General features: G+C 36.0%; 20 protein-coding genes, 1 long non-coding RNA gene, 5 other non-coding genes and 1 pseudogene across 35 annotated transcripts; 13 read left to right on the forward strand and 14 right to left on the reverse strand.

Moving 5' to 3' along the window:
- Positions 1-14,004: 14,004 nt before the first annotated feature.
- On the reverse strand, positions 14,005-15,936 carry LOC106448304. The gene is made up of 9 exons (XM_013890207.1): positions 15,816-15,936; positions 15,629-15,725; positions 15,439-15,557; positions 15,269-15,353; positions 15,130-15,187; positions 14,751-14,944; positions 14,538-14,661; positions 14,254-14,469; positions 14,005-14,163 (listed from the first exon to the last, which is right to left on the reverse strand). Exons 1-9 carry the CDS (start codon positions 15,934-15,936, stop codon positions 14,005-14,007), a joined length of 1,173 nt encoding a protein of 390 aa, XP_013745661.1.
- Positions 15,937-19,682: 3,746 nt separating this feature from the next.
- On the forward strand, positions 19,683-19,750 carry LOC125608455. The gene has a single exon (XR_007339349.1). It is a non-coding gene; the product is annotated as a small nucleolar RNA U49 (small nucleolar RNA).
- A 222-nt stretch (positions 19,751-19,972) lies between these two features.
- LOC125608450 lies at positions 19,973-20,122 on the forward strand. The gene has a single exon (XR_007339344.1). It is a non-coding gene; the product is annotated as a small nucleolar RNA snoR2/U65 (small nucleolar RNA).
- A 33-nt stretch (positions 20,123-20,155) lies between these two features.
- Positions 20,156-20,228, forward strand: LOC125608507. The gene has a single exon (XR_007339397.1). It is a non-coding gene; the product is annotated as a small nucleolar RNA snoZ7/snoR77 (small nucleolar RNA).
- Positions 20,229-20,274: 46 nt separating this feature from the next.
- On the forward strand, positions 20,275-20,377 carry LOC125608437. Its single transcript, XR_007339333.1, has one exon. It is a non-coding gene; the product is annotated as a small nucleolar RNA Z43 (small nucleolar RNA).
- A 156-nt stretch (positions 20,378-20,533) lies between these two features.
- Positions 20,534-20,626, forward strand: LOC125608435. The gene has a single exon (XR_007339331.1). It is a non-coding gene; the product is annotated as a small nucleolar RNA snR60/Z15/Z230/Z193/J17 (small nucleolar RNA).
- Positions 20,627-21,188: 562 nt separating this feature from the next.
- On the reverse strand, positions 21,189-22,789 carry LOC106446125 (methylesterase 4). The gene is made up of 3 exons (XM_013887808.3): positions 22,018-22,789; positions 21,821-21,946; positions 21,189-21,746 (listed from the first exon to the last, which is right to left on the reverse strand). Exons 1-3 carry the CDS (start codon positions 22,381-22,383, stop codon positions 21,462-21,464), a joined length of 777 nt encoding a protein of 258 aa, XP_013743262.1. The 5' UTR covers positions 22,384-22,789; the 3' UTR covers positions 21,189-21,461.
- Positions 22,790-23,401: 612 nt separating this feature from the next.
- Positions 23,402-27,044, reverse strand: LOC106446124 (CBL-interacting serine/threonine-protein kinase 24-like). 2 transcript variants are annotated; one of them, XM_013887807.3, is made up of 14 exons: positions 26,900-27,044; positions 26,363-26,556; positions 26,226-26,288; positions 26,077-26,148; positions 25,873-25,980; positions 25,701-25,775; positions 25,450-25,629; positions 25,286-25,375; positions 25,055-25,177; positions 24,606-24,725; positions 24,313-24,429; positions 24,028-24,084; positions 23,872-23,946; positions 23,402-23,794 (listed from the first exon to the last, which is right to left on the reverse strand). In XM_013887807.3, the coding sequence occupies exons 2-14, from the start codon at positions 26,546-26,548 to the stop codon at positions 23,699-23,701; spliced, it is 1,362 nt and encodes a 453-aa protein (XP_013743261.2). In that variant the 5' UTR covers positions 26,549-26,556; positions 26,900-27,044; the 3' UTR covers positions 23,402-23,698.
- Positions 27,045-42,104: 15,060 nt separating this feature from the next.
- LOC125607925 lies at positions 42,105-44,669 on the reverse strand. 3 transcript variants are annotated; one of them, XR_007338992.1, is made up of 7 exons: positions 44,109-44,669; positions 43,687-44,022; positions 43,533-43,601; positions 43,111-43,182; positions 42,963-43,024; positions 42,687-42,844; positions 42,105-42,438 (listed from the first exon to the last, which is right to left on the reverse strand). It is a non-coding gene; the product is annotated as an uncharacterized LOC125607925 (long non-coding RNA). The 3 variants fall into 3 exon arrangements; XR_007338993.1 differs by having other exon boundaries at positions 42,105-43,024; positions 44,177-44,669; XR_007338991.1 differs by having other exon boundaries at positions 42,105-43,024.
- A 1,678-nt stretch (positions 44,670-46,347) lies between these two features.
- Positions 46,348-48,655, forward strand: LOC106446127 (protein CREG1-like). Its single transcript, XM_013887809.3, has 6 exons — positions 46,348-46,939; positions 47,457-47,492; positions 47,728-47,926; positions 48,020-48,098; positions 48,173-48,290; positions 48,414-48,655. Exons 1-6 carry the CDS (start codon positions 46,770-46,772, stop codon positions 48,433-48,435), a joined length of 624 nt encoding a protein of 207 aa, XP_013743263.1. The 5' UTR covers positions 46,348-46,769; the 3' UTR covers positions 48,436-48,655.
- A 1,616-nt stretch (positions 48,656-50,271) lies between these two features.
- On the forward strand, positions 50,272-50,673 carry LOC106448305 (heat stress transcription factor A-4a-like). Its single transcript, XM_013890209.1, has one exon. The coding sequence runs from the start codon at positions 50,272-50,274 to the stop codon at positions 50,671-50,673; it is 402 nt and encodes a 133-aa protein (XP_013745663.1).
- Positions 50,674-52,716: 2,043 nt separating this feature from the next.
- On the forward strand, positions 52,717-54,668 carry LOC106446128 (ferredoxin-thioredoxin reductase catalytic chain, chloroplastic). The gene is made up of 6 exons (XM_013887810.3): positions 52,717-52,985; positions 53,080-53,192; positions 53,639-53,688; positions 53,770-53,841; positions 54,252-54,312; positions 54,455-54,668. The coding sequence occupies exons 1-6, from the start codon at positions 52,895-52,897 to the stop codon at positions 54,497-54,499; spliced, it is 432 nt and encodes a 143-aa protein (XP_013743264.1). The 5' UTR covers positions 52,717-52,894; the 3' UTR covers positions 54,500-54,668.
- A 916-nt stretch (positions 54,669-55,584) lies between these two features.
- Positions 55,585-57,375, reverse strand: LOC106448306 (agamous-like MADS-box protein AGL75). Of its 2 annotated transcripts, XM_022718815.2 has the most exons (2): positions 55,992-57,375; positions 55,585-55,853 (listed from the first exon to the last, which is right to left on the reverse strand). In XM_022718815.2, the coding sequence occupies exons 1-2, from the start codon at positions 56,739-56,741 to the stop codon at positions 55,731-55,733; spliced, it is 873 nt and encodes a 290-aa protein (XP_022574536.1). In that variant the 5' UTR covers positions 56,742-57,375; the 3' UTR covers positions 55,585-55,730. The 2 variants fall into 2 exon arrangements, with proteins under 2 accessions (XP_022574536.1, XP_013745664.1); XM_013890210.3 differs by having other exon boundaries at positions 55,585-57,374.
- Positions 57,376-57,842: 467 nt separating this feature from the next.
- On the reverse strand, positions 57,843-58,265 carry LOC106448307 (heat shock factor protein HSF8-like). The gene has a single exon (XM_013890211.1). The coding sequence runs from the start codon at positions 58,263-58,265 to the stop codon at positions 57,843-57,845; it is 423 nt and encodes a 140-aa protein (XP_013745665.1).
- Positions 58,266-64,573: 6,308 nt separating this feature from the next.
- LOC106448308 (agamous-like MADS-box protein AGL75) lies at positions 64,574-66,608 on the reverse strand. Its single transcript, XM_013890213.3, has one exon. It carries the CDS (start codon positions 66,127-66,129, stop codon positions 65,080-65,082), a length of 1,050 nt encoding a protein of 349 aa, XP_013745667.1. The 5' UTR covers positions 66,130-66,608; the 3' UTR covers positions 64,574-65,079.
- A 1,108-nt stretch (positions 66,609-67,716) lies between these two features.
- Positions 67,717-68,139, reverse strand: LOC106448309 (heat stress transcription factor A-4a-like). Its single transcript, XM_013890214.1, has one exon. It carries the CDS (start codon positions 68,137-68,139, stop codon positions 67,717-67,719), a length of 423 nt encoding a protein of 140 aa, XP_013745668.1.
- A 9,680-nt stretch (positions 68,140-77,819) lies between these two features.
- On the forward strand, positions 77,820-79,916 carry LOC106446129 (U-box domain-containing protein 40-like). Its single transcript, XM_013887811.3, has one exon. The coding sequence runs from the start codon at positions 78,051-78,053 to the stop codon at positions 79,737-79,739; it is 1,689 nt and encodes a 562-aa protein (XP_013743265.2). The 5' UTR covers positions 77,820-78,050; the 3' UTR covers positions 79,740-79,916.
- A 2,199-nt stretch (positions 79,917-82,115) lies between these two features.
- On the forward strand, positions 82,116-82,589 carry LOC125608166 (NAC transcription factor NAM-B2). Its single transcript, XM_048778125.1, has one exon. The coding sequence runs from the start codon at positions 82,116-82,118 to the stop codon at positions 82,587-82,589; it is 474 nt and encodes a 157-aa protein (XP_048634082.1).
- On the forward strand, positions 82,362-85,508 carry LOC106448310 (annotated as a pseudogene).
- An 802-nt stretch (positions 85,509-86,310) lies between these two features.
- Positions 86,311-88,778, forward strand: LOC125607926 (putative F-box protein At3g22650). The gene is made up of 2 exons (XM_048777454.1): positions 86,311-86,696; positions 87,011-88,778. Exons 1-2 carry the CDS (start codon positions 86,397-86,399, stop codon positions 88,502-88,504), a joined length of 1,794 nt encoding a protein of 597 aa, XP_048633411.1. The 5' UTR covers positions 86,311-86,396; the 3' UTR covers positions 88,505-88,778.
- A 6,064-nt stretch (positions 88,779-94,842) lies between these two features.
- On the reverse strand, positions 94,843-98,135 carry LOC106373132. The gene is made up of 5 exons (XM_048778126.1): positions 97,851-98,135; positions 97,479-97,706; positions 96,952-97,425; positions 95,924-96,884; positions 94,843-95,876 (listed from the first exon to the last, which is right to left on the reverse strand). Exons 1-5 carry the CDS (start codon positions 98,133-98,135, stop codon positions 94,843-94,845), a joined length of 2,982 nt encoding a protein of 993 aa, XP_048634083.1.
- Positions 98,136-109,740: 11,605 nt separating this feature from the next.
- On the reverse strand, positions 109,741-111,078 carry LOC106446130 (peroxidase 63). The gene has a single exon (XM_013887813.3). It carries the CDS (start codon positions 110,885-110,887, stop codon positions 109,922-109,924), a length of 966 nt encoding a protein of 321 aa, XP_013743267.2. The 5' UTR covers positions 110,888-111,078; the 3' UTR covers positions 109,741-109,921.
- Positions 111,079-111,337: 259 nt separating this feature from the next.
- Positions 111,338-113,520, reverse strand: LOC106449604. The gene is made up of 3 exons (XM_013891343.3): positions 112,437-113,520; positions 111,676-112,332; positions 111,338-111,599 (listed from the first exon to the last, which is right to left on the reverse strand). Exons 1-3 carry the CDS (start codon positions 113,064-113,066, stop codon positions 111,504-111,506), a joined length of 1,383 nt encoding a protein of 460 aa, XP_013746797.2. The 5' UTR covers positions 113,067-113,520; the 3' UTR covers positions 111,338-111,503.
- A 196-nt stretch (positions 113,521-113,716) lies between these two features.
- On the reverse strand, positions 113,717-115,584 carry LOC106449605 (ankyrin repeat domain-containing protein EMB506, chloroplastic). Its single transcript, XM_013891344.3, has 7 exons — positions 115,037-115,584; positions 114,889-114,968; positions 114,678-114,776; positions 114,496-114,594; positions 114,307-114,405; positions 114,127-114,225; positions 113,717-114,014 (listed from the first exon to the last, which is right to left on the reverse strand). The coding sequence occupies exons 1-7, from the start codon at positions 115,413-115,415 to the stop codon at positions 113,913-113,915; spliced, it is 957 nt and encodes a 318-aa protein (XP_013746798.2). The 5' UTR covers positions 115,416-115,584; the 3' UTR covers positions 113,717-113,912.
- Positions 115,585-116,400: 816 nt separating this feature from the next.
- On the reverse strand, positions 116,401-119,703 carry LOC106446131 (serine carboxypeptidase-like 13). Of its 6 annotated transcripts, XM_013887814.3 has the most exons (14): positions 119,404-119,703; positions 119,181-119,326; positions 119,029-119,105; positions 118,833-118,955; positions 118,342-118,444; positions 118,212-118,249; positions 118,035-118,136; positions 117,831-117,917; positions 117,671-117,739; positions 117,382-117,453; positions 117,167-117,288; positions 116,869-116,982; positions 116,716-116,761; positions 116,401-116,626 (listed from the first exon to the last, which is right to left on the reverse strand). In XM_013887814.3, the coding sequence occupies exons 1-14, from the start codon at positions 119,532-119,534 to the stop codon at positions 116,546-116,548; spliced, it is 1,311 nt and encodes a 436-aa protein (XP_013743268.2). In that variant the 5' UTR covers positions 119,535-119,703; the 3' UTR covers positions 116,401-116,545. The 6 variants fall into 6 exon arrangements, 5 of the variants coding, with proteins under 5 accessions (XP_013743268.2, XP_048633415.1, XP_048633413.1 ...); XR_007338994.1 differs by having other exon boundaries at positions 116,869-116,941; positions 118,035-118,249; positions 119,404-119,701; XM_048777458.1 differs by having other exon boundaries at positions 116,716-116,982.
- A 3,641-nt stretch (positions 119,704-123,344) lies between these two features.
- On the forward strand, positions 123,345-126,327 carry LOC106446132 (protease Do-like 9). The gene is made up of 8 exons (XM_013887816.3): positions 123,345-124,087; positions 124,426-124,806; positions 124,888-125,079; positions 125,180-125,412; positions 125,504-125,605; positions 125,695-125,745; positions 125,822-125,926; positions 126,002-126,327. Exons 1-8 carry the CDS (start codon positions 123,505-123,507, stop codon positions 126,098-126,100), a joined length of 1,746 nt encoding a protein of 581 aa, XP_013743270.2. The 5' UTR covers positions 123,345-123,504; the 3' UTR covers positions 126,101-126,327.
- Positions 126,328-132,424: 6,097 nt separating this feature from the next.
- Positions 132,425-134,978, reverse strand: LOC106446133 (WAT1-related protein At5g40210-like). The gene is made up of 7 exons (XM_013887817.3): positions 134,688-134,978; positions 134,545-134,610; positions 134,122-134,235; positions 133,324-133,516; positions 133,089-133,250; positions 132,821-132,969; positions 132,425-132,716 (listed from the first exon to the last, which is right to left on the reverse strand). The coding sequence occupies exons 1-7, from the start codon at positions 134,879-134,881 to the stop codon at positions 132,584-132,586; spliced, it is 1,011 nt and encodes a 336-aa protein (XP_013743271.1). The 5' UTR covers positions 134,882-134,978; the 3' UTR covers positions 132,425-132,583.
- Positions 134,979-138,688: the final 3,710 nt, after the last annotated feature.

Raw genomic sequence — 138,688 nt, forward strand, 5'->3', positions numbered from 1 at the left:
TAAGGAAGAATCTATTTCGAAAAGTACTCTTCGGAGAAACTCTTATTTTCTTCTTCGAACGTTTTGAATGTTAAATTTGTCGTAACCGTTTTTGACCCCAACAGTTAGCCCCCCAGCCCGTTAGAGTTGTGACTCTAGCGGGCGGATAGATGACTTTGACAAGGTTAAGCGTATTGGACGAAATTTACAGTTAAAACTCCGCGGAAAAAGGTTGTCGAGGCGACATTCCGAACCCATACTTCTATAAGTAGTGAGCTCTTGTCATTCATTTTCTTCACATCTTTCCTCCTTCATTTTCTCCAAAAACTCTCTAGTTTCATAACTTTCCTTTCAACATGTCTTCCTCCCAAGGTGATAAGAAGGATTCCGACGTCGAGATGGGTGAGGCCACCTCTCTGGCTCCGGTTCCAACTTCTCCGGCGGAAGTGCCGGCTTGTGTTACCGGTCATCTTTCTTTCCGAGAGAAACTAGTTCGTCGCCAAGCCGAGAAGGAATTGGCTCAGACTGGCTCCGAGTTTCCGTCTTCCTCCGCGCCGGTCGTTGCCCCGTGTCACGGGACCGGCGTCGCGGCTCTTCCCCCGCAAGTCCTACCTGCGGGATCTTCCACGACTCCGATCCTCGTCGAGGACAAAGAGAAGGCCGCTGACTCTATGCCTCCGCCTCCAGCCAGAAAAGAAATCGTTCTGGCACTGCGTGCTCCTAGCGCTGCCCAGGCTACTCAGCCCAAGAGTCGGAAGAGGAAACTGGCCAAGAGCGGTGACGGGGAGACTTCGCAGCGAGGTGGGTCGATCCTAGCATCGGGACTTCGCGGAAAGGTTTGTTTCTCGTTTGAATTCCCGATCGTCTGTCGTGCATTCTTTTCATGGACTTAGTCTTAAGAATTTTTTTGTTCGCAGTTCATATCGTTGATCGATGGGATGATCAGCGAATGTGGTTCTGAGACCAGTCGTCTTTCCGGGGAGTTGGTGGAGCTTCAGGGCAGATGGTCCGAAACCGAGGCTATGTTGACGGCTGTCGAGGACTCTCACTCTGCGAAAGTGTCAAAGCTCGAGGTTGGGATAGGAGAGCTTGAGAGGGACCTCGGGAAGACGGCGAGTTCCTTGCTTAAGGAAAAGAAGAACAGGAAGGCCAAATCCTTGGAGGTGCGTCGACTCCAGCGTCAGATCGAGAGTGACGCTGGACTAGCGCGCCGCGGGATCCAAGAGGCTACGGATGCCCTTCGTGCGGAGTTTCAGGCTCGCTTGGCGAAGATTTCTGCTTCCCTGGGTTCCCTCGAGCGTATCCGGAGCAGGGATTTCGCTTTGGCGACGATTGAGGGCGGGATGGCCGTGGTTCGGTCGTTCCAAAGTGAGACTCCCCCGACCTTGGAGGCCGAAGAGGCCCGACTGTCCGGCTGCAAGGGAGATATGGCGGCCGAGGATGGCGATTTCGATCTCATCCTGGCCGACCTAAAATCCGCTTGCTTCCTTCCGACGTGTCCAGAAGACCCAGAGGGGAAAGATCCGATGGTCGGAGAGAACGGAAGCGACGCGGCTCCAGGCTCGGACGAGGCGGCGGGTGAAGAGGGAGCGTAAGTTCTGAGGGTGACTTGGGTTAGATCTCTTGCGAGAGATTTGTTTTTTTTTTTATGTCTTTATGCTTCGGCCTTGAACGGCCTTGTTTGTATTTCGGGACTGGCCGTGTGTGGCTTTGAATCCCTGCCGCTCCGCGGCTTTATGGTATGATAATCGGATAACGTTTTTTATGAATTTGTGAATAGTGGGGAGGAAGGTGATGAGTTGTCGTCTCATATCCTTCTTCGATTGTGAAATGTTTTATTCGAGGCCTGTTTCGAGAGTTCTTCCGCGAGATGTGAACTCTGCGGGGGCGCTGAAGGTATCGAACGTAAACATAGAGGCGTGGTTTAAGAATCTCTTATCTTTTGATATCATGCCTTTGAGATGTTAAAGACCAGTGCGCTGGGTTTAGGGCAAGACCTAGGTTTACTTTCGGTTTAAGGATTGTGCGGTGACTAACCGGCTATCGTTTTTCCTGTCGCGATTTCTTCCTGATTCGTATCGATGTAAAGTCCGCGAAAAGTTCTCGGCTTATACGACTTGTTTGATACGAATCGAGCATCTCTCCGGAGACCGGATGTAAGAGAGTCATCTCCATGAGATGGCTATGTCTGTTTAGGACGTTTGTGAGTTCGATGTGATCAGCATCGGACTTAGTGGCGTGTGCCGTTGTTTTGATTAATTTGCGCAAAATAAATGTTAATGTGTGCATATATGTGTCTTTTGGCGGAGATTTCGTTTGCTCGGAAGAAACCAATTTTGAGGCATCTTTTGCGACGTCTCGCGATGCTAAAGGTTCGATTCTCCCAAGCGGCCGACCAATTTCCGAAGACCTCGTTGCGATTTCGCGGGTGAGGATGTTTTGATAAGTCGAAAAGACCAAAAGTGCGGTAAGAAGTTTTTCGATTTTTTCGGGAGTATACGAGTATACGTACCCACTCCCCCCTTTTTAATAAGGGAGGACAGCTGAATTTGCCTTTCGGCAAACTGCCTACGTACTCCTTGCGGAGATCAAGCCGTCTCGTAGTTCAGTGATTGCGAGTTGGTTTGTTTAGTGATAGTATTTTTTGAGATGCATCGCATTCCAGGTTCTAGGGATTTTTATGCCCTGCATGTTGGCTATTTCGTAAGAACCTGGTCGGACGACTTTTTCGATTTTATAGGGACCTTCCCAGTTTGTTCCGAGTTTTCCCGCGTTTCGTTCAGCGGTGTTTTGGAAGACTTTGCGAAGGACCAGGTCTCCCTGATTGAACCTTCGGTTCCGTACGTTGGAGTTATAGTATCTTGCAGCGGCGTGCTGGTAGTTTTGAATTCGGATGAGCGCTCGATCCCGGCGTTCGTTAATGAGGTCGAGATCGTCCAAGAGCATAGCATTGTTGAGTTCCTCTCGTTCGGGTAAGAACCTTCTTCGAACACCGGGAAATTCTACTTCCGCGGGAATCATGCACTCCGCGCCGTATACCAAGGCGAAGGGAGTTTCTCCCGTTGCTCGCCTTGGGGTGGTACGGTGAGACCAGAGGACTCCCTCGAGTTCGTCGGCCCATCTACCTTTTTTGGCCTCCAAGCGTTTCTTCAGTCCGTCGAGAATGGTCTTGTTGATTGTTTCAGCCTGTCCGTTGCACTGCGGATATCTGGGAGTTGACTTGTTGAGTCGTATCTTCCACTTTTCGCAGAATGCCTCGAATCGGGTGGAAATAAATTGAGACCCGTTATCGGTTACGATTTCGTAAGGAACTCCATGCCTACAGATGATGTTTTTCCATACGAAATTCTCGACTTGGACGTCTTTTATACTTGCGTACGAGTCCGCCTCTACCCATTTTGAGAAGAAATCGGTAAGGACTAGAAGGAAACGCTTTTGCTTTGAATTATGCAGAGGTCCGACAATATCCATGGCCCAGCGCATAAAGGGATAAGGCGACGTGATGGAGGAAAGAACTTCGGCGGGTTGTCGGATAGTTGGCGCATGCCTTTGGCATTTTTCGCATTTTCGTGCGAATTTTTCGCAATCTCCGATCATTGTTGGCCAATAGTACCCGTGGCGTTTGATTTTCACGGCTAGTGATCTTCCGCCGGAATGGTTGCCGCATGAGCCGGAATGTATTTCCTCCATTACTTTCCTCGCCTTTTCCCCTTCCAGGCACGTCAGGAGCGGTCCGGAGAATCTCCACTTGTAGATTTCACCGTCCACTGTTACGTAGCGTGCGGCCTGTGTTCGGATCTTGCGAGCTGACCATTTTTCGGCGGGCAGTTGCCCGTCGATAATGTAGTCTCGAATCGTCTGAAGCCATGGGGTATCACAACCGTAATCGGATTGCTCCGATGGTGGTGGTATCGTAGTCTCTTCTTCCTCGTCGTCTTGACCCTCTATGAGATTGACAACGACTGGGGGTCCGATACTCGGATGTTCGATGAATTCGACCGGAATTACCCTTTTGAGTCCTGGATCGGAACTTGATGCTAAGGCCGCGAGGGCGTCCGCCTGGACATTCTCGGAACGGGGGATCCGGGTAAGGGCGAAACAGTCGAAGTCTTGAGCTAGACCTTGGACCAGTTTGAGGTACGCGTCCATCCGTTCGTCTCTAGCTTCATATTCTCCGCTGAATTGACTGGCCACTAACTGGGAGTCGCAGTAAGCGTGGAGATTGCGTATTTTTAAGCCGTGAGCCAAACGTAGACCTGCGATCAATGCTTCGTATTCGGCCTCGTTGTTTGAGGCATGGAATTCCAGTCTGAACGATTGTTCCAGGATCTCGCTTGTTGGAGATGTGAGGCGGATCCCGATACCCGATCCTTGCTTGGATGAAGATCCGTCGACGTGGAGGAGCCAGGTGGAATTTGGTTCCTCGTTGGTTATTGCTCCCGTTGGAAGTTCGACCAAAAAGTCCGCGAGCACCTGTGATTTTGCGCTCGTCCTTGGTCGGTATTCGATGTCATACTCGCTCAACTCGACCGCCCACTTCGCCAATCGGCCTGATTGACTTGGGCTATGCAAAATTGTCCGTAAGGGAAAAGTCGTGAGGATAACAATCGTGTGGGATTGGAAATATGGTCGTAGTTTTCGGGCCGATGTTACGACCGCGCATGCCAATTTTTCCATCAACGGATACCTAGATTCGGCATCCAGCAAGGTTTTGCTTATGTAAAAAATAGGTTTCTGCTCCCCGCGTTCTTCCCTGATCAGGACTCCGCTTACGGCTGTTGCCGATACCGCGATGTACAAGAACAAAGGCTCTCCTTCCACGGGTTTTGCGAGGACTGGAGGAGTAGCTAAATAACGCTTCAGCTGTTGGAAGGCGTTTTCGCACTCTTCCGTCCATTCGAATTTTTTATTTCCTCGCAGGACGTCGTAGAAGGGCAGGCACTTATCTGTTGATCGTGAGATAAATCGGTTAAGTGCTGCGATTCTGCCGGTCAGTCTTTGGACTTCCCGTTTATTCTTTGGCGAAGCCATCTCGATTAGAGCGTTGATCTGTTTTGGATTTGCTTCGATACCGCGGTTGGTGACCAAGTAGCCGAGGAATTCTCCTGATGCCACGGCGAATCTGCATTTCGTCGGGTTGAGCTTCATGTTATGGGAATTTAGTTGTGCGAAACATTCTTCGAGATGTGACACGTGATCCCTTGCTTTGAGGGATTTGACAAGCATGTCGTCGATATAAACTTCCATCGTTTTTCCGAGTTGTTTGGAGAACATTCGGTTCACGAGTCGTTGGTAAGTTGCTCCAGCGTTTTTGAGGCCGAAGGGCATTACCTCATAGCAATAGGTTCCGCGATCGGTAATGAACGCAGTCTTCTCACGATCGTCGGGATTCATCCTAATTTGATTATAGCCTGAGAAAGCGTCCATGAAGGATAGGAGTTCGTTGCCCGCCGTTGCTTCTACCAGTCGATCGATATGTGGTAGAGGGAAGCTATCCTTTGGACATGCCTTGTTTAGGTCGGTAAAATCTACGCAAACTCGCCACTTCCCGTTTTTCTTTTTGACTACTACGGGGTTGGCGAGCCAGTCGGGGTACCTTACTTCCGTTATCGACCCAACTTTAAGCAGTTTTTCGACCTCATCGTTTACTGCGGTAGCACGTTCGGGTCCCAGCTTCCGTCTTTTCTGTTTGACGGGTTTGAATGTTGGGTCGATGTTCAGCTCGTGACATGTTATGTTAATGTCGATTCCTGGCATATCTTCCGCAGCCCACGCGAAAGTATTAAGGTTCTTTTTAAGACAGGTTATGAGTTCTGTCTTTAAAGGCTCGTGGAGATTGGCTCCGATCTCGACGCAGCGCTCTGGGAAGGCTTCGTCGAGACAGATCGTTACCACGGGTTCACCAGTTGGCTCGCGTTTTTCGTCTAGAGCTGCGAAGATACGAGATTGCCAGAAGAATTCCGCTGAATCCTGACTTCGCGTATCTTTGCTGGAGGTCTCTTTCTCCGCTTTCTTAGGAGTGATTTCGAGGATCGGTCTCTTTCGTTTTAGTTCCGCGGCGAAACAAACCTGAGAAACTCTTGGATTTCCCCAGATTACCTCGACTCCGTTAGGGGTCGGGAACTTGAGGCAAAGATGGTAGGTTGATGGGATTGCGCGCATGGTGTTCAGCCATGGCGTCCCCATGATAACGTTGTAAGATGCGGGGCGGTCGACGACTAGAAACTCTGTGATGTTTGTCACGGTTCCGGCTTTGACAGCGAGTCTAATCGATCCGTAGGCCATGGTCGTTTCCCCCGAAAGCCCTAGCAGTGGGCTTGGGCATTTCGCGATCTCGGATTGACTGATCCCCATCTTTTCAAGAGTGTCTTTGAAGATGATATCGGCCGAGCTTCCGGTATCGATTAGTACTCTAGCGACGTCGATATCTCGAATTGTCAACTCGATAACAAGGAGATCGTTCCGAGGTTTGGCTCGATCGACCGTTTCTCCCCCCCTGAATGAGATGACATTCGCGCACGTCGAATCTCGCATGTCTTTCCTGATCGTTGAGTGGTTTTTGCGGGTTAGATTGATCCGTAAGTCCCCCTCCTTCTAGCGCCAAACTGTGGGAACCGAAATTCGCACTGTCGATTTCCGTTTAAATAAGGAAACTAAGAAAACCCTAGTTTCCCAGAGGACCCGGATATCTGTTAATTACCACACGTCAAGCAATCAGAACACGAGAATAACAACGATAAAAATAAGAAATCGAAAAGAGAGCAAAGTAGATCTTATTCCGAATCTGCGTATGAGCGTTACAACAAGGTATAAGCCTGGGCTCGAGAGCTGTCGGCGAGATTCCTAGTTCTAGCAACCCTAAGACGGCTAAACCTAATTGAGTCGCAGCTCGAAATAACAAAAACGGAAAGTTGCCTAAATCGCTCTAAGTGCTAAGTTTTTTCTGCAAAAAGTCCTCCCTCTGCTCCTCGCCTAGGACTCCTTATATACTAGCTCCAAGGTCGGTTTACGCTTTTACTCTTCTGCCCTTAAGCCGTCATAGCATAAAAATGGAGATATTCCATTTTTCCCGATCTTCACAATTATCTTCAAAACTTCCGTATTTATCCGCGGAAACTTGACATTTATCCTTCCTCGCGGGCCAAGCGTGAACCATGCTGTGGTTCACGGGCTTTTGGTTAGGAAAAATCGTAGGATGGGCCTCGAGTCGTGTTTTAGGTCCCTTTGGGCCGTCTTCCGACTCGACACGTTTACTACGAGTTTTCCGCGGTTTCTAATCCGCGAAGTTTGATCGATGAATTAGAATAGCGGGAAACATAGACTGAGCTTGCCACGGTCTTCGGGAGATAGCATTCGAAGGTTTGACGAGAATGCAAGGACTGGTGTCGTATCGATGTTCGGAAAGGTTCAATCGCTACACAGCGACCGATCTTTGGCTCGAGCCCGGTCGCTATGTAGCGACCGAGCGAACGAGTGCTCGGTCGCTACGTAGCGACCGAGCTTCGGCTTGAGCTCGGTCGCTACGTAGCGACCGAGCGGGACGATCGCTCGGTCGCTACGTAGCGACCGAGCGGGACGACCGCTCGGTCGCTACGTAGCGACCGAGCTTTGGCTCGAGCTCGGTCGCTACGTAACGACCGAGCGGGACGATCGCTCGGTCGCTACGTAGCGACCGAGCTTGGCTGAGCTCGGTCGCTACGTAGCGACCGAGCGGGACGATCGCTCGGTCGCTACGTAACGACCGAGCTTGGCTGAGCTCGGTCGCTACGTAGCGACCGAGCGGGACGATCGCTCGGTCGCTACGTAGCGACCGAGCTTGGCTGAGCTCGGTCGCTACGTAGCGACCGAGCGGGACGATCGCTCGGTCGCTACGTAGCGACCGAGCTTTGGCTCGAGCTCGGTCGCTACGTAGCGACCGAGCTTCGGCTCGAGCTCGGTCGCTACGTAGCGACCGAGCGGGACGAGCGCTCGGTCGCTATGTAGCGACCTGTTTCGAGCTTTCGTCGGACGTCTCGATTCTTTCTTCCGCCAAGCTTTTTCGTAAGGAAGAATCTATTTCGAAAAGTACTCTTCGGAGAAACTCTTATTTTCTTCTTCGAACGTTTTGAATGTTAAATTTGTCGTAACCGTTTTTGACCCCAACAAAACTCCTCGTGGCCTTACGACAACCTTACGACGATTTTGGCTTGCGTGGAATTAGCGTGGCCCGCTTTCTTTATTTTTTTAATTTCGTCGTAAACTCCTCGTGGCCTTACGACAACCTTACGATGATTTTGGCTTACGAGGAATTAACGAGTATTACGTTTAAATCCCTAAAATCCGAAACCCCAAACCCCATCTTCCTTATCTTCTACTTCATATATTCCAAACCCCAAACCACAAGTCCTTATTCATAATTAAAATAAACTTTCACATTACCTTATTCATAAATCAAACTCCCACATTATCTTATTCATAAAACAAACTACATAAAATCAAATACATCAATCGGATACATCAACATTCTCGTCATCACTAGAAACATCATCATTTTCATTAAACTCGTCTTCAACAGCTTCGTCTGTGGCATCGTTGGTAAGATCTTCGTACTCGTGATTATGCGGATCAATGAGAAGGATGTCATCAATTTCTTGTTCAGGTTCCTCGACTTCATTTATCTGTTCTTCTTGCAATGGTGGTTCTTCTCCACTGATAATTCGTCCTCGAGGTGTAACTTTGATCACAGCTAACCATTTATACCTGAATCTCTCATTCGAGGGTATGGAAGGAAGCTAACTTGGTCTGCTTGTGAAGCTAAGATGAAAGGCTCGAATTTGTTGTACCTTCGTCCACCGTTGACATCAACTACACAGAATTTGTTAGACCGAACACCTCTGTTGAAGCCGGGATCAAACCATTCACATTTGAAGAGGACGCATTTCAGCTTCAATATCCCTGGAAATTCGACTTCAATAATCTCCGTCAAGATCCCGTAGAAATCTATTTCCCCTTTCACACATATTCCATAGTTACTGGTCGCCCGCTGTCTACCATACTCATATGTGTGAAAAGTATAGCCACGTGTGAAATTACGACGAAAATTAATTGGATGGCCAAAAAAAACGTGAGCTACCTACCAAGTTGGTGGATTCAAAATTTCCTCGTTAAGTACACGTAAAGTATTTCGTCGTAAAGAACTCGCGAAGTTTACGTGGTATTTACGAGGAAATAGTGTTTCCTCGTAAAAGCCACGTCAATTTACATCGTCTTTACGACAAAATTGTTTTGTCGTTACCTTACGACGAAATAACGAGGCTTCTCTTTTTCCACGTACTTTCCTCGCAAAATCAACGTACTTTTACGAGGATTATTTTTCCTCGTTAATTATCCTCGTTAAACTTACGTTTTCTTGTAGTGATAGTAGATAGGAATCTGGGCATAAGTTAGTGTTCTTGCAAACTCATCGATTTTATTCAACTCGAACCATGCCAAGAACATTGTCTTTTCAATGAGCTTACGACTGATCACTTTTTTCAGCTTGTCCTTTCCTTTAAAAGTAACCACTTGTTTTCCTGGTAGATGAAAACTAAGCTTCTCAACAGCAGTTGATCGATAGTGAATAGGAAATTTGAAGATTCGCCAAGCTGATTCACAAGAAGACACATATCTGCATAAGAGAAATAGACAATTAGAAACGTAAATATGTATCACATCTTAAAATCAGGTACAATGTTCTGTATTAGTTCCATACCTGCAATCGAAAAAGTCCTTCAGTTCGTTTCTTTTCTTTTCCATCTTTTCCACAGTAATGTCTTCATTCCCCAACTCGTTAGCAACAATGTGATCTGGCGGTTCCACAGCAATAGTCACACGATCTTGTCCCTTATTAATGTACTTGAATAAGTACTTGATAGATCCAGCTTGGTTTCACCACTCCACATTAATATGAGCTCGAAAACGTAGAGATAGTCTCTTGTTATATGGAATAACAAACCGATTGTCACATTTGTATCCGTTCTTCAAGACAAAGTTCTCTGACTGTTCCCGCCTTCTATAAACCGGAAATCTTTCTTTATTAATAGTGGTCGTCTTAGAAAATGGTTTAGGATACGACTTAGAGCACAAACCATTCTCCATACATGGAGAATTCTTATTAGCTGCTCCACAAGGACCATGAATCATCATATCTTTAATAACTTCATAAAGTTCAGGTTCTTCGAGTTTATCAGGAATCTCCGCATAAATGATATTGTCAATGTGATCGGTTGTAGGAAACTTGTGCGAAGGATCCATAAATAAGAGAATGTGTGCGTGTGGTAAGCTACGTTTCTGGAACTCGACCGTGTACATCGCTGTAAGGAAAAAAATATTATTAGGCTCAACCAAACGAAATAAAGAAGTTGGAAGCTAAAATATAACTTTATTCATAACTTACATGCAATAGGCTTGCCAAGAAGATTTTTTTTTTGTTAAGTCATCCATCAATGAATCAAGTTTCATCTTGAAGATCCTACAAACAATGTCTGATCTATCTTCTGCCTTTAGCTTTTGAGACTTAACATTTCGGATTACAAGTGAATGTGATGAAAAGATCTGGAAATCCAAAATGCTTACATACGGTCATAGCATCCAAGTAAAGATTCTTCATATATCTAGGACTTCCAGTGAAAGTAGCTGGTAAGACGAACTCTGATCCTTGATCACTCATATCAACCTTTCCTGCATTCTCAGACTCTTTGATAGAGTCATAAGTATCTGATCGCAAAGTAGGTTGATTAAATCTAAGATAGCGTAGGCGATTAGACTCTATAGTAGTGTAGGCATCCACCAAGAAATGCTGAAATAGTCTTCTCGAATGCAACAGAGAGTGAGACTCATTCTTACGTTCATGAAGGCGGAAAGCAAAGAATTGTCGCATACTGATATTAGGCTTCTTTTGCTTCTTTGTAGCTTTTGTTACACCCTTCTTAATACCAAGTCTGAATCCATCTTCTCCATAAGTAAATAACAGAGGATATTGAAGGGCAAGATAAGAAGCATGTATCTCGTTTATTCGCAGTAGGTTTCCTGATTTCTGTTGTAGAACAATATCCCTTTTATCCATATCTAGATTGAAATCTCCTGGAATGAGCGCAGCAACTTCTGAGGCTGTCGGAGTATTATATGTTCTCCCATCCTTAGATCGATCACTTACAATCCTCATATGAAAAGAATCCTCTGGTGCAATATGAAACCGATCTCTCGCAGTTCTGAACTTTTTGACATATGGATTCACTTCATCCAACATCTTCATCAATTTCTCAATAATGCCTTTCCTCAGATTATCCTTCTTTTTGGAATTGAAACCGCTTTTACCAGAGCTGCAATAGAATTTAGAAAATATCATCATCGATGCAAACGGACAGACAAAACGCTTGAGCTGTAAGGCTTAAAAATACTTGTATAAAAGTACCTCAGACAATTTGCTCTGTTTTCAACTTCATTTTCTGTGTCAGCTATGTAAAGCTGTCCGAACTTTGCTTGGCTGTCATTATTAGGAGTTAAAATACCCATTAGATGATAATTTTCTCCTTGTAGAACCAACATGGGTGGTCCTTTTCCCTTTTGAACAGATCTCTCTACTTTCCCACCAAGTGAAGTAAATGAAAAAATCATGTTATAAGGTCTCATATTCTTCTGGAAATGCTTGCTTTCTGAATCATCACCTTCCATCAACTTTTTTAGAACACTTGGTGGTTCTTTCAGCATCGGCAATTGCACTTGGCCTTGCATACAGCATAGTGAAAATGTAGGAATCTTAGCATTCCGGCGTTTGTTCAAACGTTCTCCATACCACATCATTGCACCACAATGTGTACATGTGTATTTTGGATCACCTTCATCAGTATATTCTGAATTTACAACATCAGCAAGAACATTAGGCACATACTGATAAATAAAAGAAACACTTTATAATAATTATTTATAAAATACAATACCATCTTTGTTTTGTCCTTTTGTAGACCTTGTAGACTTTTTTGTATTAAGTAAATCATGTTCAGAAGATGGAAGATCAACATCGTCCTATTCATACTCTGAATCAGTAGTATCTAAAGAGCTACAGTCAAATTCTAGTTCACTCGTCTCATCTATATTTGCTGTAAAAAAACAAATGAAACAAAGCTTAGATCAAAATAGTATCATAGAAAATATAGGCTAATGAAAAATAGGAATATATAAATTATGACAACAAACCTCCAAATTCAGTATCTGGAAAAACTGTAGATGTTGGTAATTCTTGATTTTCAGTACCCAAAGAAAAGTCAATATTGGTAATGTCTTTCAAAACTGCTGATGTCCTCTTTCTTTGTCTCTTATCCGGCAACTTCTGAAATGAGTTCTCCTTTCTCTTTTTCTGGATAGATGCTAAAGGCACGAAGAACATGGAAGTCAGGGTTAGTGCCGACCATCCATAATGAAATAACAGAGGTAACTGTTCAAACTTACATGATGGAGATCGGAAACAGTTTTGCTGCTTTGATGTACTTGAAAGTTGTTTTGAACCAAAATCTCGGCCTGGATCAATATATAAACAAAACAGTTTGATGTTAGGAATAGAATTTAAATCAATTAGATTTAAAGTGTATAAGCATTCACCAAAACAGAAACATTACATGTGTTATTTTTGTTTATATGATCGACTGATAGACCAATTGATTTAGGCATCTGTGGCTGCAGGACTTGAGCTAAACCAAAGACAATAACATGTTTTTGTTTCAATGTCTCAAATCAAGGCAATGTTATTAACCATACAATGCAACAGGTAACTGATTATAACTTACATGTTAAATTTTTACCAAAAAAAAAAAAAAAACTTACATGTTAAATACGTCAAACAACTGTTCTGTTTTGGGGAATGTGACGTTTGGTTACGGAAAGTATCAAATCCTAAAAAGAGTTTAAAACCAGGAAGTTGCATGTTAGAATCTGTAGCAAAATTCAATCTATACAAAATGTCAAATCGTCTTAGATGCTACACTCACCAAGTTGCAATCTCCGTATATTTCTTGGTGTCTGGGGTGATAGCATGCTGATTTGCTGGTATATGGAAGGTGTATTAAATGGAACAATCTGATTTTCAAGACCCTCAAACAGTCTGTAATATACAGATCGCAATGGAATGTATGCATATGTGATTGAATTTGTGCAAAACTGTCTTGCATAGCTGAATGTTTGCTTATCTTTGCCGGTCTCTGGAGTGAAATATTATTTAGTTCGATCTCCATTGTCGTTTACAGTTTTCTTCCTCTTCATAGTTAGACCTCCTAATAGTGTTTTCAGAACATTTAGGATTTAATCGAGGAATAGGGAGGAAGAATGAGTCAGCAAAAACGTTTATGTTTTTGGGGATAAAATTCTAAATGTGATTTTTAATAACCTAAGAATTAGGATCTTTGTTATTTTGCCTGCTTATAAATATAGGAAGAAAATATATTAGTTAATATTCTGGAATCACAATTTTATATAATTGATATATTTATTTCTAAAAATAAATAATAAATATCCATAAAACGTGTTCCTTTGATATATAGCTATTAACTAATAGTTTATTAATTATTCATTTTTTGTTTTGTTGTGATAGATCCTACGTACCAAACTAACATGTTTACCTTTTTACAAACAGGTGGAAGAACAAAGGACCAAGGAATATATATTTCTGTTTCATCTAGTACCATAAGATCGTTAAGTATCATAAGGTATGTTTTTTTAATGAAGCTATATATATATATAGTTAGAAAGTGCTAGGACTGACAGGGGAACTGTTTTGTTTTATTGATAGTGAAATTGGTTAGTTATACGAAGGTTTTGTGTTATATTTACTTAACATATGAAATTGAAAAACATTAAAAATCATCTATTATTTGAGAAAATGACAATACTCTTATTAAAATTTGTGGAATAACGAAAAAATAATAAAACAAATTATTAATTTTGAATAGAAAAATGCAAAAAAAAAAGGTTAAAACAAATAAAAAACCAACATAAAAAGTAACACAAGTCGCAGTGTTACTCTTCCTTCTCCTTTTCCACTTTAATTGAGGCTCGGCACAACTTTTTAGAAGTTGATGTTTTGTCTGGAAGATCAGCATCTTCCTCTTTGCGTTTTGTGAAAGGTGTTTTGCATTCTTCTGATTCATTATGGCTTGCATCTTCCAGAAAGAGCACCTAAAATACAAAATTAAAACCTCATAAAAATTATAATATAAGATAAATACAAACATTACGATGTATGTATAATATAGAAAAAAAACTCACATCACACGAAGACATGGTAGAAGATGATGTGCCAATCATTGAGTTAGGCTCGGATTGGGATTCCACTTGAAGAATTTCATTTCCAAACCAGACCTCAAGAACTTTAAATGTTTCTGCCTCATTGGTCACATTGTCAGAGCTTACAGAAATGCCAAAACAAAAAGATTTTCCAACTAAATCTCTGATAGGTTCTGGTAGCTGGTCTGGATCTTCAATCTGTGTAGAGGTTACAAAATTAAAACATATTGTTTTCATTTAATTTACGAGCAATAACCAAACTTTACCTCATCATTGGAGCCATCCCACAGATCAACAGCTTCATGTCCAACAATGGTCATACCAACAGTGTTAAGCAGCATCAACTTACATGTTTCTGTGTCATCCCTCACAATCAAATGAAGCTTGAATCTATTAGAGTAAACGGATATAAGTTAGAATGGTCAGAAATAAAAAGAAATATGAATTAAACTACTAAGATCAGAAAAAAATGTTCTTACACAGGTACCACTTCAGTGATGTTAGCTTGGCATTTCCCACAATGCCAGAGTTGTTTGTTATCATTGTTTGACCTTTCAGGCACAATCTTACCAGTTTTAATAGCACGATGTTTGCAACCTTTATGCCCAAAATAGAACCACGACCAATCAGTGTCAATAGCTTCTATTGAACAAATGATTTTACAGTTCTCCACCTACAATTATATATACACCTTTAGATTAATTCTATTATGACCATGTTATGTTTAGAAAAATCTAAAGAGACTAAATAACTTTCTAAATAAAAACTCATAATAATGAAGATAACCTAATTTGCAAGAAAGAGTTCAGATATTGTCTTGATCTCAAGATCATTCCAGTCCTCTTCTTGTAAAACAACCTCTTTCTTACCATTTCTCTTCTCAATAAGAGAAAGAGGGAGATTGTCTTCCATCAGCCTATACATAAATGTAGAAATATCAAATGTCACAGTAAATATTAATATAACCAAATCGCAAAGTTAGGTGATGAAAACTTACTTTTCCTTGAACTGTAATGTCTCTTTCAATGTTGGATCAAGATAAACAATGGATGCATCAAATGCATTTGTTATTTGCACCTCACCTATTAACATTTATATAGAATTGAGCACATAAAAGATGTACAATATAAGTGAAGATCTAACATGAATACACTGTAATAATAATACCTCTATAGAAACTTATTTTGGCGAATCTGATCAAACAGATCAGTGGTTGTTCACATTCAACATAACTCTCCAATTGCTCAGCATATTTTCCCCACAAGCAACATGAAATGTCCTTACCACTAAACAAAACACAGCAATTAGTGCACGTAAAAGACAACAGAGCAGAAAACAATTCACCACCAAAACGTACCTTGAGTCAACCAAACGAAACTGAACTTTCTTCCGGTCTTCTCCTTTCACTTGCACTGTTTGAACTGGTTCAAGGCTTACAATTTTTCCCATGACATCTTTAAGAAAAGAACATGTTAGTATACAATTTGAAATCAAAAACCAAAACTCGTTTTAAATGGTAAGAAAGATCGACATATAGGCATTACCGATAAGGAAGTGGGTCTTTAAGGTCCCATCAATGATGTCTTCGTATTTGGCAAGAGATAGAAAGATGTCATCTTCAATTATGTCGGAATTTGTAATGACAGTTTCATCACTGATCGTCATCTTGTATGGATGGGTGGTTGGCCGATATTGCCTTGTTGCTTGGGAAACGGTAAACGTTGTGAGAACACGCCATTTCCCCAGTGGTAGTTTTCTTTGAACACTTTGAATGTGATTCCTTTTGCACGTAGCATGAATCTTTTCACCCTACAAAATAAGCACAATGTAATGTAAGTTGGTGATAGTAAGGAACAAAAAATAAATGATTGATTGTGTTTTGAAACTTACATGTGCATCGGTTAGAATCATTTGAAGAGTCTCTCCACCAAACGAAGTGTTTTGTCGCCAGGAATGTAACAATTTCACTTGGGATCGCCATTTAGTCTTATATGGCTTCAAGGTTTTGACAGGGTTGAGGATTGCATTGATCATCATTTTCTTGTAATGGGTTTGCTCGCACCGTGAATAAGGTTCTTTAACGTGCAACTCATGGTATATATAAATATATATGTGATATACGGATGAGAATTTAATTAGAATTATTATTAAGGGTATGACTGGTTTTCCCGCTACCACCCGCAAACGCAGCTTTTGCGGTTGGTAGCAGTTGCTGGCGTTTTGCAACAATCGCTCAAACCGCTCTAAACCGCTCCAAATCGCTCCAAATCGCTCTGAACCTCATAAATTCAAAAGCTGGTTCCAGCTAGCGTTTGCGGTTGCGGGCGTTTGCGGGAGGATAAAAAATTTTTTTTTTTTTCCAAAACAATAGAAATACAAAAATAAAAAAATTCAATAAAAAAATTAAATTGAAATTATAAAAATGCTAAAATATATCAATTATATTTTAATTAATATTATAAAACTTTAAAATAAAAATATTTTCTATATTTTTTAAAAATTTAAAGTATAACTTTCTAAATATAAATTTTATATTTATTATAATATTATTATTTTTGATATTTTTATAATTGTTTAAAATGTAAATATTGTTAATTTATTATTTAATCGCTGCTGCATTTGGTAGTTAACCAGACATAAGTATCCCGCAAACGCACCAATTTCTAACCGTAGAACCAGTCGTACAAATCTCTTAAAATCGCTAGAAACCGCAACCACCCGCATCCGTAAACTCCCGCAACCGCAACCGCTACGGTTGAACCAGTCAGGCCCTAAGAATATAATATAGACATTATGATTCATGTGAACTAATAGTGTATTATATGTTAAAAGGTAATACTAAATAATAATGATATTTTTATCGTAGATTTTTATAGATAAACGATATTAATGATACTCAAGATCAGAATCTTACATATAGGAGCTAATATTATTATTATGAGATATTTAGAAAGATTATTTAGTTGGTCTAGGTAAATTAATGAAAGGGTGCAACAACTTTGTTTAAGTAGATTTTTTAGAATTCCTTCTCTTTTAATAGTATAGATAACGTTAAATTTTATTACATTATATTAATCATTTTAACACATACATCTCATAATTATGAAAATTGAAAATTTAAAAATTAAAAGTAAAAACTTGAGTTGTGATATATATATCTAGTATTTATGTCAAATTCAGGAAATAGTAAATTTGAAAAAAAAATGTTATATTACTTGGATAAGCAGCTAGCATTTAGTCACGAGCTTTTACATAATAACAAGCTATATGTTTCTTCAATTTGTGATATGCTATGTTTTTTTTTGCTTTTTTTTGAGTCACAAATTGATTTATATACCAAATAGTTCTAACACTTGTAACACTTATCAAGAAAATATAATTAATTTAAAACCTAAAAGAAAGGAAATTTAAAGTAGAAATTAATAAAGGAAATAAAAGTAGGAATAAAGGAAATTTAAAGTATAAAATGTTTGTATATATTACTTTACAAATTTCATATTACTAATATACTAAATTAGTAACTTAAACTTTAGTTTTTTTTGTTGTTGTTCTAATTAGATGATTTTTAGACCGAGCTGGTGAATATATACTAGACAAACATTTATATTTCGAATGTACACTTATATTCTATAATAGCTTGATATATTAGATTTGAACACTAACCTATTAATATAGTTTACTGGTGATTTGTTTTCAAAATTTTGATTCTTAGATATGTATATAGAGTAAAACTAATTTTTACATATGTTCATTTTTTTTAATTGACACTTATGTAATTCATTGAATTCATTAAAGAAGTGAAAAATTAGAAACTTAACTCATATCAATGAAATAAAAACGAGAACGAAAGCACAATTATATATAGATATAAAATAAAATTACTTATGGAGAGTCAATAGTAAACAAATCGAGAGCAGAAAACCTAATCCCCTTTCGTCATTATATAATTGATGTTGCCTATTTAGTTTTGATGATTTGTGTCAGCCGCAAAACTTAATTTTTTTAGTGCATATGAAATCTTAAAAATAACTAAAATGAGATGTATTACGTTATTTCTTCAATAACGATGATACATTTAAAAGACCAACATTTGTATTTATCATTTTATAATCGATAAAAATTGTAGTGTTGCAAAATGTTAAAATTATTGCATAAATAAACAAGAACTCTGCGCATGCGCGCGGGTTATGATATAATATCAAATTATAACTCGTAAGAATAAATATTACAAGAAGTAAAGTTAATAACCTATAAACTACTTTGAGAGAAAGTAGAGAGAGAAAGTAGATCTAAGTTTGGGTCCGGCGAGCGGCCGGTGCGTGAGCGTGCGTGCCGTCGTCGGAGCCCCTTGAGTTACCTAAAAGATGTTGGTCTTGCGCTTCTCCTTTGTCACCTCAGTCTTCCGCCTTGTCTGAGCTCTGGTTCAGGTCTCCTTCACGGCGAATCTGATTTTGGAGTAAAGACGTGGTAGGGTGAAAGTTTGGTGCGGTGAAGCTAGTGGGTTTTAGCTAGTGGATGTTTCGTTTCCGAGAGATGGAGGCTCTTTAAGCTCCGTCGCCGCCGGTTCTTGTCTTCGGGAGGGAATGCTTATTCAGCTTCGCCGTCGTCGGTTCGGTCTCCGGGGGGGGGGGGGGGGGTGAAGGTTTCCTCAGTCTTGCGTCGCCGTTTTGTTGTTCCAGTTTTTTGGTTCGGTTTTGGATTTCGTTGGTCGTGGGTGCGTGTCTCTTGGTTTGTGATTCCAAGTGGTTCACGGTTTTGTGCTGTCGGATGAGCTCTCGGTTGGATCGATGATGCTCTCCGAAGCGAAGACAAAGCGTGGAAGAGAAGAGTTGGTCTCGATGGAGGCTCTGCAGTAGTCTGAGCTCCTGGTTTGCGGTGTTGTAGCTCCGGCGACTTCTTGATATGGTGACGGTCAGGTTGAGGTGGAAGTGACGCGTGTCGCACTGAAGGGACGTTATCCTTACACGTGTCCAGCCTCCTTGAGCCGTGGGCCTTCTGAAGTCGTTCGGTTTTGGTTGTTGGACCGTAGGTCTGTTAGCGTTTATATTATAACCTATAGCGTTTGGGTTTTTGTTGTCTTTTGGTTGGGCCTTGGGCCTTGTTATTGGGGTGAAACCCTTTTTATTATTAATAAAAATAACTTGGCGGAAAAAAAAAGAAGTAAAGTTAATAAACGAGTAAACCGTAAACATATTTCCGGTTAATGAATTTAATTTTGAGAAAGGAAAAAACTTATAGGAATTAGGGTTTTGAGTTACGCCGCCTAGCAACCCTCTATATAAATTGAGCTTCCTCTTCTATCTCTATTATCTTCTCAATTGTCTTCTTTAGCTTTTGATTCTCTATTTCCTTTGACTTTCTCCTTTATCCATTGTGTGTTTCTAGTTTCTTTGTTTGATAGAAAAAAAAAAGCCCGGTGAAGAAGAATTCCCAAAAGATAGGAAGTGCCGTATGACACTTTAAACGCAGAAGCGGACTGAATCGAGGATTGCATCCGGTTTTTCGATTTCTCAATCCTCCCTTCAGTCTTCTCCCACGACCGTACGCGGGTCCTAACCCGGGTCCGTTTACGACTCGTGTTCGAAGCTGTTCGGACCGGGCTGGGCTATCATAACCGTACTTCCCACCGTTTCCGTGTCCGCTTCTGTGTGGTTGATTTTAAACGGGTTTCTGAGGGTTTTTGAATTTTATTTATATTAACTGTCCGATGCCACGTCGACGATAGCTTTCTTAGCAATGATCATCGATGCTACATTGGACATAAACGGATGTTTGTGTTTCGCTATTCTGATAGGAACCTGTGGATCTTGATTCTCTTGTGGTCTACGGAGCCATTTCGGCGATTACATTTTTTGTTTAATAATAGTGATTAGTGGGAAGGAGATTGATGATGATTATTGCTAAAATATGGAATTACCGTCTGAACTTTGATGTGAAAAACGCTGGCTTTACTGAAATTTACTTCCCATTAGTTTTTGAAAGATTTTGATTTCTGTTTTGTTGGGACAGTGACGATTGATATTAAGGTCTCGTTCGTCGTAACATGGGCCGTAAAATAGCCTATTTGACGACCATTCTGTTATATCACCACCCATATTCTGAGTCCTTTTTTATCTTGATTTTTCTTTTAATTTGGCCGATGATTAAAACGATTAAGACAAGCATATGTCTGAATTAATCCATGTTGATAAACCTAATCTTTCTATGAGGCTCTTTTCTTATATATTACTTTTGTTGTTTGGTGTTTGTTTTAGTAAAAAGGAAGGGTCAAGTGAGGAATAATAATGCATAGTTCAGATGATCACCATGATTACAAATCTGTAGCATAGTCTTTCGCTCCTATCTGATGACCCACTCCTAATTCTTGTTCTCTTCTTTTATGTTTTGCATGTTGTTTTTCTGAGTTGTTATCTTGCTTACCAATTTTTGAACATTGTTATTGGTATGATTGGTTTTGTTATTCTTATTATAATTGAAAAGACTTATTTATCCATGAAATGTCGAAGATCTATATTTATAATCGGTTGAAAATCTTGATGAAGTCATAACTAATATACCAACGATGGTTTGAGTCTGCAAGCACTGACATTGTTGACAAACCAATTCAAATATTCAAGTGTAATAGCAATGATTTTGAAAGTATGACAAATCCCCATCAAATGTTACCAATGTACAATTGGATCTAATTCTCATATAGCCTCGTTATTGTGTTGGAATCCGAAGTTTTGTAAGAGAACTTACTGTTATCCTGGGTTTGTGGCAATCTCAGGTTGATATGCACATGTAAAATTGTATTTCCAGTAGACAAGCACAAACCTCTTAATGATTGGACATATGATGTGTATCTTTGATCTCCATTACTTCTTTTGGTGTATGAGAGTTATAGATAACCTTGAGTTCTATCTAATGCAAAAAACTTGAATAAAAAAACTACTTGCAAGATACTGAAACAATCGAGTGTTTGCATCCCCTGACACTGTTAACCAATCGATGCAAATTCATTAACAGATTCTCATATAGCATGTGCCCTTGATTTATGTACATTTATCTGCTATTCTAAGAGACAAACACATATTTCTTGATGCTTGGATTACATTGAAACATATGTATATGAGAGTTTGCAACCTGTTCAGCCCTTGATTTATGTGTTATTGAAAGATATATTCTAATATAGCTTCGGTTGTCTTGATTTATGCATATTTATCTGCAATTTCTAAGAGACAAGCACAGAGTTCTTGAGGCTTGGATAACATTGCCATATGATCTGCATCTTCGATCTCCATTACTTGTTTTGGTTTAAAGTTGTTGATTATCAAACGCTGGTACTCCTCACCTATTAAATTATCCTCCCCGCAGATAATATAAATACGTGTAACCGATCCATACCCTTCCTCACTAAAGCTTGTTGTCCCTGCAAGATTGTCAGTAGCTAACGCAGGACTTTCCCTAGCCAGCAACTTGGCCAATTGAAGATCCTAACATACGATTGGACCCACTGTTACTAACAAATCAATAGAGATTTTGATTAAGCTTAGACTAGTACTCTTACTTGGACCGAAGAGTGTTGATATAGTTTCTTGGCCATGAACTCTGGTCCGAAAAGAATAGTATGTAAAGATCCGTAGCTACGGAACACAGTGTCCAACAACTCTTCTTGTGGAATGTTAGGGACGAACTAGTAAAATTTTACTCGGAGTCAGCTGAAAGTGATCACACTGTTTCAATCAGTGAAGCGATTATTATTACCTTTTCGAAAGGGTAAGCAGGAGGGTTCGTGATGTCGGGCATAGTAGCTGTCACGAAGACAATAGCAGCGATCTTACGAGGGGAGATGTCGGCAGCGAGAGCAGCCGTAATGCCTCCCATGCTATGAGCAACAATAATCACTTGTTGTTCTTCATCGTACGAGCTGAGAAGCTCAAGCAAGGGTTTGGAGTAATCTTCTAAGCTCTGGATCTCTTCCACTTTGATCGTGCTAATCCCCGACGCAGCGAGGTCCACTGCAACCACGCTGTGACCGGCAGCCTCGAGATGTGGTATTATCTTGTACCAACACCATGCCCCATGGCATACCCCGTGGACAAGCACAAACCTCTTCTTTTCTTTCTCCATTGACCTTTTTTTTGTTGCTGATCTTGCTTTCTTGAATTTATTTTTAAATGAGAATTGTTTAGAGTTTAGATGAGAATTGTTCAGAGATGAGAGGAAAAGGAAAAAGAGAATAAAAATTGAAAATTCTACAGGCAAGCATGTGTGGACCAGAAGCGTGTGTGGACCGGAAGTGAAGTAGGTGCAAGTCTAGAAGAAGAAACATGAAATACACTAGAATTGAAGTTTAGAGTTTAAAAAGAGAATTGTTCATGAGAGAAATGGAGAAAGAATCGATTGTAAAAAAAAAAAAAAGAATGGCTGAGAAGAAAAACCATAAAATTAACTAAAAAAAAAAGTGTGGAAAAAAACTCTACAGGCAAATCGTGTGTGGACCAGAACTGAAGTAGGTGCGGTAATCCTCTTCCAATCCACCACTCGAGTGGTAACCGATCAGGAAAGTCTAGAAGAGGCAACATGAAGTTACACTATTTGTCAGTATATATATTTAGTACTCTGACTAGTCTACAATTTTCTGCAACGAACTGGACATTGTGTCAGATGGGAAAAGACGTTTTTGTCCAATGTTGAACACAATTGTGTGTCTTGTGCCTCCATTATCACTCAATGAGCAAATCTCTAATTTGAGTTTCATTTGTGGGTAATCCACTAAATCTCCCAAACCACAAATAGCTTCTGCCTCTACTCCATTAACTTTTTTGCTGTTTATTCTCGTGTGTTACCAAATATGTGTAGAGATTATCTTATCGGTGAAGTGAAATTAAGAACAATATTTGTGTAATAAGGTGCAAAAATCCAAGGCACGTGATGGACATTGTTTCCTTTTCCAACCATTCTAATCTTTTGTATCATTTTGGCGTTACAAATAGTGAAACAGAACAAAAACCCTGGGAAGAGCCATCAATGAGACTTCACCCCACCATTCTTCAGCTTTGATTCTGCATCCACATGTTGTGGTAACTGAAAAGCGCGTCACATCTTTGTACCGCCGGTACACTTTTTTTTTTATAACTATCATTCCTTTCGAATCAATAAATCATATACTGCAATAACAAAGTTTACCTCACATTCAGTCTCTCACACTCCCTTTGAATCAAACCCACACAGACATGTGTATTTTTCTTTCTTTTCAGAACCAAGTAGTATGTCCCATACACAAATAATGGATGGATCCAGTGGCCAATCATTTCAATATTTTGCATATTTTCCAATCTTGTTGGAGAATATTTACTGACATTTATTCATACCAGACTACATTTTATTCGACCTCCATTCCATGTTATAAGTTATTCAGAAGTAGGAGAGGACCTGGCTTGAATCAAAACGTGATTGTTCTGAATAGCTCTGGCTTTGGCATTCCTTCCGTTGCTCTCCATATTATGTTCTCCAGTTTCTCACATAACTTCTTGTAGAACTGCATATGCAATACCCACATAATCAACACAACAATGACAATAAAATTGCTTTAGATTATATATTTATTAAACAAACCTTATGGTATTCAAGTGTTTCACCAGCAGCCTTCCTAACGTCTACCATGAAAAGCGATGGTGCCACCTCATAAACCTGCATATTACGTTCATTTTAAAACTTATAGAAACCCCTTTTTATTGTTGACTCAAAAGGAAGTCAGACAAGAATTACAACCTCTATCACAACAGCAAATTGCCCTGCCTTGATTGAAGATAATCCCTCGAGCCTTGTCTGATTGTCACACAAAACGAGCACAGTTAAGAAACAATTTGTAACAAATCATAGCAATTCCACATTGGATAAAACGCCAGAATTTCCATTTATGAACGTCAGAGATTTAAACTAAGTTTCCTTGGCAATCATATCAATGTACACATAAAACCTTCAACAGTAGAGAGATTGAGCAGAAATGCATAATAGTAAGTGATAAGTGTATATATGCTATAAGGAATTAGATACCTTGAAGTTGCGCGTATGAGCCCTAAACCCCATTGAGGTTGCAACAGCCTCAATGTTAGCTATTATCACACTAGGCTCCCTTCGAGAAACAAAACGGGTTTGCCTTTTCACAAAATCCTGCGAGAGACAGATCTTAAAGGATAAGCCACCAGTATGCATGCAAGGAACATCACGGATTCCATTTTGCCAAGCAACCAATTATCTTATGAACCTATATTTTTTTTACAGAACTAGAACACCGCATCATTCAAAGGTTAACACCATCCATTAAGTATGTCAAAACAGGTTACTACCTGTCGTCTGTCAAATAATGCTGATAGATTTAAGCCTTGTGATAATGTAATCATCTCAAAGGCATTCATCATTAGGGGTCCCTCATATCTTCTCTCTATATTCTCCGCTACATAACTTCCCTGTGATACAAAGTGCAACCCGACAGGTCAAATCAAATGCATGTAAAGCAACCACAAGTAGCTTGATCTAAGACACATAAAAGATGTTTTTCTTTGCATTTTAGTCACCACTTTGGGATGAGCACTAAGTTCAAGTTAAACATTGTCGATGTGTATTAGAAATTACTGTATTTACAAATTTGTAGGCCATACCATAGCTTTCATAATCTTAGTAGGAGATACATAAAGATGTTTGATAAGTCACTGAGCATAATTATTGTAATTATGTTCCTAAATGAAATTTCACCAACAAAGAGCATGCATGATACAATGAAGGCGAGAAGACCAACCTCAATTCCATCAAAAACTGCACGAACATCATCCAAATTAACTTCTTCCTCTTCCTTCGCTCGAGTAGGCATGTAATTTATTCTGAACCAACTATGTTTCCTAATTCCTTGAATTTGAATACGCTGCACTAATTGGGAAACATCCACAGATAAGGAGATAAAAATTTACTAAAGACTTTAAATAATAGCAACAAACATGAAGGCTTGGAGAGGACGAATCAATACACTCACTGTATTGGGATTGGGGTCAAGTATCCTCTGTATTAAAGACTTCACGTCTGCAGAGAACCACTGTGGACAAGAAAACTCTGCTGCACTAATCTGTAAGAAAAGTAATGATGACAAATTCAATATTTTCCTGATAAAGGATGCAAGAAAAGTAAATTATCACTTACTTTTCTGTATAATGATGGAAGATCAGTCTCGGAAAAGGGTAAGAATCCAGCCATAATGACGAAAAGAATAACCCCGCAAGACCAAATATCTGCTGCTGAACCATCGTAACCTTGGCCATTAAGTACCTCTGGAGCTGCATAGTTGGGAGTTCCACACGTGGTCCGCAGAAGTTCTACTCCCTGATTCAGTACAATAACAAAATGAATGAAAGAGCCAGCTCAAAAAAGAATTAGAGTCTGTGATGACTTACTTGCTCAGGCAATGCACTGAGTCCGAAATCCGAAACCTTCAGATTACCATTGTTATCGAGTAAAAGATTTTCAGGCTGCAGTTTTATCATCATAATGGCACCACATAGATATCATCAAAGCCTGGAATGCAAGTAAGTAGAAATGTTCTAAAAAAACAGAAAAGAAGAATACTTTGAGGTCACGGTGGTAAACACCCTTGCAGTGACAATGAGCAATAGCATCTATAAGCTGTTGAAAGTATTTGCGAGCCTCACTTTCTTCAAGTCTCCCCTTATGAACCTGCATGAAGTGAAGACGACATCCAAAACAAGAATTGAAGTGGAAAGCTAGAGCTACATAGACTTTCAAGTAATGACAAAGTATGAAATGACATACAATTCTATCAAAGAGCTCTCCTCCAGTCACAAACTCCAAAACGATATATATTTTAGAAGGACTCGCCAAGACCTACATCCGAAGCAACATCATCATCATCATGCAAAAGGAGAGACAAACTTGGCAGATGCAAGGAAACATAGACATACCTCATACAACCTGACTATGTTAGGGTGTCGTACAATCTTCATTATAGATATCTCTCTTTTGATCTGGACATGAAAAAATTAGAAAGAGAGCTTCAAGCACCATACAACATTTAACAGTCAGAGAAGAAGAAGGGTACCTGATCAGCCATTTTGTTCTTAAGTATAGTACTCTTAGCCATGATTTTAATGGCAACGTTTTCTCCAGTGTCTGTGTTCCTCGCAAACTTAACCTTTGCGAAACTGCCTTCCCCTATGGTCCGACCAACCTCATATTTCCCCAGTTTCCTCGTTTTCTTTGTCATAATTCTTTTCTTCTGATCCATTACATCAGCTGCATCAATCATATTATTCAGAAAACTTTTGTAATAATCTAAACAAGCCACAAGGAACAGATTCAATTCCTCTCAAGTAACAGCAAAAAAAAAATCTGGCGATTTGAAAAAAAACAAAACAATTCAATTCTTAATGGTTCAGTGGAAAAGAGCCAATCTTAGGAGCGAAAGAGGGCAAAACAGGAGAAGTTCGTATGAGATTAGTAACAACAAGACATGAAAGTACGGTCTTTGATCAGAGCAAGACGTGAAAGATGGTGTCTTTGATCAGACAGAGCATAAACAGAATCGTAATTGCGAAATCTACAATCTTTGATCAGAGAATTAAAAGTAAATCCTTACCCTTTTTGTGAAGATTAAGCGAATTAATTAACGACCGATCCTCAGTTTTTTCGACTGACCCAAGTTATTTGATTTTGGATGGACCAGGTGAGAGAAAACAAAGATGGAGCCTACTTACTACAAGTAGAGGAGTCCTTGTTGTGATCAAAGTCACTACAAACGTTGGATCGATATGAAACATATCCGAACCGTTCGATGATGTTTTTTTTTGGTAATTGTTTAGAGATGCAAGGATGTCATAAGCAACACTATTTTTAATTCGTTTATTCATTTTGTTGTTTCTTGCAGAGATTTTCATTGAAACGGATCAAGATACCACTCGCCACTGAGTCGCTGACAGCTAGCTAGTAATGCCCGCCTTATAATTATTTTCGGGGTGCAATTTTGTAAACTTTTTTTTTAAGAAAGGGCCTAATTTTGTAAAAACATTTTACTAGAAACTCACAAAAAACAGTTTTCAAATATAATTAACAAAACACTTAAAACAGTATTATATAAGATAAACTAGAAATTTTTTAAAATACTTTCAAGTTTGTTATCATTTAAAAAATATATATTTAATCAAAAATACTGTCACATTTGAATTTAGAATTAATGATTACTATTCAGGGTATATTATTAGAAATTGGAGTTGGATCTATAAACTTCTATAAATGTTTTATGAATTATTATTAAACATTTATTAACGATTTAAAAGGGTCATGTGTTCTTTTTTATCAAAAATTTAAGAACTGATTCAATTACAAAAAAAAGAACTTCAGTTTAAATTCTAATAATTAGTAGCACGAAATAATAAATCTAGTTTATATCTAGTTAGATAATATTTAACATACCTCAAACGTAGGTTACTATCTTCAAACACATCATGATTCTAGGGCTGGACATTTTATCCGTTAAATTTGATTTGATTCGTTATTCGTTTAGATTCGATCCGAAAATTCTGGATATCCGTAAAGTTTCGAAGCAAAACAAATACTAAAAATCAATATCCATTAAAATCAAAGCAAATCACAAATATTAAAATTTTGGAAAGCGGATATCCGATCCGATCCGGTAATATATAAATACATATATATCTTGATTATATTTAAAGTTTTTAATGTATAAAATTATATAATTATTATTCTAACATATGATTTGATAAATTTTATTCACATTATTACTTATATAAAAGTATTAAATAATAGGAAAAAATACATTTATGACCATTATAATTTTTTTCTTAAGTTTTGTGTTATTATAATTGTTAACTAAATTCAAAAAAATTACAAAATATGTAGATTCACTACTTCTTTTAATTTTTATCATATATATCATGCAAAAAAATATTTTTGTATCAAAATTTTAAGATTATTTATATTAATCAAAATATATGAGATATCCGTAAGTATTCGTAAATATCCGCAAATATCTATTTATTTTTCGGATATCTGTTTTCCGAATATCCGTATTTTTCCAAAGCAAAGCAAATAGAAAAATTAGATATCCGTGATATACGAAGCAAATCACAAATACCGTCAAAAACCCGGATATCCGATCCGTGCCCAAGCCTACATGATTCTACAGTACTTGGTTGTATTTGTGAAACCTATAAAAATAACTATGTAGCAGTAAATTTAATTATTAATATTACGAGAGAAACTGTTATTTTATTTTATAACTACAACACAAAAATACTATATGAGAATTGATTAATTATGTCACCATCATCTATCTATAATAATAAAGGAGAGTTTTCTCTCTTTTTAGGCCTCCACATCATCATTTACCATGGGGCTTTTGTTGACACGTGGCGTCTTCTCTTTACTCACGTTTTCGTTTGCAAAAATCGTCCGTAAATGGGCCAAACTACAACACGCCATCAAATGGGAACATATTCGTCAAAAGGCCCTACTTCAGAATGGACCTTGCACATCGTAAAGGTAAAACTTAAGTCTTCACGGTTCTGTCTTCAAAATATTTAAGCCCATCTAAAGCCCTCAGCTCTCACCAGCCTCGACGTCTGAGATGCCCTCTATCACCCACCGACGTTCTAAAATCAGTTTTGTAACGTCCTCCCTCACCACTGAAACGTGGTAATTAAGCTTTCTCATTATTCTATTCCCTTCAGCCCTCCCACAACCTGACACTTAATTGCCACTTTCACATCCTATAGATAAAGATGACGAATTTCTGAAATCTCACCGATTCACCCAAATCATTATTATCTCTTCCTTTCAAACCTTGGAAATTTGAAGAGACGTGAAGATTCCCTCTTACATGCAGTTGATGCAACCAAATTGAGTTACATAACTTACATTACATCCTCATCTTAACGGCAAAAGACTCCACTGAATCCACGGCAAAGAGATTGATTCAGTAAGTAAGTGCATGTTTTGGCATTACTGGTTTTTGTACTGATGTTTCGTCTCGCAGATGATTTTGTACACTGGATGCTACTGCAAGTTTTGGGTCTATTATTTTATTACATGTTCTTTGTGTGTTTGTTGTTGGAAGCATAGAGACTTGGTGTTTGGATTTCTCCATGGTGCAAGCCTTTTTGTCACTGAAAACTTGAAGAGATGATATTTTCTTCGGTACACTGGAGAGTTACAAGAAAGACGCCATCTGCTTCGTCAATATTTTTCGGTTTAAATAGTCAAGAACCATTCCCGGAACGCTCTAAAGTTTCAATGGAGTTTCTCACTGAGAAGGACGAAGATCAATGATAACAAGTACTAGATTTCTTCATCTGTACACTGGCGATTCACAAGAACGAAGGCTGACTAAGCAGAGCAACCTCAACATTTACCCTCCACAGTACTGGTAAATCATTTGTCCTTCACGTATATTATGAAAACAAAAAAAGTAAATTGATATGAAAAAACTTACAGGTGGCAGATCGTCAAAAAACTTCTAAGGATAACTTCGATGGAAACAAGCAAGGACTACAAAAAAGATTGGTTAGTACATAAATAGGGTTTCAATATATACTATAATTCAAATACAAGACTTATATGAAGCACAAGACACTTTTCTAAATGCACTTATTCAATTAATCCTGTTGCAGACTTTTCTTTAAAAAAAAAAACCTTGCAGGCTATTTATTCCGAAAAGGTTGGAAAGTTTTAACATGGTTTAGCAATGCCCACATGGACCCTGAAGTCTACCTGAATGCAAGAAAATTTGATCCTTATGGGATGTAAATTATATTTCTCATATTGCGTTGTTTGTTCCAAATAATGTTTGTTTCATTTTGAATGTTTGTAGCAAGAACTAACGTAGTATGGACTGATACCAGACAGACTGATAATTGCTTGGTAGGACTCAATTATCAGGAAAAATGAATATCCTCTTCTCCGTTAAGCTCTGATGAGATGCTATTTCATTGAGTTTAGCATTTCTTTTGTTTTAAGCTTCATCAAATTACGTACTCTATTCGATGAAAATAGCTCTTTTATTTTTCATTTAGTATTTTATGTTAATAATATAAAACTCGTTTATCTTAAGGTGTTTTTATAATGGCAATTTCAAAAGCAATTACTTGATTATAAAGTTAGCTCACTGCATTTATAAAATCTTAGAAATAAACATGTTTTAGCACATCATACAGATTCTGTTGGATTTAATAAAGCTAATAACAGTCAGAAGAAATGACTGATAAATTTAATTAAAATAAACTAGAATCTAAATATTAACAAAATTGATAGCTGCCACACTCTACTGTCAATTATCCTCCTCCACAATACGACAGAAACAAAACAACTTGGAGTCCTCTGGGAAGTAGACCATTTCACAATATTATTATGTGCTGAGGTGAAAGAATGTGGGCAAAGAAAACCATATATATATATATATATATATATATATAAATAATCTACAGTCATGTTTTTTTTTTAGATTTCAAAACTAAACTTAGCAAATGAATGCAATACAATATGGTACCCACTGTTATTTTAACTAGAGCCGGTGTCCGCGCTTCGCGCGGATTACATATGTAATTAAAGTAATGTTTTATTAAAATTTGGAGTTTTAGTTTTTGAAAGTGTGAGTTAAGTTTTGTTTTTTTGGATGTGAAGACGTAGAAACAAAATAGTTTGACAGTAGAAATAAGTAATTGTCCAAAGGGAATAGAATCCAGTAGATAACGAAAAAGAATTAAAATAAGATAAGACGTAAACGATGTCTGTGAGGTATATTATGAATGATCTTGTAGAGCGGCCACTTTCTATTGCAGGCGGACCTATAGATAAAAACAATTTTGTTAGTACATCTTAATTATTGAGTTTAAAGAGTTTCAGGTGGGCAGACTTACTGGTAGTTTGCATCTTATGGTATAGAAAGTTGTTTAAGATTCCGGGAAGTCTGCTCTGGGTGATCATCGGATCGTGATTCTGGAGGAGAGAGAGAAAATAATTTAGTATTTTTGTATAATGTTGTGTATTGGGTTGCAAATAATATTGGATTACCTGGTAGGTGCGATAGACCGTTGTATATTTATTTGTAGACAATGTTTTTAACCCTTCCTATCTTTTGATCATTTCCTTGTATAATTTTGAGGCCTGACTTGGTAGTAACTCAGGAAAGACCAACATAGAACTGTCCATGGGTGAAAACGGGCTGTGACAAATACAGTACGACACCTTTCAAACTTTGACCCTGACTTTTGTTAATTGTCATTGCGTAACATAGTCTGATTGGAAATTGCCGCAGATGGAGCTGTTCGGGAATAAGTAGAATAAGTAAATGAAATTATTTTGTTGGAGCAAGTAGTCGAGACATGTCTCTATTATATTTGGGCTTTTAATAATTGAAAAATATAGAACATTGCTGGATTAAGTGATTTAATTTTGTGTATACCTTTCACTTTATTCCGTACTCCTAGTGGACGTCCGCGTTTACGTTTCGTTGTGTTCGAACTTGATGACTCTGATATTGGTAAGAAAAATATTACTAATAAATTAAGTTATGATTATAACAAATAAAAACTAATAAGATGTCAAATAATTCGAGACTATGACTTTCCTTGTTTTAATATATGTGAATTTCCATAATAAGATGTCAAATAATTTAATATCCGTTTTTTTTTGTTTTAAAATATTAAGTAAGTTTAAACATTTAATTAACATCTGAGGGTTTGGATTTTAAGATCTGAGGTACGGGTATGGATACGGAGAGGGTATGTGGAAGGTCTGTGGGGATCATGAATGGAGGATTTATGAGAGCACATTGAAGTACCATCACTCTCATCGGAGGCGTTATGGGGGATGAGTTGGGGGAGAGGAAGAGAATCGCGAAACAGAGCGAGACGCCGCTTAGGGTTAGGGATGATGATTTCAGAGGAAGGGGAGATATAACCCGAACCGTAAGAGCGTATCTGGATTTGTCTGGGAGTTGGGCTTAATGGGCTGTGACACAAAATACATATGAAGAGAGGCAGGGAGATGAGGCTATGGACTGGGCCGTGATGATTTCATTTTTTTTTTAATTTCAAGCCCACTTCGTTATGACCTGGCATATTGGTTGGTCCTGATTATTTTGCCCATGTGGATAGCCTTAGGAAGCTAGAATTTAGCTTCTTTTATATAGTGGGATAAATATATTACTGTAAACAAAGTGTTACTACGAAATTAAGTTTTTGGAGCGTATTTAAAACTAAATAAGCTCAAAAGCATATTTACATAATTCTTTTTTACATTTTCACTTAAAAATCATTTAGATTGGGTGATTTTTTCAGACGACTCAAATTATATGTTTGTTTCAAATAATACATATATATTCTCTGTCTGCTTTCAAAGTATTATTCAAACTTACATTTATCAAAAAATAACAATATGTGATATACACCGTACTAATCCAAATGGTCAATAATATAAGCTAAGCTTCAAAACTTTCACACTTATCCAATTACAACTCTCTCTTGTGGACAAATGGCAACGACATCAAAAGAAATGAAATACATGAAATGAAATTGTCAGATCATACACTCAAATGTTAATTGACAATAAAAATTGTGATCTTCTAACAAATATTAAACTTTGTGTTATAATTAACCGACACTCGGCACGAAAAATGTGAAGAGCTGGTTTTCACAATTTAAAGTTAAAACATATAATATTTATTAATACAATTTTAAGTTAATTTTTATTTCCAAAAAAATTAAAATATTTTTTTATCAATAAATAAAATATATTTTAATAAAAATAGTTTTATTAAAAACTCACCTGCCCGTAGGGCGGGCCAACCACTAGTAATACATACTTCAGCATCCGGCAACAACGAACACATTATTTCTCAAACAGAATCAATGTCATCTACTGCTTCACTTTCAATTTTGCACACTATACATAGCAAATAATGTTATGACATCTAAGTTATGTAATAATATATTCTGAAATGATCATACCTCGTATCTTCAATAGAGAAACTCGGAAAAAATCATTTTCCTATGTTTCAAAATTTTAAATAAATTGAATTGGTTTAGAACTAATTATTATACTGTTAACATCTGAAATCAATCAAAAACTAAACAAAATAACGTTTTGGACATGTTTAAAAAAATCTAAAACTATATTATTACTCACCAACAATTTTTTTGAAATCAAGCATCCTATGAAAAATATCAGTGAATCTGTAAGGAGAGAAGTACAAAGAAGATGAGACAATAGGAATGAATTAAACAATGGTGTAACTGAATTTGAGTTTAAATCTGTTATTGGTTGTCTTGATTTTACTAGTGTTTCTCTTTATCTTGAAATCTTTTGTATCATATCACTTGTTTTATCAGAAGCCATTGACAAAATATACAACACATTCACGAGGAATAGTTGCTTGGATTTTCTTTTCCTACTATCAATGTAAACATAAAAGATAGACATAAATTTATAACTGATGCCAAAATTATTATAAATTGTAATATATAAAACTATATAGCAAAAATTATTAGTTTAGTTAAACCTATGAGATGATAATTTGATTTTTCATTTTCTGAGTAGTTTAACTTAAATACGAGGAGAGTTTTCTTAAAGATGTCCAAATTTGAAAAAGATATATACATTTTTATTTTTATGTAGAGACAAGAATTTTTTTCAAAAGTAGAGAATTTTTTGAAATTTTCATAATAGATATATAGGTAATTGAACTGAATAAATATATTATATAATGTATTAAATTATTATTTTGATATTACAAAAGTTTTCACTTACACTGAAAAGAAAAATTTCATGTTAGAATATTTTGAGAATGAAAATATCAAATAATCTCAATAGTATGTACTATAATTACTTTACCCACACAGAGGGAATACATATTTCCATTCAAATATACTAATTATTATATATTTTAATAATTAACATAATCCAAACAAAATAAAAGCATAAATATTTATAATTACATGTTACAATGTTCATACATAAAGTAAAAAAACGAATATCCAATTAAGTTTCAAACAAAATTAGGAGTTTTCAGTCCTGTAAAACTAAACCAATTAAAACCGAACCGAATCGAAATAGAGAAAGTTGTTTAGATTTTGTTGTACTAAATATACCGAATGAATGTCATTTTTAAGAAACCGCGGTATATGGATATGGTTTGGTATATAAACCGATCGAACCGAATAAACCGATCAGTTAAAATATAGTGGTATAACAATATGTAATTTATATAATATAATTAATAATATATACATAATTTATTTTATATATGATCCTCATACTGAAAATGTTGATTTTAGTAATTTAATATTTTTTAAGTGAAAATTAATTTTTTATTTTTATCAAATTAAACAAAACATAAATTTTACTTTTAGACAAATATGTTTGCTAATATTTAGTTATTTTATAGTATTTTGGATTATTAATATTTTTTTATTCTATAAAATTATTACTATTATTAGCAAAAAATGTCAATAAAAATAATCTATTTAATCGAGATATCTTTGTGTTATATTTAAAGCTGATATCTAATCATATAAAGTAAAATTCACAAAAAATTATAAAGGATGAATATATTTACACGAATAAATAGAAAACCGACGGTATATAAACCGCACCAAACTAAAGTAGATATAGTTTTAATATGATAGCTATTCTTTATAAACCGAAAAACTGAAAAATCAGAACATAAATCGAACCAATATCTGGATTGGACATAATCATAAAACTATAAGATTGAATGTGAAAAGTGGTTCTCGTTTGAGTTAGCTTCAACGGTCATATTGACTATTGGGCTTCGTTGTGATATGAAGACAGTATAATGGGCCGTGCTGGTAGCCCATTGAGAATAGACGGATCAGCTAAGTAGAGCTGAGCTGAGAGTCGTCGTCTTTAACTCTTATCCTCTTCTCTGTTCTTTTCTGTTACGAGAGCTGTAGCTAAAGTCGTTGTAACGGTCTATCACATATAGTGCATTCCAGGATACTGATCCTGAAGAGAGAAGTACCCGGTGGTGAAGAGGGGAACTCTATAATCTTTGTGTGTACTTTGTTCTTTGCGCAAAACAAACAAACACACGAGAGCGAGAGAGAGATCGGAGAGAATCGTGAGAGTATCGGCTACAAGTGGTATCAGAGCGCTGGTTGCGTCAAGGAGTGATACAAGATCGATTCGAAGTTCTTGGAGGAACAGGAAGTGGTAAAGATCATCCAGATCTAACCAGAGGCTGTTGTGATCATCCCGATCGGCGAAAGGATCAGTGCGCTGATCAACTCCGAGAAGGAACGACGGTGTGATCAGATCTGAAAGCCAGATCGATCAACGGATAATACTTCAACGATCGTCAGGGGAGTATCTCTTCTTTTCTTAGCTCGTTCTTGCTTTCTCATATACGTTTCTGTTTTTTTTTGGAGTGTGTGTTGATCCGAATCTTGGATTAGATTACTACTGATTTGGTTGTTTTCCTTGTGAATCTGTTTTGTTATCTGCAGGTGACGAACAGATCAAGGCTCAGTCAGTATGGATCCGACTCCAGGAAGATTCCAGATGGAGAAGTTCGATGGCAAGGGTGACTTCGGGCTTTGGAAGTACAAGCTGCTCGGTCAGTTAGAGATTCAAGGTCTAGGTTCAGTTCTAAAGGAGGAACCAGAGACTACCTCAGATGAAAAGGAGGTGAGTGCAGAGGCAAAAGAAGTCAAGGTTGATCCAAAAGCGGCAGATAAGGATGTAAGAGTAAAGAATCTTCTGGGAACGTGCATGAGTGACACAATCTTGAGGAAGATAATGCACGAACCCACTGCGCTGGGAATGTGGAAGGCTCTGGAGCAGGATTATCAAACCAAATCTCTCCCGAACCGGATATATCTGAAGCAAAGCTTCGCAAGCTTCAAGATGGAAGAAAGGAAGTCAATTGAGGAGAACCTTGACATTTTCTTGAAGCTCATAGCAGATCTCGCAAGCCTAAAGATCATGGTGAGCGATGAAGATCAAGCTATACAACTCTTGACGAGCCTTCCAATCACCTATGAACCGCTGGTTCATACCCTGAAGTATGGGACAGGAAAAGAAACGCTCACAGTAAATGAGGTTATCTCATCAGCTTATGCGAAGGAGGCAGAACTCAGACAGAGAGGCTCTCAAGACAAGGCTAGAAAAGGGACAGAAGGGCTGTATGTTGAAAGTAGAGGAAGGTCGGATAGGAAGGGTGGATCAAGAAGCTACAATAACGGCAGAGGTAAAAGCAGGGGTCATGATAGAGACAGATCCAAGTCAAGACCAAAGTATGGAGCTAAGGCCTGCTGGGTTTGTGGAGATGAAAACCACTGGAAACGTGATTGTCCACAACGGAACAATCAAGAGCAAGGCAGAACCTCAACATCTGCCAATGTTGTCATGAAGCTACCTACTTCAATAGCATTAACGGCAAGCCTTCTAGCGAAGAGTGATCAATGGGTACTAGACTCGGGATGTACGTTCCACATCACCCCAAGAAGAGAAGTACTATCAAACTTTGAAGCGTTTGAAGGGAGTAAGGTCCTCATGGGAAACAATACTTTCTGTATGGTTAAAGGACAAGGGACTATCACAATTGATAATCCAGATGGAACGGTTGTGACTCTCGGTCAGGTGAGATACATACCAGATATGGGAAGGAACCTAATTTCCTATGGTCAACTAGAGCAGTCAGGGTGTCAGTATGCTGGAGCAGGCTACAGAGTTGAGTTCTACAAAGATAATCAGAGGGTATTATCAGGACAGTATGATCAGGGTCTTTACTATCTTCAGGGGTCAGTCAGAGAATATGTCACCAATGAAGTCTGCAGCGTTGTGGATACTACAAGCAGGTGGCACTCGAGACTAGCGCACATGAGTCAGTATTCGATGGATATTCTTGTGAGGAAGGGTTATTTGAGGAAGGAAGAGATAAAATCTTTGGGATTCTGTGAAGCTTGTGTGATGGGGAAGTCTCACAAACAGAGCTTTCCGAAGTCAAAACACACGACAAAAGGAATACTCGACTATGTCCACTCGGACCTATGGGGCTCACCAAACGTGACTCCAAGCTTGTCAGGAAGCAAGTATTTCTTGACATTTATAGATGACTACTCAAGGCGTGTGTGGATATATTTCCTCAAGACCAAAGATGAGGCGTTTCAAAAGTTCGAAGAGTGGAAAGCATTGGTTGAAAATCAGACACAGAAGAAACTAAAATGTTTGAGAACTGACAACGGTTTAGAGTTCTGCAACAGTCTATTTGACAAAGCATGTAGAGACTCAGGGGTTAAACGCCATAAGACTTGCCCCTACACACCACAGCAAAACGGAGTCTCTGAACGCATGAACCGAACTATAATGGATAAGGTGAGAAGCATGCTACAAGAGACAGGTTTGGGTGCAGAGTTCTGGGCAGAGGCAGCACTGACAGCGGTTTATATCATCAACAGATCACCAGGGTCAGCAATAGACTTCGAAGTTCCAGAGTCACTGTGGACAGGATCAGAACCAAGGTATGATCATCTGAGAAAGTTTGGGTGCATAGCATATGTTCATACGTTGGCAGATAAGGTCAGTCCTCGAGCAGCAAAAGGAATATTACTGGGGTATGGCATTGGAACAAAGGGGTATAGAGTTTGGCTTCTAGAGGAAGAGAAAGTGGTTATTAGCAAAGACGTTGTGTTTAATGAGGAGAAACTTTACAAGCAACGTGAGGAGTCAATGGAGGTAACAGTTGAGGAAGTAAAGGAATCCAACGCTAAGAAACGAGTCTCTTTCAAGAAAGAACTAGAGGAGTTTGAACCAGAAGATACAGAAGAAAAATCTTCAGCTCAAGGTGGAGCTCAGTCAGTAAAAGATCCTATAAATCTTTCTGACTCAAGTGACTCAGAGGACGATCATGAAAATGCGTCAAATGAAAGGGAACATGAAGACTTGAGCGATTATATCTTGGCCAGAGATAGGGTGAGAAGGCACACTAAACCTCCGTCAAAGTATGGTGACACAGACCTTGTGGCATATGCACTGGCAAGTGCTGAGGAGATAGAGGTACAGGAGCCAAAGTCCTATGCTGATGCCAGAAGAAGCAAGGATTGGGATCTTTGGAACGGCGCAATGAGCGAAGAAATGGCTTCACATGATGTAAATCAGACTTGGGAGCTAACAGAGAAACCAAAGGATCAAAAGGTCATAGGATGCAAGTGGGTTTATAAGTATAAACCAGGCATCCCAGGAGCAGAGGAACCAAGGCACAAGGGTCGTTTGGTAGCAAAAGGATATGCTCAGGTTGAGGGAATTGACTACAACGAGGTCTTTGCCCCTGTGGTCAAACATGTCTCGATCAGATTGCTTCTGTCAGCAGTGGTAACTTTTGATATGGAGCTAGAACAGATGGATGTAAAAACGGCGTTTCTTCATGGAGTTCTACAGGAAAGGATTTACATGTCACAGCCAGAAGGTTTTGTTAAGAAGGGTCAAGAGGATAAAGTTTGTCTACTGAAGAAAGCACTTTACGGGTTGAAACAGTCCCCTCGCGAGTGGAATCATCGGTTTGATGAGTTCATGATCAGGAAGAAATACAACAGAAGTCAGTACGATCCCTGTGTATATCTAAAAGGGAAGACTTTGGAGTCAAGAGTCTACCTGTTACTTTACGTAGACGATATCTTGATAGCGTCACAAAGTAAGGTGGAGGTTGATCAACTCAAGAAGCTTCTAAAGGCAGAGTTTGAGATGAAGGATCTTGGTCCGGCAAGACGTATTCTTGGTATGGACATTTTGAGAGAGCGAAGTAGTGGAACGCTAAGGCTGTCACAGAGGAAATATCTAGAACAGGTATTGAAGACCTTTGGTATGCAAGATGCGAGTTCAGTTCAAACACCTATCGGCTCACAGTTTCAACTAAAGGCCATTCCGAAGCATGAAGAAGTAGATCAGTCAAAGAAGATGGAAGACATCCCTTACGCAAGCGCAGTAGGAAGTCTCATGTACGCAATGGTTGGCTCGAGACCGGATTTAGCTTATGGTTTGGGGCTTGTCAGTAGATACATGGGAAAGCCTGGAACAGAACACTGGGCAGCGGTTAAGTGGATGTTACGATATGTCAGAGGAGCTGCAGGGCTAAGTCTGCTGTTCTCAAAAGGTTCAGACTTTCAGGTCAGAGGGTACTGCGATTCAGACTACGCATCAGATCGTGATCGAAGCAGGTCAATCACAGGTTTTGTGTTCACAGTGGGAGGCAACACTGTAAGTTGGCGATCCTGTCTTCAGAAGGTGGTTGCGCTGTCTACAACTGAAGCGGAGTATATCTCATTGTCAGAGTCAAGCAGAGAGGCAGTTTGGTTAAAAGGAATTTGCGAGGAGTTGGGCTTTAAGCAACAAGCTGCAGAGATCTACTGTGATTCACAGAGTGCGATATATCTTGCCAAGAACAACATGTTTCATGAGCGGACGAAGCATGTTAGAGTTAAGTACAATTTCATCCGGGAGTTAGTGGCTCATGGGTTCGTGAAGGTGTTGAAGATTCATACTTTAAAGAACCCAGCAGATGCACTGACAAAAGTGTTATCAGGAGAGAAGTTCAGTGGTCATATAAAGACGCTGAACGTTTCAGAAGCTTGATAAAGTTTCAGTGACCAGGATCATCTCGAAGTTTGTTCAGTTAAGGAGATGATGCAGTGGTAAATAAAGGAAGCTAACAAGGAGCTGGTGTTAGCTGAGTTATAAACTGAAGGTGGAGCGTATGCTCGGGAAGTCTCAAGGTTGGTACTGAGATTTGCAGTTACCGGGATCAGGAATGCACAGAGTGAGCATCAGGTGATGGTGTTAAAGGAAACAAGAACCAAGGTGGAGATTGTGAAAAGTGGTTCTCGTTTGAGTTAGCTTCAACGGTCATATTGACTATTGGGCTTCGTTGTGATATGAAGACAGTATAATGGGCCGTGCTGGTAGCCCATTGAGAATAGACGGATCAGCTAAGTAGAGCTGAGCTGAGAGTCGTCGTCTTTAACTCTTATCCTCTTCTCTGTTCTTTTCTGTTACGAGAGCTGTAGCTAAAGTCGTTGTAACGGTCTATCACATATAGTGCATTCCAGGATACTGATCCTGAAGAGAGAAGTACCCGGTGGTGAAGAAGGGAACTCTATAATCTTTGTGTGTACTTTGTTCTTTGCGCAAAACAAACAAACACACGAGAGCGAGAGAGAGATCGGAGAGAATCGTGAGAGTATCGGCTACATTGAACATATCTAGTTTTAATGATATCTTGAGATGTGGAATTTAAAAAAAAAATTTAAAAAATGACTAAGTTTCAAAACGAAATTTCGTTGTCGTGAACTTCTTTTTAATGCATTTGAGTCATATTCCGAATTTACTGTCGATTTATCTTAGATTTTTTTCTACTTTTATTCTTTACTAGATCTTTGCCCGCGCAACAGCGCGGATTGGCTAATTTTTTTAGGCATATTGCAAAACAAATCAAATATTCTTTTATTAGAAAATCAAATCAATAACTACATATAATTTAGTATCTTTTGAGTAAAATGTACTAAACAGTTTTAGTTAAGCAAATAAGAGACAACAAATAATTGGTTTCAAATAAATTTATAATCAACTCATCAGTTCAAATAATAGGAATGGAATGAATAGCATTCGATCATTCAATCAGCACTAATATGCCACTTTCAGGTTGCTCGGTGGTAAGATAACCTAGCCTATCATTTGACCGTTATAAACCAAAACATCTCTTGCTGGAAAAAACTCAACAAAAAAAAACTTTGGAAGATTCCATGGTTAACTGAAGGAAAAGTGTCAAAATATTTACGTTCATATATTTCCAACCAGACTTAAGGTCTGGTGTCTTAAATATACGCAGCTAAATCTTTTGTTCATTTGTTTCCTAAGAATAAGCTATTTAGAAGAAGTAAAACAGATTTGTATAATGGAAAACACTAAGAGAGTAATTATATAATGGAGTCCTATATACTTATTATTACCTCAGTACTCCATTTAGCAGTGGCTGCATTAAAAACAAAGAGTTTGAGAATTAAGGTACATACGTACATGCAGAAATGTAGTTAAAATATTACGTTTGATCTATTCAGTATTTTTCTGTATTTTTTTTTGTAAAGAAGTCTTCTTTAAAATAGACCTCCTTACATTTGATATAATGAGTAGAATCATTATAAAAAACAGAAGTAACTAAACATAATTGATTCAATATATTTAGAATATTAAATTTGTATATAATAGATTCGATATGCTCTTTTGACCAAAAAAAAAAAGTTTCGATATGCTCTATTATAATTAAAAAATAAATTAATGTGAAGCACTCCAAATACCAATTTATCTTGGAGAAGAAACGTTGTGTGGATTTGAGTAAGAGAGAACATAGAATGACATCGCTGAAATATAAATGATGGATTGAAGGTAGTTATAAGAATTTGATATGAATGGTGATCGTGGAGAGTGGGCAAGAAGAGATTACTGGATTGGATTCGATTGTTAAAGATCGTGTTACTCTTCACTTTATTTTATTTTGCTTTTATTATTTTATACATAATTTTGTAATTTTAAAAATATATAATAGGATCCATGTGTCAAAATCTGATTCGTCAGACGACTTGCGTTTTAGTATATAAAGGATTACATATATTCCATGGGTGTATTTGAAACTACTAATTTGACTTTTTACTTATGTGTAAGTTTTAATATGATGGCTATATTTGAAACCATCCAGGAGAACCACTTTAGGATCTTTAACAATTGTTTCTTATTCCTACTCTTTACTTTTGCCAACATGATAATTGAACTCCTTTTTCACATATCATTGTAACATATGCTTGCAACACTTAATACATATCATTCATGTGTAGTATGAATCTGGAAATTAAAGCTGCGCATTGCTTCAAGTGCCGTTAAAGATACATGTTGTAGTCCACTAAAAAGCCATGAGCATTAGATAGCTCAGATGCAGATTCAGAAGCTTATCCTCCTCCACAAGTAATGTTTGTTACGATGGTTTCATTGAACAAATCGGTTCCAGTTTTGCTGACGTGATCAAAATCGTGAAAACTCTGCACATTGCAATTACATTATAGATTTCCTGCTTCCAGTCTCTCCAATCAAAGCTATTGCCTGAAACAGAGAGAAATAAAAGAGCAAATTATTTGATGCAAATATAAAAAGATTGAATAATAATTTATTTGAAATAAATTTTTAGAGGTTAGCGATAGCATATGAAAAGATTGATGATCTATCCAGTTCTCATATATAAGACCATTGCCATAGGATCATTGTTCCATAGAAACATGTCTGCTCACAAAGCACACCCAAGATTTCAGTTCACATTCAAACACTAAATTCCAAACTTAATTTTTTTTTACCAAACTTGGGTGTGATCCAAGCGCATCTTTAAAAACAATCTGAGAAGCAAACACCAGAACCACCAATCTCTTAGCCTCATTCAACATCTTCAACGTGTTAAGGTTACATTGCTTCATGAGAGCTTTCTGGTAAGTCTCAGTCACAGATCAGACAAAACCTGCTCAAAGAGATGTGTTAGATTTTGGTGAGACATCATCAACATCAACATGCTCCAGAAAATCTGAACCAAACATTGATTTCTGAAATGATTAGAGAAGCCAAGTTTGTTTCTCTACATGTCTCATTACAGAATCTGTGAGAATTTTCTGGATTGCCTGTCTTGCATTCCCTAGTCTGGCTGCAAGAAGGAAAAAAAAAGAAGCTAAACTCATTGGTTCTCTCTAAACAGAAAAAGGTAGATGTAATTGTTCCTTAGAATCTAACTTGTCATTCTTTCAACTCATGGGGAGTAAGGTGACCACGGTTTGCCTTGTTGATCTGTTGTATTGTACCCATCTGCAGAAAAGGTTTACAACACGTTTCATAGGCTACTAAGATAACAAAGTGAGTAATTTCTCTATGCATTTACACATAGTATAGACTGTATGATTTGAGATCATCTCTCTAAGGCTTTCAAGATATATACAATGCGAGTAAGCTATCAGATGTTCAACAGATCAACAGCACATGGAGTAGCTTTATTAATTAGAGCTAAGTTCCTAAATCTCACGCAACTTGCAAATAAGACATAACAGAGTTTCATCGATTCATTACAGAACAAACAGTCGCAACCAGTAATATAACATAGTTACACAATACTCGGAGCCAGCTAATATCTATAACGCAAGTTTGAAGAGAAATGGTACCGTTAAGAAGATGTGTGAAGATGCGGTCAGATTCAGTTCGACTCCAGCTTTCAGAGACATAAGCAGAACCTGTTACATCATAAAATCATAAAGATATTTAGCTTTATGCTCGATTCAGACAGAGTTTTTATCAGAAACTTATCCATTTTCTTACTGTTCTGTGATGGTTTCATTGAATCCTTCAACACCTTCTCTTTGGACTTCTGAATCGTCATAAATCAAAGCAATTATTTTGAACTGATATGGTCAACATGCGTAATGTTATACTCGCTTTGGTTATTGATTATACTGTGAGCAGCGAGTTTTTTTCATCGCCTCATCGGAGCTTTAAGCCAAACACGTCGTCCTGCCTGAACCACTTTCGATTCACCATGCTCCAATCTCCGCCGTTGAGCCAAGCAAGAATAGGCGAAACCGTGAGATGCTCGGAAGATCTGCCCGACAAAGTAAGATCTGAAGGAGTCTTTGGTTATGGTTCTGGCCCTGTATCCTGTGAATCACCATCATTGAAACGATTCAACCAGTAAAAAAAAAGAGAGAGAGAGAGAGAGAGAGAGAGAGAGATTTCTTGCTTACCAGAATCATTTAAGAACGAAATAGCTTTAGAATCGAGAAGGAGTATGTGTTGATGGAAGAAGGCTGACCTTTTGAAACTTCAAATTCGCCCGCGATAAACCGATTTTAGTAGAGAATCTGGGGAATTGTCTTAATCTCTAAATAACCCCGTGGCTGCTAGAGTTTGTCTGTTGAACTTCTGGTGGAGAAGTTAAGAATTGATTTGATGATCCGGAGAATTTGAGGGAGATAAAAAGTAGTTTCAATGATGAAACGATTTATATATGATGAGAATGAACGGGAGGGTAGAACTAAACCAGATGAAAGAGTATTATTGATTGATCATGAGGGGGTTACAGAGATAGAAGATGAAGTAGAAGAGTCGCTTACACAGAACCTGGACGTTGAAGACAAAGAGTCGATCAAAGAGATACGGGTTTAGGAAGCTGGGCCGTGATAACTTTTTTTCTCAATTCTGCAGATAAAGCTCATGTGAGGTGGCAAAATCAAACTTTCTTAGTGGTTGATTTTATATGCTTACGTGGATGCCCTGAGCTTTGAGCTTATTTAACTTTTAGTATAGTATAGATACTTTAAATTGTTATTGTAATGATTGTAGTGAATTGCCCACCAAAAAAAAAAATGAATGTAGTGAATTATGACTAACTCTTGTTAGCGTAGCAGCATGAATGCTTAAGTTCTAATGAAAGTTATGTTTCAAAAAAATTAAAAAAATAAAGTTCAACCAAATATTTGTTATGAATGTTTTTAAATGTTTTTCCAAAAATTATTTTCCATTTTTTTATTTCTCAATTTTTATTTTTATTGATAAGACACTCATAGAATATCTCTTAGTGGATATGCTTTAAAAGCATAGTCACCGATGTACATGCATGGAGATTACTAGAGTTGCATATTTTAGTACATTTGCAGTTTTATTATCTTCAACAATGTTTCTCTTCTCATATAAAAATGCATTAAAAATAATTTCACTAAAATTAAATTGCTTAACAGAGATAGAAAGTTGACCGAGATATTTGACCATTGACGAAAATCTTGGAAAAAATATTATTTATCTCAAATTATTATTGTTCTTTTATCTCAAAAATATCAAATTATTGGTTTATGTAAATCAAAATCCATTAAAAATTACAAAAACTCAATAAGACAAGAAGAAGCATAACACATCCTTTCAATACAGGCAAACCATGAAATCATCACATATAGGTCTAATCTGCATAGTCATGATCTCACTCTTCGCTCTGCGTGAATGTAAAGATAGTAGAGATCTTTTCTCATATCTAATAATGTCTATTTTGTTTTAAAATTTTCTATCGACAAAGTTTTGGTTTGTGTTTCAAATAAATGTGTAGGTAGAGACGCAGGGACAGTGAGCAAGATCGAACACCCCTCTTGTATCCACACCGAATGCACACTCTACTCATTGCATCAAGACTGTTGGTGCTGCAACAAGTTAATAGATCGATATAAGAGCGTTTGTTGGCGAGAGAAAGATACTCCAAGCGCCAAAGAACTTTGCTTTGCATTTTGTCCAAAAGATGTAAAACCTTCGATGTATCACCAAAAGTAATAACGTATCCCGTTGATTGATTATTCAGTTTCAGGCAATTCTAAAGCATTCTTATTTAATAAAAAAAACACAAATCAAATGTCGTATGGGAATTGAAGTTCAAACATTTGCTTTCTAGATAAGGAAACTGCTTTTTTTCCCTTTCTGTTTTACATAAGAGCATGTGCATTGGGGTCTCTTAACTGGGTCTGTTAAGGGAATTGGGAATTAAAAAAAAAGATAAATTGCCATTTAGTTAAGGGACGGACCCTAATTAGGGGGTGGAAGGAACGTCTCTTCTGGGCCACGTGTTGGGATAGTTTGTGATTTTGAGAGGAAAACAAAAGTCGAAGGCGACGAAGAAGTCGGTGGATTCCGCCAGAAAGAGTCTCGGTGGTCTGATCGTGGGAGAATCTCAGCGGTGGCTTTCGTAGCCGAAGAATCGTCGGCGGATTTCGTCGACGACCAATCTCCGATGAAGAACCTCGGTGGCGTTGCTCGAAGAAGAATCTCGGTGGCTCTGAGAATCGGAGAATCTCTGTGGCTCTCCTTGACTGAGGAAATCGGCGGCTCTCCTCTACAAACAAACTCCTCGGTTGGCGCCTAGTTTAATCGAAAGGTAAAGCTCCAAAATTTAGATTTTAATTTTGAAATCCTCAATTTTGCATGTCTCAGATTGTGTTCATTCTTGGTCGCGTTGCATGTTTAGTTTGTTAATTCTCGGTTCTGATAATGAGATCTTCATGTGTATTAGTTCATGGTCTTTTGCACTTGAGCATATTCTCGTTACGTTTTGGGTCTCATGATGTAGATTCTTGAGAATGACGAACAGCTTTGATCAATTTAATATAGAAATCTCTGTTTGATGTTTGTTGTATAAGTTCCTCTGTTTCGCTTATAAGGACAAAAGTAAGAAAGAAAACTTGTCCAAATGAGATACTCCAAAGAACTAAAGAAGATAAGAAATCCAAAGATAAGACTCAATTATAAAAAGTGAAACCCATCTTGGGGATGAGTCTGGTCTGGTCGTGAAGTTGACATTTCTCTCTTCCTATTTCTTTTCTCAATTCGTTTCTGTCATCATCCATCCCCAAACTCAAAAAAAAAAAAGCATGGAACTTCAAGTTCGACTTCGTCAACTCATCATCTTCTTCTTTCTCTTATTGACCGTTCTTGAACATGCTTCTTGTTCTCGGATTTTGAGAATCGCCAAGCCTGATAGGCACGATATAGCCGCAAGCGCTCGTTGGCTCGTCTCTCAGAACATTTGGGGTGTTCTCAGGTATCTAACTCTGAGCAAACTCTTCTCTCCAGAACATGATTCTTGAGCTTCTTTAAGTATTGGGCTTTTAGTTGATTGATCTGGGTCTCTCTCAATTATCGAGTAGAAGCTTTTTGGGGCATATTATTACAGAAAGTTGGTTGCCTTTTTAGCAGAATGTTGTTAAAGTGCTGAGTTTTGCTTTTGCGTGATCCTTGCAAAAATTGAGATTGAGAAATGATTTGGGTTTTGGTACAAAAGATCTTATCACTTCAATTATCACTTGAAATTGAAACCGAAATTCAAAGTCAAGTTATGATCCAATCATTGATAAGATTGGGTTGACTTCAGACCACAGTCAGAGATCTTACTAGTTGAGTTTCGTTAGATTTGTATGTATGAGTAAAAGTGTTTGTTGTTATTATAATCGTTGCAAGAGTGGGTGTTATAAAATTTGTTGCAAATGTATGTGTTGGTGTTTGTGAGTCTAGCAATGGTGGTTTACTAATTGGTTTTGGTGATTTTGTTCTTGTTGCAGCACATTGTCCATTGAGCATGATGGAGCACCTTTCGGGTAATCTTTGTCTTCATGAATCAAATCCCAATGTGTTTATTTTTCTTGTTCTGTAAATAGGTATCATATTCTTTGTGGTTTTGGACTTCGAAACATGCGACATTCGACTTGATTTTCAAATCTTAATCCATTGATCGGTGATATATGTCTTCTCATCGATGTGTCATATATGTTATAGCCAGTGGTATAACATATAATTAAGATATTGATCTCTTTCAAACTTTGTTTTTGGCAGGAATGTTGTGTCATATAGTGATGGTCTGCCGGGGAAAGGCAAGGGTATACCATACTTTTACTTGACAATGCTTGATCCAACCACAAGAAACGCATTAAAAGACTCGAGGGCTTCATTCGCAATCAGTGAATCTCCCATTGGAACTTGCAAAAGAGATCCTATGGACCCTACTTGTTCTAAACTAACCCTCACCGGAAAGGTATAAAACTTCGATTTTTTTTCTTATCAAACTACAAACTTGTTTTTTTTTATTTACTTATGCTTCGGTTCTGTATCTCATATAATGTCTCAGTTGTTGCAACTGGATGAAGGATCTGAGGAAGAGAAAGTAGCCAAAAAAGCTCTCTTCACTAAGCATCCAGAGATGATGGGTAGACGTTTCTCTAAAGCTGTTTCAGCTTCAGATTCATGAAAATTGTATTCATCGGTTTTCTTTGTGTTGTAGATTGGCCCAAGGGACATGAGTTCAGTGTCTTCAAACTGGAGATAATGAATATATTTCTGATAAACTGGTACGGTGGAGCTAAATCCATCACTGTAGATGAATACCTTCGTTACAAGGAGTAAGTACTAATACGTGAACCCTTTTTGAAAACATCGGTAATCTCTGAGAAACCGAACTATGAGATTTTAGAATGCGGTTTTGTTTTAGCACTTGGAGCTCATAGTTTTTAATGTTTTTTCAGGACCAAAGTCGTCTGGAGCTGAGCAAAAGGTGAAGAAGAAGCATATCATGAAACTTGTATATTGGTAACACATTAAAAGTGTGTTCAACTCTTCTGTAAATGACTGTTGTTCATAGCCTTTCAATTACTTTTATGTGGACATGATGAATATAAAAGTATTCATAACTTACCACAAACCAAATTCAAGAAAGTACAGTATATACAAATATATTGCTGTGAATAAAATTTACAAGTTTCTTCTCTTTGATTCTTATAGTTTTTCTTTGGCATGTGATTATTTTTGTGTCATGTGATTTGTTATAAGTTTCTGTTTAAGTTTCGAGTTCGTGAAGGAACGATCTCTAGTTATTAATGGTTTTGTGCTCTTCATATGTCATCATACTGTGTTTTGGCGAAGTGCACTTGATCGGCGGTTATGAAACGTTGTCATTTTTTTTTGGGAAAATTGCCAAAAGAGAATAAAAAAACCAGGTTGTTATCCCTTTGGTATAAAACTAGTTTTGTCCATTTTTTCTCTTTTTTACCCTTTGTATTTCTGAAAACTAATGAAATAAATAATTTTGAGAATCAAAAAAATTATTAAAAATATAAACAATTAATAAAACATCCATATACACAAGCTGGTAATTTTGTTTTGTTCAAAAACTTGGTAAATAAGATTTTTAAGATACGTTCTACTAAAAGTAGAATGCGTCTTCAACATAAAATAGTATAGTAGAAAACAATTTCTAAAATAAACACGTTCATCTACTTCTTTTAGAACGTCCATTTTACTATTTACTAAATTTCTAAAAAAGAGGAATGTGCATTCTACTAATCGTAAAGGTATCCACTTTCCTTCCGAATGCATCTTCTACGTTTATAAAGTATTCTAAATTTTAGGGAATGTGTTTTCTACAATGTACTCTTACGTCTACTCAAAGTAGAAAATGTATTCAAATTTTTTATCATTCTTCTAAACTTTTAGAAGTCGCCTTCTACGGATAAGAATACCTGATTTTTTGCGAAAATTAATGAAATTTCAGTTAAGGAAATATTATAAAAATCTCCTAAAAATATTCTAACTTCCTAAAACGTGTTATGGTCGATTTTACTTGAAAAAATTAAAGAAAAAATGATTCTCCCTTCTCTTCTTCATCAATCTATGGTTTTCCCATAGTTTTTCTTTTGATTCTTCTCACAAACTCTTGTTCTCTATGATGCATATCTATACCGTTTTTTTTTTTTTCGATTGCCTTTCAATTTTTTTTCATTTTTTCCATTAACTTCTTTTTTAAATTCAAATTAACTTTTAAATTGTGTTTAATTAGATTAAATATAGGGATAGTTTTGGGATTATGAGAAAAATTATACTATTGAGACAACTTCATGTTGGTTTTATACCAAGGGGACAACAACCTTGTTTTTTTGTTCTCTTTTAGCAATTTTCCCTTTTTTTTTTGAGATAGAAACGCAACAAAATGTAGATGCTATGGCCCATTGCAAAATCTATGTTAAAGTGAAACCATTGAAATTCGTCGAATCACACATTTAGACCGTCCAAACAGAAAAAAAAAAGGAAATTTAATCAGATGACCGTTGAAATTCATCTGATCACATCCTGACCGTCAAATTGCTTAAAACAGAAAAATGGAAATTAAAATGACATGATCATTGAAATCAATCACACTATATAATAATAACAGCTTCCCCTCCCAAAGAGCTAATCACAAAGTTTCCTTTCTTTACTCTCTCCTTCACTCGTTTGAGTTTGATATCTCTGTCTCTATCTCAGAAGAGGTTTAGGGTTTGCTTCTGTTACCGTCTTCGTCATCAAATTTAGGGTTTTACTACCACCACCGATAACTATATAAGAAGGATGATATCTTCGTTCTACATCCAGTTATATAAGATTGTGGACGATCGTTCGTCGGATCCCATCATCTCGTGGAGCAAAAGCAGCCCTAATATTTTCGTGGTTTGGGACTTGAAAAAGCTTCGCAGAGACATTCTTACGAAATCATCTGTTGGAGTACTGTTGGGCAGAAACTTAACGGAGTTTATCGCAAAACTTCGCTCACATGGCTTTCGAAGTGTCCTCAAGGGTTTTGGGGAATTGGAGTTTGAACATGATGATTTTACGAGAGGCCTTGTGACGAAGAAGACGAAGATGGTCAAGGCTTTGTCCGAGAGGTTTGATGCTCAAATCAAAGCCATCAAGTGTAGGTTCAAAGCCAAGAAAGCTTCTTCTTCTCTCAAAGTTGAGCATCTCTTTCCATAATCTACGTGTAGAGAGAATCTCTTACAAAGTTTACGTACGGATCTGATCAAAAGTTTTCTTCTTTTCTTAATTGTAACTGAATTTCTGTTTTTCTTTTAATATCCAGAAACAGCAGTATAAGTTTCGTAACCTCTTGTTCTAAGTTTGTGGTTTGATCAAGTAGAGAGCTGTCTCTTACTTGTGCTGTAAGTTTGTCCATGTTCGAATGAAATTTGAAATTTTTGATATTTTTAATCCATGCAAAGTTTAAGGATTTGATCAAATATTCATCTTTTCTTGCAACGAAAATTTGTGATTTTTGTTTTTTAAATTGTGAATTTTATTTTAGAAACAGTATATGTTTTGTAACGTCTTGTTCTATATTTTGATGTAATAATTGCAAGTTAGGTGGGTATATTAATCAACCTGTGGTTTTGTTGCAATGCTATGTTTTCTCACTTCTACCCTATTATGATGCGATGCATATTTCTTCTTGTCTCTCGCTGCCTTTGTCTTGCCAGAACCAGGTTTGCTTCTGTGTTTCTCTAAATGACTGTAACGTCGGTTTACCAACAAGAAACTTGTATACTGGTAACACAATAAAAGTGTGATTACTTCTTCTGTAAATTGACTGTTGTTTATATATAGCCCTGCCTTTTTATTACTTTTCTTTTGGACATGATGAATATACAACTATTTATAGATTACCACAATCCAAATTCAATTCTTTGGCTATGTTTATAGAAAGTGTACCGGTGTTTCTCAAAGGAACTCATATACATATAGTTCGACATAACCCAGACACACACACACACACACAAAATGCTTTTGCAGCGACACAGATCAAATGATTTCTCATATCTTTCTAATACTGACTCATGGGAAATTTCAAAAGCCTGGTCCAACCTCAGCAGCTTTATTATCATAATCTCTGCATCAAACTCATGGATCATAAATTCTATTGAGCTGATACAAGAATTTAAGTTGTTCTTAGAATAGAGATTTGACAAGGAAGCAAAGTCCCCTGCAAGGGAAAAAGCGCTGCACCATGCTGTTCACATGGTAAAGACGCAGGAGTAAAAGGAAAAGATCAAGCATAAGCATGGCATTTAAGAATGAAAATAAATATGAACAGATTTGGAACTTGGGCAGGCGACTCTTCGTTGCTTGGTGATCACGCTAGTGACTCAGAAACTCGGTTTCTTGGAAGCAGCCACTCTGCGGCTGTGCTGGTGGTACCTATAAAAGAAAAAGATGATATATAAAGGGACCAGATAAGCCATATTAGAGATGGGGGTATAAAAAGCAAAATGTTCACCATTTTGTTTATTCTCTCATAATAATTATCTAAAGCATCAGCTTCGAGGGAACCACAGCCATTTGCATGGAGGAACTGGAGGCTCTTTGGAAGAACTTCCACTGATTTGAGTTTTTTGCAGTTATTGAGACAGAGAGTTACCAATGAGGTAAGATCAGAGATGCTTGATGGCAATGTCTCAAAATCATGGCTGCTGAGATCTAAATATATCAACTTGGTGAAATGAATAAGCTGATCCGACAATGACTCAACATTGTTGCAGTTGTCAAGGCAAAGCTCAAGCAAACAGTAACTTCCAGAATCAACCAATGATCTGAGGTTCCTGCAGTTAGAAAGAGTGAGTGACTGCACCTGAAGCTAGCTCTGGCAATTCCATGAGTTTCATGCAGTTTTGAAGCCTTAGAGTTTTCAACCGTGGAATTTCATACGTATTTTTCTTTATTATTCTTTAGTTTCAATTTTTTTAGTACAACATTCATTATTCTTTTAGGTATTTCATACGTATTCTTTTGTTACAAATATCCTGTGGTTGCTTGTGTTAGAAAAAAAAAAAAAAAAAGAGGAAAAATGTGTCGTTGGTAATCCAGAGCCCTCCAGAAGCTAGCTCCATAGAAAAGGCTAAAAAAGCCAACCGAAACGAACCTAAGAAATCAAATATCCAGGTGTTAACCGAAGCTCTGGTTATTTCCGGTTTGATTATAATCAATGATTAAGAGTCTCTCTAACCCAGTCAGAGTTTTTGTGGGCAAAGGAGGTAAGTCAAGTGTGTGGCGACCATTGGTCTCTGGTAACGAGTGGCAAAAAATATCTGAAAGCACCCACATAAAAAAAAATCTTAACTCGATCTAAAGAGATAAAAGAATCAGATTTCAAGAAGAAGAAAAAAACTTAAGCTTTTGATCTTGAAAGACTCAAACTTTCTCAATGAATCCCCAAGCTGTTTCGTGTAGCTTCGGCTTCGTTTCTGCGCCACTTGTCTCTCCCAGAACTTCGCGATTTGTAATCCAAGCCAAATGTAAAATACTCTCTTCAATCCCCAGTTTGATTCAGTCTTCTTGGATTCATCATCATCTTGTTGCTGTTGTTGTTTGTGGGGTTTAATTTTGCAGCGGAACCATCGGAGAAATCAGTGGAGATTATGAGGAAGTTCTCGGAGCAGTACGCTCGTCGCTCAGGGACTTACTTCTGTGTTGACAAAGGTGTTACCTCTGTCGTCATCAAGGTTTGTTAATTTAACCTTAAAAAGTTTCCAACTTTCGGGTGGAATTGTTCTGAGTAATGAATAATATGTAACTCTTCTTTGTTCAAAGATTATGTGATTGCGTCTTTCTACTTGTATATAATGACTTGCCAGAAGAAGATTTAGCGTTGTTTTCTTGGATTTGAAATCTTGAATACGTGGTTGTTTTCGTCTAAAGTTTCTATCTTTTATGCGTTGATTATGAACTACTTGGAGAAGCAACTGAGTTAGTTCATGTGCTGATCTTGAAATCTAGTGCTTAAGTTGCTGAGTTTTCTTCTTTTAATTGTGAACAACTTCTTGAGTTCTAGTGTTTAACTGACCAAGTGGGCTAAGTCTTCCTTCTAGTTGTAGAATAGATTGGTCGATGCATGTGAACATTTAGACATCTAGCTCTTAACTAATGAAGTGGCTATTTCTGGGAACAGGGTTTGGCTGAGCATAAAGATTCGTATGGTGCACCGCTTTGTCCTTGCAGGTCATCTTTACTTTTTAAGAGCATTTGTAATTTTGTGTATCAAGTCAACAAAGTCTGATATTTGTTATTTTTTTGGTGTAGACATTATGATGATAAAGCTGCTGAGGTTGGACAGGGCTTTTGGAACTGTCCTTGTGTTCCTATGAGAGAGAGGTAAGAAGTAGCTCCATTTGCCTCCTGCACAAGCATTCTGTGTGTGTTTATATAATGATCATAGATGGTCCATTTGGTAACACCGGTTATATGTTATAAGCTGGACTGTCTCCTGCTTGTTTATGGTAACACCGGTTATATGTTATAAGCTGGACTGTCTCCTACTTGTTTGTGGTTAGTAATTGGATAGTGTTCAGAAGCATACGCACGTTATAGTTTCCATAGAGGTTACAAATGCCAGATTGCTGGGCAAGTAGAGGTTTGAATTTGATTTACCCCATAATTGGCAATAATTGTCAAACCAAAAAAAAAAACCCTTAGCTCTCTCATAAACTGTTTAAATAAGCATATGTTAATTATATGTTCTGAAAATACTCGTGTACTGAATTTTTTTATAATTTGTGGATCAGGAAGGAGTGCCATTGTATGCTTTTCTTAACTCCTGACAATGATTTCGCTGGGAAAGATCAGGTAACCAACCCTCCCTCAAATCAATAAACTTCCCTAGTTGAAAGCTTGAGATTATGTTTCCATTACAAGCATACTATTAATGGTTTGAAGCAACTTATAAGTATTGAGATGTGATGCTTTTCTCTTCAATTGTTTGGTGCAGACTATTACGTCAGATGAAATCAAAGAAACAACAGCTCACATGTGAGAACTGATTCAGAGAGAAACGTATCACCAAATGCAGCCTGTACATTGATACCCTCATCATCTTCTTCTTCTTCGTTCTTCTGTACAACTATTTTCCTTGTCAGATAAATACTTTAGTATGATCTTGTTTTTGCAAATGATTACAAATGATATAAAAGGATCTGACTATATGCCAAAAGTCTTCAGTAAGCTATCATGAGATATGTGTTACTGAAATGATTTGACTAATTAAAAAATAGAAATAGGAGAGTTCTTGGTCCACGTCCTTTAAAGCCCAAGCAAGTTAATCTGTTCGTCAATGTCAGAATCTGTCTGGACAAAATGAGCTTCTTGTTCTTCTTAGGATCAGTCTCCAGATCTTTCTTGTTTCTCGAATAGATTTCATAGACGAGAACTGTTCTGTTTTTGTGATTTGAATTTTGAGGAATCGTTAGATTTATGTGGGATCCAAACCAAACCAATCACTTGCACACAGAATAGAGGAGATCAAAGCTATATAAGATTAGGTAGTTTACCAATCTGCGGATGTCACAATTGAATGGAAGAAACGGATCTGTTTACAATCTGTCAAATCGTGTTTGTATTAAGACTCTTGAGTTTACAGGATAAGTAGTATGCAGACGCGAGAGTGAGAGTGTATTTAAACTATGATCTGACTTTGTAGAACAAGTAGTGAGAGAGTGGAGTGTGTATTCTCCTTGCAAGCATTTGTCTTTTATGACGCGCTTTAATTTCCATTGTTCTTTTGAAAACAAAACTTCCTTAGCTCCTTTGGGAACACCCTGATCAAGCGACGACTACAGAACATGAGTAGTCTTTGTTATAAATATCAAAGTTTGGTGTTTTGTTTTGGTTGTTATACAAAGTGAGAGTGAATTAACGTAAAACAGAAGCAGATGTTTTGAAATTAATTCTATTGAGACAAAAGAAGGGTTTGCTGTGGCAGTCAACTAGAAATATACATATCACCAAAAAAAAAAATTATTATACATATCACGAATGTTTCTAAATAAAATAGTCCATTGAAATTCAGTGAGATTTTGTTAAAAATATATGAATAATAGTGTACCTAAACAGAACAAAAACTTCTGTCTTATACATTTTATTAATATATGCGTATTCAAAATAAAAACATGCAGATGCATAAACAGCTTCACTTTCTTTCCATGATCAGCCAATTTTATCAGGTAAATTGCTAGGGAATCTCATAGTTTTCGTTAGGAAGGTCGGAGCTAGAGAGATGGTAGAGTAGATGCCTGAAGTAGTCTGTTCTCATCAACAGAGCTTGAAGACATATCAGGATAAAAATCTTGAGAGAAGCTAGGGTTACCGACCATATTAGCACCATAAGGGTCCTGAAAATCAAAGCAGAAGTCATCTGAGAGACAAGGATCTACAACGTTGAAGCTGTTGGTAGTATCACCCATACACATATTCTGATCAAAGCCAAAAAGCTCATGCTGCATCAACTGATTAAACGCGTAGTTACTCACAGATTCTTGTAACTCTGGTGGGAACACTGAGTAATCTTGTATGTTTGAGACGCAAGGATCTTGAAAGTTGTTAACCGTACACATGCTCTGATCATAGCCACCACTATAAGGCATCATCAACTGATAATCTGACCCCCCAGATTCTTGAACCGCTGAAACGCAAAGATGTTGAAAGTTGTTGTTCTGATCATTAACACAAACCTCATGATTTTTCAAGACAGACTCTTGTGGTAACTGTTTGAACTGGTTAGGGTTCAAAGATTCGTTCTGTTTCTTTGCCGCAAGAAAACGATGTCTTTCTTGCAACTTAGAGTAACTTAGTTCCAAGGACTGAATCAGTTGGTTGATTTGGTCGGGAGAGTAGTGAACAGAGATTGGATACTTTAATACTTCAACATTCTTCTTCGCCCTCTTCTTGAACTTATGAAGCATCGTCTTCTTATCCTCCATCTTGTTGAGGAACTCGTGAAGATTGACGCTTTTCTTGCGTATCTTGGCTTGGTCTAATTGGATGTAGCGGAGAGCGAGGGATCTCACTTTGTCTCTGTCCTCAGGCCATGTCTTCAGTTCGCCGTCAGGTCCGTAATGAATGACGCAGGCTTCGATATCACAGAGAGTAGTAAGCTCTTGAGCTTTCTTGAATATCGTCAAGAGTCTGCTGTTCAAACTCGTTGCAGCGCGTGAATAACTAGAAGAAGAAGAAGAAGCAGAAGAGCACTTGGAACAAGAGGAAGGACGAGGTGATCGCATGGTGAGCTTTTCTTGTTGATTTCTCGAAAGAAGTTGTTGTTTTCTTTTCTATCGCACACGAAGGAGAAAGAAGAAAACAAATGAAATTGAGTGAGAAACTTTGTGAATTGGAGTTTGATATATTTATAGACTTTTCTTTGATGTGCGGTGAAAAAAAGGAAAGATTTACCTCAGAAATTATGTAGCCGTTGAGGTTTGTGAGAAAAAGGAAAGATTTACTTTAGATTTTGTTTGATTTGTTTTAGATAGATTTTTTTGTATGACATCGATTGAGCTGGAGAATCACGTACAGAGAACTGAAGACATGGCCCAAAATATAAATCTTCCAATCAATGCCGCACGTGCCCATACTCTAAACGCACCGGTTTATCTCAAATTATAAACGCACCGGTTCGGTGCTTAAACGCAGCGTTTAATCGATTGTGTTAACAAATGTCAAATACTCCAAAGAACTTTCAAGTTTCAACTGCACTTCCACCTCATCAACTTAGAGCCAGCTCAGCATCATTCTTTCACTTCTTTTACTCGCTTTCTCTGTTTTGCCTTTTCTTCTTCTTCTTCTGTCAAAAAAGTAACTTCTCCAAGAAAAGAGAAAAACCATTTAGACTTGAACTAAGAGACTTGAGAATCTAAGGCAAACATGTTTGCAAAACTTCCACATGCATGGCTCCAAAACTAAAGCTCAGATTAACATGTGGAGATGATTTAATCAAGACACGATATACCACATGAGGCGTTCAAATTCTCTTAGGAGACAAAGATGGTGTAGTAGTTTTATGCAATTGAAGATTTTTTTAAAAAAAATATTATAGAAACGTGATTGATCAACTTACAGCAGAAGTAAAGAAACATATCTTTCAAAACAAAACAAAACCACATGTTGATTTGATTAATATATGAATAACTCGAATTTGCAAATTGATGGAATCATAGACACAAGAGATACTATTCTTAATTTCTTATTACATAGAACAAGATACTACAAAACATATAACGTTTCTGAAAAAAGAATCATTACAAGAAGAGATGGATCTTTGAACAGATCCTTAAACTATGCAAGAGATTCTCTACTTTCGACGAACTCTGTGTTTTCTTGGTTGGTCAGATACGTAGGTTTTGAAAGAGATTCTCAACGTTGAGGGTAGCTTTCTTGGCTTTGAGTCTGCACTTCATGGCTTTGATCTGAGCATCAAACTTTTCAATCCTCTCCGACAAGGCTTTGACCATCATCTTCTTCACCAGAGGGCTTCTCGCGAAATCATCATGCGAGAACTCCAACTCCCCAGGGCCCTTGACGACACTTCTAAAGCCATGAGAGCGAAGCTTTGCGATAAACTCTGTCAAGTTTCTGCCCAATACAGAGGAGTATTTGGAAAGAATGTCGCTGCGCAGCTTTTTCAAGTCCCAAACGATGAAACTGTTGTTGTTGCTTTTGTTCCAAGAGATGATCTGATCCGACGAACAATCGTCCACAATCTGATATAACTGGATGTAGAACGAAGACGTTGAGAGTTTGCGAATCATCCTTCTTAGTTATCGGTGGTGGTAGTAAAACCCTAGATTTGATTTCTGTTGGATAAGCTTGAATAATACTTGTGATGAAAGTTTCCTTTTCTATGTTGTGTTTATCTTAAGGATTAGAAAATATAATGGGAATAGGAAATTGTTAGTCCCTATATATATGAATGCATATTGTGATGCATAAGGTGTGACTTTATGATTTGTGATTGATTGAATAAGAGAAGGACTTCTTATTATTGAGTTTGTGATTCTATATTTGGTATCAGAGCCTAATAAGCACCTCGACAATCTTACACAGCCATGGCCGACGTCAAAGAAGAGATCGCGACGACCAAAGAAACCGGACCAGCCACCATCAAATTTCCGATGTTAACTTCCTCGAACTACACGGTCTGGTCCATGAGAATGAAGATAGCGCTTAAAGTTAGTGAAGTTTGGGAAGCTATAGAACCTGGAGCTAAGGATGAAAAAAAGAATAACATGGCCATCGCATACCTGTTCCAGTCCATACCGGAGGCCTTGATCTTACAAGTAGGCGACTTAGATACAGCAAAGGCAGTATGGGATGCGATAAAGGCACGATATGTTGGAGCTGAGAGGGTAAAAGAAGCTAGGTTACAAACTTTGATGGCGGATTTCGATAGACTCAAGATGAAAGATGAAGATACAATCGATACCTTCGTTGGCAAGATATCCGAAATTTCCTCTAAATCTGCTTCTTTGGGAGAGATGATAGAAGAACCAAAGCTTGTTAAGAAATTCTTAAAGAGCTTGCCAAGAAAAAAATTTATTCATATTGTAGCTTCGCTTGAGCAAGTTCTTGACCTTAACTCAACGAGCTTTGAGGACATTGTAGGACGACTTAAGGCGTACGAAGAAAGAGTCACTGAAGAGGAAGAAGAAACCGATGATAGCTCCGGGAAGCTAATGTATGCTAACTCAGATTCAAGCGGCGAAACTTACGGCTACAATAACCGTGGTCGAGGACGCAGCGGTCGATCAAACTGGAGAGGAAGAGGCCGCGGTCGCACAACTTTCTTACAACAACGAGAAGCGTATAGACAAGGACGTGGTGGAGATCTCTCTCATATCACTTGCTTTAAGTGTGATAAAACTGGACATTACGCCACAGACTGTCCCGATAAAGCTCTAAAGCTTCAAGAAACTGTAGAGAAGAAAGATGATGATACACACGAAGCGGATACCCTCATGATGAATGAAGTAGTTTACTTAAACGAGAAGAAGGTAGATCCAAAGAAGTTTGAAGCTGATACAGATACGATAGATGTGTGGTATCTTGATAATGGAGCCAGTAATCACATGAGTGGTAATCGTATGTTCTTCTACGAACTAGATGATACTATCACTGGGAAAGTACGTTTTGGCGATGATTCAAGGATTGACATAATGGGTAAAGGTTCCATTCGATTTATCAGCAAAGGAGGCGTGAAAAAGATGTTAAATAACGTCTACTACATACCGGCTCTTCGAAGTAATATTGTTAGCTTGGGTCAAGCTACTGAAGTGGGTTGTGAAGTTCGAATGAAAGAAGACGTTCTAACTTTATTCGATCGTGAAGGACAGTTGATGATCAAGACTACAAGGACAAAGAATCGATTATATAAGGTTACACTACAGGTTGATAAAATGCAGCAGTGTCTTCAGGTTAAGAGCCTTGGAGACGGAAACTTATGGCATGCGCGCTTGGGACATATCAACAAAGATACAATGAGAATGATGGCTAGCAAGGAGTATGTCGAGGGATTACCGAACATCAAACGCGACACAGAAGCTTGTGTATCTTGTCTGCGCGGGAAACAAACACGAAAACCGTTCCCACAAGCAACGAGCTATCGAGCTTCATCACTTCTTGAACTCGTACATGCGGATCTTTGTGGACCTATCTCCCCGACGACACCAGCACTCAACAGATACGTCTTTGTTCTTATTGACGATCACTCTCGCTATATGTGGACAGTACTATTAAAGGTCAAAAGTGAAGCCTTTGAGAAATTTAAGCACTTCAAGAACCTTGTGGAGCAAGAAACACATACTAAGTTAAAGTGTTTTCGAACAGATAGGGGGGGTGAGTTCACATCCAACGAATTCCAAACCTACTGCGAGAAACATGGTGTTAAGCGACACATGACTGCGCCATATTCACCTCAGCAAAACGGTGTAGTTGAGCGACGAAATCGAACACTCTTGGAGATGACTAGAAGTATCCTAAAACATATGGACATGCCGAATCATCTCTGGGGAGAAGCCATACGACATGCAACCTATCTGATTAATAGGGTTACAACGAGGTCCTTGGAAGGACAAACTCCGTACGAAGTGATGAAAGGAAGAAAACCAAACCTGTCTCACCTAAGAGTGTTCGGGTGCGTGTGCTACGCAAGGACAGAAACGGTTGGAAGAAAGAAGCTCGACGATAGATCCAGAGTTCTGGTCCATCTCGGAACAGAGCCAGGGTCTAAAGCATACCGACTACTTGATCCCCTGAGCTTGAGAATTGTCATAAGTCGTGATGTTGTGTTCGAAGAAGCAATGCGATGGAGATGGAGTGATAAAAGTGTGACAACGAGACTCGATAGTGAGGGCTTTGAGCTCACCGTGAAAGGCTTGGGCCAAGATGATCACGAACTCGAAGCTTCATCTGATACAGATGATGATAATCACGACAATAATGATTATCATGAAGCTCTTGATAATCATGATGATGAAAATCAAGTTGGGGGTGACGATGAAAACGACTTTCAGCCAAGACGATCAACGAGGGTTTCTAACAAACCAACCTACCTCGATGACTATGTTCTGCTCGCAGAACTTGAGGGTGAGCAATTGTTGATGATCATAAATGAGGAACCATGGAGTTTCAGCGATGCTAAGGAACTGAAAGTTTGGGTTGATGCTTGCAAAGATGAGATCGTATCTATTGAAAAAAATAAAACTTGGGATCTCGTGGAACTACCTACAGGAATCAAACCTATCGGCCTTAAGTGGGTGTTCAAGATCAAACGTAATGCTGATGGAACAATAAGTAAGTATAAGGCACGACTAGTAGCCAAAGGTTACGTTCAACGGCATGGTGTGGATTATGAAGAAGTATTTGCTCCGGTGGCTCGCATTGAAACTATTAGGATGATCATTGCTTTGGCTGGATCACATGGTTGGGAAATACACCATCTTGATGTAAAAACTGCTTTCTTGCACGGAGAACTAAAGGAAGAGGTTTATGTTACTCAACCAGAGGGTTTCATCGTTGATGGACAAGAACACAAGGTTTACAAGCTTAAGAAAGCTCTCTACGGTCTACGACAAGCACCAAGAGCTTGGAATATAAAGCTTAATGAGATATTGCGCAGCTTGCGGTTCACAAGATGCTCGAAAGAGCCCTCGCTCTATCGGAAGGAAGAAAGTCGAGAAGTTCTTGTCGTGGTGGTCTATGTTGATGACCTGCTGGTTACTGGTACCTCCCTTGATGCGATACTTGAATTCAAACGTGAGATGGCTACAAAGTTTGAGATGAGTGACCTCGGAAGGTTGACATACTATTTGGGTATTGAGGTTATACATTATGAAGGAGGAATCTTACTCAAACAAGATAGGTATGCTCGCAAAATACTCGAAGAAACTGGCATGAGCTCATGCAATCCGACTCACGTACCATTGGAGTTAAATGCGATGTTCTCCAAAGCTCCTAAGGAGGAGAAGGCTGATGCAAAAGAGTATCGTCGGAGCATTGGGTGCCTACGCTACCTGCTACATACGCGACCAGATTTATCATATAGCGTTGGGGTTTTGAGCAGATATATGCACGAACCTAAAGCCTCTCATGCAGCAGCTATGAAACAGATCCTTAGGTATCTGCGAGGAACTTGTTCTCTTGGGCTTCACTACTCACGACAAAGTGGAGCTAAGCTGGTAGGTTATAGTGACAGCTCCCACAATGTGGATACAGACGACGGCAAAAGCACTTCAGGACACATATTCTATCTTGGGGAGAGTCCCATTACATGGAGCTCAACGAAGCAGGAGATAGTAGCACTGTCGTCATGCGAGGCTGAATTTATGGCTGCAACTGAGGCAGCAAAGCAGGCTATCTGGCTTCAGGAGTTGCTAAGTGAAGCAGTTGGAAGCGAAAGTAAACCGGTGGTCATCATGGTTGATAACAAGTCTGCTATTGCACTTACAAAGAACCCAGTGTTCCATGGAAGAAGTAAACACATACACAGGAGGTTTCACTTCATAAGAGAGTGTGTCGAAAAGGAACAAGTTGAAGTTGAACATGTCCCGGGTAGTGAACAGAAAGCTGATATCCTTACGAAGTCGCTTGGAAGAATAAAGTTTAAGGAAATGAGAAAGCTTATTGGAGTACAAGATGTGAGTGAAGATGGCATCAAGCTTAAGAGGGAGAATGTTGGATAAGCTTGAATAATACTTGTGATGAAAGTTTCCTTTTCTATGTTGTGTTTATCTTAAGGATTAGGAAATATAATGGGAATAGGAAATTGTTAGTCCCTATATATATGAATGCATATTGTGATGCATAAGGTGTGACTTTATGATTTGTGATTGATTGAATAAGAGAAGGACTTCTTATTATTGAGTTTGTGATTCTATAATTTCTGGGTTAAGACAGGAGATGAAGAAGCACAGAAGACAGAACTAGAAGTAAACCTAAACTTCTGAGAATAGAAATCGAGAGACGGAGAGCGAGAGAGAGAGAGTAAAAAAGGAAACTTTGAGTTGTTGCCGAGTGAGATTAGCTCTAAGCTTTATGATGATTGATTATATATAGAATATTTCAACCGTCATAATATGATTAATTTCCTTTTTTTTTTCTCTTTCAGATTTCCTTTTTTCCTATTAAAAATGGACGGTCAAGATGTGATCGAATGAATTTCAACGGTCAGGTTACGATTAATTTCATTTTTCTGTTTGGGATTTCCTTTTTTTTTTTCGGTTTGAGATTTTCCTTTTCTTCTTATTGGACGGTCAGGATATGTGCAGGAGAATATGCCACCAATCAGTGCCGCGAGTGACCGGAATCTAAAACTTACAGTTCGGCTCAAGTTATAAAAAGGCTGTTTTGCTTGAGGATTCGGTGCTTAAACACATCGTTTTACTCGGCTGTGTTGTTAACAAATACTACACAGACTTGACTTTCAAGTTTCAATATGGTACTTCAAAGGATGATCGGATCCAATGAACGGTCATTGGTTAACAAAACGTAAATAAGTCAACAGGTAAATCACTTGTTAACATTTTGACCGAACGATCATTCACAATCTTATTTATACAACCAGAAGAAGAACAAATACGACCCAATTTTTAAACTGTCAGTCATCTTCTACCCTTAACATATTTCAAAATTAGAAACGTTAAATTTATATTTGTTGGAACACAAAACTTTGTGATTAGGAGCAGTTGTTGAGTAGCGGCGAAACTTATGGTGGAGCTGATGCGGGGAGAGTCAGCTTCTAGGGTTCAATTTTTGTTTCTGTTTTTTATATCTATGACGATTGCTTCTTGGTGAAAGCTCATGATGCGGAGAGACGCTTCCTTCATCATGGATCTACCTTTCATGCAGCGATGAAATCGTTAGGAGGAGAAGATTAGCGGCCGGCAAAAAAGAGTTTTGTTCTTTTTTTTTTTGGTAAAAATACTAAGATATTATTATCAACTTTTTGTTTTTGATAAAAACACAAGGTTAGCAAGAAGCAGAAAAGAAAAGAAAAATCTAAACATAAATTCGATCTGGTTACAACAGATAAAGCAGACACAACAACCACCACCGCAGTCCCAAGGCTCAACCAAGTCCGCACCATCCACTTGCCATAAAAAGATGAACCAAGTTCAACCGAGTTTTGTTCTTTGGTTCTCGGAGATAACACGCCGAAAGACTTCACAATGACCGAGTGGTTAATCGGAGGCGTGAACCTTGTCAGCGATCCAGAGTCATTATTTAAACATAACCTTTTCTGTAAATCATTATTTAACTTAGTGGGATAAATGGTACGTCGAAGGATGACGATGTGAAATGAAAAACAAAGGATTTTTCTTTTCAAACGTGATTGACAATCACATTATATTTGATTTGATTAATATATATATATAAACCGGATTTGCATATTGGTCAAACATAGATGCAAGAGAAACTACTCTTAAAAGATCATACTAATGTTGGGCTCCTTTTAAATCGACAAACAAAATAATTAAATAACTAGGATGAGACCCGCGTATTAGATACTAAGTTTGTTTACTAAAAAAAAGAGACACTACTCGTATTAGATAAAACAACAAGTTACAAAAACATATACTGTTTTGAAGAAGTTAAGAGTGAGAGTGAAGTTGGACTATGACTCTGAGTTTGCAGGACAAGGCAAGACGAAAGACATGTACTTACTTGAAAGCACTGGTCTTTCTTTACATCGTTGTCTGGCAACAGCCTGATTGTTCTCCGTCATTGTCTTAACAACTACATAACATGAGTAGTCTTTGTTTGGTGTTTTAGTTTTGGTTGTCATAGAGTAGTGAGAAAGAAGTAACATAAATTAGAAGCAAATGTTTTGAAATTTAATTCTGTTCAGAAAAAAAGGATCTGCTGTGACAATCAACGAGAGAAATACATATCACAATGTTTCAAAATAAATTGTTTTGCATTGAATTTCTACGAGTTTTCATTAAAGATATGACCATGCATACATATATGAATAGTGTACTAAACCGAACAAAACTTCTGTTTTCCAGTTACATTTATATATATATATATGCGTATTCAAAATAAAAACATGCAGATGCATAAACAGCTTCACTTTCTGTGATCATCAGGTAAATTGCTTGGAATCTCAGAGTTTTCGTTAGTAATGTTGGAGCTAGAGAGAGATGGTAGAGTAGACTCCTGAAGTAGTCGGCTCCCATAAACATAGCTTGAAGACATGTCCGGAAAAAAATCTTGAGAGAAACTAGGGTTACCGACCATGTTACCACCATAAGGGTCTTGAAAATCAAAGCAGAAATCATCTGGAAGCATGTTTGGGAGACAAGGATCTACAACGCTGAAGCTGTTGGTAGTATCACTCATACACATATTCTGATCAAAGCCATAATTAAGCTCACGCTGCATCAACTGATTAGGTTCTTGTAGCTCTGGTGGGTGTGCGTTTGAGAGCCAAGGATGTTGAACGTTGTTGATGTTACCCATACACATCATGTTCTGATCATAAAGCATAGAGTGATAACGTAACGCAGATTCTTGTACCGCTGAGTAATCAGAAACGCAAAGATGTTGAAAGTTGTTGCTGTTCTTATCATTAACACAAAGCTCCTGATTTTTCAACACAGACTCTTGGGTGAAGTGGCTAGGGTTTAAAGAATGTTGACGATCCTCCAAGTTTGCTTTTGCCGCAAGAAAACGGCGTCTTTCTTGCAAAGTAGAGTAACTTAGTTCCAAGGAGTGAATCAGTTGGTTGATTTGGTGGGGAGAGTAATGATCAGAGATTGGATACTTTAGTTCTTCAACATTCCTCTTCGCCTTCTTGTTGATCATCGTCTTCTTATCCTTATTCTTGTTGAGGAACTCGTAAAGATTGACGCTTTTCTTGCGTCTCTTGGCTTCGTCTAACTGGATGTAGCGGAGAGCCAAGTCTTTCACTTTGTCTCTGTCCTCTGGCCATGTCTTCAGTTCGCCGTCAGGTCCGTAATGAATGACGCAGGCTTCGATATCACAGAGAGTTGTAAGCTCCTGAGCTTTCTTGAATATCGTCAACAGTCTGCTTTTCAAACTCGTTGCAGCGAGTGAATGAGTAGAAGAAGGAGAAGAAGAGCACTTGGAACAAGAGGAGGGACGAGGTGATCGCATGGTGTGGCTTTTCTTGTTGATTCTCCAAACACTCTCTTGTTTTATATCGCACACGAAGAAGGAAGCAACAACAACGAAAGAAATTGCGTGAGAAACTGTGTGAATTGAATTGGATGGGTGATATTTATAGATTTTTCCTTACGGTGAAAAAGGAAAGATTTACTTCAGATTTTTAATTTCCCTTTTCTTTTACTAAATTGAGCCGTTGAAGATTGTGATAAAAGGAAAGATTTACTTCAGATTTTTTACCATTCACTCCCCTCATTAATTAACGGTAATGTCATGTGCTTTAGATTTTGTTTGATTTGTTTTTGATTATTTTTTCATGTGCTTTCTCAAAAAAAAACTTTTTTCATATGTGTTTTACCGCCGCAATTTTTTTTCCGAATGCTATCGTATTCAAAAACTAAAATGCTGGTATTAAACCAATTTCCGTTTATAAATAGATATATCTGATTTGATTTTACTCCCGGTTTAATCTAATGTTAGTCAGTCTTTGTATTATTTGATATTTCCTGGTTTTAAACCAATTTTGTGATGTTTTTGATAATGTAACCAACCTTACAGATTGTTGAACAAAAAAAAAAACCAACCTTACAGATTCAAAAATGCTTGGCATTCACATACTTCAATTGAAAAAACATGATTCAATAATTTCCTTTTTTTTACTATATTGAGCCGTTGATGATTGTGAGAAAGGAAAGATTTACTTCAGATTTTTTACACCTCTCTCTCTCTCTCTCTCTCTCTCTCTCTCTCTCTCTCTCTCTCTCTCTCTCTCTCTCTCTCTCTCTCTCTCTCTCTCTCTCTCTCTCTCTCTCTCTCTCTCTCTCCTCGTTAATGAAGGGTAAATGTCATGTGCTTTAGCTTTTATTTGATTTGTTTTAGATTTTCCTATGATATCGATTATGAATGCAAAAACTATTGATTTTTTTAAAACCGATTTTTTCAGTTTAGAACTAGATATTTGATTTCCGGTTTAAGTAACCCAATTTATCCGACAGAATTGTGTGTGTTTTCACTCCATACTAAATTGGGTACGCCGGTTTGGATTAGATATAAACATGATACTTTTAAAACCCCAAGATTGTTAACTGAAGGAAGACTAACCCTAAAAATTTTACAGCCTTTTCTTGGATGGAAGTGTGCAGCTATTAATTGTGATGCGCAAGTCTAGAGTTATGAAAATGCAAACAAGGATCACTATTAACTATTAAGGCTGGTTACTTGTTGTGTGTCATTACAAACAAACAAACAAGGATCACTTTTTTGTTGACAAATTTATTTACAAGAAAGATGAAATCTTTGATCCGTTCGTACACGTTGCAAGAGATTCTCTATTTTTGACGAACTCTACCTTTTCTTGGATGAGTAATAGTACATAGAACATAGAACATAGACAAAAGAGATTAGCAAACGTTAATAGGATATACTATTCTTATTACATAGAACAAGATATTACAAAACATATACCGTTTCTTAAAAAAATCACAAATTTAACTACAAGAAGAGATGAATCTTCGATCCGATCCTTAAACTTTGCAAGAGATTCTTTACTTTTTGAGGACTAAGCTTTTCTTGATTTGATTAGATACGTAGGTTTTGAAAGAGATTCTCAACTTTGAGGGAAGCTTCCTTAGCTTTGAGTCTACACTTCATGGATTTGATTTGAGCATCGAACCTCTCAATCCTCTCCGACAAGGCTTTGACCATCATCTTCTTCATCAGAGGTCCTCTTTCTAAATCATCATGTGAGAACTCCAACTCCCCAGGACCTTTTACGACTGTTTTGAAGCCATGAGAGCGAAGCTTTGCGATAAATTCCGTCATGTTTTTGCCCAAAACAGAGGAGGATTTGGGAAGAATGTTGCTGCGGAGCTTTTTCAAGTCCCAAACGATGAAACTGTTGTTGTTGCTTTTGTTCCATGAGATGATCTGATCCGACGAACGGTCATCGATGATCTGATATAACTGGATGTAGAACGAAGACGTTGAGAGTTTGCGAACCATATTCCTTAATCGAAACCCTAGTTTTGAATCGTGAGAAAAGGGAAGAAGACAAAGAAGGAGACACCCTAACTCTCTGAGAAAGAGACAGAGAGAGTAGAAAAAGGAAACTTTCACTTGTGGTCGAATGAAGATTAGCTAGCTCTAAGCTGTTTCGTGAGTACTACTCTATATAGAGATTATTTCAACGGTCATTATATCCTTTTTTGCAATTGGGCGATCAAGATATGATTATCAACGGTTAGTTTTCAAAGTACAAAGTCGGTTCGATATCAATTTTGCATTTACCGGCTTATAGTGTTTATGTTACTTCTGTCCTTGAAAAAAGGCAAACCGGCACCGTCTCATAGCCGTCAATCAGTGACCACCTATTGCAAGACTGTTTGATGCCTTCACGGGCTTATAGTGGGCTTCACTGACTTATTTTAATATAACCGGATTGTCATAAACTAATTTCTTATAATATATTTCATTTTGTATATTTTATTATATCATCTCTAATAAAATATAATAAATATAAAATAATTGATTCCAAAATGGAGATAGTTTGTAAACTAACTTATTAAATTATTCATATGAAATATTAATGTTTATCATAAATATATACAAAACCAAATTTATAAAATTATTTATTACAAAATTAATTTAATTATTTCCAAAAAAAATATTAAAATTAATTTATAAATAAATTAGAATAATAATAAAATAATATTAAAATTAATTATTCATGTGCTTTTTAGAATATAAAAAAAAATCAACTACAAAATTTATGTTCGGAAAAATGATTATTATTTGAAGGTGTATTTATTACTATTTTATAAAAACGTATAAAAACTATTCAATTAGATCGAGATTTAAACCTAATAAAGGTTATTTTTTTACAGATACATTATTTAGAATTTTATCAAGATTAAGAGACGCCACAAGTGAATGGAAGTGAATTGAGTTGCTTTCATATACCCATAAACGGACTTAGGGCTGCGCACGAATTATCCTTTCGGAGGTATTTCTGATTTAATTCATATGTTACATATATTTTCGATTTGCTTTGCTCAGAAAATATACAAATATCTGAAAATACGTAGATATTTACGAATATTTATGAATACTTACGGATATATAATTTTGTTTTAACTAATACAAATAATCTAGAGAAATTGAGATAAATTTGTTCTTTAAAATATTTTATATGATATATAAAATAAAAAATAAACGAAACAGTCAAATTATATGTTTTAAAATTTTTAAATTTATTTATAAGAAAAAAAACTTAAGAAAAAGTTATAGATATCATAATTTTTTTAATACTTTTATAACTAATAATGTGAATAGAAGATATTAAATCATATGTTACAATATCAATTACATAAACTCATACATTGAAAATTTTACATTTAATATATATATATATATATATATATATATAGCTATCCGTGCGTGAACGGATATCTGGTTCTTAAAATCTTTGTATTTATGATTTATTTTTTTAATGGGTATTGATTTTATGTATTCGTTTTGCTTCGAAACTTTACGAATATCTCGATTTTCAGATCGAATGGAAACAAATAACAGATTGAATCCGATTTAACTCATAAAATGTGGACCCTTTTGGCTTTATCTTTTGGATTTTTCAGATGTAATTTGCTCTTTTAATGTAATTGATACGCGATACAGATGATTCTAGGCGGACGCCTCATTTTGATCCTACTAATGTTAGGGACCGTAAATGACAATGTAATGTTTGTTTTGTTGTCGGCCTTTGGATGTTTTCGCCAACGAATGATTAAAATAAAAAAGAATATTCTTTAAATGGAGTATTTTATATATGCATCATTACTCATCAGTGTTGCCAAAACAAAACTTTCTTATTTTGCTAATTAGTGACTAACCAAAATAAATGCTTCGTATTTTTCAAATTAATCGTAGTTGAAAAATATTTTTTTATAAAATAACTATTGTTTTATGATTTAATACAGTTTTTAGATTAATTTATCTCTTTCACATGTAAATAAATTAATAAAAATAATAAAAGTTATTGATAAATAATAAATGTAAAAGTGAACATTTAACTATTTAATTAAATTTGTGAAAGTCTTTTGAAAGAATGAATAAATATTAAATTTGCATAAAAGATACAATTATGGTTGTAAGGATTATTTGGTTTTGAGTAAAAGCATAAAAGATAGTTTTTTAGTTAAAAAAAAAACTATGTAAGGAATTTAACAAGGAACTTTATTTTGAGAATGAAAACTTCAAATTATTTTTAAATCGTTTTATATTTTTTTATCTTAATATTTAATTTTCATAATAATTCATTATAAGCACTAATAAATAATAAAAACACAATAAAATTTTACATAATATTTATATTTATATATAAATATTTTGGTGTAAGAAAATTTGTTTTTTAAGTACTACATCAATTAGAAAAGAGTACGGAATGGTTGAATTATATATATTATTTTTATTTTTAAATAATTTAATTAAAATTTTAACATATTTTATGTACTTTATATATACATAATGATATATATGTAAAAATATATTTGAATATTTGGTCGAAATATTTTATGAAGATAAAATAATACTAATATTATTATATATAAGTTACATAATTAGAAAAAACTGAAATGGAAAATAAATAGTGTTTTGAGAACTTGAATATTTATACTATTAAGATTTTCAAAATTTGAGGATTTGAATCTGTTACAAAAGTAAAAAAAAAAATCTCAAAATTTGAGAATTTGAAAGCCTGCCAAAGATGCATTTGAAATTGAAACTTAAGTTATAACTAGATTTTGACCCGCGCGGTTGCGCGGAAATACTTATATTTATATTTATAATTTTAGCATCATTTAAAATTATAATTTATTTTCAAAATTAAAATTTTATGGTTTGATGATATTTTGTAAATTTTGGTTTACGTCGAGGTTGTACTCTTGATTTTTCGGTTTGGTTGTGGATTTTGATTTTTGGTTATAGAAATATAATAATAGTTTGATTATTTATAAATTTAAAGTTTGGTTTGTTTTGGGTTTCATTATTTAGTTTTTGGCTTTGTTCAAATAACAATGTTAGGAACCTAAAATTTTGAGTTCAGTTCGAACGCATGGATCTGAATTTAGATATGAAATTATGTGAAATTAATTATAAGAATATTCTTGAAATCGTTAAACTAAATATATGTTGAACAATACAAAACTTATTTATTGTATTTTCAGTTTAAACAATGTTGTAAGGTTGGCTATTTAAAATATATATCGTTTTAATTTACATGGAAAAAGTTTCAAAATATATGGTTATGGTTATATATGTTTATAATATAACAAAAAAAAAATATTTGGTTTCAGAATTTAAAAAAACAATGCACAAATTCAAAGTTGTGGAATTTATATTATAACAATAATCAATGATTTATTCATCTTTTAATTTAGAATGATATGCCAAATGATTTTTTTTCTGTTCAGAATAAAGATTTATTTTGTTCATTCTGAATTTAAAAATTGAAAGCTGAGATATAATTTATCTAATATAAAATTTAAATGTATATAAAATGTACTGAAAAATCTATGGACGATATATAGCATATGTTAATAGTCATGGTTTTGGTATATAACTTATTATTTATTTGTTATATATAGTATATAGCTTCTTTTACTAAGGTATATCAATTATATTATAAGATTCAAAAGGTATGTCACTAAAAAGATTAAATAATATTACTGAGGTAGGATAGGAGGATTACAAAATACACGGGGAATTAGGATTAGATTCTACTGAATATATATATATATAGTCATCTATAAAATTAATATTATGTAAGGGTGAATATATAAGAATATGGTATGTGATTCCACATTTTTCAAAATTCATTTCTATAGTAATACAAACCTTTGTTTCAAAATTTCTATGTGTAAAGGAAATTTAAATAACAATAATTAGTAGGCAATATTTAAGGAGGTAGTTATGGAGTAATATTTTAGTTTTCAAATATTATCTTGATTAGATTGAGTTATTTTAGGTAGGTCCATAATTTAAATGACTTAATAATATTAAGTCACAACATACTTAATAGGTCCAAATTTAAAATATGCCAAGGTAAATTTCAAATAGGACCCTATTTTAATAGAGTAGATTATTTCAACGCGACACTGACCTCTAAACTAAAATGCACATATATAATAATGTATCAAAACCAACAAAGGTAAACGTGAAGTGTGAACACAAGAGTCTCTCCATCTTATTTCTTTACTGAAAAATAAGCACAAGGAATCTGAACAACTTTGGCAAAAGGCAAAAAAAAAAAGTTGAAATAACCAGCCTAAAAACCACTAATCAAAGTCTAAAGATTGTATCTATCTCATCATTTACTACACGTACACAAATACAAAATACATACACTACCTATACATAGACCTCTCTGGAGTCTTAGCTATTAAGAATACAATTATTAATGTTACCTGCTATACTCCATCTCCCTTTTTGTTATCATTTCATTATTTGGTTCCCATGCAAGAAAAGGATAAATTTCCAATTGCAAGAGTGGTAAGCTTGAGCCTACTGTAAGTTAGTATTATATGTTATAGATCAAATTAAATTACAATCAGATTATTTGAATTATATTTTAGAAATCTATCCGAAATCTGAGATTGATGGGTCAAAGAGACCTCTAGTAAATAGTAACTAAGACCATTTAGTCATAGTTAACTATATTTAAAAGAAACTAGATCTCGATCCGCGCAACCGCGCGGGTGTTTGTTTCCATTTTTTTATATAAACATTTTGTTTACAATTCTAAATTGAAATATATTATAATATATATAAAGTGTGTTTATCACTTTTTAAAACATAATAATTTTACCATATATGTTTTTTATTGAATAAATTGTTTCAAACTCTCACATACGTCAGGTTTTTTTATTATTTTTTTGGATTGTTATTTCATTATTTAACTCGTAATTATATATAAATATTGGTAAATATTTTTTTATTGTTACCTCGAAAATATTGTAATATTTCGAAGTATGATTCTTAGCATCGTTATTTATAGATGGTTAAATAATTAGGGTATTGTAGAGAGTATATTCTTTGAAATCTATAATTAATAGACATTAAATAGTACGATATTATGTAATTAGTTGTTATGGAAAATATAGTAGATTTGTTGAGTGGTTAACGGTAATTAGTGAAATCTAACACATATGTTTGATATATATCGTTAGAATATTAGAAGTTGCAAGTCTCAAGCAAGAAATCTAGAAAAATCGTATCTATTGAGATATTTTGCTCCTATATACTTGCTTTTCAAGTTAAAATTTGATTTTATGATTATACTTGCTTTTCGAGAGAAATATATTTTTGACTTTGATCACAAATTTTGTAGATGTTTCAAAACTACCGATTGGTATAGGTTTATTTAGAAGAAAAAAAATTAATTTTATCACAAAACTTATAGATGGTTTTAAATCTAGTATGGTAAGGATTAAGATATGTATAATGTTGGTTTAACTGGTTAACCGACAGTATAGTCACATCAAAACCAAAAGAAAAAAAAATATAATGTGAATCAAACTTACGATTGATATGGATTTATAATGAAGAAAATATTAATTTTGAATTAGATCACACAACTTGTAAGTGGTTTGAAAATTAGAATGGGTCAGGATTAAGTTATGTTTAATGTTGGTATAACTGGTTAACCGGTAGTATAGACACACCAAAACCAAAATATGAAAAAAATTCTAATCAAACCATATTGCAAACATCACGTGCTTAACCAAAATATAAAAGATAATTTAATTCAAAGATAAATTATGGTGGTTATGTAAACTGTAATTAAAAGGGTACGGTTTTAGTATTGCGTGGATTAGTTAGCCATATAGTAAACCGGTTTTATATACTAAATCTAAAAATAATTAATATATTTAAATATAAAAATCTATTTCGGATATCTAAAATATTTTGGATCGTGTTTAATTTCAATTGTATAAATACCAAAAATCTGAACCAGTTTGGATGTTTAATTAAAAAAATCAGCTTCAGCGCTACTTTTTTTTATCGGATTCTGTTTGTTTCTTTGGATTTGGGTTTTTGTGTCAAATATAAAAACTAATACCATAGGCTTGAATACTTTAAAAAGAAAAGAAAAAGAAAATGAGGATTTTATAGTAACAACATAATAATTTAGTTGCCGTAGGTTTGATTTATTAAAAGTAAATAAGCATAGATTGATTATGTGAATTTGAGAATAACTGATTTGTGAATTTAAAATAAAATAGAATAGGGATATGGATATGTTTTAATAGGTAAGATTTACTTGATTTAGTTATGCTCATCATTTACTATTAAAATATATATTTAAGATACATTATGAGGATTTTATGGCTGATTTATAAACAAATATAAAAAGTTTATGGCATATAAATCGTTTTGTTTAGGTATATTCTTATACTGTAACAGATTTTTGTTTTTCAAAATTGGTGGCTTAGGTTGTATATATATATTTAGAATCGGTCGTATAGTCAACATTATTATGAACCGGTTAGGTACGATTGGGTTTTTTTTAAATGAACTAATATGAATTTATGATCAATATGAATCATGTATTAGGAAATCCAACACTTCAATGTTATGATAGACTAATAAAAAAAAACAAAATTTCATATTACATTGATTTGAGGTACTTTAGTAACTGGACTGGAAAGTATTGAAAAACAAATTTGTATCCTCATTCGTTTATGATGAACGATAGATCCAAATTAGAGATCACAACAACTTCTTATCTGTTAGAAGATCGTGACACCATAAGGAGTTCATTTAAGATAACAGAGATTTTTAAAAAAATTAAGGTGATTCATTTTAATAATGTTTCTGTATGTATTTATTAGGTGATTTAATATTTCTGTTATAATATTTTCTTAAGGTGATGAACTATGGTCATTAGAGAGCACGACAAGTTCATATGTACTACATAGTTTTGACATAGTTAGGAGTTCACTCATGATATGATGACATATTTTAATTTCTTTTATGTGATACGTGTATCATTTCATAAGTTGAGCTGATATATAGGATAGAGTTGTTATGATATTCGATTGATATTATATTAAATGATCCATTAATGATTAAGAAATGTTATTAAGAAATAAATAAAACATCTAAAGGATCTATTTTTTAAAATATCACACATGAATCAAGGTTGTGACTTCTATTTTAATATATAAGATATTTTAAGATAACAGAGGGATATGAAGATACCAGAATAAACAGCTTATATTCTTGCAAGTTAAAGGGTACCCACAAAACGAATGCTACCAATCAAATATTGTAGAATTCCAGCATATAGGTGATGATTGGCAATTGCTTTAGAAATGTTATAAAAATATTTCTATAGCTAATTTTTTTACACACATATTTTCTATCATGTTTTAGAAATATTTTCTAAAAATTTACAAAATTTTCTTTTCTTCTTGGCTTTAGAAAGCAAAATACATAGACACACTAATGTCTTGACTTTAAAAAATTTACAAGCAAGTAACTAAATCTTTTAAACTTACAACCAAATTCTACAACAAAAATTAATACAGCTACAACAAAGATTTATACAACAATAACAAAATTATCTAGAGTATAATTTTACAACAACATATATAAAGCTATAACGTATTATGACTAAGTCCATGTTTACTCTGTTTTTTTAACAGAAGGCATTTTAAAATTATGCACGATGCTAACCAAAAAAAAAAATCATGCACATAGATCAAGAAATATTTATATTTTTATATAAAAAATCATTAATTATTTATTTATCTATTATTCAACCAATAATAAAATATAATGTACTATAATATTAGTTATATGACATTAACTATTAATAAATTTTATATAGAAACTTGGAAATGTTAACTATTTTAGAATAAAAAGGTTTCTTTAATTCGAAATATATAAAAAAGGAGAAAATAGTAAAGAAAATACTAAATTAGAGAAATATATGTCAATGTCATAGAAGAAGAAAACAAAATTAATTCCCAGAAACAAAGGGCAAAAAGCAGAAATAAAAAGCCAAAAAAGTATAAACTTTTTGAACATTCATAAAGCTGAAAACGACAGTATTGTTCTTGGTTAAAAACAGTGTTTTTTTTGCATAAAGCAAACACCCATAATTGCTTCAACATGAGAAATTAATTAAATCAACCTTTTTAGCATGCTCATCTTATACACACAATCACGTACCATTAACGTCTTAGATATATCTCAGTTTGTTGCTAAAAAAAATATATATATCTCAGTTTGACCCGGAATTAGTAGCTTTAACTATTGTAGTGTCAGTGAATATGATTCCTCTTCTCTTTAAAAGTAACTAAAGTTTCGTCTGTGCGTCCGTGCGGGTATTTATTTTTACTTTTTATATACATCAATATTATTAAAGCATTTATTGGTTTATATTTTAAATATTTATCATATTTTATTTTTTTTATAAACACAACAATCAAATAGTTTACGTGCTGTAAAAAAATAGTAACCCATGTCTGATACTAAACTTTCGAGAAATATTGATCTATTGATATGTTTGAGTAATATTTCTTTTAACATGAAATTGTTTTTCAAATGTAATAATAATTTAAATATTTTGATCAGATATGATGCATATTGTGAGATTTAAATACGTTAGAAAATAATATTTGGTTATAAACATTAAACAGTGTTTTATAAGTAATTCAAAGATATTTAAATTTTAATGTTTTTTTGAAAATAATTAACAGTAACCAAAATGGTTAAACATATGTTTTAGAAATTTTTGAAATATATATAATCTTAGGCAAGATTTAACTATATTAAAAATAATATTCAGTTACAAATATTTCATATTGTTCTATAAGTAGCTTAAAGATATTTAAATCTTAGCATATATAGATTTTATTGTTCAAAATAATTAATGGTAAGTTAAACATATATTTTAGGAATATTCATCATATTGTTTAATATCCAATTTAAACTTGAATTTTGTTCAAAAATAATTAATGGTAACATTATCCAAGTTTAATACTGTTAAAATCGATTTTACAGTTGAATATTCCCAAAAATTAGCTAATTTGGTTTAAGAAATATATTAAATACGAAAATTAAGGTAAATTTTGATTAGGAAATGGTTTAATAAATAGGAAAAGACAATGATTACTTAAAGATATGTTCATTTAATTACTTCAGTTGCATACTGTTGTAAGTAAATAGAAAAAACTTAGGGGTATTTTATAATTGTACTCCTCTTTTAATAGATTATATAAGTTTAATAATTACTGAGCAGGGGTTTTTATATTTGTAACACAAGTTTTTGTTACTACTAACTAGCAGTATTACTACTGTATATTGAATACAATAGATTATTAGTCTAGATTACCAAATAATTAGTTGGATAGTATTGAAGATTTAGAAATAAGTTCTTATGCTTAAATAGTATTTAAAAAATCGAAATTGTTACTTAGAAAAATATAGATGAATAAATAACTGATTTTACATAATGTTGACAAACATCATAAATGCTCTGTATACAAATCAGTTGAAAAACACACATGTGAATCACAAAAGCCCAAATCAAAGACAAATTCTCCAATCAATAACTCTCTCACAAAGGACATATCTCCACTTTTACCTGTTAAAATCTTTGAATTTTAACATCACAAAATTAATTATTAAAAAAACATGAGCATAGTAATAATGATACAACATGGACCAAGTCCACAAGTTTAACAACAACAAGACGCAACACAACTTCCCTCCCAAAATCTCTCTGTTCTGTTTTGTCAAATCTCTCTCTCCCCACAAACACCTCATCTTTAAGTCCTTTTTTTCATGGCTTGTCTTCTTCTTCTTCAACAACAATTCTACTCTCCCCACTCTGAAAAACCCAATCTTTAATGGAGATTCAACGACCAATCATCAAGCTCATGGTTCTCCACTCAAACCACGACAAAAGCGACAACCTTTCCCGACGAGAATCTCTCCCCGGCAAATCCAAATGGAGAATCTCTCTATCCCGATCTCCCTCTTCCTCTTCTTCAAAATCCAACAACAGCTCGCCGTCGAAAACAGAGATTCCGACAGAATTCCTCTGTCCGATCTCCGGTTCCTTAATGGCCGACCCAGTCATCGTCTCCTCCGGTCACTCCTACGAACGAGCTTGCGTCATCGCTTCCAAAACCCTAGGGTTCACTCCAACCCCCTCACTCCCAACCTCGCCGCCGGATTTCTCCACCGTCATACCCAACCTCGCCTTGAAATCCGCAATTCTAAGCTGGTGCCACCGCCGGAGCCTCCCGCCGCCGAGGCCGCTCGATAACGCCGCCGCGGAGAAGCTCGTTCTCTCGTTGATGGAGAAAACTCACCACAGGCCGACGAGCCGGAAGGTTTCGATATCGGAGAAGGAGCTAATCCAAGCGATAAAGGACAAACCTTCGGTGAGACTCGACCACGCCGCGACGGAGCTTGACCGGAGACCTAACTACTTCAACTCGAGCTCCGACGAGTCCGTAGCCTCCTCGAGCCGCACGCTGCAGCTAGCGACTCGACCTAGCTGCTTCTCTTCACCTTCGTCTGCTGAAATCGAATCCCTAGAACCAAACCCTAGCCCGGAGGAAGAAGCCTTGCTCGTGAAGCTAAAGAGCAACCGAATCTCTGAGATCGAAGAGGCTTTGGTTTCGATCAGACGCGTCACGAGGCTCGACGAAGGTTCTAGAATCAGTTTATGTAGTGCGAGGCTAATCTCTTCCCTTAGGTCATTGATCGTTTCGAGATACGCTACGGTTCAGGTTAACGCAACAGCTGTTCTCGTGAATCTCTCTTTGGTGAAATCTAACAAAGTGAAGATCGTACGGTCAGGAATCGTCCCGCCGTTGATCGACGTTCTCAAATGCGGCTCCTCGGATGCGCAGGAGCACTCCGCCGGAGCCATTTTCAGCTTGGCTCTCGAGGACGAGAACAAGACGGCGATCGGAGTCCTCGGAGCGTTGGAGCCGCTGCTTCATCTGATCCGAGTCGGGACTGAGTTGACTCGGCACGACTCGGCGCTTGCTCTGTATCATCTGTCGCTTGTGCAGAGCAACCGAGGGAAGCTCGTGAAGCTCGGAGCTGTTCAGGTGCTTTTGAGCATGGCGAGGTTGGGACAGACGATGAATAGGGTTCTGCTGATTCTCTGTAACATGGCTTCGTGTCCGGTGAGTCGACCCGCTTTGCTTGACTCGGGAGCTGTGGAGTGTATGGTTGGGATTCTGAGAGGGCCGAGGGAGGTTACTGAGTCGACGCGGGAGAGCTGTGTTGCGGTTTTGTATGGACTGAGTCACGACGGAGGGTTGAGGTTTAAAGGTTTGGCTATGGCGGCGAATGCCGTGGAGGAGCTGACGAAGGTGGAGAGGAGTGGGAGGGAGAGAGCGAAGCAGAAGGCGAAGAGGGTTTTGGAAGTGATGAGAGCTAAAATGGAAGATGATTCTTCGCCGGAGAATGAGGAGATTGATTGGGAAGAGCTGTTAAACTCCGGTAGTGTAACTCGGAGCCAGCATCGACTCGGTGGCGACGGTGACAAGTCACCTGTTAACTCGTCCGAGTTTTGACGTGTCATTTTAACTCGTAATTTCTTTGCTTTTTTATTTTTATTTAATTACGGATTTTAAGCTTTTTCTTTTCCCACTTTTTTATAATTTCTAAATAATAGGCTTGAGGGTTGTAATTAGTTGGAGATGAGATTTTTCTTTTGTGAAATTTTATGGCTGGGGTGGAATATTCTTGCATTTTCTGGCAATTTGGTTGGGTGGCTTCTTTTTTTTTAAATCCCATCCTTATTTTCGTATTATCTTTTGCTTTTCTTCAAAAGTTAAAAAAGAAACAATTGAAAAAAGTTGTAAAGTAATGACTTTTATTTCCTTGAGAGGTGGAATTGATTCTCCATCCAAATAATAAAGTTAATAGTATTAACCTGATTTGGCCTCTTTAATTATTTGCATCACATGTAGCATAGTGTTTAGTCAGGAGTCAGTACCAAAACTTGAGATGAGAATGACGAGACAGAAAGCTTAAAGGGCGTCGTAGTTGGACATTTTGTCTGAGTTAGTTTGAAGACTCTGAACTAAGTGGTGTAGGTCCAGACGTACCCAAACATGCATGATCACTCTCTAGGATACAGTTGCCAGAACAAATCACAATCAAATGATAAAATACTTTCTCGGGTAGATGATTGAGGTGGAACCAGACGTTATGAAGCGAACAGACCTTTGATGCCAATGTTGAAGATTTAGTTCTGAAGAAAGAATGGTTCACATAGTAAGTTATTTTTAATCAGCAAAGCTAAACATTTACTTGATGTTAATAGAACTATCTCTGGAGCGCGCGCGGCCATAACTAATTCTTAGTATGGCATAATTTAATATATATCTGGAATATATATGATAACGCAAGAACATACATCATTTTTATAAAATTTAAGTTATATATATAATCTTTTCATTTTGTACGAAAACCTACTATTGTTTCCAAAATAAATCGATCATACTGAAACAACATCGATGCTTAGTTAAAAACATATACACTACACTTGTTGAGAATTGAACCTAGAACCAAATCATAATGACAATATAACTCAACCTAGAATTTATGTATATTTTATGGCTGATTTGCTATAGTTCATCGTTTCAGTGGTTGATTTATGAACCAATTATCGACTTTTAGGGCTGATTTAAAATTATGTGGCGTTGGGTACTTTCTGATCCACATGTGTATCATAGACTTGTTGGGTGTTGATTAGGCTTTTTATCTAAACTATTAAAACATGAGTAAAAATTTGAATTGATCATAACTTTTCTAAATATTTACAAGGAATTGCCACTGGATTAAACTATGTTTAACACTTAAATCAAACCACCTAAATTTAATTTAAATAATTAACCAAACATTACATCTATACCACATTTCAAATAAACCACCGGCTTTAACCGGATTGCTCAATATAACCAAATCTTAAATACTTATGTCACGTATCTGCTGAAATCTAACCTTTCAAATTAGATTACATTTTTGAATATTGCTACCTATTATTATAATAAAATGGAATATTCTGAATTCTGTCATCTTGATCTTTAGCCTCTGTTATTTATTTATTTTTTATTTTTGCTTGTCAGTTAGACTACTTCTTTCACATTTCATTTACTAAACGTCTTTTCTTTATCTCTGTAAATTGATTTAGCTAAGCTGATTTCTTTGCCAAAGTTTTTGATTGTTTCTTTGTCATATATCAACTTGATCAGCTAGGGGTGTAGCTGTTAAGTGTGAATAATAGTGATTAGGATCGCCTCTCTATCTCATGGTAGATGTTAGTGATTACCACTAGATTGATGAAAATCGTTTTCCATTTGTTTTGACTTTCGACCGAGCACGCGCACGCTGACCGAGCTAGGGTTGGTGATGTGAAGAATATATCGAGTATGCAGTTGTGCGGATTACTAAATTCTGGACATCTTTGTCTCGGCTTTATTGGAGTTACTTTCGTTGCACATTCATAATGTTGATCCTCTGTCTTGTTCACATTTCAAAACTTGATTCTGCTGCCATGAAGAGCTCTGAGGCAGGCAAGGGGATCAAGTAGCCTATCTAGGCCCCAGACAGCAACTTATGATAGGAAATGGCGGTGCTAGAGTTGGAAGTTTCACATTTGGAACAGTATCTTCTCTCTTTGTACCGTGAAGCATTTGATCAACAGTCATCTTCTGTATCTCCAATACAACAGACTCCGAGTTCTTCTAAGTCAACACCTGAACCTCCGTGTTTTTTTTTGTTTATCTTGAATGGGAAAAGAAAACGCAAACGTGATTCGTTGTTCAATTTGTATTGGCCTTTTTTTTTTCCTTTTTTTTTCCTTTTTTTTTAATGTCGGCATAATCTAGTGTATATATGTGAAGGGAATTGGGGTTAGTGAGAAAAAAATTTATCTCGTGACAATGGCCGAGGTTAGATGTCGTATCTCAGACGAAGATATCGTAGAGGGTTTTCTGAGACCAAAGATTAACGGGGCAGCAACAGCAAACCCGAGATTTATCGTAGACAACATGGAAGAGGATTTGTACAAACGAGAGCCGTGGCTGCTTCCGCAACCAACAGATCCCATCCTTAACCCTAACGAGTGGTTGTACTTGGGGAAACGGGATTGGAAATATCTCTGGGCAGAAGGAGTTGATTGTGAGGGATCGTGGATGCCCATCGAAGGTCGTCGCCCGATCCTGTCTGAGGATTCGGGTGAATTCATTGGGGGAACCATGAGATTCAGATATTGCTTCAGGAACAAGAACGACAAAGCAACTCCTATGCACTGGAGCAATTGGTTCATGCGAGAGTATCGTCTCTGTGACAAATTCGGCAGCCCCATCAAAACCCGTCATGTTCTCTGCAAGATTACTTGTTACCACCACCTTTGACTTCTTCTTGTTAGTATTTATTCTATTTTGACCCAGTTTGGTCTTTAGCTCTCTTTTTTTTTCTGCTTGTGAGACTACTACTTTCACATTTAATAAATGTCTTTTCTTAATCTCTATAAATTGATTTAGCTACAGCTGATTTCTTTTTGTCCTTGCTAAAGTTTTTGTTTGTTTCTTTGTCGTATATCAACTTGATCAGCTAGGGGTGTAGCTATTAAGTGTGAATAATAGTGATTAGGGTTGCCTTTCTATCTCACGGTAGATGTTAGTGATTTTACCACTAATTGATGTAAATCGTTTTCCATTGGTGTTGACTTCTAGGGTGGCTGATGTGATTTAAGCGACATAAGAATAGATCGAGTATGCAGTTGTGCTCGACTTTACTGGAGTTCTTTTCGTTACACATTCATAATGTTGATCCTCTGGGTCTTGTTCACTTTTTGCAAACCTTGATTCTAAATGAGTCATCCTTATGTTGATTCTTTTAATCTTTTAGCATAATCGTTTCTATATTTATGAATATAAGCTTCTAAATATTTTTTTATGATAGATGGAGTATGCAGTTGCGCGGATTACTAAATTCTGGGCATCTTTGTTTCGACTTTACTGGATTACACATTCATAATGTTGATCCTCTAGGTCTTGTTCACATTTTGCAAAGCTTGATTCTGCTGCCATGAAGAGCTCTGAGGCAGGCAGGGGAACGAAGTAGCCTATCTAGGCCCCAGACAGCAACTTATGATAGGAAATGGCGGTGCTAGAGTTGGAAGTTTCACATTTGGAACTGTATCTTCTCTCTTTGCACCGTAAAGCATTTGATCAACAGTCATCTTCTGTATCTCCAAAACAACAACAGACTCCTAGTTCTCCTAAGGCAAACGTCTGGACTTCTCAACAACAACACCTGAACAACCTCGGTGTTTCTCCTTTGACAACAGACTAAAGAGCCCATGTATGGTCAAAAAGGAACCAGATTCTCCTAGCCTAAGATGCAGACAAGATAACTTAGCCATGGAACCAAGATGTTTCTCCTTTGACAGTAGACTAAAGGAACCTGGTTCTGCTACTAAGAAACTCAATCAAGAAGGCTCAACAGTAAATTCTCAGTGCTTCTCCTTTGACAATAGACCAATGCAACCTGGTTCTGCTGCTAGGAAACTCATTCAAGAAAGCTCAACAATCGATTCAAGGTGTTTCTCCTTCGACAATAGGCTGAAAGATCAATCTCTTTACGAGGAAGAGGACAATGATTCATGTGTTCGCCGTTGCCAGTCTACTCTTAACCAACGCTCCACCTTCAACAACCGAATATCTCCTCCAGAAGTGAGTCTCACTTTCTTATCATTAGAGTTAAACAAAATGTGTAACATATACTCACTTTTTGATGCAACAGTACATACACAGTGGATCAAACACTGCAAGGCTTGCAGAACACATGGGAACAAAGATATCAGATCACAGATTCATGACACCAAACAAGTTATCAGAGGAAATGATAAAGTGTGCATCAGCTATATACTCCAAGCTCGCAGACGCTCTATCGATAAACCACGGTTTCTCACCTCAAGAACAGTATGATATGTGGAGCCCAAGCTTCAGGAAGAACTCCTCTTTTGATGATCAGTTCGAGTTCAGCAGGACCTTATAGCTCAATGATTGAAGTGTCACACATTCATAAAAACAATAGGAGATGACGTGACCTTGACTTGATGAATCGAAACTTCAGGTCAGCCTAGCAGCTATCTGAGTGTTTCCTCTTGTTGTTTTTTTTCCACTCAGAATGTACTCATTGTTGCTATACTTACGCAGCTTGATGATCAAACAGCTGGAGAGTGTTGATCCGAGAAACCTGACTCATCAAGAGAAACTAGCATTTTGGATTAACATACATAACGCACTTGTGATGCACGTACGTGGTTTTCTCTCTTTAGTCCTTTGATCTCTTACCTATGTTTATGTTGTATTTATACTTTGTTTTCACCATTGCAGACATTTCTGGCAAATGGGATTCCACAGAACAACAGGAAGCGGTTTTTACTGCTCTCCAAGGTAAAACATTATCAACACACTGTTCTTGGTCTGCTTCAAGAAGATGAATTAGAAAAGCCAGACTTACATTTTGGACTCTGCTTAACGTTTTCCAGCCAGCTTACAACATAGGAGGTCGCATGGTAAGCATAGAAGCGATACAAAGTTATATTCTTCACATCAGGATGCCTCGTCCTGGCCAGGTAAGGCTCACTTCTCGAGTATCTCACAGCTACAGATTGTCAGTGTGACACTGTTCTTAAGTTTTCTTGCTTCCTGTTTGTAGTGGCTGAAGTTATTACTAATTCCAAGAAAGTTCAGAACCGGAGATGAGCATCAAGAATATTCCCTCGACCACTCCGAGCCCCTCTCGTATACTTTGCTCTTTGTTCAGGCAGCCATTCTGATCCAGCGGTAAGTAGAGAAGGCTTACACATTTACTGTCTTTTTTGAAGTGTTAGAGAGTCTTGAATGTGTTTTTATTTGCCTGTAGATTCGTGTTTATACCCCCAAGGGAATCTACCAAGAGCTAGAAACCGCGAAACAGGAGTATGTTCGTGCAACGTTTGGGGTTAAAAAGGACCAGAAGCTCGTCTTGCCAAAGATCATTGAGTCTTTTAGCAAAGACTCGGGTTTGAGTCAAGCGGCATTGGTGGAGATGATTCAAGAATGTCTTCCACAGACAATGAAGAAAAGAGTAAAGAAACTTAACTAACTCAGGGAGATCAAGAAAGAGCATTGTTGAATGGGCGACTCATAGTTTCGTGTTAGGTATTTGATAGCCAAAGAAGTTGTTAGATGAATCTGTTTCTTTGTAATATTTTTGAACAGAAGCTTGTTTTTGACTAGAAGCTTGATTTCTTTTATAAAATGATATTATTCTTTTGACCAGAAGCTTGTTTTTGTTTTGATATACTCATACACATGGAGCACAGAAGAACCCTTGTCGTATTTTTTGACCGTGTTCTTACAATACGGAATTATCTACTTTTATGATGTAAAAATGGATGAACAGCAAAGAAATGAGATTCAGTTTATTTATCATTCTCTGTGCTAAAGATAATACTAAGTGGCAGTAAATTCAACAATGAAAATACCAGTAAATGTCACGAAAAATAGTCCAAAACAATAAAACTATTTATTATAATAACCCTAGTTATAATAGTTTTAATTATAATATTATTTTAAAATTTTAAAATTATTAATAAATTTGTAATCTGAAACTAAAATCAGGATAAAAATGTCTTTTCACATACAAGAAAATGTAGTTTTCAAAAATTAAGAAAAATGTATTTTTCAAAATTTAAAATACAATTAGAATATTTCTCAAATCATCCCATAAAATTTTTTATGCTACTCCTTCAGTTATAACTTGACAAAGAAAATTGTAGTGGGATACTCTAATATATTTATTTTGTACATATATAAAATTAACTAGTTTTTTGGTCGAAGTGGATTTTTAATAAGAAATAACCTTATTTTTTAATTATGATTTTTTTCCCTGACCAATCAGAAATTTGATGTAAGTATGATTTTCTCCCGGCTCCAAGGAAAAAAAAAATAGATGCACACTATGCAGGTAAGACGTGGCAGCTTATTTTGACAGGTGGCTAATTAAAACAATTTTGTTTTGAAGAAAAGGGCAAAAAAGGCAAATATAAAAATTCAAGTTACGAAGCTGTTCCCCCCCTCCCTCCCTCTTCAGTTTTCGCAAATCACATTCACGACTTTCTAGGGTTCTTTCAGGTTTGGGTTTTTGGCGAGAATTTTCCGGCGGATATGGAGAAATCGACGTCGGAATCGACGTCGGACTCACCGACACCCACCGGCGAGGATCTGAAGCGGGATTTAAACAACAAATTGGCTGAGATTTTGGCTTACGGAAGAGAGATCGAAGTTTGCTGTGATGCTGACAGAAACCATAGATTCGTGGAATCAATTGGTGATGCTATTAGACTCCTTCATCTTCTGAGGGAAGTTGAATGGGAGATGACTGATTCTGATATCTCTTCCTCTTCGACATCTCCAAAATTGGAAGTTCCGATCATGAGCGAACCGGTAGCCAGAGCTTCTGGGCAGGTATAAAACTTCCCCTTTTTCTTTAGTAAATCTTGTATTTTTGCAAATTGTTCTTGCTAGATTATGTTAATCTTTCTAGAGTTATGGTTTGCCCTTGCCAAAAGTTTCCATGGTTGTGTGCTTATATACAGCAGGAATAGATTAGATAGAAAAAGATGGAGGTTTCCGTATACAAGATGAATGCATTTTTGTGTTATATAAATACAATGAAAGATCAGTTTTTTTTTTAACAAGTTAAGGACTCAAGAACACAGATTTCTAGTGTTGTGTGCTGATATTGCAACATCATTAATTCGCCCCTTTCTGTTTTGCAGACATTTGATGAAATATATGTAGCAGAGTGGCTGAATCGTGAAGCTAATTGTCCGAAAATCAATGATGTACTCACTCACCATTTGTGGATAACGAAAGAGTTGGTCAAGGACTTGATTACGCAGATGTGTGCCAACAAATATGAGCTGCCAGAACTATGTGATGAAATAGTCACAGACGGGTTCAAAAAGGGTTTTAAGTCATTGCTTAAGCGGATATCCTCATCTACCTCTCAGATAGAAGCTGCACTGATGTCTTCACACAGCATGGGGGTTGAGAATATGGCCACGGAAGAGCATCTTGCAGTGGAGCCTGTTGCAGAGGAGCATCTCGCTGTGGAGCCTGTTGCAGAGGAGCATCTCGCAGTGGAGCCTGTTGCAGTGGAGCATCTCCCACAGCTACCTTTGGAAATGGTAGAAGAAATCTTTGCTCGGGCACCAATCGAGTCTCTTCTACGTTTCAGAACAACATGCAAAGTCTTCTACTGCAAAACCTTTGAGACGAAGTACATCTATAGACACGTCGACTTGTCTCAAGAAAGGTTTCTTCGATTTGACAACGTCTTGCATATCATTGATCCCGTGGCCACCTCTGACATGTCTAGTGCAATGCCTGACTACCTTAAACCTGCTGCTTTCATATCTACTGCGGTACACTGTGATGGTTTGTTCCTCTTTCAAAACCGTAACAGCTTCAGGCTAACCCTTTGGAATCCGCTCTTGAGGATCGTGTATTGGATTCGACCAATGGGAGTCCTCACAAGCAACGACTGTTATGGCATAGGGTATTGTAAACGAGGATCTTACAAGATTGTAAGAATCTACGATGCAGACTGGGAAGACGAATGTGAAGACGAAGTACAGGTGTTTGAAACTGAAACCGAGTCGTGGAGCTATGTGGATGCGTCACCTCTTGACTGGAAAGTTGCTAGCTTACATCCGGGGTTATCAGTTAATGGCAAGATGTATTGGCTCGCGCGAATTAAAGGTGTTCCGGTGCCGACTTTCATTCAATCTTTCAATTTCTCGGAGGAGACTTTTACTTCGGTATGCACACTTCCCCTTGACTATGATCCAGTACACACAAATGCGCTATCTGTCTACAGTCACAACCGCTTGTCGCTTGTACATCAAGGCCAGAACACGAGAGCTATTGATGTTTGGGTTACGAACCCACTGGCCGAGGAAACTGTCACGTGGAGTCATGCGTTTACAGTCACCAACCTAGATTTACCTTGCATCCGTCCTTATTATGACATGGCCTACCCTGTTCATATCCTGGACAGGAACAACACTCTATTTGTGTTGTGTAGGGAACGTACTAGAGAGCAGAGCGAGGAAAATGATGATGAGCAAGATGAGGGAAGTCCTCAGATGAGGTTATACAGAATCGGGAGGCATGGGATCCAAGAGCGTGCCAACGTTGCAAATACTATTTTCTTTGAGCATCAAGTGTGTGGGTACCTCTACACGCCAAGTCTAGTGTCGCCTAACTGAGAAGTCTGCAGCGCTCGCTGTGACTATGCTCTACCGGATCACTCCCTTGCCTTCTAAAAACAGAGCTTTTGTTTTGGTTTACACGTGAGAGACTCTCGGAAAGGTCGAGCTTGTGTCTTTTTGGTGTCTTGGATCTTTTTTCTTCTTCTGTTTTTTCTTGCTCGTGTATAGATTGGATCAGGGTATACATTGAGAAACTAAGACCAATGTGAGTGGGTTCCACTTTTAGTCATTTGGCAAGTTGTTACGAATTGGCAATTTATAGTATTATTTTCCTCGGATAAAAATGGTGTTGGAATATATTGATAAATCTTTGTCAGTTTCTTAGTTATTCAGTACCAAATGATTTTTTCAAATTTGCTTAATTAGGTGTCATCTTTACAAAGACTCTCACAAAAGAAAGATGATATGACATCTTTAAAATATGACATGCCAAACCAAAACTTTCTAACCCTAATATATTTCACTCGTGATTACATCCTGTCTCACGAACAAAAAAATCTGTTCACATAGACTAAATAGTTAAAAATTGCCAAGGTGTTTCTTGCAACATGTTCTATGAAGTTATCACAATACACATGGCCAATTCATGAGAAGGTATTACATTTTCGTTATGGTTTGACTATGAGATACGGTAAGTTCACGTTTCAATCAGTTTCAACACTTTTCAACACGTTTCAACACTGCATCAAATTTTTTTAGCCAAATAATCATTTTATTTTTTAAAGGAGTTAGGCACATGGCATAATGAAACATCTTCAGAGCATAAAACATCAGAATTCCTATATCTTCATATACGTGGCGTTAACATTTTTTTATAGTCTACTTTAATTGTATCTTCAAAATCGTATTATGCTTTGAAATATGTTTCAGGGATCCAAAATAAAAAATGATTTTTCAAAGACCGAAGTGAATAAAATGATTTTTCAAAGACCGAAGTGAACAACTTGTATGAATATCACAATATTCATATGAGAGAAGAACATTTTGTCAATCTCCTTGATGATCAAGATAAATTAAAGTTTTTGGTATCGATGGAGAACAAGCTACATGATGAAGTGGGCCATAAGTAATTTTGTTTGGGATCAAGAATCTAAAACGTGGAAACCAAAACTTGAGATTTAAAGAGTACTAGATTTTGATCCGCGCTTAAAAAAGCGCGGGTTTATTTTTGAAATTAAATAAATACTTATATAAAATAATATATAAATTTAAATACATTTATTCAAAACCGCGAATCAAAACGAAAAAAAAACAACTAGAATTGAACTAAATTCCATAAATAACCGACTAGATCAAATATATTTGGAATCGATAGTAGCAATGTTTTATTTAAGATATAAGTAATGTTTTCTATCCAGTTTGGACCCGCGGTGGAACCGGTAGATTTGGTGGCCGTATATAATATGGATTGGTCTATATTATTTATGTAGCATCCTAAATTTGGTGGCCGTTTTAACATTTTAGTTTAAATGCCTAAAAATTATTTTGTTTGTATAATACTATAAATACATATCTTAAGTGTGTGAGTTGTTCTTTTGGTATAATCTAATATAAAATAGATTTTAAAAATAATATGAGTATTTAGTTAGTATTGATATTGTAAAGTAGAGAACTTGCGTTTTCTTTAGTGAAATTTAATAAAGATATGGATTGTCAACTATAATGAAATTGAATTTTTCTTATCCTAAATTTATATCTTAGTCACCTTATAATGATACACAAGATTTTGATTATAAGGTGTTGTTATGGTTAATGGAACTTTAGTAGAGTGGAGTCTGCGTTGCATTCAGAGTTGGAAGCACTGCGGTGGGCAATGGAGTGTATGCTTCAACATTCGCCGTGTCAGAGCTTTGGGACTGATTGCAAAGAGATGATTACGATGCTTAGGAATCCTCATGACTGGCCAAACTTCTCAACGGAACTGGAGAAATTAATGACGCTGCAGATTTGCTTCCCTGATTTTTAAGATCTCTTATGTCCCTAGGACACGGAACAAGGCCTCTGATTCTCTAGCTAGGACTGCTAGATCGTTTTATCGTGACTTGTTGTATGTTGGTTGTTCTATTTCCCAGGCCACTTCAAGTTTGAGTAATAGATCAGCCGTTTGTTGACAAAAAAAAAAGTGTTGTTATGGTTAGTAACCAATAATAAATTGAATATGTGGGGAAAATATTAATCGGAATGCATAATTAAGGCTCAAGGCTTTAAGTCGACAACAAAAATTTAAAATTTAAAATTTTAGTACCAATTGAAATTGTTGTTATTTGTTTAGTGTCCAAAAGTATATAATGATGCAAATATTTAGGAATAAATCAACAAATGACGGTCAGCATATATAGATAGTGTTTAATTTGCATTACCCATTTTATATTTAATGAATTTTTAATTGTTAGTCAAAATCATAACGACACAAAAAACAATTTCCAAGTAGAATTAGGGCAAATCTAAAAAAGATCTTGTTTTAATTGTATTGATTAGATGAAACAAATATAGTTATACCATTTAATTTGTTAAGTATTGACTAAATTATTTTTAGAGAAATATAAGGTAGCATATTATTAGTAGAAATTTAATGTAAGATCAAAATATTACTATTAGTTAATGAAAGGGTCCAACAACTTTGCATAAGTTGATTTTTTGGATTCATTTTCTTTTAATTGTATTGATTATCAATGTACTTTTTATCGCTTTTTTATTCAATTATTTTGAGTTATATTTTTATTGGATTCTTTTAATATTTGTTATAATTATTATTGGTTAAATTGTACGGCTTTCATCACAATACAATTTTTTGGTGGTTTCTTAGTTACACCGTTTAAAAAATTACTATAAGTTATTTATCAATATTTAGTTCTCACAAACCTCAAGTCAAAAATATATCCATATTTATCTCATTAATGGATTACCAATTAATGATGAATCCAACATCACGTAATATGTATATTCGTATTAATTTCACATGATAAAATTTCTCTGTCAAAAAGATTGATTAAAATTTTGCATTAAATATGGTAACAATAAACGGAATGAAATAAATATTGGGAATATATTATTTGATGTGTAAATTCACGTTAATGTATATTGACAGTGTTATATAAAATTTGAAATTAAATATGGTAACAATAAAAGGAATGAAATAAATATTGGGAATATACTCTTTGATGTGTAAACTGAGGTTAATGTATATTGACAGTGTTATATATCATTTACATTTGGTCGAGTGGATGTAGGGATGGCAATCAAGGACCTTTACTGCGGGCCTGACTCGTAAAGACTTGCTGCAGAGCGAGATTGAACCACTATTTGGTAAGCCCGCAAAATTGCCGGCTTAGTGGGACGGGTTGAAAGCGGGATGGGCTACAAGTTAACCTGCAAAATTTTGAAGACCCGCAACTCTAAGCCCCCATTTCTGCTTTCACCATATTGAGAGAGAGAGAGAGAGAGAGAGAGAGAGAGAGAGAGAGAGAGAGAGAGAGAGAGAGAGAGAGAGAGAGAGAAGGAAGGCGATTCAACGTTATGGAGCTCCGATGATGGTGGTTTCAGGGTCGAGGATGCTTCCGGTCTCCCAAGCGCCTTCGATCTGCACCGGTGGAGATTCTTCGAGCCATCATAAGAAGTTGAAAACTCACTTTCCAATCTAGTTCCCGCCATGGGTTCTTCATGGTTTTGCCTATATGTATTTGTTAACATTATCATACATTTTGGAGTTTTAGGTTTCAATATATATTTAACTAACTTCTATTATTCTTATTTGCAGAAGATGAAGTTGATGGTGAAAAAGAGAAATTTCCATCTTTTTGTCGCTTGTTGGTGATAAAGTTGAAGAACAAGAAGTGTGATTTGGTGTTTTCTTTTTATTTACTTTTGGGATTAGTCTTTGATTTGGTGTTTGGTTTTATTTAATTTTGGATTTATAAAACTAAAGCATTTGTTATGAACTTATGAGTTATAATATTTGGATTCATTAACTAAAGCATTGTTTATTTTTAATATGTTTGGAGAGTAACAAAAATAACTAAACTAGTGTTTTGATCCAACTAAAATCTTCAACTAACAAGTGTATTGCCTTATCCAGTTCAATCCTCGACTAGACTCACTTACTGATGTGTCATGAATCATATCTTGAAGCGTCCAGGAGCCATATCCGCAATGTCCCGCGGGCCGATCCGCAAAAGCCTACATGTCCCGCGGGCCGATCCACAAAAGCCTACATATTTTGTGGTACAGATTTGGTCAGCCATTTTAAGGACCACAGCCCGCGCGGACCTGACCCGCTCGAAGATGAGCCCACTGCGGTACGGGACGAAACGGGACGGATCAACCTGTTTGACATTCCTAAGTGGATGCCACATAGCCAGAGAACTTGTTAGATGAATCTGTTTCTTTGTAATTTTATTGGTGAAGTGTATAGGAGGATGTATGTGCAAGTGTAGAGAATAGAAATAAAGTTAGAAGAAAACTGCATGCGTTTTTTGGTTACCAATTCGGGATGAATTTTTGGCTTTGTTTTAGAAGAGCGGGTGTGTGTATGTACTATGAACATACTAAAACAATTCCTTTATTTGTTTTTTTTACGACCTTGAGGCTTGATTGACTTTATTCCAGTGTTTTTTAAACCGAATTGGAAGTTGAACCGGATAATTTTTGGATCACGGTTCGATATGGTTCGATCGGGTCAAATTTGGTTCAATAATTAGGTTAATATATTTTTAATGTATAAATTTAAAGGTAATATTAGTAAATATGATACATAATTAAAATATAAATGAATCTAAAACATAAACATTATAAATATAAAATTAGTTTTGCGGGACTGGGTCTTTTGCGGGATGGGCTGAAACGGGTCATGCGTGATTACATGGACCTGTATTTTTTTATTTCTTATTTTACCTGAAAAAACAAAAAAGAGAGCAATAAAAAACAATTCTTGTGACTTTTCTCCCATAAAACATAAGGAGTTCCGGCGATGATGCATGATTAACTCCAGCTCCAGCGATGACTATTCGAGCTCTGGTGATGTTTTGATTTGGTTTTCTCTTTTTATTACACACAAATATGAATTGATTTATTACAATGTGATATTTCTTGTTTAAGTTGATTGGTTTTGTTTTCAGTATTGTGAAGTGGTGTTTTTCTTAAATTAAATTTTGGTTACAATGGTGTTGTTTAGGAGAAAAGTTAGTTGTACATCACGTCACTTGTATAATTTGACAAAGTGATTCACGAATTTTTTTTCAATCCAAATAATTAAAAAAAAAGATAGTTTGATGAAGACATACAACACTTGAGCCAAATTATTACAAAGACAACAATTCAATCAGATTCAAACTCAACAAAAACTTATGCTGATAACAAAAGAAAGCTTTTAACTAAAGAACCCAAGTACAAACAGAACTTTGTGGTATTGATTTTGATAAGGCTTTAGTGAATTTTAATGAGCTCTCTTCAACACTCTTAAACAACTTTTCTACTTGAACATTTATGAAAGAAAATGTAGTAGGCGGTTTGATAAGGAGGCGTCCCGCGGGACGGTCCGCAAAAGCTTATTTATTATGTGGTACGGGTTTGGGCCGGCATTTTGAAGACCGCAGCCCACGCGAGACAGCCCCGCTGTAACCCGCTCGATGACTAACCTGCCGCAGTACGGGACGGAACGGGATGGGTAAACCTGTTTGACATCTCTAACAATGACAAGTCTTTTTTTTTTGACAACGACAATGACAAGTCTAAGACATTTATTTTTGATTATTTAAATTAAAAATTAATGTTATTTCATTAAAATATATATATATATATATATATATATATATATATATATATATATATATATTTCAAACTACATCATACATCATACAAATGGTCATAAATTTTACATTAAAAATAGAAAACCTTTAAAACAAAAAAGATCTCAAAACGTCAAATAATAAAAGAACATAGAGTTGATTACATATTAAGACACATTTTGTCTTTCTTTTACATAGGGAGACACATTCCACATGTGGCACACTTTTTAGTGTATCCAAAGAGTTGGTTTGACAAAATTGCCCTTATGAGAAAGAGGATTAAATGTTGCTTCGCAGGCAGCAAATCTTGTTTCTAATTGCCTTTGCTTTTAGACATTAGTTTAGTTAGGTTTTTTTTTTTTAACACTGTTGAATTCATTTCAAATAATAACCAACGGACATCAGAGTATTGACCTTAACGGTCCCGGAAAAACCAAAAAACGAAAAGCAACACAGGCAATTTAAACGCCCAAACAACACGATAACGCATCATCCGATGTCAGAAGACACCACAAAGAAAGAAGATAATTAGAGAGCAATGACATCCATCCATCAGGTGGCAGCTTCACTTTCAATCCTCTGCAACAGCCATGTTGGTCCACCCAGAGAAATGTATGACTGGAACCGACGACTAGAAGTTACACTTACAGCGATTTCCTGAGCTATAGAATTTTCCGGATGATCACAGTATTGGAAACTCCAGTCTTGTAAATCCCTAAGACGAAGATGAATATCCGTTCTTAGGTATCTCCACTCCACAAACTCATTAGGAGCTGTGAGAGCCTGTCTTGCCAGTACGCATGAAAATTCAAAAATAATCTTCTGTTGGCGAGTGTACACCATATCAGAGACAGCCCACTGCATGGCCATAAGCTCAGCTGACTTTTTTGATTCCACATTCGAGAAGGCTCGCCTGCTATGAAGAAGAGTAGTGCCTTTATCATCACGCAAGATCCAACCAACTCCACACATATCCTGATTATTAACCCATGACACTCCTATATTGCATTTGAGATAACCCGACGGAGGTCTCGTCCAAGAGGGAGAGGTCTCTAACGTCGTCAAAAAGGATTGGTTACCTTCATTTCCAGGCACATTGAGCTCAAACCACACGTTAGCTTCTTCTTTCGCTTTCAATAAAACTGAGACAGAGGAGTAATGCCTCCTTTCGAAGATCAACCCGTTCCTTGACTTCCATAGATACCAAATGATCCAGGGAAAGGCCTGGACATTCATATCTTTTGGCTTTTTCTGCATTTGCTTCAATAGATGATAAAGGTTGAGAAAAGCAGAGTTTTGAGAAAAACCTCCAGGAGGAAGAACAATTGAGGCTCTTTCCCAAACGTCTCTGGCCATTGGACAAGTGAATAGGAGGTGACAAATCGTCTCCGTACCATTGTTACAAACCTTGCACATAGGGTCAACCTGAATTCCCCTACTGCGTAGTCTGTCCATAACCGCTAGAGCGCCTGATAGAGCTTTCCACAAAAAAAGCTTCAGTTTTCCAGGTGCTTTGATCTTCCACAGCGAGCTCCAGAGGTGTTTCTCCAATGGTGGTAGGGGAGCTTGATGTGGATCATTCTCATCTGGAAGGGAATCGAGAAATTGTAACCACTTCTAGATGAGTAACAACCATCTCTAGTGAAGCCCCATTTAAAGCCATCTTCCTTGCTGCGGTTTGGTTTCAACCGTAGAATGATTTCAGCATCGTGTTCAGTGAAGGCTTGTCGAACTCGTCCACTATCCCATGATGAAGTGTTAGGAATGAGGAGATCTGATATCTTCAGGGTCAAGTTAATGATGCTGTCTTGTCTGTAATTGGGAGGTCTTGGAGCAGGATCAATGATCCAGTTAACACCCCACACGTTAGAGTTCTCACCATTCCCAATGTCACGAACCAAGCCTTTACTCAGTAATTCTCTGCCATGGAGAATGCTTCTCCAAGCATAAGAGGGTCTAGAGCCAAGCGTACTGTGTTGAAAGTCACCGTTTTCAAAGTACTTGCTCTTCAGCACTCTAGCCACCAGTGAGTTAGGATTAGTCATGATTCTCCACGCTTGCTTCCCGAGACGAGACTGGTTGAATTTGGTGATGTCGTGGAAACCCAGACCCCCATCCTTCTTCTGCTTGCATAACTTCTTCCAAGCAATCCATGGTATCTTCCTTTTGCCGTTACCACCACCCCACCAGAACTCTATCATAGCGCTTGTGATCTTAGTACACACATCTTTAGGAAGTTTAAAGATCGACATTGCGTATACTGGTAAGGACATAGCGATGGATTTGAGTAAGACTTCCTTACCACCAAGTGATAATGTCTTCGCAAACCAGCCGTGGAGGCGAGATTGGAGTTTCTCTCTTATGAAGCTTAAGAGATCCCTTTTAGACCCTTTAAAACATTCAGGCAAACCCAGGTAGGTGCCTTCACCCCCCTCCTCACCAATGCCGAGAATATCTTTGACTTGAGCTTTAGTGGTTTCCAGTACCTGAGACCCAAAAATAATAGAAGACTTTTGAAGATTGATTCTTTGACCAGAGGCATCTCCATACGCCTTCAAGTAGTCCAAAACTTCAGTGCTTTCCACCTCATTTGCCTTGCACATAAGCACATAACCCGAGGACCAGAGGATGATAATCCAATTCCTGTGAGACGCCCACTACCTTCTGACTGGTTAAGTTTGCTGACCAGTGCGCACAGAGAATAAAAAGAAACGGTGACAGAGGGTCTCCTTGTCTTATTCCTCTCTCCGGTTTGATAAGACCATGTGATCTACCATTAAGCAGCACTGAATATGTGACTGTAGTGATGCATGCCATGACCCAACGTACCCAAATTCTGTCAAAACCCATTCTTTCCAGTAGTTCCTCAAGGAAGCACCATTCAACTCTGTCATATGCTTTCGACATGTCAGTCTTGATCGCCATAAACTCCTTTGATACAGAGTAGTTAGTTCTCAGACCATGAACAAGTTCATGAGCTATCACAATATTATCTGATATGAGACGACCTTGGACAAAGGCACCTTGTGTGTCTGAGATGATGTCAGGCAGTATGCTTTTCAGTCTATCACAGAGGATCTTCGAAATTATTTTATACTGAACTGAGCAGAGGCTGATAGGTCTCATATCACTCATCTGTGAAGGGTTAACGATCTTAGGTAAGAGGCTCAGCTGTGTGTGGTTCCAACCCGGGGGATAATCGAGTCTCTGAAGAAACCTTGAACTGCCGCAACTAGCTCTGCACCCACTATATGCCAATACTTTTGGTAGAAAGTTCCTTTGAGACCATCCTCTCCTGGTGCGCTGTTACCACGAATAGCAAAGGCTGCTCTACGGATCTCATTAGCTGTTATCTCCTTACACAGCGAAGCATTCATCTCAGGGGAGACCCGTTCAGTAAAGCCAGTAAATAAGCTCTGTAAGTCGTGGGGGTTGGAACTCATGAATAAATCATGGTAGAATTCCGTCGCAATGTGACCCTTTGCTCCTTCCGAGAAGTGTTATGTACCGTGTAGGTCCCGAAGCATCAATATTCTGTTTTCAGCTTTTCTACCTCTAACACAATTGTGAAAATAGGCAGTATTCCGGTCACCTTCTCTTAGCCAATGTTCTCTGCATTTTTGACGCCAGAACACTTCCTCTTCTCTATATGCTTTCCCCAATTCAAGCTTAAGGTGTTTCATGAGCTCTGTGTTAGGACGGGTTTTACCAATCTCAGTCTCCAGTTCAACTTGCAGTCTTTGGATGTTGATCTTAGCATTACTCGTGGTTCTATTCTTCCACCTCGCGAGTTCTTTCCTGCAACTCTCGATTCTCTCCAGTATGCTAACATGTCTACCTGACATCTCCTTACACTAACCCTTGCGCACAGCATCTTCCACTCCTTTTTTTGCAACCATGCGATTGTCAAAATAGAACCTTCCTCTGCTGTTGCCTTCACCTTCCAAAGCAAACCCTATTCGTAAGGGTCTGTGGTCAGAGCCATACATTGCCATGTACTCCACATGTGATCGAGGGAAGAGTTGATACCAGTCATCATTGCCAAAGCAGCGATCAAGCCTGCATTGTACCCATTCATTCTCTCTTTTACCAGCCCATGAAAGCGGATTCCCTGAACTTCTCATATCTCGAATTTTACAATTTTCAACCAAATTTCGGAAGTCCCAAAAGGTTGAATCATGTCGTACAGCTCCTCCCAGCTTCTCATCATTACTAAGTAGCTCGTTAAAATCACCAACTAACATCCATGGATCATCTCTGTTCAAACCAATATCACACAGTCGCTCCCAGACTGCCTGCCTTCGCTCTCTCACTGGATCTCCATAGACACAAGTCAAGTAGAATGTCATGGAACCCATAAAAAGTTGAGTTGTATCATGTAAAAACTATTGTTTTTTGTATAAATAATATGTGGAAGCTTAAACCTTAATACAGATATGAAATATTTGTAGCTATTTATTGTCATAACTTTTTAACATACAACTAGATTTTGACCCGCGCTTTCAAAGCGCGTAATCGATTCTTTTTAAAATTTCATTTAAATTAATAAATATTTGTCTAATCTATAGTCAATTTTTATAATATTATCTTCTTTATTTTTTTAATTATTATTAAAATAAAATTTTTTGTTTGTGTAATAATTAATTAGTTAAAAGATTTTAAAATGGTAAATTCCTACTCAATAAATTTAATCATATTGTGATGATATATTTGGTAAGGTTATTTATTTATAATTTTAAATTATTAAATAAATCTTATATGAAAAATGTAATAGACATTACATTTCTACATATTTTTAATTAATGCATAAATTTTAAATTATAATAACATAAATATTTAATAATAGGAAACATGTGATGCCTATTTATAATATTGATCGAATTCAAAGCAATGTGTTAGGTTTTAGGAGAAACTTGAGGAGAAAGTTGGGGGATCTTTTTTTAAAAATCGAATCTCTCTATATTTTAATATTAGTTTTCAAAAATTCAGTTACCATGTCAAACAATTAAAATATTTTTCGGCGTGTTCCTCAAATTAGGGGATTTTCTTTTTATTTGATTTGATTCCGTAAATCTCTGAGTAAATGAGATTTAAAACGACTTAATGGGCTTAAAACGAAAAATGTAAGTAGCAAATTTGTTGGGCTTTTCATTTTCGAAAAACAGTTAAAACAATTGAAAAAACAATTGAAAAAAGAAATGGAATGTTTTGTAATTAATAGAAAAATTTAGGGGCAGATTCATAAGAAATATTCTGCTTTAATAGTATAGATTATCTATTAAAATGGAAAGTTATTTACTTATAGAAAATAATAGGTGTACTTTTACAATTTTCTTTCAATTATGCTTTTAAAAAAGTAATATTATTTATTTTAAAATTAGCTTTTCTTCATGTTTTTATTAAATAATTTTTTGTACTAGTGGGATTTTACAATTCATTTTTGTTTAACATTTTTTTATTAAAAGTTAATGTTTATCTTTTATAATTCTCTATCTTTAGTATATTTAAAAAAACATTATAATAAAAAATAATAATAACAATAATAATAATAATAATAATATTAAATAATATTTCTAATTAATTTTTAAGAAAATCGTTTTTATTATTGTAGTAAATATATTTTTGATTATGATAAAAAAAATTTTGTCATCATTTTTGATTATGATATAGTTTAAAACATATCACATTTTTAAATATATAACTACCATGTGTCACAATCATGTTAATTAGCAATTTTGAAGAACCAATCTCAATATAATCTTTTATAATTATATTTTTATTAAAGTTTAGAAAAGAAAAGTTATATTAAAATAAATTGTTTTCAAATCTATTTTTAGGATTTTGAAAAAGGAAAGTTTCTAGAAAAATTACTACTAAATATTTTTTTTTAAAATCGTTTTTACTATTAAATAATTTTTAAAAGTAGTTTTTTTCAAAATTCGATTTAATTATCTTATTATATACATTTTTAATCATTATATATTTAAACACATGTCATAATATTACAAGGAAAATTATTATCAAATAATCTTTTGCAATTATCTTTTGATTAGGATTTTAAAAAATAAAAAATACTATTAAATAATATATATAATATGATTTTTAATAAATTTTGTTTTTGTTAATATCTTAGTATATATATTTTTAATTATGAGATAGATTAACACATGTCACAATTTTTTTTTGAACGACCTCATGTCACAATCTTAAATATAAAATTGTCATGTATCGCGATCATGTTAATTAACAATTTTGAAAAACCAAGCTTTATATAATAAGATTCCAACAAAATTAACTCTCATACGACTATCAACTTTTTATTTACTTTTATTTAATCAATTAGTCATAACAACTATGCTAATCCACTTTCAACTAAGAAAAACTTCAAAAAAAATTATACACTATGATCGCTAACCAAAATCAAATAAATCAGGGGAAAATATCATTTTCTTTCAATATATTTTAATTTTTGTATTTTTGAATTTTTTTTTTACTAAGACCATAAAAGAATTATAAATTCAGATAAGAATAAGACCGGCGCGTAGCGCCAAAATACCACTAATAATAAATACTAGGTTAAGATCCGTGTCTTGCGCGAGATGAACATTATATATAAAAATTATTTTATATATTATATGTTTATAACATATTATGAAATAATAAATATATATTAAATAATTAAAAAGTTATTATCTACTACTTATATAATTAAATTGGTGCGAACATATAAATAAATTTAATAAATCAAAAACTATTTGATATGATATATAATTAAATTTAAATTATAGTAACATATATATGGTATATGTTAATATTAATATTTATTAGATGATGCTTTTTGCTCATGTTTTTTTTATCATTTGTATCCGTTATAGCAAAAAGTCTAAATTAGTGATAACAAAAATTTTACTCTGGAAATAATGGTTCATGTAATTTATAATATTTTAAAAAATTAAGTTTTCAATATTTTTTAAAATTTTTTTATCAAAAATATGTTCAAAGTAAATTTCAAAATTATGATATTTATGTATTTTTATATGGCATATAGTTTAATTTAAAATGATACATATATTTATATATATTTTATTTTTGATACTTATTAAATGAGACTTTCAACTTATATTATTTTTCAATTATTTGTATCATGTTATAACAAAAGTTTTAAATCATAGATCACAAAATTTGAATGTGAAACTTTTAACAGTTTTAGTAATTTATACTCGTTTTTAAAAATTCAATATATAATATATAAATAATTTTTTTAATTTTTATTATCTGGTTACTATGATTGTTTAATTTATTTTAATAGCTTAAAATTAAACAAATATAATTATAATTCACATTTATTTTTATCAAAATCATTAATTATCATATATACTTTAGCCACATTAGGCAATTCCGTAATCTTATTTAAGGAAATAATGAATCACATTAATAATGTATTTATTGTGGTTTAATAAAAAGCTTATTATATATTTAAATGGACCAACCTATTTTTCTAAGGATTCTAAAAATCATTCTAACGATGACACGTGGCTACAAAAAAATGTTACTGTTATGGTTTTGGTGACATTCAACAATAAGAAGAGCTAAACCGGAGCTGGTTCAATTAGCGTCTTGGTACAAGGTTATAAGAAGGTGATAACCGGGATGGTTATTGGAATCGGCTTATGATTCAAGTGTACCGGTCTTCTTTATATATAGAAGGAGAAAGGAGAAGTCAATCTATCGAGAGTCAGCTGATTTGAGCTGAGAGAAAGGTTGTTACAGAATCAGAGAGAGGAAGAAGATCGTTTCTTGAGTGTGCTGTACTTGTATCATCTCTTGATCATCTTCTTTGTAAAGACTCTTGGAGTGATTAGTGAAACCTTTGCTTGTGCCGTCAAGCCCCAGATGTAAAGGATCCACATTGGATCCCGAACTGGGTTACCAAATTCTCTGTGTCCTTCTTTACGTTTCTTTAGAGTTCTTATTCTATCAAACGAGAGAGAGAGAGAGTTGTGAGAGTTAGCGATCTAGTGGAAGCAAAACAGAGAGCTAGAACTTGCGATCTGTGGAGTTCGTTAGGAGATTCGATTCATCACAAAGTGGTATCAGAGCACGGTTGAGTGCGATCAGCGATGAAGGATTCGATGGCGAAGATCAAGATTGCGGTTTTCGACGGTCAAGGGGATTTCTCGATGTGGAAGAAGCGCATGCTGGCGCATCTATCGATCCTCGGCCTCAAGGATGCTTTGACTGAAGCACCGGCGACCTCAGGCTCTGAGGTGACGATGAAGAAAGGCGAGGAGGAGGAAGACTTCAAGGAGCGTATCAAGAATCTCGAGATCGAGAAGTCGGAGAAAGCTGAGAAGGCGATGAACATGATTATCCTAAATCTTGGAGATCATGTGTTGAGGAAACTTGAGGATTGTACAACGGCAGCATCAATTTGGTCTGCACTTGAAAGGTTGTATAATTCTAAAACTCTTCCTAGTAGAATTCATCTACAGCATAAGTTCTATACATTTAAGATGGTTGAATCTAAATCTATAGATGAGAATATAGATGATTTCTTGAAGTTAGTTTCCGGGTTAAGCAGTGTAAATGTTTCTGTTTCAGAAGAGGTTCAGGCGATCTTGCTGCTGAGTTCCCTACCGTCTCAGTACAATCAACTGAAGGAGACATTGAAATACGGAAGAGAGACGTTGACAATCGAGGATGTCACAAATGCTGCGAAGTCCAAAGAGATTGAGCTGAAGGAAGTGAAAGATTCCAGTCTTTCACAAAGGTCTGGAGAGGCTTATGTCACTCGAGGTAGACCAGAAAGAAGAGACAGCTCAAGAGGCAGAGGCTTCAACAATAAGTCTCGGTCAAGATCTAAGACAAAGGTCACTTGCTGGTACTGCAAGAAAGAGGGACATATCAAAAAGGACTGTTTTGCCAGGAAGAGGAAGATGGATAATGAGGAAGATGGAGAAGCAGCGGTGATGGTAGACAAACTACAAGAAGTGGATGCACTCGCTGTTACTGACCAGGATTCAAGAGATAGATGGGTCATTGACTCAGGGTGCTCGTATCACATGACTTCCAGGAGAGAATGGTTTGTTGAGTTCTCGGAAGTGGCTGGTGGTCAAGTCCTTCTTGCAGATGATAGATCAGTCTCTGTGCAAGGAATTGGGTCTATCAGGATAAATGCAAAAGGAGGCACTGTAAAGAATCTCACAAAGGTCAGGTATGTTCCTAATCTTAAAAGGAACTTAATCTCTGTTAGCTCACTTGATATGCAGGGGTTTAGACAAGAAGGTGGAGAAGGAAAGACGAGCTTCTACAAGAACGGGAAGCTTGCTCTCCAAGGAACTCTGTGTGGTAGTCTCTACTTGTTAGACGGAGATACGTTGGAGCCTTCAGCGTATTCAGCTATATCAAAAGACGACACAGCACTGTGGCACAGCAGGCTAGCTCATACCAGCATCAGAAATCTAAAAGTGCTGGCAGAGAAAGGGATTCTGGATAAACGAAGGATCAGTGACTTAGAGTTCTGCGAGAGCTGCGTCATGGGTAAGAACAAAAGGTTAAGTTTCAACGTCGGTAAGCATAATTCTGATGCGGTTCTAAGGTATGTTCATGCTGACCTATGGGGTTCTCCTAATGTTCACTTATCTCTGTCTAGGAAGCAATATTTTCTTTCTATCATAGATGACTATACTAGGAAAGTCTGGGTTTATTTCTTAACTACTAAGGATGAGGCTTTTAGTAAGTTTAGAGAATGGAAAGGGTTAGTTGAGAATCAGGTGAACAAGAAAGTAAAATGCCTTAGGACTGATAATGGATTAGAATTTTGCAATGTTGCGTTTGATAACTTTTGTAAGCAGCATGGCATTGAGAGACACAGGACCTGCGCGTATACTCCACAACAAAATGGAGTCGCAGAACGTATGAACAGAACGATCATGGAGAAGGTGAGGTGCTTACTCAACGAATCAGGACTCGAAGAGAAGTTTTGGGCAGAGGCAGTAGCTACCTCAGTTTATGTCATCAACCGTACTCCGTCAGCAGCGAATGATTGCAACATTCCAGAAGAACTTTGGCTTGGAAAAACACCTGGTTACAATCATCTGAGAAGGTTCGGTGCAGTGGCATACGTTCATATTGATCAAGGGAAGCTCAAACCGAGAGCTTTGAGAGGCGTGTTTGTTGGTTATCCTAGTGGGGTAAAAGGGTACAAGATCTGGATTCCTGAGGAGAAGAAATGCATCATCAGTCGAAATGCAGTATTCAGGGAAGACAAGTTGTATCGTGACATCGTCAAGGATCAGAATGCAGAACAGAAACAGATGGGATCAGTTAGTCAGATCAGTGTGGAAGGATCAGTTGAAATAGGGGAAGTGTCAGGTACTATATCAAGGAGTAACTCTGAAGGTGGAGTTGCAGAGCCAGAGTCCGAATCCATGATTGAAGAATCAACTGATGAAACCGAAGATCTTAGCAATTACCAACTTGCTAGAGATCGAATAAGACGTGAGATTGTGAAGCCTGCAAGGTTCACTGAAGATTCAGAGGTTGCTTTTGCTCTATCTGTTGCTGAAGTCGTTGAAGCAACAGAACCTACAAGTTTTGAGGAAGCAATGAGGAGTAAAGATTGGAAGAAATGGAACGCATGAATGGATGAAGAGATGGACTCTCTTAAGAAGAATAAGACTTGGTTTCTAAGTGATTTACCGGAAGGTAAGAAGGCTATTGGATGCAGGTGGATTTATAAACTAAAACCAGGCATACCGGGAGTTGAGAAACCAAGGCACAAGTCGAGGTTAGTCGCAAAAGGATACTCACAGCATGAAGGTGTGGACTATCAGGAGATTTTTTCTCCAGTAGTCAAACATGTTTCAATACGATTGCTGCTATCAATCGTGGTGGATAAAGACCTGGAGTTGGAACAGTTAGACGTTAAGACAGCGTTTCTACACGGCACTATAGATGAAGATATATATATGGATCAGCCAGAGGGGTATGTAGTTAAAGGTCAGGAAGATAAGGTCTGCAAATTAGTGAAGTCTCTCTACGGTTTGAAGCAGGCGCCACGACAATGGAACAAATGTTTTGATCAGGTTATGATCAAGAATGGTTTCTCAAAGAGTGAATATGACTTATGCGTCTATTTGAAGAAACTGAAGGAGAATGAGTACATATATCTACTTCTGTATGTAGATGATATGCTGCTGATAGCTAAGGATATGACGAATATTAAGAAGGTCAAAGAGATGCTATGTCAGGAGTTCGACATGAAGGATCTTGGACCTGCAAAGAGAATACTGGGCATGGATATTGAGAGGGACAGAGCAGGTGGAGTTCTGAAGTTATCTCAATCAAGATACATCAAGAAGATTCTTCAAGTTTTCAGAATGGAAGAAGCGAAGAGTGTGTCTACGCCTATAGGAGCTCAGTTTAAATTGGTGGCTCTGGAAGAAGGAGAACAAGGTTCAGCAAGTTCTGATAATGAATTCCCATATGCTAATGCTGTGGGGAGCATCATGTATGCTATGGTTAGTACGAGACCTGATCTGGCGTTTGGTGTGGGTCTTGTCAGTAGGTTTATGAGCAATCCAAGTAGAGAACACTGGCAAGCTGTACAGTGGATCTTGAGGTATTTGGTGGGAGCACAGGATGTTGGGTTAGTATTCAAGAAAAATACAGATAAATTCAGAGTGAAGGGCTACTCTGATTCAGACTTTGGAGGAGATTTAGTTCGAAGACGATCAACAACTGGATATGTGTTCATGGTAGGAGGAAATACCGTAAGTTGGAAATCAGGTCTACAACATGTAGTAGCTTTGTCAACAACAGAGGCTGAGTACATTTCACTGGTGGAAGCAATTAAAGAAGGCTTGTGGCTGAGAGGGTTGACAGAAGAGTTGGGGTATGATCAGTCAGAGGTCAGTATAGGTTGCGATTCTCAGAGTGCGATATGTTTGGCAAAGAACAATGTGTTTCATGACAGAACAAAACATGTTGCAGTCTCAAAACATGTAGCCTTGAAGATGAGTTTTGTGCGAGAAATGATTGAAGCCGGAGAGGTGGAGATACAGAAGGTGCACACATCGAAGAACCCGGCTGATATGTTAACTAAGGTGATTCCAAGTATGAAGTTCGAGCAGGCGTTAGCAGAGCTCGGGGTAGTCAGAAGCTAGAGACATGGCTATGCTTGGCGGCAAATGAGGATTGACTTATATTGTTGATGTCAAGGTGGAGATTGTTATGGTTTTGGTGACATTCAACAATAAGAAGAGCTAAACCGGAGCTGGTTCAATTAGCATCTTGGTACAAGGTTATAAGAAGGTGATAACCGGGATGGTTATTGGAATCGGCTTATGATTCAAGTGTACCGGTCTTCTTTATATATAGAAGGAGAAAGGAGAAGTCAATCTATCGAGAGTCAGCTGATTTGAGCTGAGAGAAAGGTTGTTACAGAATCAGAGAGAGGAAGAAGATCGTTTCTTGAGTGTGCTGTACTTGTATCATCTCTTGATCATCTTCTTTGTAAAGACTCTTGGAGTGATTAGTGAAACCTTTGCTTGTGCCGTCAAGCCCCAGATGTAAAGGATCCACATTGGATCCCGAACTGGGTTACCAAATTCTCTGTGTCCTTCTTTACGTTTCTTTAGAGTTCTTATTCTATCAAACGAGAGAGAGAGAGAGTTGTGAGAGTTAGCGATCTAGTGGAAGCAAAACAGAGAGCTAGAACTTGCGATCTGTGGAGTTCGTTAGGAGATTCGATTCATCACAGTTACAATGCTTCTCAAATAATATATAGGAGATTGCTACTCCATGATGGCAAAAGGAAAAAGGGACTGATGATTACAAGAACAATCATTTAAGGGAATATTTTGGAGCAGCCTGCGAGAACCAAACACGCTTATGCCTATGCACCTTATGGTTTGGTTCTCGAATATACTCCATAACTCCAAGTCAATGACTACACTATCTCATTTCTCTTGTATTACCGTGTCCAAAGTTTGTAGTACGGTTTTCCTGTGCCTTCTCCTTCTTTGACTAGCCAACACCTCTCCCATCGTGTAGCTAATCTACCCCAAGATCAAGATACCATGAGGTCCCAACAAGTCAATCAATCACCTCATCAGGCTTTATGAGTCATACCAGAACATTGTTTCATTCCCATTGCCAACCTCAATTGCATGAAGTGGTTTCGCTATTTCTCTATACTTTAGTAGTTTCTTCCACGTCCAAGATCCTAAAGAAATAATTTTTGATGTTGAACAAAAAGGCTCTTTCCTGATAAGATGCTTCTTAATCCAATTAACCCAAAGTAAATCCTTCGTAGAGAGAATTTGCCATATCAATTTCAAACAACAAACTTTGTTCACGTCTTCAAGATCTCAGACCCAAACCACCTTTCTCATTTCCATGCCACTTTTGTTTTATGCGGATTTAGAGCCGGTCCTGCCCAGTGGCGGACGCACATGTAAAGAAGTGCTTATGTCTCTGAGCTGAAGGATTCAGTCTGAAAGTTTGATTGAACAACATCAACAACACTAAGCTAGCTTTCAGGTAAACGTCACGTAGAAGAGCAAGTTGCTTATGTTGAAGTTATTGATGAACAAGAAACAAGGCTTGATGAACAAGAATTAACAAACACATCAATAAGAAACTAGACATTATAGACACATCACTAAAACACTAATAAGAAGCACCATTAACAATAAAATCTCCCCCCAAATCTCAAACTTATCTTCTAACAATCTCAACAAAATCAATACTATTAAAATGAAAGGAATCCTAAAAAATTTACTTATAGAAGGTTGTTGGACCTATTTACTAGAAGTTTAAAATTTATTATTTAATATCTACCTTAATCATTTTCTCTATAATTATACGATTCAAACCTCAAATACGGGACCCACACGGTTATATTCTTCGGAACCGTTTTTAGTAGAAAATTAATTAAACTTATTACGTAAATACTTACCCAGTAAAAAGACATTTATTAGACTTATTATGTAAATACTAACCCAACCATTATTAAAATTATATATGATGTTGCTTTGTTGAGTTTACATGTCGTAGAACATTGACCCTCTAAAATGATATATATTTCGTTATATGTTAAACCGCACCAGATGTGTTGACCTTATAATATAATTATGGGATCCCTATAATTATATATGGGTTATAGTTTTTTTTATTTTCTTGGCATATATGTGTTCCACTTATCGGTGAACGTCAACCAATATTTCTTCATATTTTTGAAAATCCCCCACCATAATGTATGCATGGATGCTTTTTACAGATCTAATAGTCAGTTTTTTTCATTTTAAAGCTTTTCTTCGACATTTTATATAAGAAAAAATGCTGACCTTAAATTACAGTATACTTTTTATCTCATTTTTACCTATAAAATGTATATTATTGTTTAAAATTTTTGAAATCAAAAGGTTCAGTTGGAAAACACTAACCTTATAAATATTTCATAAATATTCCAAAATATAAATAAAGATCTTAATAAACAATCTATTAATGTCTTAAAATCTACAACTTAACAAATTGATAACAAATATTTCGACCCGAGCTTTTGGATAAGAGTATATTTCTCAGCAAAATATTGTCAAATATAATGTATTGTAAATTACTGTTAATTCAAATTTTAATATCGATAACTGAAAATAAAAAATATGATATATATATATATATAATAATCAGAATTAAATCATTAAAATAATTAATACAGTTAAATAATTTGACACAGTAATTTTTAAACTATAAAATTGAATTTCAGTAAATACAAACCATATAAGAAAAATTAACAGATTTTACAATACATCAATTTTACAAAACATAACATTAAAAAGTAAATATGTAAATGATTGATAACTAATTGGAATATATAAAATAAAATTTTCAGTTTGGATACTAATCATACGATAGATGCTTAGATACAAAATATTAGATAGGTAAAAATATAACATTTAATTATATAGTAAAATAAGTGATATTTGATATTTTCACGAATACAAATTTTATGGGTTATTACATCTTTTTGTCCTCTACAGGTTTTTACATCAAATATATAACAGAATTATTAAGAAAAAAATATATCTTAATTAATAGGTTTCTCTTAAATTTGAATTTTATGAAAAAATATCAGCTAGTAGAACCTATGATAGAATGTTATATGAAGAATACAAATTAGCCCATATTATATACGACAACTAAATTTGTTGGTTCAACTACGGATCCAGATCGGATATAAGAATAATTTTATATTTAAAAATTAAATATAAATAATAATGGTAAGCATATAATTTTTATTTAAAAATCCAAGTATCCATTTGATTCTCAGTTTGATTTTAATTTTCCGGTTTCGAAGATATATGATATGCTCGGTTATCTATGAAATTCCGTTTATTTTCGGTTTTTCAGTTTAGTACAATTCGATTCGCAGTTCAATCATAAATGTGTTCAAACATATAGATTATTTTATATAAAAATTTATTTTTAAAAAAAAAGATATTTAATTTTAAAACAAACCCGCGTTTTCAAGCGCAAGTCAAAATCTAGTTTAAATTAAAAAACAATCAAGAATCACTAAATTAAAAAACAAACAATCAAGAATCTCTAAGTTCAGAGTGAGAACTTCTTAGTTGATTGCATCACATCTTCGCCGGATCTCTCCTCGCCGTCCGGTCAAAACGCCGTAGACGCTCAGCTTCTGCATGGCTCCAGCGAAGTCTTTAAAGAACCGAGCTTGGTCTCTCGCGTATAGCTCGACGAAAGGCCGGGTTCTCGGATCGGAATACAACCCATGATCCGACTCTAGCAACCCGAGACCTTTCGGAATGTTCTGGAAGTACACGTTGTCGAACTTGTTCGGAGTCATCACGTCGTTGAAGACAGAGATCGTAGGGTCATTTCGGTAATTCGAACAAGCTTTCCTCAGAGCGTCAGCGAATCTCGGGTTATACCCGGTATCGTTAACCCGGGCGACCCGGTTGGTGAACTCTTTGCAATGCGAGAATCCGATGGTGTGGGCCCCGCTCAACGCCACCATTTCCTGAACGGAGAATCCTCTGGAGGTGAACTGATCGACGAGCTTCGAGATCGGGGAAGAAGGAAGAGGGAGGCTATCAGCGAGGAGGAGAGACGATCTCGAGACGCGAGAGTCGCGGCGGCCGAGGGAGATCTCGTAGTAAGGTCCGCCGACGGTGACGAGGAGATCGCGGACGGCGACGGCGAGGATATCGGAGCAAGAGACGGTGTTGGGACAGGCGAGCTCGAGCGCGGTTTTGGCGCGGATCACGACGTCGAAGCCGTCTCCGGGGAGAGAGAGGTTGATCGAGGAGTCGCGTTCCGCGGTGGCGAAAGCGGTGGAGGAGACGAGGACGGAGGCGTCGCAGCCGTTGGGGAAGCAGTCGTGGAAGAAGAGGCGGAGTGCGGCGGCGGCGGTTGTTGGGGTGGTGATCTGTTTGTTGGTGATGGTGTCGCGGACAATGTCGAGGAATCTAGGGCATGATTTGGAGTAGAAGTCGGTGGTGAGGCGAGATTCGGCGGCTGAAGATAGTAAGGATAAGTTGATAAAGAAGAGGAGGATGATGAGTTTCGCCATTGTTGAAGGAGATAGAGAACTTAGCTTCAGTAGAGTAAGATTTAATGGAAAAGGAAGAAGTAGGAGAGAGAGTGAAGATCACGCGCTTCTGTACAGTCCACCACCAATCACGGGAGAGTGTAAAAGCTTTGGTATAGAGGTGGAGGATCCGGTTATTTTATCATTACGAGTCATTGACCCGTTTACTGTGTGTGTTTCGTAATCATTGATCGGTTATCTTAATAATTGAGTCGGTTTAGTAAAGCAGAAAAAATAGTAAGAAATTTTTAGAAGAACCTTTTTAAAAGAAAAATTAGACAGAACAAGGGGAATGTGATGATAGCTAAGAGATTCTGTTGTGAACTACCCATCTTATAACGCGCATGTGCTTAGATGGTCCTATCCCATCTAATCCCAGATGTACTTGGTGTATTTATCGCGGTCAGTGTCAATTACAAGAATAGGGTACTGTAAAATAAACATAACATGAATTATAATTCTTTCAAAAAAAGTAGGATGTTTTTTTAATTAAAACTGTAGTTGCTAGCATTTAGGAGATAATCGCAATAGTAGCCAAGGAAATAATGGTAAAAAGAAAACAAGCAGAAATGGTAAAAGAGATGGAGAATGTGGTTCTTCAAGTCTCTTGCTTGGGTTTCTTCGAAGTCGAGTTCCATAATGCAGCGTTCAGTGCAGAGGATGTCACCAAGGAAGCTCTCAACAAACTTGTTGCCTGATTTAAAGAAAAAAAAAACGAAATATTTAGGAGAATCGTTACATGTTTCTTCTTGACCACAATCGATATATACCTGTTTTTTGCTGATGCGTATTTCTTGCACCTGTATATCCTTTGCTCGACTCTCCAACTTTTTCAGTATGCAGATAGCTGAGCTTGAGGTCATCGGTGTAATGATCAGATCATCTGATACTGTAAACTTTGCGTCTCTTTTCATGAATCCGCTACCACCTGATGACTGATCACCTCCATGAGATTTTGAATCAATCAGAGCCAAAGGTTCCTTAGTGCTGATTCTATGAAAGCTCTGAGGTTGCTCAATGATGATATTGAGCAATTGCTTCTGACATGTATAGTAATGAGGGAGCACGGCTTTGGATGTTGAAACTTCTGTAGCACTCAAGACCTTGAAGCTTTTGAACAGGTTTCCAATGCACCCAAAAGTGGAGCTGTCACCAGATACATTAATTACAGATTCCAGCGGAACAGCAAGAAACGAGAATAAAAGATCAACAAAGTCTTCTCCACATTCAACATATAAAACCTTCATGTCATGTTTCCTCACGATGGCGCTGAAAGTTATTACTCCTTCTGATTCATCTATTTCTCTCCCCAGATCTGGACTTAGTGTTTCACAAGTCTTCATCACACCTTGGAGACTTTGTCTGTTCAAAAACGTGTCCGTCAAGGGAGCATTTGAGGAAAAGATACATTCCAACAGAGTCATGACCTAAATTAAGACATTAGAAAGATAGTGAGAGTATGATTTGAATCAGAGCTTATTTTTCTATAAAATGTAACGCTACACATAACATGTACCAGACAGTAACATACCTCATCAAAACCGACATCGACGAGCCTTTCCCCAACCGTAGAAAAATCACCACAGCCTACAGAATTGAGGTTCCTCAAGACAAGGTCAGTGGACCGAACTGCCACTTTCAAGTCGTCAGTTATGATGAATGAAGACCTGCCTCTAACAAATACTCCGTCTTGTATGTTCTTGTCGACAGTTATTCCATTACACGGGATCTCTACGTTCATCAACATTCCACATCCACATCGAGAAGTGCTAAAATAACTGCACATTTTACAGATAGTGAAAGTACTGCAGACAAACAACTTGATACCATCAGTAGGATGTAAGTTGAGTTTAAGCCTTCTGCAGTGTACATCCCACAAGCTCCTCGGATAAAGCAGCATCTGCTTACAAGCTTCAGTCTCAAAATCATCTGTGCCCATATCCACGACACTTTTATAGAGATTGCTAAAACAACCAATAGGGACAGTCTCAGATTTTCGATGATTCTCAAGCAATCTGACAATGGTGCCCATAGGCAGTGTCAGAAGACTGAAGAGCACATCAACAAAGTCCCTACAAGCCTCAGCAAAAACAACCTTGTTGTTCTCCTCATCAACGACAAGTTTCAAAGTGAACTTAGTCTCGCCAGAACTCTTAGCCATATTCCTAACAAAAGTTTTAGATGGAAGACAGAAGATAACTTTTCAAGGATAATAAAAAAATCACAGCCATCCTCAACACTTATAAAGACACAAACCAATAAACCCTAAACAAACCCTTTCAGTTTCCAAAAACTTTACCGAAAAACCAAGCGTCATAACAAATACTGTGAACCCATCGCTCATGCTTTCATCTCTATCATTAAATGAACAGTAAGGCCAAAACCAAGTTCCAAGGTTTTAGTCAAGTTTCGATATCGTGAACAACAGAGACCAGTTCATACTATCAATTTCCCAAAAGTCAACTCTAGTTTAATTAATTCAAAACCTTGATAAATCATGAATACAAGTGAAGATACAACAATAATACTATGATCTTCGTAACGTATGAAAACTATCCAAATGAAAACCTAAAATTTTTCAAAGTTTTAACATAAAAATATGAGAAGTAGCTAAAACTCAAAAGATTAGCAATGTAGATATCCAAGAAACAAATATAGTTACTGAAACAGTCAGATGCTAATCAAAAGATTCTCTAGTAATCAAGAGCTTGACGTTTTGGGACGTTTACATGTGATAATGATAGCCAATACTCGAGTGGATACATAATTAATTTTTACAGGTAGCAATGCTACAGAACAGTGAATGAAGAGTTTCCAGGGAAAATGCTTTTGAGTATACATATTTATTCAATTGGTTTTTGATTATACAACAAAAAATCTAGTTTAATACAAACAAAACCGGGTTTCTTCTACCACTTTAAGCGGATTAGATTACAAACAAACCAGGTAATTTCAACCCCGGTTTACTAATCTCAACCTCATCATTCAAAAACTCACCAATCGTTTTCTATATATCGTCAGTGGGCATGATCTTCAACAGCTTGACCAGATCATATGACTTGAAATCTCTTCCAAAGCACAGAGCCATGTCCAAAGCTACTTTCCCATCCTGTAAAAAACGGTAAAAAGCATTAAACCATATTGATCGGTGGTTATCGAAACAAAAACATAGTATCATATAGCCTCTCAGCTTTTTCTTGATATAACAAAGCCATTTAAACCTTTGTTCTTCTTGTCTTATCAGCACCATTGGTCAACAAGATCTTTGTAATGTCACGATTCCTGCTTTGTACAGCGATATGTAAAGGAGTCCATCCTTCCTGTAAACCAAAGAAAGTTTCATCAGATCGTCAAAAAGAGTTGATTAAAATCTTAAAAAGGCTTGGATCATTGCTACTTACATTATCTGTAACATTGACGTCTACATTGTACTTGATTAGTAGTTTTACAGTCTGCAAGGCTCCAACTTGAACTGCATAGTGAAGCGCAGATGCACCGTCCTACATGTTTGAACAATACGGTTGATGAAAAGTTTGAACCTCTTTCTCAAACTGGTTTTACGTATATGGAACCAAATTAGTTCTTCTCACCCGATCTTGAATGTGTGGATTTGCTCCTTTCCTCAAAAGATGACTAATCACTGCTTCTTTTTTACCAATGACTGCCTTATGAAGAGCGGTTTGGCCATCCTGTTAATAAGAGATTCAATCAATGACACTGTAAAGACTAGAAACCAGATCTGACAACAGCAATTTCTATTTAAAAGCAAAACCTTGTCAACATCGTCAATGTCTAGTCCATTGTCCATGAGGTTGTCCATTAATTGAATCTGCATTGACAGAGCAAGAGTCTGAAGTGGCTTCCACTTCTTCTGCAAAGTTTCATATGTTTACAATAAAGTATATAAGATTGATATGAGAATCACTTGTAAATGCAATATTGCATACAAGAGGTAGTAAAAACAAAATCAATTGAAAACATACAGTTGATATCATTTGAAGGTTTGGTATTTCGTTTTGCTGAAGAATCGCTCTTTCTTCAGGTGCAAGAAGTTGCTCAATCTCTGCAAATACACACAAAAAATTAAAGCTTTGAAAGCTCTTGCAAGAGTAAATGAAGAGAAAGAAGAACCTCTTGCAAGCTGTTCCTCGTAGTTGTTGTCTGTAGTAACCTTCTGGGCTCTCGAGTCTCCTTCTTCCCAATCACTCTCGAAATCTAAATCATTCCCGATACTATCGTCTTCGTCCTCCCCTTCTTCTTCGTCTTCACTGTCGCTACCACCGTCTGGGTCTTCCCAGAACTCACGTTTGGATTGCACGGAAGGTGTTCGACGCTTTGTCTCAGAGAAACAACGAGTCTTCACCGCTGATTGTCTCTTGATGGGAACTGATAAGCGTGATGGGACGCTCCTTGGAAGACAGTCTATGAGTAGCTTCGATTTAGAGATGGAAACGGGAAATTTTGTAAGGAGACAACTTTGTGGACGAATGGATAAGACCCAAGAGACCATTGTTGGGAAGTTCAGTTCTCCTTCAATTGTTAAGTAGCAAACTTTCTAGTATTCAGAAACTAGAAGATAAGAACTGTAAATAAACTGAGACTCCGATGGTGTAAACGCCGGTGAGAGGCTCCGATTCCCGCTTCGATAGTTTCCGGTGGTTTATTAAAACACACACAAGATACAATTATACAAACAACGAATAAAGACGACATTTCTCTGTCCACTAATGATTTTTGGGCTTTTATTGTTTACCCTCGGCCCATATGTTTAGTTATTAAAGCCCAATATGTATAGACTTCATTGAGTTGATGATATAACAGCTTTTTTTTTGGCTAACTTAGCTGCTCTCATTGGTTATAAAACCATTGTCTAAAGGAGAATTCAACTGGAAAAAACATAGTTGTCAGTTATGAATAGTTTGAACTATAGTATTGTAGCTTCTTTCTCAGATACTATTAAATATCATACTGTAATTTTGAAACTCCATTGTATGGTATTCCAGAGGCCAACATAATTGCATTGTCCTAATTGTAGTTTAAAATATTATATTTTCGTGGTGAGTGCTGTTCTTGAAATTTCCTCATTCCACAATCCATTCAAATCCATGTTGGTGGAATACTGCAATACTTGTAATTTCTTTTCTTTTCATATCTTCCAATGCTCTTTGGAAAAACACTTCTTCACTAATTTTTTTTCTTGGAAAGATGAATTCATTCCAGCTTTTCCCATAAGAAAAGATTATTATGTTTAATCATCTAGCATGTAATTTTGTTGAATACAAGAATATGGCTTAATTATATATATCTTACTAAATCTATAAGATATATTTTTGCATTTCTGTTTATTATTCATTACGATCCTTTTTTGTCAACATTTTTTTTGGCTTACTAAATTTTTTTTATCTTAGATGAAGTAGTTTAAAATATTCAAACATTTTATTTTTAATTGATTTATTTATTTATATTATTTTATGGTTGTTTTTAGAACTGCAAGATTTGCACAAAGCCATCACAATACTGGTTCTTATTTTTTTTTTATCGATCACCATACGGATCCAAATGGCTCTTGACAAAATATGTCCCAAAACATGAAACTGCTTATGTTGTTATACAAATCATTTTAATACCTAAAGGACTCTATTACAAAGGCTGGCCACTGATCCACCTTTTGAACATGATAAATGTCTCATCGGGTTTATAGTCTGCCGTGTGTCCACCTCCCTATAATTAAAACAATCAAATATATTAATAAACATTTTGATTGTAATCCAATGATAGTAAACATATTAAGTTGAAGCAAGAAGACTTGCCTTGACAGTAGCAAATGTCATCTTATTGGCATAAGTTCTCGTGTATCTGTCAAGAGAAACGCAATGATGGTTTTACGTGAGTTTTGACAAGCTTGTGATACGATCACCGATGAAAAAATAAATGACCAAGAAAAACAACACAATAATGTATACCCAGCGATTTGATCGTTCATCATCCAAGGCCTCCAGTCATCAATGATGGAGTAGTTGAGAGATCTTATCCAGGCTTGAGTTGCAAGGAAAGGCACCGTCATATCATGATCACCACTAGTCACCATAAGTTACATAAAATTTTATAATCTCATTCTCACTGAGTCCTGAATCTTGTAGGTAGAGTGAGTGGCCAATCCAGTTTACGGTTTAAAATCACTTGTTATCTAGTTATCTTTTATAGAAACTGACACTAAATAAAAACATTTTCAGCTTGGTTTCAGTATTATTTAACTCTCACCTGAAGATAAGAGATCGGAAACCATTAATGCTGTTATTCTTGTGGTATGGTACACTGCTCTGAATGTCATATTTATACGAAATACCATCATAATTACATTGCCTCCATTCCCCTATACTCCCCTGTAAAGATAAATCATCCTTTAAAATTTAAAAGTTCTCTTTATATCATCACTTAGTAATCTATCAATGATCTTAAAATAAACTTGCACACACCTTATTAACATGAAGAGCTTTGTGAACTCTCTCGTTATTGGCCCACTTTTCAAGGAGAAAATATTTATATAGCTGCAAAAGCAATCTTGTAATTATCTTTTATTTACCTGAAATATCATGTCTGACTGTATAGTTAAACTGTCAACAGGCAAAGATGGATGTGTATACACAGTTACTCTGTTCTGTTCTAAGGTTAACCAAAATTTTGGTTCTTGGAAAGGCAGACAAAGCCTATAAGATCAAATACTTCCTCCAGGGATACTAGATGGACGAAATATATATTACTTACATGGCAATCAGGAGATGTCTTATGGCAATCCGGTAGTAATATATGGTATTTATTCAATCTGTCGGTACACTGTGTAAATCAACCAAAATATATGAATAACTGATGACCATTACTCCATAGATAGAAATGCTGAATACCAGTTGCATTCTAGAGTGTGTACCTTTTGGTAAATTTCAGTGAGTTTCAAGCATTCCGTGTTAAGTGAGTCCACATTTCCATAGCTTCCTTTGCAGATTTTTTTCATTGACTGTAAAAAAAAGGTTTTGAACATTGTTATATCATTTGAGGCTTAAGTAATATAAAGTTTGGATTTGGTTCATAAAGGATGAAAATATCAAACTTTCTTGTGAGAGTTAAAAAATACCTCATAGAGTTCTTCCGAGATTAACGCCATTCCATAAGCAAATGGAATAAGATAGTTGTGTTCCAATTTAGTATCTGTCACTGGGTTTCCAAGAATATAGCCCTGTTTTTTTATAAAAAAATATGCATAATAAATACATTCCGTTGATAGAAAATACGAAAAGTATATATCAATGACCTGTAGGTTTATTAGAGGCTTGCAACATATATAATTTCCTGCATCATGGTTTATGTATTGTTAGACAGTTAAAAGAAAACTGATTAAACATAAAATGGAATAACCGTATCCAAAAAAACTGTATGGGGACCTTTTGAGATTTCTTGAACGACGGGCGGAACAATCATACCAGAATAAGAATCTCCGGCAACGTAAAATGGGTTCGCGTAAAATTGTGGATGCTTGCTTAGCCACTGCACACACAAAAAATACTCTAGATGTTGGTTCATGCTTGGTTAAATCAGAACGTGTATGAATAATTTGGATAATAAATTAAGACAAGAACGAACTCAGCTAACTAAACCTAAAATTTCACGAAACTGATTATCAATCAATAAGTCACACCAAGTGAAATACAAAACACACAAGAGTTGTAGTCCAAGACAAATGCTGTTTGTCTATGCTGTTACCCAAACTTTTTTGAGGCTTAAAGCCTGTCAAAGTAATGTGACCCTTGTAGTTATATTTAAAATTACCAATGATCAAAAGAGTATATAAAAAGTGGTTGTGGACTGGCTTAAACTAGAGGTAAATAAGTCTCTAACATATGGTGCTTAACCATATAATTTTATTAATCAATACCTTTTGAAGAAACTCATGAATCCTCTTAACTTCACCTGTGTCACTAACTTTATCAACAAGTGGAGTTCTTGAGTAGGAGAAACCAGATCCAACAGGCTGATCCAAGAATATCATGTTCGCCATCTGAGGTAAAGATCTCAATTAAAAAAACTTGGACATGTGATCGACATATATGAGAATACTTTCTGCTACGTACCTTTGTCCATGAATATGTAGTGGAGACTAAAGAAGGGAGACTTCCATTGTAAACCTCGAACTTCAAAGCTAAAGGCCCTATATTTTTCTTTTCCACTTCAAATATATTACTCAAAATAATGCTCTGCCAAATAAGGAGTATAATAGATTTACCGTTCTCAAAAACAAGACCAAAAAGAGAAGAACATCCAGGTCCTCCAGTTAACCAAATAAGAAGAGGGTCTTCTTGTGGATTATTCTCAGACTTAATGAAATAGTAGAACATTTGTAGTTCCTCTTCCTCACCAAGACCAATGTACCTTCATTTAGATGAATTACTAATTACTAGCTTTAAACTCACTATTCCAATGTAAATAAGAAGGCACAACTTACAAACCCCGTTTCAAGTTCAAAAGGAAGAGGACCTTCAAAACCAGGAAGGAACTTTACAACGGAGGCAGAGTCAGCAAAATAACGCAATACAAGCAGAACCGGAATCAGCAACTTTAGTGTCAATCTCATTCTCATTTTCGCTTCCAACAATTGATGTCTTTCAAGGGAGGAAAAAAGAGAGAGTGTCTATAATTACCAAAAATGAAAAATGGGTTCTATAATGCTTTACTAATGCACTAGTGCATCCAGTCGAGAAACCATTTCGAGAGCCATGTGGTTGGTTTTGACGCTAGCTATTTTGGGCGTCACACTCCTTATCCACACAATTTCGGTTCACGTCGACAAAACACGTTTTTAGTATTGCAAATGTCTCTCTCAGTATTATTATTCCACAGAAATCAAGATATCAACACCATAAATGATGTAGAGACGTTGCTTTTGTAGTTTTCTGGCTTTTTTCTTGCTATCAGTTATCACCATATGTTATGTAAATTTCTCCGTAACCAAAATGTGTCCTCAAGATATAACATTCCTTCACAGTACCCTTACTAGTTACTACTGCTACTTACAAAAACGACCAACAAATATGCACAACCAACATCATTATGCAATCATACATCCATTAGACCAAGAATTCTGAAATGAGATTCCGTTTTCTTTTGTCGCCTAAGACCATTTCTAATGGTTCACCCTATTTTTTTTCTTTCAAAACTAGGTGTTTTCCTGTACCATATGCAGCTATAAAATTTTAAATTTAAATTGTATTTAAAAATAAAAATTTGTTAATATTTTAGATTTTATTATTTTAAACCAATATTTTAATATAAATACTAAATACTAATTTAATTAAGCATAGAATTAAGATAAATAAATAATTTGATTTATTTAAAATTATACGTAAGTTATATTTAAAATTGTAATTTAGATAAATTTTCATTTATTATTTTGGTTAAGATATATTAAATTAATTTGTGTAAATTCAAATTGATATAAATTTTTTATAATTATCAAAATATAAAACTAAAAAGAATTTCTAAAATTTGTAGATATCAAAAATAAAAAAATGATAGTACATTTAAAAATTTAAATTTTCTTTAAAAAAGATTGTATAAAATTTTGAAAATATTGTTTAATAATAAAAATTATGATAATAAAAATATATTTAAATAATATTTCGAAATTTTTAAAAATTGATATTTCCCTTATCGTATTATTTAATTATATATTTGAATAAATTTATTTTAATGATGATTTATGAGTTATTACCATGTTATCAAAAGTTACCAAAAATTGAAATTGACATTAAATATAGTTTTCAATATCACTTTTAACCATATGCCATGTCATCAATTTTAGTATGTCATATTATATTTTTTGGTGAAAATGATTGTAGAAATGATATGTGTGAAATCACTTCAATCACAAATAATGTTTATGAGATAGAGTAACTTTATAATAGAGTTGAATTATACTTCAATAATACTATATTTTACAATGAAAAATAAAGTGATGAACAAAAAATAAATAAACTACTCTATTTAGAGTAAACTCATTTTTCACTCTAGAGTGAAAATAGAATAATGTAATAATAGTTTTATTCTAAAATTTATTTTAAAGTGAAAAATAAAGTATCATTAAAGATGTTCTAAAGACCAACAAAACAACGCGATTAGTTTCACATTGACTGATTTGACCCAGAAAAAGTTTTAGATTGCCTGATTGACATAAGATATGTTGTTTGATTAAACATTACCTTAAAATATTTTTTTGGGGGATAAATACTAAAAGAGGGTATAGTATTTAAATTTAAAATGAAAATATATTTTTGGCAAATCTGAAAGTTAAATACTTGCTTTTTTGGCAAATCTGAAAGTTCAATACTTGTTTTTTTGTCAAATCTGGAACTTAAGACGACGAGAAGCTTTTGCATACAAAATTAGAAGAACTAAGATGGGCTATGGAAAGCATGTTTCAACATTCGACATGTCAAAACTTCACGACATATTGCAAGGATCTAAGTGCATGCAATGACAAAGGAATTCCAAGCTTGGCCAAGTTTTACAACATAATTGGAGGGATACAAACTTTTCAAATATGTTTCTTGGAATTCAAGATATCTCACATCCCAAGAACGCAAAATAGAATTGCTGATTCTTTAGCTAGGTCTGCACGGTCTTTTCATAAAGAGTTTTGTTTCATTGGTTGTTATATTTTGGTCTGGTTACATATATTATCCCAAATTTAAGTAACATAATAGTTGTTTGTTGTAAAAAATACCTACTTATTCTTTTTTAATAAAAGATTAGTACAATACTTTAGGGACATTTTCCCAATAACAAATAATTCTAAACATCTAATTGATTTTTGGGGGAATTTCAACTTTACCTAAAATTTAATATCACTTTACAAATTTACCTTAAATGATAACAATTTTCATAAATACCTTACGTTTATTATAAAAGATGAAAATTAACTTTCCTAAATCATTTATAATTGTATAAGAATGATTTGTAAAAAAATATATAAGGTTTTTGATAAAATGACCTACAATTTGAGGATAAATGCAAACATAAAACTTTTTTTTGTCAACAATCTTAACTGTTCCAAATATTTACAAAAATCCTATTATTGTTTAATTTCTTTTATTTTGAAAAATGTTAAAAACCGATAAACATCCTATGTATTTTTTAAATTATTTACAATAATACCATTATCATCAATTTCTTCAACCACCATGAACAATCAATTTGGAGCTTATTGAATTTGTGTTTCTTTTTTTCTCATTCTACACCAACAAAACTTCATTTCCTCTCTATTTTTTCTAAAAAATTCTCATAATCTTCATTTTCAAGAAGATGACATAATCCTTAATTGTTCCAAATAATTACCGTACCGTTTTCCTAATGTTCCGACTCAATTTTATAAGGCTATCAGTTTATGGAATATAATGATACTATATAATAATACATACACTATATTTTATTAAATATTTGTTAAAAAATATTTTTTAAAAATATTTTAAAATAATAAAAAATGTATAAATAATAATTAATGATAAATATTTATTTATTAGTTCGGATATATATTTTTAATTTTTGAAATTAAAGTATTTTTGAATTTTTATATGATGTAGAGTTTAAATTAAGTGATATTAAAATAGATATATATATTCTTAATTTAAATATATTAAATGAGACTTTCTACTTATATAGATTTATGATCATTTGTGTCGTTGCATAAAAATTGTTTTAAAACATTGATCATAGTATTCTTTAAAGTGAGATTTTAACACTTTTAGCAATATGTAGTCATTTAAAAAAATTCAAAGTCAGAAAATATGCTTTTATTATATGATTAATGATATTATTTAATTTATTTGAATAATATAAAATTATTCAAAATGATAGGTGATATACAAATTGTTATGAAATCTATATTAATAAATATAATTAATTGTCCTATATCTTTTAAATCATATTAAGCCATTCTGTAGTTTTTATTTAAACAATGCATGAAGAAAATCTTTAGCAGATTACTAACTAATTTTATGTTTATTTTTATGAGAAATGTAATATATGTTTAGATATACCAAATAATTAATGACATATTTTTATTATTGTAGTGAATTAAACATATTTCTCTAAGATATCTAAGAGTCATTATTTAAATACTTTTTAATTAATATATAAGAGATGCAATATTTTATTCCATCAATTTTATAAAAAATACTATTTAATTTGAATAAAACTAATGATCATTGCATCAATTCTAAAAAAATAAACAAATCCAAAAATATATTTTACCTTAATGATCATTGCATCATATCTTAGTCATCTTATTCCATTCTTCTATATTTTATCAAAACTCATAAGAATATTTCACTAATGGGCCAATGTTCAGGCCCATATAGTTATATTCATACAAGACGTCACAATCCATCGCCGTTTCTTGCATCGTAGCCATTACCTAACCCTCCGATTATAAAACCCTAGCTGCCTCGAAACAGAGTTCTTCTTCGAGAACTCAGTTTTCAATTCCCATTTCGCAGAGAAGATACAATTCAGAGGATAAAGTTCACTCTTTTCCTTCTGGGTTGTGAGAAAAAATGAAACCTTCTCAAAAGAGAGGTCGCAAACACAAACGACAAGATGCTTCATCGGCCGAAAACGCCGGCGGCGATGTTAAAGACGCTTCCTTGAACGAATCTCCGTTACCTCTATCCCCCGAGCCTGCTTCAGCCTCCGATACAAACCCATCTCCGTCGCGACGCAACCGCGGGAGAGGCAAAAAGCGCCGATTGAACAACCAATCCGAACCCACCGGCGGAATCGGCCAGCGATCGTCTCTTCCTCAAAACGGAGAATGCAGCAATGGGCTGATTGTTTCGGGAGCGATGACATCGGAGTCGATTCCCGCTGCTCCGAGTTGGGAGACTGTGGTGAAAGCTGTGCCTTCGATGGACGCTGTGGTGAAGGTCTTTTGTGTCCACACGGAGCCTAACTTCTCGCTGCCGTGGCAGAGGAAGCGGCAGTATAGCTCCGGTAGTAGTGGCTTCATCATCGGAGGGAGAAGGGTTTTGACTAATGCACATTCCGTTGAGCATCATACGCAAGTTAAGCTCAAGAAGCGTGGCTCTGACACTAAGTATTTAGCAACTGTCTTGGCCATTGGAACTGAATGTGACATTGGTATGAATCTTGTTTCTTGTTTATGCATTGGTTCTTGTAGTTTTTGACTAATGATTGAGTTGCAAATTTGCAATGGAACAGTTTCTCCTTTGTTATTAGTTTCACTGCAGATTGTGAAGTAGTGGGATTGATTAAACTTAGATTATTGCAGCTTTATTGACAGTTTCTTGTAGTTTTAGTTGTTTCTTTGTTGGGTAATTGCAGCTTTGTTGGCAGTCTTTTGTAGCTAGCATGGTTTCTTATAGTTTGAGTTGCAATGGAACAGTTTCTCCTTTGTTATTAGTCTCACTTTTATATTGTGAAGTAGTGGAATTGATTGTTTCTTTCTATTGTTGCAGCTTTGTTGACAGTTAATGATGATGAGTTTTGGGAAGGAGTGTCTCCTGTGGAGTTTGGAGACTTACCAGCTTTGCAAGATGCTGTGACTGTTGTTGGTTACCCAATTGGTGGAGACACAATCTCTGTCACAAGCGGTGTTGTTTCTCGGATGGAGATACTGTCTTATGTGCATGGCTCGACAGAGCTTTTGGGCTTGCAGATTGATGCGGCTATAAACTCTGGGAACTCTGGTGGTCCTGCGTTTAACGACAAGGGAAGATGTGTGGGCATTGCGTTTCAGTCGTTGAAACACGAAGATGCTGAGAACATTGGTTATGTCATACCAACGCCGGTGATTGGACATTTCATTCAAGATTATGAGAAGCATAATAAGTACACAGGTGCTTAAAGTCTCACCGATGATGACTCTGTTGTTTGGTATAGTACATGTGCTATGTTATCTCATACTTGTACTCTTTTAGGTTTTCCTGTTATTGGAATTGAGTGGCAGAAGATGGAGAATCCAGACTTGCGTAAGAAAATGGGAATGGAGTCTCATCAAAAGGGAGTGCGGATAAGGAGAATCGAGCCTACTGCACCGGAATCACAGGTTTTGAAGCCGTCTGATATCATACTTAGCTTTGACGGAGTTAATATTGCGAATGATGGAACTGGTAATGATTCTTACTTTATTAGCATTCATGGAACCAATGTGTGAGCTTCTCTTTTGTTAAGTCTAGACATCCTTGGTTATAACAGTTTGGATATTTTCAGTTCCATTTAGGCACGGAGAGCGAATTGGGTTTAGCTATCTGATTTCTCAAAAGTACACTGGAGATTCTGCTCTTGTGAAGATTCTGCGTAACAAAGAGATTCTCGAGTTCAACATAAAACTCGCAATCCACAAGAAGCTAATCCCTGGTCACATAGGTGGCAAACCTCCTTCCTACTTCATCGTTGCTGGCTTTGTATTTACAACTGTCTCTGTTCCTTATCTTCGCTCTGAGGTTCTCTCTCTCTTTCTCTTTCGCTCTCTCTTACGCACCCTTATCCATTTACAGATCTATATAAACCTTTTCCCTTATTTCTGGTTTGCAGTATGGAAAAGAATATGAATTTGATGCACCTGTCAAGCTTTTGGATAAACATCTTCATGCAATGGCTCAGTCCGTAGACGAGCAGCTTGTTGTAGTTTCACAGGTTTGATTTCTTTTGGTAACTCCATATGCGTTTATTACTATTCCTCCTGTTTAATGTCCAAAACCTCAACTTCCATGTATTACTTGCAGGTTCTTGTTTCTGACATCAACATTGGTTATGAGGAGATTGTCAATACCCAGGTTTGTATAAATTGCATAATCATTTGTTACTTTGTTTATGCATTCATCAAGTCTAAATGTTTTAATCTCTGTGTAGGTTCTAGCTTTCAATGGCAAACCTGTGAAAAACTTGAAATGTTTGGCTGAGATGGTGGAGAACTGTGATGATGAATACATGGAGTTCAGTCTTGATTATGATCAGGTACTATCCTCTCTGATGATATCACTAACATTATACTTAGCCTTTTAGCTAAAACTCTTTGGGGGACTTTCACAGATTGTTGTTCTGCAAACCAAGACTGCAAAAGAGGCAACTTTAGATATTCTGACCACACATTGCATACCTTCTGCTATGTCTGATGATCTCAAGAATTGAACAAGAAACTGAAACAGTAGCAGCCATAAACAGACATGGAAGGAGAGAGAGATTTTGCTCCATGGAAGCTACACAAAAGCAAATACAGAGTCATGGAAGACAAAGAGCTTTGAAAGTTCAAACCATATCATTTATCTTCTTTGCTTCTTACTCTGTTACACTTTTGTACTAGGCAAAATATGCACTAGCTGGTTAAAAGACGAAGCATTGAAAAAGGTTTTTAAGAATCGTTGTGTGTTGTGTTTGCTACAATCTCGACATTGGTTCGGTTCCACCGCTTGAACCGATTTTGAAACCTAGAATCAGTAGTGGTTGACCCCCATCACACTGCCCTCAAAACATGCATTTATTATAGTCAGAGAAATTGTGGATCCGTTAGTTATTAGGTTATGCATTATAACATTCGTTGAAACCAATGAATCAGTTTACCAACCAAGAACTAAGTTTCTTCCCCTTCTTTAAACTGAAATACATTGGCTTTTAGTATGTCGATGAACACACTATTTTCAATTCAATAAAGCACTTTAAAGTGCTTGCGAGTTGTGAATCCTTTAAATTCAGTTCTTTTTTAAATCCTTTCAATTCAGTTATGCATGTTTCCCGAGAAAACCCCCAAATTTAAACTAAAAGAAAAAGTGCTTGTAATTCTAGAAGTTAGGGGTGGGCACGGGCCAAGTATCCGCTAAATTTTGGATACTTGATATTTGGCTTTATTTGTTTTTTTTTTTTTTTTTTGTAACTTTATTTGGCTTTATTTGTTCATGACTTCAAATAATTAAATTTGCTATTTGTACTTGACTTGTTTAAAACGAGTTCTTGGCATATCAAATATTTGTCTAAATTTTGAATGTTTTCAACTTACTTGACTTGTTCCGTTACTTGATCAAATCTTTTACTTAAATATAAATTATTTGATTACTTAAACTATACGTGAATTTAAAATATTTGAAACTCAAACTACAACATATTTTAGATTGACAATTAGATTATTAGACTTCAATATATTAATAAGGATTTTCTAAATTTAAACCAACTGAAATCAAATTTTGGAATTTTGGAATGACAAAAGTTTTAAATGATGGTATTCATATTACAGAGATAATAGAATGTAATTACTAAGGAAAGAACAAAGTAGAGCAAAAGTATAGAAAAAGATAGATATTACGGGATACTTTGTTGTTAATTGTAATAAAAATAATCTCTTTTTTACAAAGTTTGGTGTAACAAATAATACAAAGTTATTAGCTTTTAACTAGCCAATAGAGGAGCATTTTGTGAATGAGACGACTATATGGTTCATAATACCATGTAAAATCCTATTTATATCAATAAGCCTCCTATCAAACTGTGTAGTCAAATTGAGATTAAAACCCCTATAATGGATATATATCTTATATATATAATCCGGCGAATTAGTGCTGGGCGTTTGTGTGTGGTTAATAAAAAAACATTTGTCTTCCACGCGTTTTAGTGATATATAAAAATATTTGTACACATCTTTCATGCTTTTTTTTTGGTTGCTCAAGATACATCTTTCATGCTTGTACATAAAATCCATTTTAAAAGCTAAAATAATTTCCGTGGACCCGTAACTTATTTTTCTTTTCGTCAACATAAACATAAGAGATCATTAACTCTAGCACTCTAAGTGAAGTGCTTAATTTTTTTTTTTTTTTGGTTTTTTCTCTGATTTAAAAAAAAAAATAAACAAACCAATCGTATAACACAACGTGTCAGTGGAACCCACGAAACAGCTCAAGCATCGACGCCAGATCTGGCGTCACCCCTAAGCACTCCTCTTAGCTCATGCATTAATCCTACTCTAAGTTTCTTTTTTGCATTTTCTCCTTTTCTCAACTAACAAGTAGCAACATTATTGAAATCTTGAAAATAAGCAATCTTATAAAGTAAAAGTAACAGTAGTTCTAAAAAAGGTAAATGATTTCATATGTAAAAAATTATAAAATTTAGAATAGAATATGAAAGAACGAAGAGAATAGACGAAAACTATTTGTATATTTTTGCTAGGAAAAATAAATAAGTACTTGTATATTGTTTATCACTAGGTGGCTTTCATCCCGCGCAAGCGCAGAATTAGTGGGTTTTCTATGTCATTTAGTTATAAGTGCATGCTATATACATTTTGCGTCTCTGCACCTTATATTGTTTTATAATTTGCATGTACTTGCATGGTCATATTATTTGCATGTGTTATATTTGTGTTTTATACGTTTTCTGGTATTTGTAATTCCTTTTCATATATTGATGGCACATATATGATTAATCTGTCAAGTTTTGTACAGTATAACTTTGTGTTCTTCTAGTCTTATCTTAATCTTTTCCTATTAATAAATTAAGGTACCTGCGTACAGCTCTGAGCTGGAGGTCAAAAGGGTGTGAATGTTAATTAGAATATTTCCTTTGACTACAATTCGTCCTTCACAGTACCACATTTTGGTTTTAACTTTTCATTGATGAATACATCCATGTCCTGGGAGCTCAATTTAATTAATAGTTTTAACTGAAAATCAGACTTGTTAAGATACACCAAAAAGTAGTGAAAGCGAAAAGGGTTTAAGCTAGTGAAACTCTATGAAAAGGGTTATTCTGCTTCTCATTTATACCAAATTTGTAGAGCAATGTCGTCAGATAATCATTAACCTGTCATTAACAAAGATCAGGTCATGATTTGGGAATCACCTATCTTGGTTTTAGGTAAGATTTAATTCACATGTAGTTTAGGCTGCTCATTTTCCGATGCATAAATTCTTACAAATAAAATTCTCAAAGCCTTTAAAATGCTTAGCCAACTTCACGACATGTGCTTCTCAGTGCCTCACAATTCAACACCATGGTTTATGTACCTATTTTTAGTTTTCCCCACACGATCCATGAGTTTTTATCTCGGTTTCGATTAATAAAATCTTTGGTTTAGCAGAGTGGTCTTTTGGTTTTACTTACCTCAAGATGAACATTATCAGGATAGTTTGATACCAACTGATCAAAAGTCTTTCCTACCATAGTCACCACATTTTTTTCCTACAGATTTCGTCGGTTAGTTAATCTTAGTTAATATAGGATCTCAAATATAAACATAAGTTGCACATAAAAATATAGACATGAAGACGAAATCAAAGAACTAAATCTTTCTGACAAGATTCAACATTTACTAAATACCTTCGGTTTAAGCCTTTTTGCAAAATCTTCAAGAGGTTGAGCCTGATTCTGAAGGCCATCAGCCTTGGCAAAGATATTTACCTAACCAAGGAAAGAAAAACAAAAGTAGGATTCAATCATAATCGGGAAAACATATAATCAAAACTGCTAACCTATACAAACTTATATGACCAAAATTCTAACCTGAAGTTAATATATAGATCTGGAGTAAACTCAAAGAATATTGCTTTCGGTCAGTCTTGTGATCAACTAAAACTTGTTCTAGCCTAGAAATTCCAATATGTTCTCCATTTGATACGATACATCAGCATAACCACATAATACTTGAAATTATTATTCCAATAAAACATCACAGTATCTCATCGGGCTCATGGAAAAGAAGTTTCGCGACATCGTTGAGAAAATCAACATTAGGCACAACTGGAAAGTGAAAATAGTGAGTGAAAATATCGTTATTTGCCACATATTTATAGTAGTGGGCCGATGGATACCTGAAACGGTAGAAGTAGAAAAAATATGCTTAGTTCAACATAGTGAATATCTTTATTATAAGTGATGATAGATGTGACGGAACTGGGTGAACTCTTCTTTTTTTTTAGCAAAGGCTGGGTGAACTCCTGAAGCTCTAAATTAGGGTTCATACGGAACGTCGGCATGATTGACAGAGGGGCAAGAGTGATGACGACTCGTAATTTGCTAATTATCAATATTGGTGGGCTTGAATGATAATTTGGTTGATTGAGTGTTTTTACATAGGCCCATTAAAAATAAAACAGATGACCTCATAAATATATATTAGTTTCAGTCATCAATATACAAAGTATTCTTTAGTTTAGTGGTATAAATGTTGGTGTTTATATCACAGTAATCAGGGTTCAAACCACATGCTTGACATTTTTCATACTTTTTAAAAGTGAGGCCCACTTACCTGCTGACGTGTCGCATCAGGAGTGATGCAACTGCCCTATTATAATGTAGATTCTGTTTACACTTTGAATTTTTTTACATCTAGAGACACTTTCTCACATTCAAATTACACTACAAGACACTTATCACTTGAGACACACTTTCTTTTGTCAAAACGATTCTTATGACCTTAAACTAAAGAGAATCTCTCTTTTCTTCTTATTTCATTTTATTATTTTTCTTATTCTAATTCATGTATTTATTTATTTTTATCTCAAGTTCTAAAATATATTAAACAAAAATAATTGTCATAATAAACTATATATAAAATTTTCTATCTTTTAAGATCCATGTTCATATATATATTATATATATTAATGTGTAAACAAAATGTGGACGTAGACACGAAAGCGTGGATAAGAGAATTATAATTTAGTCGTGGACATGAACATCTTAACATAATTATAAACTAGTTGTGAACATGGACAATATTCATTCGATTCAATTCATCATCTCGGGATCTAAATTCAACTCTAATCAAAATTACATCCATCCACATCATGACAAAGCGCAAATTCCTTAGATCAGAAATCTCTGACATGCAAGATCTATTACTCTCCGACAAAAAGTAAACGCTTCTTCTATTTTTCTCTCCGCTCATACTCACAATATCATCTCTTTCTCATCTTGATTGAAGTTTAACTGCAGATAATTTATCAACTGAGCTGAAGAAGCCCAGTGTTTGTATTGGAGATAACAGAGTCCGTATCCACGTTTTATGGTATAATTTTAGTAACATGAGTCCATGTCCACGTATTGTTATATAGTTTTATGGAATCAAAACATAGAGTTTGTCCACGTTATCTACTATAAACACATTAACATCACAAATTCACACATTACTCATCACTCATCTATACATCACCCGTCCACAAATCATCCAACCACACATCACTCGTCCACAAATCACCCATCCACAACTGTCCTTTTCATTAAGGGCAAAATTGTCCATAATCTGCTGCTGGCCCACAACAAAGTGTGTCACATGTAAGAAGTGTCTCTATGTGTAATAGAAAGTCAAAAAGTGTCTCTTAGTGTAATCAATTCGCGAGAGTAGGTCATCCATGCTAGAGTTTCAAGTGGTTAAAGTGAATTCTGTGCGGCAGAATAAGGCTCCGAATGGAAGAAGCGGATCGAGCAGAACAAGAGCGAATCGAGCTGATCTAGCGGTTTAGAATATTTATATTATTATATTCAGTTAAAATGATATAAAGAATTTTAATTTTATTATATTTTTGTAATCCAACATAAACTTTTTCTTATCATTTTAGTATCATACAGTTAACAATTTTTAATAAGTATTCTATATATATTATGCTTGAACATAATAGTATATATATTAATTTATAGCTTCAAATTTGCATGATTTAAAATCATTTGTTTTCAGGAGATTAGGTTATTCTGTTTAGTTTCAGAGTTAAGTCACGTAATGCTTTAACGTATTCAACCTCTTTAAAACAAAAGAATAATAAAAGTAAATACTAAAAACAAAAGTAAAAGGATGAACCACATACATATCAAAAACCTGGTGTTTCTACTGTACAAAGTGGATCAAGAATATTACTTCATAAAAGTTGGACTGCTTGAACCGCAACATTGGCTAACATTATTTTATTATTTTAAAATGAACCACTTATCACAATTGTGTTATTCGCATGAATGGCGCATCATATGCGGGAGATCCACTTAAGCGGTCGAACCACCTGTTCCTCCGCCTCCCATTCAATACCTAAATGTTGTGTAAAAATATTCTTTTTTTTTTTTTTTTTGCAAAAAGGTTTTCTATTGAAAGCAAGAGTTTACGAAACATACAGCAGTTTGCTAATTTATTCTTAGCATCAAAGGTGATAAGCAATAGAAAGGAGACAGGAACAATAGTAATAGGAGCCCAAAAACCGCTTAGAATGAGCCTAACCCAACCACCTCAAGGTGCTGTAAAAATATTCTTTACAGAACCATTGTGAGTCACAAAATGTACGTTTTATAAAGAATCGCATGATGTTTATGGTAAGTAGATCTTTAAATCAAATAAATAACTTTCGAGGGTAGAAATTGACTTTTACAAAAAAAAAGAAAAAGAAATTGACTTATTTGATAGGTCTAGAACAAAATCACCAAACCAAAAGACATCCTTTTGGTTATAGACAAACAAACTGAAACAGAATTTACGAGAGACATAAATTGAAGCAATGGTCTTCTTAACTATTACATAAATATAATCGAAAACAATAAAGTAAGAAATAAAAACAAAAACATATAAAAGAGAGATAGTAGAAGAATGCTTTGTTGTTAAAATTTAAAAAATCTCTAGTTGTATAATGTAAACATATTTAGTAGCTTTTAATTTCCCAAAAGAGGAGCTTTTTGTGAAGGAGGCGACTCGATGCTTCCTAGTATGTTCACTTTGGCTTCCTTGGCCTTTCCCCACAATACCATGTAAAATCCTATTGCTATCAATATTCCTCCTATCAAACTGTTATTCAAACATAGCAAGAAAATTGAGAGATGATATTAGCTAGCATAATGAGATTAAAAACATTACTATAGACAAATAGAAGCAAAAGTTATGTGTTATACATTCCAAGGTAGATCGTCTCGCCGAGAAAAAGGGTAGTTGATGCGGCTGCTATCAATATAGATAACGGTTTGAACATCGACAAGTACACCGGTCCTTTGTGACTCACCGCCCATGTATGTATAATATAGTATGCCGAATTCAAAGCACCCTATGGTAAAAATGTATATCCCGTATATCATCATCAAGATTCAAGACCAAGAACAACGAGTAATTAATTAACAAACATCTAAGGCCAAATATTATTTCACATATTTATGTAAGAATTACCACTACAACAAGGCTGATCAAGGTGACGTCAAATCTTATGATCCATGCCTTCGAGTCATCCTTCTCGACTAAAAGACTAACGAATGCACACACAGTGAGAATGCAAACATTGTGTACTAGCGTTACAACGACCGTAGATGGATATCGACTCATTGTGTGCGCCTATAAATACCCGAGTTATCTTATATAATATATCTTGCTGACTGTATTAATATATAAGATGTAATGTACGTACCATAACAAGATAAGAGAAGGAGAGAAGGATGTATTGAAGAGCAAGAAGGCCACCTCCAATAACCCAATCAGAGTGTGAAGACATAAGCACTGGACCGTGGTACAGAGTAACCACAAGTGCACCTATTATAGACAATAATGTTCCCAACACTTTGGCTACACTAGTCTCTTTTCTTATAGATATTTTCTCCATGCTATACCAAAAAGTCCAAGTTAGTACAAACACTACTTGTCTATCCTTTATTTCTTGTTCTATTATAAAGAAAAATGATTGTGTGAAGGTTATTAAACGAGAAGTGGTTAGTCGATAGCTAACCAATTAGTTCTGCCTCGTACCCAACATACATACATAATATATATATATATATATACTATTTTCATTTTCTTTGTTTCGTTGATACAGTATAATTTAATGGACATGTAACTAAATAAATAAAAGTCTGTTGTCGTTTTTAGAAATCCTCTAAACACGTTTTCAGTGATTTTTAAAAATTGTACACAAGTTTCATTATTAGATTATAAAATCCATTTAAAAGCTAAATAAATCGCGTGGGCCCGTAATTATTGACTTCTGCGAAGACTTAAACAATAAGGAGATCTGTTTTTCTCGTCAACAGATATTTTTTTTTCCCCTTTTCCCTTTTTTCAACTAACAACATTATGGAAACTTTCAAGCTTTCTATTGGATGGGATGCCTTGAGATATAAGCATCTTGTAAAGTAAACTCAACCAACGTTCTATTAAAATAAATGATTTCATTCAATTAGCAAGTATTTGAGATATGTGGGAAATAAATTACCGGAAAATTATGGCGAGGATGAAGGTAAATGCAGGATTAACATTACTCATGGCCGAAGATAAAGTGGGTGAGCTGTATTTAATCCCATTGTACCCTGCGATTTGTGCTGCACTTCTGTTTTATTCTCAAAAAAAAAATTAAAAAACAAACACAAAAATAAAAGTAAGAATACTTCTTTACACTAAAAAGTAAGGGAACAAAAAATCTTGCAAAATACTGATCGAAGAAAAATAATTTGCTTGAATTTATCGTCATAGAAATGCTTCAAATAAAGTTTGTCTAGTTCTTTTAATAAGAACTTAACAACTTATAATGTGAAGATAAAATCCTGAATTAATTAGGTTGCTCATATACATTATGCATACAGTTACCATCTCTTGCTAAATTAATGATACTGTACGGTCACCAAATAAAAGAACTTACACAATAAGACCAAGAAGTCCCATTTTGTAAAGAACTGAGGAAGTCAACGGAGGAAGAGATCTTGATCTGTAGAGATGATAACGCTATATAAGAACAAGTTCTTATCAAATTTTTGGGAACAGAGTCAAAGGAAAGAAGAAAACCTGAAGGAGAAGAAGGCAAGTGGAAGAAGAATAAGAGATCCAAAAGCGTAGGAGTAAACAAGAACCACAAATGGGCTTAGTCCTTTGGAAGTCACCGATTTAACCAAAGTGTTCACTCCGACGTTAGAAAACTCCGTTAACACCATTGCCGTCAAGATCAAGCCATCTCTGTTACATAATCTTCCCTCAGCCATCTTCAGTTCTTTGGCTTCTTTTGTTTTTTTCTTGCTCTCTCTTTCTCTATCTGAAGACCTTCTCTCTCTAGATTTTATATTTAGAAAAAGTATTATTTATTTGACCAAAAGAGTATACATTCCTCCGTTTTATATTAAGCGTCGTTGTAGAGAAATTTTTCGTTACAACATAAGTGTTGTTTTTGACTTTCAACACAAAGTTTATTAATTTTATTAAATAAATTATTTTTTTATTTGTTGAAATATAGTTAATTGTATAGATAATTGTATTTTTATATAGAAAATATATAAGATTAATTGTTTTCTTAACCTGTCTGCAAAAACAAAAATGAAACAAATGAAACAGAAGGAGGATTATGCTGTAGTCGTGATGGGGAAAGACATGTGAAACTCATCTCCATCACATAATTAAAACTCAGGAGTTAGGGGAATTAAAGACGGCTGGCCCATCTTTCAAATGCGTACAAAAACAGTGAATCCAAGAAACTGTTTACATGTATTCTTATATGGGTGAATTTGCTATCTAGCCAAGTTTGGAGTTAACATTAAGTAAATAGCTCTGATTTTGAGGTTATTAAATTGATAACATTTCATACACATTTTATGCGGTTATGTCCTTAACCTTTCTAACACTACAAGAAAACGTATCTTTACCGAGGAAATTTAACGAGGAAAAATAATCCTCGTAAAAAAATGTTGATTTTGCGAGGAAAGTACGTTGAGAAAAAAAAGCATCGTTATTTCGTCGTAAGGTAACGACAAAAAATATTCGTCGTAAAGACGATGTAAATTGACGTGGCTTTTACGAGGAAATAGTTTTTCCTCGTAAAAGCCACGTAAATTTCGCGAGTGCTTTACGACGAAATATTTTACGTGTACTTAACGAGGAAATTTTGAATCCACCAACTTGGTAGGTGGCTCACGTTTTTTTTTGGCCATACAATTAATTTTCGTCGTAATTTCATAGTAAAATTACAACTACCAGATTCGAAATTTTCTATAAATATGGATGTTGGAACATCATTTTAAACACACCAACAAAAAAAAACGTGAAAGAAAAAAAAATGGCTGGCTCTGGGACTATTTACGAGTTGCGGAATTGGATGTATATGCATAGAGATGCTAACGGGAGAGTGACGAAAGAATACCTTGCGGGGCTGGAGACATTTATGCACCAAGCAGATTCAACACCGCTCGCCCAAGAAAGTGGTAAGATGTTCTGTCCTTGTCGGAAATGCAACAATTCGAAATTGGCAAACCGTGAAAATGTTTGGAAGCATTTAATAAATAGAGGTTTCACGCCAAATTACTATATCTGGTTTCAACATGGGGAAGGTTATAATTATGATCAGAATGAAGCTAGTAGTAGTAATAGCAATTTTCAGGAAGAACCGGTTAATCATCATTTGCATAATGAACATAGTTACCATCAGGAGGAGATGGTAGATTATGATAGGGTTCATGATATGGTAGCTGATGCATTCGTAGCTCATGATGAAGATGAAGAACCTAATATAGATGCAAAAAAGTTTTACGGAATGTTAAACGCGGCGAATCAACCACTTTACAGTGGTTGTAGAGAAGGTCTCTCTAAATTGTCGTTGGCTGCTAGAATGATGAATATTAAAACTGATCACAATCTACCTGAAAGTTGCATGAACGAATGGGCGGACTTGTTTAAAGAGTATTTGCCGGAAGACAATGTGTCTGCTGATTCTTATTATGAGATTCAGAAATTAGTTTATAGTCTTGGGTTGCCTTCGGAGATGATAGATGTCTGCATCGACAACTGCATGATCTATTGGGGAGATGATGAGAAGCTAGAAGTATGTCGATTCTGCAAGAAGCCACGATTCAAGCCGCAAGGACGGGGACGTAATAGGGTACCGTACCAAAGGATGTGGTACCTACCAATTACAGACAGATTGAAAAGATTGTATCAATCAGAGCAGACTGCTGCAAAGATGAGATGGCATGCCGAGCATACTCAGACGGATGGTGAGATGACTCATCCATCAGATGCAAGAGCCTGGAAACATTTCAACAAAGTACATCCGGATTTTGCTAGCAATAGCCGGAATGTGTATCTCGGATTATGCACAGATGGATTTAGTCCGTTCGGAATGTCAGGGAGACAATATTCATTGTGGCCAGTCTTTCTTACGCCATACAACCTGCCACCGGAGATGTGCATGCAACGGGAGTTGCTATTCTTGACGATATTGATACCTGGTCCGAACCATCCAAAAAGGTCCCTGGATGTTTTCCTACAACCACTGATAAAAGAGTTGAAGGATTTGTGGTCAACAGGGGTGAGGACGTATGACTGTTCAACGAAGACGAATTTTACGATGCGAGCTATGCTTTTGTGGACCATAAGTGACTTTCCTGCATATGGGATGTTGTCTGGATGGACTACACATGGGAGATTAGCTTGTCCATATTGTAATGGAACGACAGATGCGTTTCAACTGAAGAATGGTAGGAAGACAAGTTGGTTTGATTGTCATCGTCGATTTCTTCCCATTGGCCATCCTTACCGAAGAAACAAGAATTTGTTTAGGCACAAAAGGGTTGTGAGAGACACTTCTCCACCATATCTAACTGGAGAACAAATTGAAGCACAAATCGACTACTACGGAGCTAACGAAACAGTTCGTTGGGGTGGTAATTGGCATGTCCCTCGTAATATGCCTGATTCTTACGGTGTTCATCACAACTGGCACAAGAAGAGTATATTTTGGGAGTTGCCATATTGGAAGGATCTTCTTCTGCGCCACAACCTCGATGTGATGCATATAGAGAAGAATTTCTTTGAGAACATCATGAATACAATATTGAATGTCCCAGGGAAGACAAAAGACAACATAAAATCGAGGTTGGACTTGCCGGATATTTGCTCAAGAAGCGAGTTACATATTAAAAGCAATGGACAAGTTCCCGTTCCGATATTCAGACTGTCTTCAGAAAAAAAGTCGGTGTTGTTCAACTGGGTGGCATCAGAAGTGAAGTTCCCCGATGGGTATGTTTCAAATCTCTCTAGATGTGTTGAAAAGGGTCAAAAGTTCTCTGGGATGAAGAGTCATGATTGTCATGTCTTTATGCAACGACTACTGCCCTTTGCATTTGCGGAGCTACTTCCAACAAACGTACATGAAGCACTTGCAGGTTCGTAGTGTTTTATATCACAATAATTTTATAACGGTCTAGTTTGCAAAATAATATACGACTAACAATGTGTTTAATTGTTTTTGGAATATAAAAGGCATTGGAGCATTTTTCAGGGATCTGAGCACACGCACTCTTAAAGAAGAAGTTGTAGAACAGCTTCAGGAGAACATTCCCATCTTATTGTGCAACTTGGAGAAGATATTTCCTCCTGGATTTTTTGACGTCATGGAGCATCTAGCTGTCCACCTCCCATATGAAGCATTGCTTCGTGGACCTGTACATTACGGATGGATGTATCAGTATGAGCGAGCCATGAAATATTTGAAGGGAAAAGCAAAGAACCTCGCCAAAGTTGAAGGTTCTATAATTGCTGGAAGTTTGACGGAAGAAGTTTCTCACTTCACATCGTACTACTTTGCGTCAAAAGTACGTACCCGTAGAAGAGCTCCAAGAAGATATGATGATGGTGGAGTTGCGCCAACATATGCAGTTGCTGGTGTTCCAGACATCTTTAGCCAGATTGGACGACTCGGTGGGAAGTCTAAAGAGGTTTGGTGGTCGAGTGAACAAGACGCTCATAGTGCACACACCTATATTCTACTCAATTGCGAGGATCCATTGATGCGTTATTTTGAA

Source organism: Brassica napus, chromosome A4 (assembly GCF_020379485.1).
Source record: "Brassica napus cultivar Da-Ae chromosome A4, Da-Ae, whole genome shotgun sequence".
NCBI lineage: Eukaryota > Viridiplantae > Streptophyta > Magnoliopsida > Brassicales > Brassicaceae > Brassica > Brassica napus.

Bases quoted from the DNA above. Each gene is read 5' to 3' on its own strand.
- LOC106448304 (XM_013890207.1), bottom strand. From the start codon at position 15,936: ATGACGATCAGTGATGAAACTGTCATTACAAATTCCGACATAATTGAA. The intron at 15,726-15,815 runs GTAATGCCTATA...CTTTTCTTAAAG, and splicing joins AAAGACCCACTTCCTTATCG to ATGTCATGGGAAAAATTGTA. The intron at 14,470-14,537 runs GTAAAGTTTGGT...ACCTCTACACAG, and splicing joins GGGATGGCTCCAATGATGAG to ATTGAAGATCCAGACCAGCT.
- LOC106446125 (XM_013887808.3), bottom strand. From the start codon at position 22,383: ATGGAGAAAGAAAAGAAGAGGTTTGTGCTTGTCCACGGGGTATGCCAT. The intron at 21,947-22,017 runs GTAATAATAATC...AAATTTTACTAG, and splicing joins CTGCTTACCCTTTCGAAAAG to TTCGTCCCTAACATTCCACA. The intron at 21,747-21,820 runs GTAAGAGTACTA...ATCGTATGTTAG, and splicing joins ATCAACACTCTTCGGTCCAA to GATCTTCAATTGGCCAAGTT.
- LOC106446124 (XM_013887807.3), bottom strand. From the start codon at position 26,548: ATGGATCAGAAGAAAAGAATTATGACAAAGAAAACGAGGAAACTGGGG. The intron at 25,776-25,872 runs GTATTCTTCTTT...ATAAAACTGCAG, and splicing joins TTTACCACCGTGACCTCAAA to CCTGAAAATCTTTTACTCGA. The intron at 25,178-25,285 runs GTGAGTGTATTG...CAATTAGTGCAG, and splicing joins TTGACCCCAATCCCAATACA to CGTATTCAAATTCAAGGAAT.
- LOC106446127 (XM_013887809.3), top strand. From the start codon at position 46,770: ATGGAACTTCAAGTTCGACTTCGTCAACTCATCATCTTCTTCTTTCTC. The intron at 46,940-47,456 runs GTATCTAACTCT...TTCTTGTTGCAG, and splicing joins AACATTTGGGGTGTTCTCAG to CACATTGTCCATTGAGCATG. The intron at 47,927-48,019 runs GTATAAAACTTC...ATAATGTCTCAG, and splicing joins AACTAACCCTCACCGGAAAG to TTGTTGCAACTGGATGAAGG.
- LOC106448305 (XM_013890209.1), top strand. From the start codon at position 50,272: ATGATATCTTCGTTCTACATCCAGTTATATAAGATTGTGGACGATCGT.
- LOC106446128 (XM_013887810.3), top strand. From the start codon at position 52,895: ATGAATCCCCAAGCTGTTTCGTGTAGCTTCGGCTTCGTTTCTGCGCCA. The intron at 53,842-54,251 runs GTAAGAAGTAGC...TTTGTGGATCAG, and splicing joins TGTGTTCCTATGAGAGAGAG to GAAGGAGTGCCATTGTATGC. The intron at 54,313-54,454 runs GTAACCAACCCT...TGTTTGGTGCAG, and splicing joins ATTTCGCTGGGAAAGATCAG to ACTATTACGTCAGATGAAAT.
- LOC106448306 (XM_013890210.3), bottom strand. From the start codon at position 56,741: ATGCGATCACCTCGTCCTTCCTCTTGTTCCAAGTGCTCTTCTGCTTCT.
- LOC106448307 (XM_013890211.1), bottom strand. From the start codon at position 58,265: ATGATTCGCAAACTCTCAACGTCTTCGTTCTACATCCAGTTATATCAG.
- LOC106448308 (XM_013890213.3), bottom strand. From the start codon at position 66,129: ATGCGATCACCTCGTCCCTCCTCTTGTTCCAAGTGCTCTTCTTCTCCT.
- LOC106448309 (XM_013890214.1), bottom strand. From the start codon at position 68,139: ATGGTTCGCAAACTCTCAACGTCTTCGTTCTACATCCAGTTATATCAG.
- LOC106446129 (XM_013887811.3), top strand. From the start codon at position 78,051: ATGGAGATTCAACGACCAATCATCAAGCTCATGGTTCTCCACTCAAAC.
- LOC125608166 (XM_048778125.1), top strand. From the start codon at position 82,116: ATGGCCGAGGTTAGATGTCGTATCTCAGACGAAGATATCGTAGAGGGT.
- LOC125607926 (XM_048777454.1), top strand. From the start codon at position 86,397: ATGGAGAAATCGACGTCGGAATCGACGTCGGACTCACCGACACCCACC. The intron at 86,697-87,010 runs GTATAAAACTTC...TCTGTTTTGCAG, and splicing joins TAGCCAGAGCTTCTGGGCAG to ACATTTGATGAAATATATGT.
- LOC106373132 (XM_048778126.1), bottom strand. From the start codon at position 98,135: ATGTCAGGTAGACATGTTAGCATACTGGAGAGAATCGAGAGTTGCAGG. The intron at 97,707-97,850 runs GTTAGAGGTAGA...CACGACTTACAG, and splicing joins CTGCCTATTTTCACAATTGT to AGCTTATTTACTGGCTTTAC. The intron at 95,877-95,923 runs GTTGTTACTCAT...ATTCCCTTCCAG, and splicing joins ATGGGGCTTCACTAGAGATG to ATGAGAATGATCCACATCAA.
- LOC106446130 (XM_013887813.3), bottom strand. From the start codon at position 110,887: ATGGCGAAACTCATCATCCTCCTCTTCTTTATCAACTTATCCTTACTA.
- LOC106449604 (XM_013891343.3), bottom strand. From the start codon at position 113,066: ATGGCTAAGAGTTCTGGCGAGACTAAGTTCACTTTGAAACTTGTCGTT. The intron at 112,333-112,436 runs GTATGTTACTGT...GTCTTAATTTAG, and splicing joins TCGATGTCGGTTTTGATGAG to GTCATGACTCTGTTGGAATG. The intron at 111,600-111,675 runs GTATATATCGAT...TCTTTAAATCAG, and splicing joins TACGCATCAGCAAAAAACAG to GCAACAAGTTTGTTGAGAGC.
- LOC106449605 (XM_013891344.3), bottom strand. From the start codon at position 115,415: ATGGTCTCTTGGGTCTTATCCATTCGTCCACAAAGTTGTCTCCTTACA. The intron at 114,406-114,495 runs GTGAGAAGAACT...TCAAACATGTAG, and splicing joins ATCCACACATTCAAGATCGG to GACGGTGCATCTGCGCTTCA. The intron at 114,226-114,306 runs GTAAGTAGCAAT...TTTGGTTTACAG, and splicing joins ACGTCAATGTTACAGATAAT to GAAGGATGGACTCCTTTACA.
- LOC106446131 (XM_048777456.1), bottom strand. From the start codon at position 119,534: ATGAGAATGAGATTGACACTAAAGTTGCTGATTCCGGTTCTGCTTGTA. The intron at 118,956-119,028 runs GTACGTAGCAGA...TCTTTACCTCAG, and splicing joins CTACATATTCATGGACAAAG to ATGGCGAACATGATATTCTT. The intron at 117,454-117,670 runs GTAAGTAATATA...TTGCTTTTGCAG, and splicing joins AGACATCTCCTGATTGCCAT to CTATATAAATATTTTCTCCT.
- LOC106446132 (XM_013887816.3), top strand. From the start codon at position 123,505: ATGAAACCTTCTCAAAAGAGAGGTCGCAAACACAAACGACAAGATGCT. The intron at 124,088-124,425 runs GTATGAATCTTG...CTATTGTTGCAG, and splicing joins TGGAACTGAATGTGACATTG to CTTTGTTGACAGTTAATGAT. The intron at 125,413-125,503 runs GTTCTCTCTCTC...TCTGGTTTGCAG, and splicing joins TTCCTTATCTTCGCTCTGAG to TATGGAAAAGAATATGAATT.
- LOC106446133 (XM_013887817.3), bottom strand. From the start codon at position 134,881: ATGGCTGAGGGAAGATTATGTAACAGAGATGGCTTGATCTTGACGGCA. The intron at 133,517-134,121 runs GTAATTTATTTC...TTTTTGGTATAG, and splicing joins ATCCTCGCCATAATTTTCCG to CATGGAGAAAATATCTATAA. The intron at 132,717-132,820 runs GTATAACACATA...TTTGAATAACAG, and splicing joins GAGACGATCTACCTTGGAAT to TTTGATAGGAGGAATATTGA.